Genomic DNA, 144,179 nt, shown 5'->3' with positions numbered 1-144,179 from the left:
TGCAGACCTCCTTGAAATAGCGATAGCAGACATGTGAACCTCAAGGAAGCTGGATAGTTGAAGCAGGCACTGCAAATATTCATGCATTGCAAGGATTCACCTTCATTTTGGGACTCATCTTCTGGTTGCTGGCTTTTCGTGCTAACTAATACTACCATGGTGGCAGTAATCCAGCAGAGATTGCATCTATGGGTTGCAGGTTTCCTTCACAAGCCACCAGAAACTCGGCAGAACACAAATCATTGTGGCATTTTCTTTTCTCTCCCAAAACATTTCGCTTTCTAAGTTTGAAAATTGAATAGACTGGGGTAGTCAAATTTGGACCCCATGTACCACAAACAGACCTATAGACAGAGCCAATTACTTCCCTCCACTTGTCAAAATATGTCAAATTTGCTTGATCACCACAACTTCCAAGAAAATTTGGAGCCAAATTAGAGAGGTGAATCAAATACTGCATGATTGGAATGGCTGTGGTTGTATGAGGTGGAGAGCTGCAGAGTTGGGCTGAAACTGTTCACAGAAATCCACAGGCTTGTGGTTGCCAGGTAAACACACTTGGCTGAGATTGGGTGAAGATCACTGTGAGGTGGATTTTAGGCTCTAGGTTTGAAAATGTAAAAGACTGGTGTAGACAATTTGGAACCCATAGACCTCAGACCTACCAAAAATGTTTTCCAATTACTTCCCTCCACTTCTCAAAATACTTCAAATTTTCTTGATCACTACAACTGTAAAAAAAATTCTGAGGCAACATAGAGAGGCTAATCAAATACTGCATGATTGGAATGGCTGTGGTTGTATGAGGTGGAAAGCTGCAGAGTTGGGCTGAAACAGTTCACAGAAATCCACAACCTTGTGGTTGCCAGGCAACCACACTGGGCTGTGACTGGCTGAGCACCATTTTGAGCTGGACTTTAGGCTATAGGATACAAGTGTGCAGTAGGAGACCTGAGTCACAGTGCTGGGCGTTGCCATGGAGACCTCAGTGGCACAGAGGACCTTGTAGGGCAAGATTTAAATAGGATGAATATTCTTGGGCTGGTATGCCACAAAATTCTCTCTGAAGGCTTCACTGCTCAGAAATTGTGGATATAAATGCTTGCCAATCTACACATGGATGTACTTTCAATGGGATATGAAATATGCCAGGGCCTGGCAGATGATCTCTGCCATGTCCTATCCGTGAGCATAAGGTTTTCCATTGTCATGTCAGTCATTTGGCTGAGTCCTGTTTCCTAAGCTATTCAGTCAAGACTTGCTGGCATCATTCACCTGCAGTATAAGAGCTTTCTGTGAAATTTCTCAGCAGAAATCCTCTGCAAGCATATAGCTTTGAATATGAGAGACAGAGGTGGAAGATGAATTTCAAGGGCAGATATTTGAAAACAATGAAAGCAGCCCTGAATCAGATCTTTACATGTTTCCCAGATGAATGCGTTTGGAAATATGGGGGAAGATGGAGATCAAGACTGAGAAGAGTGCACATGCATTTCAAGGTACAAAAACCAGGGAAAAACATGGGAAAGCAAGAGAACTGGTTAATCTGATGTAAATACCTTTGATGATGAAAGGAAAATTATATTCTCATGGTGATTTAATCAGGCTGTAGCAGTGAAGTTCTCATGTTGGTTGTCCTATGTGTGGCCTTCTGCATTGCGCAGTGGATGCAGGACAGGAGATATTCAAATAAATCTGGTGGAACACAAAATATTGAAAAAAATATCAATCTAAATCCTGTGTATTCCTTCCCTTTGAGAACATATATGGATAATGTCTGGAGTTTCACAAGAGAAAATGTCTATTGGGTCATGGTTTCACCAATGAAATGGTCACTTCACATAACATTTTTAATTTTGCTTTCACAGTTGCTCATGTACCAGGCCTCAGTAAAGCAGAATGCAGAGTAAGCCTCTTCAATAGTTGTGCATTCCATAAGTGGTTTTAAAACCAGTGAAACCCTCTGGACTTAGTGTTTGTATTTTATTCATTGATTGGTTTTTCAAATTGTTTGTTTTAGTATTTTAACTTTGTGAATCAGGGAAGCCCTCAATCATAGTGATTTAGACCTATCCAAAAGCTCTGAAGGTATTCATGTAACAGCTATTACATGTTATAAGTTTCTCCTAATAAAACCTGAAAGACTAACAGACTCTGCTACTTTTCATCTAAATTCAGTGTTGGGCTAAATTCAGTGTTGGACATTTTACAAGTCCTTTGAAATGTGTCCTCATCTAGTCCCTGGTCGTGCTGGAATTTACTTTCTTGTGAAGACAGGATTTGAGCAAATAGACACATGTACAGTTTGCCACTAATCTGGACACCTGGTTAAATATCGAGTTCCCTAAATGGTGTGTGTTTTATTTTGATCTCTGCTCACACTTTGCTCATCCAGTTAGAACCACAGGGCTCCAGGCCATAGCGTTCCAGGCCTAAACAAGAAAATTTCCATTCCGTTTTGGGAGTTCATTCATCTCTCATAATTACTTTTTCCACAAATGTGTTCTACAGGAGAGGCCCTTTCCAAATGTGGAGAGGCCCATTTTCATTCACTCACTTTCAGACTTTCTAAGATTTTCAGTTACTAGAGGTTTGCCCAGACTTGCCATTGTGAAGGGACAGTGCAATTCACTTGAAGTTGTGCAGTATTACTTCATGTCTCTCCGTGGAAATTCCACCAATAGGAAACTCTTGCTGTAGTCATCTCCAAGTGTTTCTGCGTAAGAAAATATAACTAACAAAGGATGTGGTTTCAAGCAGAAAGAGGAAAGGAGGGATAATCTTTATTTCAGTGCAGGTTGACCTTTCAAAGAAACATTAATTCCTATGGAATGAGAGGTAAAATCTTTTGTAAAGAGACATGGACATGACACGCTCAACTTTATGTCATCATTTTTTTAAAACACCAAGGGAATTGGAGAAATTCTTGGCTGCTGAATTGTACCTTTTTTCAAATTTCTCTTAGGTAAGACACTCCAGCTTCTTCAAACCATGGTACTGTTCCTTCCATGTCAAAAACCAAAGGAAAAAACAAAATAAATTAAAACAAAACCCATTAAATAACATTTGAGAGCACACAATTGCTCAGCAGGCCCATGTAAACACTATTCAAGAAGCTAGAGGTACAGAAGCCTCAGCCTTCAGCCCATGGCCTGAAGTTTTGTCTCTATCATGGCCCCTCAATTCCCTTGCATGTCCATATTAACTCATGAATCTTTACTCATTTCCTTTTCAAATGCACAGGATCCAATATATTTGAACCCTGCTCACCTGGGCAGTAATCATCCAAGGACACACCAGAGAAAGGGCATCCACCCCCTTGCCTGGGGCCTTGGAGCTTATCACAATAGAAATGGACACCTAAACAAGGGGAGCCAAAACAAAGAAAGGCATATTCCTAAAGCCTGAAGCACAGAAGCTATCTATAGACAAGTAGTGGGATTTCACAAATTATGTAAGAATCTCTGTGCACATGCTTGGCATGGTCGCTCATGCCTATAATCCCAGCAATCTGCGGCTGAGGTGGATGGATCCTTAGGAGTTCCTGTCCATCTTGGTCTACGAATTTTTCTCACGGCCTCTTTCAACAACTATATAAGATGCTGTTTCCAAAAAGAGGACAACAGAAAACTAGACACACTTGGTCCATGTCCCTGGGTTCCCTACGAGTTGTGGAGTCTAAATATTCCATGCCATGAGAAAATACCTGGGATTTTTAGGGAAAGGGGCATTTCCATCCCGTTTCTAAGGGTTTCCCTTTCACCATGTTGCATTTGAATTCTGGGAAAACCTGCTGGTGATAAGCTATCTAGCATTATGTTGATTTAGGTATTGAGCTAGTACCTCATGTTTAGTGTTCAGGGTTATGCTGGAATGGCTGCAGACCTCCTTGAAATAGCAATTGCAGACATGTGAACCCCAAGGAAGCTGGATAGTTGAAGCAGGCACTGCAAATATTCATGCACTGCAAGGATTCACCTTCATTTTGGGACTCATCTTCTGGTTGCTGGCTTTTCGTGCTAACTAATACTACCATGGTGGCAGGAATCCAGCAGAGATTGCTTCCATGGTTTGCAGGTTTGCTTCACAAGCTACCAGCAACTTGGCAGAACCCAAATCATTGTGGCATTTTCTTTTCTCCCCCAAAACATTTGGCTTTCTAAGTTTGAAAATTGAATAGACTCGGGTAGTCAAGGCTGGACCCCATATACCACAAACAGAGCTAAAGACAGAGCCAATTACTTCCCTCCACTTGTCAAAATATGTCAAATTTGCTTGATCACCACAACTTCCAAGAAAATTTGGAGCCAAATTAGAGAGGTGAATCAAATACTGCATGATTGAAATGGCTGTGGTTGTATGAGGTGGAGAGCTGCAGAGTTGGGCTGAAACTGTTCACAGAAATCCACAGGCTTGTGGTTGCCAGGCAACCACACTGGGCTGAGATTGGCTGAACATCACTGTGAGGTGGATTTTAGGCTCTAGGTTTGAAAATATAAAAGACTGGTGTAGACAAATTTGGAACCCATAGACCTCAGACATCCCAAAAATGTTTTCCAATTACTTCCCTCCACTTCTCAAAATATGTCAAATTTTCTTGATCAATACAACTGTAAAAAAAAATTCTGAGGCAACATAGAGAGGCTAATCGAATACTGCATGATTGGAATGGCTGTGGTTGTATGAGGTGGAAAGCTGCAGAGTTGGGCTGAAACAGTTCACAGAAATCCACAAGCTTGTGGTTGCCAGGCAACCACACTTGGCTGTAACTGTCTGAGCACCATTGTGAGCTGGGCTTTAGGCTCTAGGACACAAGTGTGCAGTAGGAGACCTGAGTCACAATGCTGGGCGTTGCCATGGACACCTAGGTGGCACAGAGGACCTTGTAGGGCAAGATTTAAATAGGATGAATATTCTTGAGCTGGTATGCCACAATATTCTCTCTGAAGGCTTCACTGCTCAGAATTTGTGGATGGAAATGCTTGCCAATCTACACATGGATGTACTTTCAATGGGATATGAAATATGCCAGGGCCTGGCAGATGATCTCTGCCATGTGCTATCCTTGAGCATACGTTTTTTGCTTGTCATGTCAGTCATTTGGCTGAGTCCTGTTCCCTAAGCTATTCAGTCAAGACTTGCTGGCATCATTCACCTGCAGTATAAGAGCTTTCTGTGAAATTTCTCTGCAGAAATCCTCTGCAAGCATATAGCTTTGGATATGAGAGACAGTGCTGGAAGATGAATTTCAATGGCATATATTTGAAAACAATGAAACAAGCCCTAAATAAGATCTTTACATGTTTTCCAGATGAATGTGTTTGGAAATATGGGGGAAGATGGAGATCAAGACTGAGAAGAGTGCACACCAATTTCAAGGTACAAAAACCAGGGGAAAATATGGGAAACCAAGAGAGCTGGTTAATCTGATGTAAAAATCTTTGATGATGAAAGGAAAATTATATTCTCATGATGATTTAATCAGGCTGTAGAAATGAAATTCTCATGTTGGTTGACATATGTGTGGCCTTCTGCATTGGGCAGTGGATGCAGGATAGGAGATCTTCAAATAAATCTGGTGGAACACAAAATACTAAAAAAAATCAGCCTCAATCCTGTGTATTCCTTCACTTTGAGAACATATATGGATAATGTACGAAGTTTCAAAAGAGAAAATGTCTATTGGGTCATGGTTTCACCAATGAAATAGTCAGTTCACATAACATTTTGAATTGTGCTTTCACAGTTTCTCATGTACTGGGCCTGAGTAAAGCAGAATGCAGAGTAAGCTTGTTCAATAGTTGTGCATTGCATAAGTGGTTTTAAAACCAGTGAATCCCTTTGGTCTTAGTGTTTGTGTTTTATTGGTTGATTGGTTTTTCAAATTGTTTATTTTACTATTTTTAACTTTTGAGTCAGGGAAGCCCTCACTCATAGTGATTTAGACCTCTCCAAAAGCTCTGAAAGTACTCATGTAACAGCTATTACATGTTATAAGTTTCTCCAATAAAACCTGAAAGACTAACAGACTCTGCTACTTTTTATCTAAATTCAGTGTTGGGCTAAATTCAGTGTTGGACTTTTTTCAAGTCCTTTGAAATGTGTCCTCATCTAGTCACTGGTCGTGCTGGAATTTACTTTCTTGTGAAGACAGGATTTGAGCAAATTGACACAAGTACAGTTTGACACAACTCTGGACACCTGGTTAAATATCGAGTTTCCTAAAGGGTGTGTGTTTTATTTTGATCTCTGCTCACACTTTGCTCATCCAGTTAGAACCACAGGGCTCCAGGCCATAGCTTTCCAGGGCTAAACAAGAAAATTTCCATTCCGTTTTGGGAGTTCATTCATCTCTCATAATTAATTTTTCCACTAATGTGTGCTTCAGGAGAGGCCCTGTCCAAATGTGGAGAGGCCCATTTTCATTCATTCACTTTCAGACTTTCTAAGATTTTCAGTTATTAGAGATTTGCCCAGTCTTGACATTGTCAAGTTACAGTGCACTTCACTTGAAGTTGTGAAGTATTACTTCATGTGTCTCCGTGGAAATTCCACCAATGGGAAACTCTTGCTGTAGTCATCTCCAAGTGTTTTTGCATAAGAAAATATAACTAACAAAGGATGTGGTTTCAAGCAGAATGAGGAAAGGAGGGATTTTCTTTATTTCAGTGCACGTTGACCTTTCAAAGAAACAGTAATTCCTATGGAATAGGAGATAAAATCTTTCGTTAAGAGTCATGGACATGATACGTTCAACTTTATGTCACTTATTTTAAAACGCCAAGGGCATTTGAGAAATTCTTGGCTGCTGAATTGTCCCTTTTTTCAAATTTCTCTTATGTAAGACACTCCAGCTTCTTCAAATCATGGTACTGTTCCTTCCATTTAAAAAACCAAAGGAAAATACAATATAAATTAAAACAAAACCCATTAAATAAGATTTGAGAGCACACAATTGCTCAGCAGGCCCATGTAAACACTATTCAAGGAACTAGAGGTACAGAAGCCTCAGCCTTCAGCCTATGGCCTGAAGTTTTGTCTCTATCATGGACCCTCAATTCCCTTGCATGTCCACCTTAACTCATGAATCTTTACCCATTTCCTTTTCAAATGCACAGGATCCAATATATTTGAACCCTGTTCACCTGGGCAGTAATCATCCAAGGACACACCAGTGGAAGGGGAGCCTCCCCCTTGCCTGGGGCCTTGGAGCTTATCACAATAGAAATGGACACCTGAAAAAGGGGAGCCAAAACAAAGAGAGGCATATTCCTAAAGCCTGAAGCACACAAACTACCTATAGACCAGTAGTGGGATTTCACAAATTATGTAAGAATCTCTGTGCACATGCTTGGCATGTTCGCTCATGCCTATAATCACAGCAATCTGGGGGCTTAGGTGGATGGATCCTTGAGAGTTCCAGTCCATCTTGGGCTACAAATTTATCTCAAGGCCTCTTACAACAACTACATAAGATGCTTTTTCCAAAAAAGGACAACAGAAAACTAGACACACTTGGTCCTGGTCCCTGGGTTCCCTACATGAGTTGTGGAGTCAAAATATTCCTTTCCATGAGAAAATACCTGGGATTTTTAGGGAAAGGGGCATTTGCATGCGTTTTCTAAGGGTTTCCCTTTCACCATGTTACATTTGAATTCTGGGAAAACCTGCTGGTGATCAGCTCTCTAGCATTATGTTCGTTTAGGTATTGAGCTAGTACCTCATGTTTAGTGTTCAGGGTCATGCTGGAATGTCTGCACACCTCCTTGAAATAGCGATTGCAGACATATGAACCCCAAGGAAGCGGTAGAGTTGAAGCAGGCACTCCAAATGTTCATGCACTGCAAGGATTCACTTTCATTTTGGGACTCATCTTCTGGTTGCTGGCTTTTCGTGCTAACTAATACTACCATGTTGGCAGTAATCCAGCAGAGATTGCATGTATGGTTTGCAGGTTTGCTTCCCAAGCCACCAGAAACTTGGCAGAACCCAAATCATTGTGGCATTTTCTTTCCTCCCCCGAAACATTTGGCTTTCTAAGTTTGAAAATTGAATAGACTGGGGTAGTCAAGTTTGGACCCCATATACCACAAACAGAGCTAAAGACAGAGCCAATTACTTCCCTCCACTTGTCAAAATATATCAAATTTGCTTCATCACCACAACTTCCAAGAAAACTCGGAACCAAATTAGAGAGGCGAATCAAATACTGCATGATTGGAATGGCTGTGGTTTTATGAGGTGGAGAGCTGCAGAGTTGGGCTGAAATTGTTCCCAGAAATCCACAGGCTTGTGGTTCCCAGGCAATCACACTGGGTTGAGATGGGCTGAACATCACTGTGAGGTAGATTTTAAGGCTCTAGGTTTGAAAATTTCAAAGACTGTTGTAGTCAAGTTTGGTACCCATAGACCTCAGACATACAAAAAATGTTTTCCAATTACTTCCCTCCACTTCTTAAAATGTGTCAAATTTTCTTGATCACTACAACTGTAAAAAAAAAATTCTGAGGCAACATAGAGAGGCTAATCAAATACTGCACAATTGGAATGGCTGTGGTTGTATGAGGTGGAAAGCTGCAGAGTTGGGCTGAAAAAGTTCACAGAAATCCACAAGCTTGTGGTTGCCAGGAAACCACACTGGGCTGTGATTGGCTGAGCACCATTGTGAGCTGGACTTTAGGCTCTAGGATACAAGTGTGCAGTAGGAGACCTGAGTCACAATTCTGGGCGTTGCCACGGAGACCTCATGGCACAGAGGACCTTGTAGGTCAAGATTTAAATAGGACGAATATTCTTTGCCTGGTATGCCACAGGAATCTCACTGAAGGCTTCACTGCTCAGAATTTGGGAATGGAAATGCTTGCCAATCTACACATGGATGTACTTTCAATGGGATATGAAATATGCCAGGGCCTGGCAGATGTTCTCTGACATGTCCTATCCTTGAGCATATGGTTTCCCTTGTCATGTCGGTCATTTGGCTCAGTCCTGTTCCCTAAGCTATTCAGTCAAGACTTGCTGGAATCATTCACCTGCAGTATAAGAGCTTTCTGTGAAATTTCTCAGCAGAAATCCTCTGCAAGCACATAGCTTTGGACATGAGAGACAGTGGTGGAAGTTGAATTTCAAGGGCAGATATTTGAAAACAATGAAACAAGCCCCGAATAAGATCTTTACATGTTTCCCAGATGAATATGTTTGGAAATACGGGGGAAGATGGAGATCAAGACTGAGAAGAGTGAACACCCATTTCAAGGTACAAAAACCAGGGAAAATTACGGGAAAGCAAGAGAGCTGGTTAATTTGATGTAAAAATCTTTGATGATGAAAGGAAAATTATATTCTCATGGTGATTTAATCAGGCTGTAGCAGTGAAGTTCTCATGTTGGTTGTCCTATGTGTGGCCTTCTGAATTGGGCAGTGGATGCAGGACAGGAGATCTTCAAATTAATCTGGTGGAACACAAAATAGTGAAAAAAATATCAATCTAAATCCTGTGTATTCCTTCCCTTTGAGAACATATATGGATAATATCCGGAGTTTCAAAAGAGAAAATGTCTATTGGGTAATGGTTTCACCAATGAAATGGTCACTTCACATAACATTTTGAATTTTGCTTTCACATTTGCTCATGTACTGGGCCTGAGTAAAGCAGAATGCAGAGTAAGCCTCATCAATAGTTGTGCATTCCATAAGTGGTTTTAAAATCAACGAAACCCTTTGGACCTAGTGTTTGTATTTAATTGGTTGATTGGTTTTTCAAATTGTTTGTTTTACTATTTTTAACTTTGGGAGTCAGGGAAGCCCTCACTCATAGTGATTTAGAACTCTCCAAAAGATCTGAAGTTATTCATGTAACAGCTATTACATGTTATAAGTTTCTCCTATTAAAACTTGAAAGACTAACAGACTCTGCTACTTTTCATCTAAATTCAGTTTTGTGCTAAATTCAGTGTTGGACTTCTTTTTACAAGTCCTTTGAAATGTGTCCTCCTCGAGTCACTGGTCTTGCTGGAATGTAATTTCTTGTGAAGACAGGATTTGAGCAAATTGACACAAGTACATTTTGCCACTGCTCTGGACACCTGGTTAAATATCGAGTTGCCTAAATGGTGTGTGTTTTACTTTGATCTCTGCTCATACTTTGCTCATCCAGTTAGAACCACAGGGCTCCAGGCCATAGCGTTCTAGGCCTAAACAAGAAAATTTCCATTCCGTTTTGGTAGTTCATTGGGCTCTCATAATTACTTTTTCCACAAATGTGTGCTTCAGGAGAGGTCCTGTCTGAATGTGGAGAGGCCCATTTTCATTCACTCACTTTCAGACTTTCTAAGATTTTCAGTTACTAGAGGTTTGCCCAGACTTGCCATTGTCAAGGGACAGTGCACTTCACTTGAAGTTGTGCAGTATTACTTCATGTGTCTAAGTGGAAATTCCACCAATGGGAAACTTTTGCTGTAGTCATCTCCAAGTGTTTCTGCGTAAGAAAATATAACTAACAAAGGATGTGGTTTCAAGCAGAATGAGGAATGGAGGTATAATCTTTATTTCAGTGCAGGTTGACCTTTCAAAGAAACAGTAATTCCTATGAAATAGGAGGTAAAACCTTTTGTAAAGAGACATGGATATGACATGTTCAACTTTATGTCACATTTTTTAAAAAGCAAAGGGCATTTGACAAATTCTTGGCTGCTGAATTGTCCCTTTTTTCAAATTTCTCTTAGGTAAGACACTCCAGTTTCTTCAAACCATGGTACTGTTCCTTCCACGTAAAAAGCCAAAGCAAAAAACAAAATAAATTAAAACAAAACCCATCAAATTACATTTGAGAGCATACAATTGCTCAGTAGGCCCACTATTCAAGAAGCTAGAGGTACAGAAGCCTCAGCCTTCAGCCCATGGCCTAAAGTTTTGTCTCTATCATGGCCCCTCAATTCCCTGGCATGTCCACATTAACTCATGAATCTTTACTCATTTCCTCTTCAAATGCACAGGATCCAATATATTTGAACCCTGTTCACCTGGGCGGTAATCATCCAAGGACACACCAGAGGAAGGGCAGCCACCCCCGTGCCTGGGGCCTTGGAGCTTATCACAATAGAAATGGAAACCTGAACAAGGGGAGCCAAAACAAAGAGAGGAATATTCCTAAATCCTGAAATACAGAAGCTACCTATAGACTAGTAGTGGGATTTCACAAATTATGTAAGAATCTCTTTGCACATGCTTGGCATGGTCGCTCATGCCTATAATCCCAGCAAATTGGGGGCTGAAGTGGATGGATCCTTGGGAGTTCCAGTCCATCGTGGGCTATGAATTTATTTCAAGGCCCCTTTCAACAACTACATAAGATGCTGTTTCCAAAAAGAGGAAAACAGAAAACTAGACACACTTGGTCTAGGTCCCGGGGTTCAATACATGAGTTGTGGAGTCTAAATATTCCATGCCATGAGAAAATACCTGGGATTTTTAGTGAAAGGGGCATTTGCATCCCTTTTCTAAGGGTTTCCCTTTCACCATGTTACATTTGAATTCTGGGAAAACCTGCTGGTGACAAGCTATCTAGCATTATGTTGGTTTAGGTATTGAGCTAGTACCTCATGTTTAGTGTTCAGGGATATGCTGGAATGGATGCAGACCTCCTTGAAATAGCTATTGCAGAAAAGTGAACCCCGAGGAAGCTGGATAGTTGAAGTAGGCACTCCAAATATTCATGCACTGCAAGGATTCACTTTCATTTTGGGACTCATCTTCTGGTTGCTGGCTTTTAGTGCTAACTGATACTACCATGGTGGCAGTAATCCAGCAGAGACTGCATGTATGGCTTGCAAGTTTGCTTCCCAAGCCACTAGAAAATTGGCAGAACACAAATCATTGTGGCATTTTCTTTCCTCCCCTGAAACATTTGGCTTTCTAAGTTTGAAAATTGAATAGACTGGGCTAGTCAGGTTTGGACACCATGTACCACCAACAGAGCTAAAGACAGAGCCAATTACTTCCCTCCACTTGTCAAAATATGTCAAATTTGCTTGGTCACCACAACTTCAAAGAAAATTCTGAGGCAACTTAGAGAGGTGAATCAAATACTGCCTGATGGGAATGGGTGTGGTTGTATGAGGTGGAAAGCTGCAGAGTTGGGCTGAAACAGTTCACAGAAATCCACAGGCTTGTGGTTGCCAGGCAACCACACTGGGCTGAGATTGGCTGAACATCACTGTGAGGTGGATTTTAGGCTCTAGGTTTGAAAATTTAAATGACTGGTGTAGTCAAGTTTGGAACACATCGACCACAGACAGACCAAAAGGTCTTTCAATTACTTACCTCCACTTCTCAAAATATGTCAAATTTTCTTGATCACTACAACTGTAAAAAAAATTCTGAGGCAACATAGAGAGGCTAATCAAATAGTGCATGATTGGAATGGCTGTGGTTGTATGAGGTGGAAAGCTGCAGAGTTGGGCTGAAACAGTTCACAGATAGCCACAAGCTTGTGGTTGCCAGGCAACCACACTGGGCTGTGATTGGCTGAGCACCATTGTGAGCTGCACTTTAGGCTCTAGGATACAAGTGTGCAGTAGGAGACCTGAGTCACAATGCTGGGCGTTGCCATGGAGACCTCAGTGGCACAGAGGACCTGGTAGGGCAAGATTTAAATAGGATGAATATTCTTTGCCTGGTATGCCACAGGATTCTCACTGAAGGCTTCATTGCTCAGAATTTGTGGATGGAAATGCTTGCCAATCTACACATGGATGTACTTTCAATGGGATATGAAATATGCCAGTGCCTGGCAGATGTTCTCTGACATGTCCTATCCTTGAGCATATGCTTTTCCCTTGTCATGTCTGTCATTTGGCTGAGTCCTGTTCCCTAAGCTATTCAGTCAAGACTTGCTGGAATCATTCACCTGCAGTAAAAGAGCTTTCTGTGAAATGTCTCAGCAGAAATCCTCTGCAAGCACATAGCTTTGGATATGAGAGACAGTGGTGGAAGTTGAATTTCAAGGGCAGATATTTGGAAACAATGAAACAAGCCCCGAATAAGATCTTTACATGTTTCCCAGATGAATATGTTAGGAAATATGCGGGAAGATGGAGATCAAGACTGAGAAGAGTGAACAATCATTTCAAGGTACAAAAACCAGGGAAAAACATGGGAAAGCAAGAGAGCTGGTTAATTTGATGTAAAAATCTTTGATGATGAAAGCAAAATTATATTCTCATGGTGATTTAATCAGGCTGTAGCAGTGAAGTTCTCATGTTGGTTGTCCTATGTGTGGCCTTCTGAATTGGGCAGTGGATGCAGGACAGGAGATCTTCAAATAAATCTGGTGGAACACAAAATAGTGAAAAAAATATCAATCTAAATCCTGTGTATTCCTTCCCGTTGAGAACATATATGGATAATGTCCGCAGTTTCCAAAGAGAAAATGTCTATTGGGTCATGGTTTCACCAAGGAAATGGTCACTTCACATAACATTTTGAATTTTGCTTTCACAGTTGCTCATGTACCGGGCCTGAGTAAAGCAGAATGCAGAGCAAGCCTCATCAATAGTTGTGAATTCCATAAGTGGTTTTAAAACCAGTGAAAACCTTTGGACCTAGTGTTTGTATTTAATTGGTTGATTGGTTTTTCAAATTGTTTGTTTTACTATTTTTAACTTTGGGAGTCAGGGAAGCCCTCACTCATAGTGAATTAGACCTCTCCAAAAGATCTGAAGTTATTCATGTAACACCTATTACATGTTATAAGTTTCTCCTATTAAAACTTTAAAGACTAACAGACTCTGCTACTTTTCATCTAAATTCAGTGTTGCGCTAAATTCAGTGTTGGACTTTTTTTTACAAGTCCTTTGAAATGTGTCCTCCTCTAGTCACTGGTGGTGCTGGAATGTACTTTCTTGTGAAGACAGGATTTGAGCAAATTGACACAAGTACAGTTTGCCACTACTCTGGACACCTGGTTAAATATCGAGTTGCCTAAATGGTGGGTGTTTTACTTTGATCTCTGCTCACACTTTGCTCATCCAGTTAGAACCACAGGGCTCCAGGCCATAGCGTTCTAGGCCTAAACAAGAAAATTTCCATTCCGTTTGGGAGTTCATTCCTCTCTCATAATTACTACTTCCACAAATGTGTGCTTCAGGAGAGGCCCTGTCTAAATGTGGAGAGGCCCATTTTCATTCACTCACTTTCAGACTTTCTAAGATTTTCAGTTACTAGAGGTTTGCCCAGACTTGCCATTGTCAAGGGACAGTGCACTTCACTTGAAGTTGCGCAGTATTACTTCATGTGTCTAAGTGGAAATTCCACCAATGGGAAACTTTTGCTGTAGTCATCTCCAAGTGTTTCTGCATAAGAAAATATAACTAACAAAGGATGTGGTTTCAAGCAGAATGAGGAATGGAGGTATAATCTTTATTTCAGTGCAGGTTGACCTTTCAAAGAAACAGTAATTCCTATGAAATAGGAGGTAAAACCTTTTGTAAAGAGACATGGATATGACATGCACAACTTTATGTCACATTTTTTAAAAAGCCAAGGGCATTTGATAAATTCTTGGCTGCTGAATTGTCCCTTTTTTCAAATTTCTCTTAGGTAAGACACTCCAGTTTCTTCAAACCATGGTACTATTCCTTCCACGTAAAAAACCAAAGCAAAAACAAAATAAATTAAAACAAATCCCATCAAATTACATTTGAGAGCATACAATTGCTCAGCAGGCCCACTATTCAAGAAGCTAGAGGTACAGAAGCCTCAGCCTTCAGCCCATGGCCTGAAGTTTTGTCTCTATCATGGCCCCTCAATTCCCTGGCATGTCCACATTAACTCATGAATCTTTACTCATTTACTCTTCAAAATGCACAGGATCCAATATATTTGAACCCTGTTCACCTGGGCTGTAATCATCCAAGGACACACCAGAGGAAGGGCAGCCACCCCCTTGCCTGGGGCCTTGGAGCTTATCACAATAGAAATGGAAACCTGAACAAGGGGAGCCAAAACAAAGAGAGGAATATTCCTAAATCCTGAAATACAGAAGCTACCTATAGACTAGTAGTGGGATTTCACAAATTATGTAAGAATCTCTTTGCACATGCTTGGCATGGTCGCTCATGCCTATAATACCAGCAATCTGGGGGCTGAAGTGGATGGATCCTTGGGAGTTCCAGTCCATCGTGGGCTATGAATTTATCTCAAGGCCTCTTTCAACAACTACATAAGATGCTGTTTCCAAAAAGAGGACAACAGAAAACTAGACACACTTGGTCTAGGTCCCGGGGTTCAATACATGAGTTGTGGAGTCTAAATATTCCATGCCATGAGAAAATACCTTGGATTTTTAGTGAAAGGGGCATTTGCATCCCTTTTCTAAGGGTTTCCCTTTCACCATGTTACATTTGAATTCTGGGAAAACCTGCTGGTGACAAGCTATCTAGCATTATGTTGGTTTAGGTATTGAGCTAGTACCTCATGTTTAGTGTTCAGGGATATGCTGGAATGGCTGCAGACCTCCTTGAAATAGCTATTGCAGACAAGTGAACCCCGAGGAAGCTGGATAGTTGAAGCAGGCACTCCAAATATTCATGCATTGCAAGGATTCACTTTCATTTTGGGACTCATCTTCTGGTTGCTGGCTTTTAGTGTTAAATGATACTACCATGGTGGCAGTAATCCAGCAGAGACTTCATGTATGGTTTGCAGGTTTGCTTCCCAAGCCAGCAGAAACTTGGCAGAACACAAATCATTGTGGCATTTTCTTTCCTCCCCTGAAACATTTGGCTTTCTAAGTTTGAAAATTGAATAGACTGGGCTAGTCAGGTTTGGACACCATGTACCACCAACAGAGCTAAAGACAGAGCCAATTACTTCCCTCCACTTGTCAAAATATGTCAAATTTGCTTGGTCACCACAACTTCAAAGAAAATTCTGAGGCAAATTAGAGAGGTGAATCAAATACTGCCTGATGGGAATGGCTGTGGTTGTATGAGGTGGAAAGCTGCAGAGTTGGGCTGAAACTGTTCACAGAAATCCACAGGCTTGTGGTTTCCAGGCAACCACACTGGGCTGAGATTGGCTGAACATCACTGTGAGGTGGATTTTAGGCTCTAGGTTTGAAAATTTAAAAGACTGTTGTAGTCAAGTTTGGAACACATCGACCACAGACAGACCAAAAGGTCTTTCAATTACTTCCCTCCACTTCTCAAAATATGTCAAATTTTCTTGATCACTACAACTGTAAAAAAAATTCTGAGGCAACATAGAGAGGCTAATCAAATACTGCATGATTGGAATGGCTGTGGTTGTATGAGGTGGAAAGCTGCAGAGTTGGGCTGAAACAGTTCACAGAAAGCCACAAGCTTGTGGTGGCCATGCAAACACACTGGGCTGTGAATGGCTGAGCACCATTGTGAGCTGGACTTTAGGCTCTAGGATACAAGTGTGCAGTAGGAGACCTGAGTCACAATGCTGGGCGTTGCCATGGAGACCTCAGTGGCAAAGAGGACCTTGTAGGTCAAGATTTAAATAGGACGAATATTCTTTGCCTGGTATGCCACAGGAATCTCACTGAAGGCTTCACTGCTCAGAATTTGGGGATGGAAATGCTTGCCAATCTACACATGGATGTACTTTCAATGGGATATGAAATGTGCCAGGGCCTGGCAGATGTTCTCTGACATGTCCTATCCTTGAGCATATGCTTTTCCCTTGTCATGTCGGTCATTTGGCTGAGTCCTGTTCCCTAAGCTATTCAGTCAAGACTTGCTGGAATCATTCACCTGTAGTACAAGAGCTTTCTGTGAAATTTCTCAGCAGAAATCCTCTGCAAGCGCATAGCTTTGGACATGAGAGACAGTGGTGGAAGTTGAATTTCAAGGGCAGATATTTGAAAACAATGAAACAAGCCCCGAATAAGATCTTTACATGTTTCCCAGATGAATATGTTTGGAAATACGGGGGAAGATGGAAATCAAGACTGAGAAGAGTGAACACCCATTTCAAGATACAAAAACCCGGGAAAATCATGGGAAAGCAAGAGAGCTTGTTAATTTGATGTAAAAATCTTTGATGATGAAAGGAAAATTATATTCTCATGATGATTTAATCAGGCTGTAGGAGTGAATTTCTCATGTTGGTTGTCCTATGTGTGGCCTTCTGAATTGGGCAGTGGATGCAGGACAGGAGATCTTCAAATAAATCTGGTGGAACACAAAATAGTGAAAAAAATATCAATCTAAATCCTGTGTATTCCTTCCCTTTGAGAACATATATGGATAATGTCCGGAGTTTCAAAAGAGAAAAGGTCTATTGGGTCATGGTTTCACCAATGAAATGGTCACTTCACATAACATTTTGAATTTTGCTTTAACAGTTGCTCATGTACCGGGCCTGAGTAAAGCAGAATGCAGAGCAAGCCTCATGAATAGCTGTGAATTCCATAAGTGGTTTTAAAACCAGTGAAAACCTTTGGACCTAGTGTTTGTATTTAATTGGTTGATTGGTTTTTCAAGTTGTTTGTTTTACTATTTTTAACTTTGGGAGTCAGGGAAGCCCTCATTCATAGTGAATTAGACCTCTCCAAAAGCTCTGAAATTATTCATGTAACAGCTATTACATGTTATAAGTTTCTCCTATTAAAACTTTAAAGACTAACAGACTCTGCTACTTTTCATCTAAATTCAGTGTTGCGCTAAATTCCGTGTTGGACTTTTTTTTTCAAGTCCTTTGAAATGTGTCCTCCTCTAGTCACTGGTGGTGCTGGATTGTACTTTCTTGTGAAGACAGGATTTGAGCAAATTGACACAAGTACAGTTTGCCACTGCTCTGGACACCTGGTTAAATATCGAGTTGCCTAAATGGTGTGTGTTTTACTTTGATCTCTGCTCACACTTTGCTCATCCAGTTAGAACCACAGGGCTCCAGGCCATAGCGTTCTAGGCCTAAACAAGAAAATTTCCATTCCGTTTTGGGAGTTCATTCCTCTCTCATAATTACTTTTTCCACAAATCTGTGCTTCAGGAGAGGCCCTGTCTAAATGTGGAGAGGCCCATTTTCATTCACTCACTTTCAGACTTTCTAAGATTTTCAGTTACTAGAGGTTTGCCCAGACTTGCCATTGTCAAGAGACAGTGCACTTCACTTGAAGTTGCGCAGTATTACTTCATGTGTCTAAGTGGAAATTCCACCAATGGGAAACTTTTGCTGTAATCATCTCCAAGTGTTTCTGCATAAGAAAATATAACTAACAAAGGATGTGGTTTCAAGCAGAATGAGGAATGGAGGTATAATCTTTATTTCAGTGCAGGTTGACCTTTCAAAGAAACAGTAATTCCTATGAAATAGGAGGTAAAACCTTTTGTAAAGAGACATGGATATGACATGTTCAACTTTATGTCACATTTTTTAAAAAGCCAAGGGCATTTGAGAAATTCTTGGCTGCTGAATTGTCCCTTTTTTCAAATTTCTCTTAGGTAAGACACTCCAGTTTCTTCAAACCATGGTACTGTTCCTTCCAGGTAAAAAACCAAAGCAAAAAACAAAATAAATTAAAACAAAACTCATCAAATTACATTTGAGAGCGTACAATTGCTCAGCAGGCCCACTATTCAAGAAGCTAGAGGTACAGAAGCCTCAGCCTTCAGCCCATGGCCTAAAGTTTTGTCTCTATCATGTCCCCTCAATTCCCTGGCATGTCCACATTAACTCATGAATCTTTACTCATTTCCTCTTCAAATGCACAGGATCCAATATATTTGAACCCTGTTCACCTGGGCGGCAATCATCCAAGGACACACCAGAGGAAGAGCAGCCACCCCCTTGCCTGGGGCCTTGGAGCTTATCACAATAGAAATGGAAACCTGAACAAGGGGAGCCAAAACAAAGAGAGGAATATTCCTAAATCCTGAAATACAGAATCTACCTATAGACTAGTAGTGGGATTTCACAAATTATGTAAGAATCTCTTTGCACATGCTTGGCATGGTCTCTCATGCCTATAATCCCAGCAATCTGGGGGCTGAAGTGGATGGATCCTTGGGAGTTCCAGTCCATCGTGGGCTATGAATTTATCTCAAGGCCCCTTTCAACAACTACATAAGATGCTGTTTCCAAAAAGAGGACAACAGAAAACTAGACACACTTGGTCTAGGTCCCGGGGTTCAATACATGAGTTGTGGAGTCTAAATATTCCATGCCATGAGAAAATACCTGGGATTTTTAGTGAAAGGGGCATTTGCATCCCTTTTCTAAGGGTTTCCCTTTCACCATGTTACATTTGAATTCTGGGAAAACCTGCTGGTGACAAGCTATCTAGCATTATGTTGGTTTAGGTATTGAGCTAGTACCTCATGTTTACTGTTCAGGGATATGCTGGAATGGATGCAGACCTCCTTGAAATAGCTATTGCAGACAAGTGAACCCCGAGGAAGCTGGATAGTTGAAGCAGGCACTCCAAATATTCATGCACTGCAAGGATTCACTTTCATTTTGGGACTCATCTTCTGGTTGCTGGCTTTTAGTTCTAACTGATACTACCATGGTGGCAGTAATCCAGCAGAGACTGCATGTATGGCTTGCAAGTTTGCTTCCCAAGCCACCAGAAACTTGGCAGAACACAAATCATTGTGGCATTTTCTTTCCTCCCCTGAAACATTTGGCTTTCTAAGTTTGAAAATTGAATAGACTGGGCTAGTCAGGTTTGGACACCATGTACCACCAACAGAGCTAAAGACAGAGCCAATTACTTCCCTCCACTTGTCAAAATATGTCAAATTTGCTTGGTCACCACAACTTCAAAGAAAATTCTGAGGCAACTTAGAGAGGTGAATCAAATACTGCCTGATGGGAATGGGTGTGGTTGTATGAGGTGGAAAGCTGCAGAGTTGGGCTGAAACAGTTCACAGAAATCCACAAGCTTGTGGTTGCCAGGCAACCACACTGGGCTGTGATTGGCTGAGCACCATTGTGAGCTGCACTTTAGGCTCTAGGATACAAGTGTGCAGTAGGAGACCTGAGTCACAATGCTGGGCGTTGCCATGGAGACCTCAGTGGCACAGAGGACCTGGTAGGGCAAGATTTAAATAGGATGAATATTCTTTGCCTGGTATGCCACAGGATTCTCACTGAAGGCTTCATTGCTCAGAATTTGGGGATGGAAATGCTTGCCAATCTACACATGGATGTACTTTCAATGGGATATGAAATATGCCAGTGCCTGTCAGATGTTCTCTGACATGTCCTATCCTTGAGCATATACTTTTCCCTTGTCATGTCTGTCATTTGGCTGACTCCGGTTCCCTAAGCTATTCAGTCAAGACTTGCTGGAATCATTCACCTGCAGTATAAGAGCTTTCTGTGAAATTTCTCAGCAGAAATCCTCTGCAAGCACATAGCTTTGGATATGAGAGACAGTGGTGGAAGTTGAATTTCAAGGGCAGATATTTGGAAACAATGAAACAAGCCCCGGATAAGATCTTTACATGTTTCCCAGATGAATATGTTTGGAAATATGGGGGAAGATGGAGATCAAGACTGAGAAGAGTGAACACCCATTTCAAGGTACAAAAACCAGGGAAAAACATGGGAAAGCAAGAGAGCTGGTTAATTTGATGTAAAAATCTTTGATGATGAAAGGAAAATTATATTCTCATGGTGATTTAATCAGGCTGTAGCAGTGAAGTTCTCATGTTGGTTGTCCTATGTGTGGCCTTCTGCATTGGGCAGTGGATGCAGGACAGGAGATCTTCAAATAAATCTGGTGGAACACAAAATAGTGAAAAAAATATCAATCTAAATCCTGTGTATTCCTTCCCTTTGAGAACATATATGGATAATGTCCGGAGTTTCAAAAGAGAAAATGTCTATTGGGTCATGGTTTCACCAATGAAATGGTCACTTCACATAACATTTTGAATTTTGCTTTCACAGTTGCTCATGCACCGGGCCTGAGTAAAGCAGAATGCAGAGCAAGCCTCATCAATAGTTGTGAATTCCATAAGTGGTTTTAAAACCAGTGAAAACCTTTGGACCTAGTGTTTGTATTTAATTGGTTGATTGGTTTTTCAAATTGTTTGTTTTACTATTTTTAACTTTGGGAGGCAGGGAAGCCCTCACTCATAGTGAATTAGACCTCTCCAAAAGCTCTGAAGTTATTCATGTAACAGCTATTAAATGTTATAAGTTTCTCCTATTAAAACTTGAAAGACTAACAGACTCTGCTACTTTTCATCTAAATTCAGTGTTGCGCTAAATTCAGTGTTGGACTTTTTTTTACAAGTCCTTTGAAATGTGTCCTCCTCTAGTCACTGGTCGTGCTGGAATGTACTTTCTTGTGAAGACAGGATTTGAGCAAATTGACACAAGTACAGTTTGCCACTGCTCTGGACACCTGGTTAAATATCGAGTTGCCTAAATGGTGTGTGTTTTACTTTGATCTCTGCTCACACTTTGCTCATCCAGTTAGAACCACAGGGCTCCAGGCCATAGCGTTCTAGGCCTAAACAAGAAAATTTCCATTCCGTTTTGGGAGTTCATTCGTCTCTCATAATTACTTTTTCCACAAATGTGTGCTTCAGGAGAGGCCCTGTCTAAATGTGGAGAGGCCCATTTTCATTCACTCACTTTCAGACTTTCTAAGATTTTCAGTTACTAGAGGTTTGCCCAGACTTGCCATTGTCAAGGGACAGTGCACTTCACTTGAAGTTGCGCAGTATTACTTCATGTGTCTAAGTGGAAATTCCACCAATGGGAAACTTTTGCTGTAGTCATCTCCAAGTGTTTCTGCATAAGAAAATATAACTAAGAAAGGATGTGGTTTCAAGCAGAATGAGGAATGGAGGGATAATCTTTATTTCCGTGCAGGTTGACCTTTCAAAGAAACAGTAATTCCTATGAAATAGGAGGTAAAACCTTTTGTAAAGAGACATGGATATGACATGTTCAACTTTATGTCACATTTTTTAAAAAGCCAAGGGCATTTGAGAAATTCTTGGCTGCTGAATTGTCCCTTTTTTCAAATTTCTCTTAGGTAAGACACTCCAGTTTCTTCAAACCATGGTACTGTTCCTTCCAGGTAAAAAACCAAAGCAAAAAACAAAATAAATTAAAACAAAACCCATCAAATTACATTTGAGAGCGTACAATTGCTCAGCAGGCCCACTATTCAAGAAGCTAGAGGTACAGAAGCCTCAGCCTTGAGCCCATGGCCTAAAGTTTTGTCTCTATCATGTCCCCTCAATTCCCTGGCATGTCCACATTAACTCATGAATCTTTACTCATTTCCTCTTCAAATGCACAGGATCCAATATATTTGAACCCTGTTCACCTGGGCGGCAATCATCCAAGGACACACCAGAGGAAGAGCAGCCACCCCCTTGCCTGGGGCCTTGGAGCTTATCACAATAGAAATGGAAACCTGAACAAGGGGAGCCAAAACAAAGAGAGGAATATTCCTAAATCCTGAAATACAGAATCTACCTATAGACTAGTAGTGGGATTTCACAAATTATGTAAGAATCTCTTTGCACATGCTTGGCATGGTCTCTCATGCCTATAATCCCAGCAATCTGGGGGCTGAAGTGGATGGATCCTTGGGAGTTCCAGTCCATCGTGGGCTATGAATTTATCTCAAGGCCCCTTTCAACAACTACATAAGATGCTGTTTCCAAAAAGAGGACAACAGAAAACTAGACACACTTGGTCTAGGTCCCGGGGTTCAATACATGAGTTGTGGAGTCTAAATATTCCATGCCATGAGAAAATACCTGGGATTTTTAGTGAAAGGGGCATTTGCATCCCTTTTCTAAGGGTTTCCCTTTCACCATGTTACATTTGAATTCTGGGAAAACCTGCTGGTGACAAGCTATCTAGCATTATGTTGGTTTAGGTATTGAGCTAGTACCTCATGTTTAGTGTTCAGGGATATGCTGGAATGGCTGCAGACCTCCTTGAAATAGCTATTGCAGACAAGTGAACCCCGAGGAAGCTGGATAGTTGAAGCAGGCACTCCAAATATTCATGCACTGCAAGGATTCACTTTCATTTTGGGACTCATCTTCTGGTTGCTGGCTTTTAGTGCTAACTGATACTACCATGGTGGCAGTAATCCAGCAGAGACTGCATGTATGGCTTGCAAGTTTGCTTCCCAAGCCACCAGAAACTTGGCAGAACACAAATCATTGTGGCATTTTCTTTCCTCCCCTGAAACATTTGGCTTTCTAAGTTTGAAAATTGAATAGACTGGGCTAGTCAGGTTTGGACACCATGTACCACCAACAGAGCTAAAGACAGAGCCAATTACTTCCCTCCACTTGTCAAAATATGTCAAATTTGCTTGGTCACCACAACTTCAAAGAAAATTCTGAGGCAACTTAGAGAGGTGAATCAAATACTGCCTGATGGGAATGGGTGTGGTTGTATGAGGTGGAAAGCTGCAGAGTTGGGCTGAAACAGTTCACAGAAATCCACAAGCTTGTGGTTGCCAGGCAACCACACTGGGCTGTGATTGGCTGAGCACCATTGTGAGCTGCACTTTAGGCTCTAGGATACAAGTGTGCAGTAGGAGACCTGAGTCACAATGCTGGGCGTTGCCATGGAGACCTCAGTGGCACAGAGGACCTGGTAGGGCAAGATTTAAATAGGATGAATATTCTTTGCCTGGTATGCCACAGGATTCTCACTGAAGGCTTCATTGCTCAGAATTTGGGGATGGAAATGCTTGCCAATCTACACATGGATGTACTTTCAATGGGATATGAAATATGCCAGTGCCTGTCAGATGTTCTCTGACATGTCCTATCCTTGAGCATATACTTTTCCCTTGTCATGTCTGTCATTTGGCTGACTCCGGTTCCCTAAGCTATTCAGTCAAGACTTGCTGGAATCATTCACCTGCAGTATAAGAGCTTTCTGTGAAATTTCTCAGCAGAAATCCTCTGCAAGCACATAGCTTTGGATATGAGAGACAGTGGTGGAAGTTGAATTTCAAGGGCAGGTATTTGGAAACAATGAAACAAGCCCCGGATAAGATCTTTACATGTTTCCCAGATGAATATGTTTGGAAATATGGGGGAAGATGGAGATCAAGACTGAGAAGAGTGAACACCCATTTCAAGGTACAAAAACCAGGGAAAAACATGGGAAAGCAAGAGAGCTGGTTAATTTGATGTAAAAATCTTTGATGATGAAAGGAAAATTATATTCTCATGGTGATTTAATCAGGCTGTAGCAGTGAAGTTCTCATGTTGGTTGTCCTATGTGTGGCCTTCTGCATTGGGCAGTGGATGCAGGACAGGAGATCTTCAAATAAATCTGGTGGAACACAAAATAGTGAAAAAAATATCAATCTAAATCCTGTGTATTCCTTCCCTTTGAGAACATATATGGATAATGTCCGGAGTTTCAAAAGAGAAAATGTCTATTGGGTCATGGTTTCACCAATGAAATGGTCACTTCACATAACATTTTGAATTTTGCTTTCACAGTTGCTCATGCACCGGGCCTGAGTAAAGCAGAATGCAGAGCAAGCCTCATCAATAGTTGTGAATTCCATAAGTGGTTTTAAAACCAGTGAAAACCTTTGGACCTAGTGTTTGTATTTAATTGGTTGATTGGTTTTTCAAATTGTTTGTTTTACTATTTTTAACTTTGGGAGGCAGGGAAGCCCTCACTCATAGTGAATTAGACCTCTCCAAAAGCTCTGAAGTTATTCATGTAACAGCTATTAAATGTTATAAGTTTCTCCTATTAAAACTTGAAAGACTAACAGACTCTGCTACTTTTCATCTAAATTCAGTGTTGCGCTAAATTCAGTGTTGGACTTTTTTTTACAAGTCCTTTGAAATGTGTCCTCCTCTAGTCACTGGTCGTGCTGGAATGTACTTTCTTGTGAAGACAGGATTTGAGCAAATTGACACAAGTACAGTTTGCCACTACTCTGGACACCTGGTTAAATATCGAGTTGCCTAAATGGTGTGTGTTTTACTTTGATCTCTGCTCACACTTTGCTCATCCAGTTAGAACCACAGGGCTCCAGGCCATAGCGTTCTAGGCCTAAACAAGAAAATTTCCATTCCGTTTTGGGAGTTCATTCGTCTCTCATAATTACTTTTTCCACAAATGTGTGCTTCAGGAGAGGCCCTGTCTAAATGTGGAGAGGCCCATTTTCATTCACTCACTTTCAGACTTTCTAAGATTTTCAGTTACTAGAGGTTTGCCCAGACTTGCCATTGTCAAGGGACAGTGCACTTCACTTGAAGTTGCGCAGTATTACTTCATGTGTCTAAGTGGAAATTCCACCAATGGGAAACTTTTGCTGTAGTCATCTCCAAGTGTTTCTGCATAAGAAAATATAACTAACAAAGGATGTGGTTTCAAGCAGAATGAGGAATGGAGGGATAATCTTTATTTCCGTGCAGGTTGACCTTTCAAAGAAACAGTAATTCCTATGAAATAGGAGGTAAAACCTTTTGTAAAGAGACATGGATATGACATGTTCAACTTTATGTCACATTTTTTAAAAAGCCAAGGGCATTTGAGAAATTCTTGGCTGCTGAATTGTCCCTTTTTTCAAATTTCTCTTAGGTAAGACACTCCAGTTTCTTCAAACCATGGTACTGTTCCTTCCAGGTAAAAAACCAAAGCAAAAAACAAAATAAATTAAAACAAAACCCATCAAATTACATTTGAGAGCGTACAATTGCTCAGCAGGCCCACTATTCAAGAAGCTAGAGGTACAGAAGCCTCAGCCTTGAGCCCATGGCCTAAAGTTTTGTCTCTATCATGTCCCCTCAATTCCCTGGCATGTCCACATTAACTCATGAATCTTTACTCATTTCCTCTTCAAATGCACAGGATCCAATATATTTGAACCCTGTTCACCTGGGCGGCAATCATCCAAGGACACACCAGAGGAAGAGCAGCCACCCCCTTGCCTGGGGCCTTGGAGCTTATCACAATAGAAATGGAAACCTGAACAAGGGGAGCCAAAACAAAGCGAGGAATATTCCTAAATCCTGAAATACAGAATCTACCTATAGACTAGTAGTGGGATTTCACAAATTATGTAAGAATCTCTTTGCACATGCTTGGCATGGTCTCTCATGCCTATAATCCCAGCAATCTGGGGGCTGAAGTGGATGGATCCTTGGGAGTTCCAGTCCATCGTGGGCTATGAATTTATCTCAAGGCCCCTTTCAACAACTACATAAGATGCTGTTTCCAAAAAGAGGACAACAGAAAACTAGACACACTTGGTCTAGGTCCCGGGGTTCAATACATGAGTTGTGGAGTCTAAATATTCCATGCCATGAGAAAATACCTGGGATTTTTAGTGAAAGGGGCATTTGCATCCCTTTTCTAAGGGTTTCCCTTTCACCATGTTACATTTGAATTCTGGGAAAACCTGCTGGTGACAAGCTATCTAGCATTATGTTGGTTTAGGTATTGAGCTAGTACCTCATGTTTAGTGTTCAGGGATATGCTGGAATGGCTGCAGACCTCCTTGAAATAGCTATTGCAGACAAGTGAACCCCGAGGAAGCTGGATAGTTGAAGCAGGCACTCCAAATATTCATGCACTGCAAGGATTCACTTTCATTTTGGGACTCATCTTCTGGTTGCTGGCTTTTAGTGCTAACTGATACTACCATGGTGGCAGTAATCCAGCAGAGACTGCATGTATGGCTTGCAAGTTTGCTTCCCAAGCCACCAGAAACTTGGCAGAACACAAATCATTGTGGCATTTTCTTTCCTCCCCTGAAACATTTGGCTTTCTAAGTTTGAAAATTGAATAGACTGGGCTAGTCAGGTTTGGACACCATGTACCACCAACAGAGCTAAAGACAGAGCCAATTACTTCCCTCCACTTGTCAAAATATGTCAAATTTGCTTGGTCACCACAACTTCAAAGAAAATTCTGAGGCAACTTAGAGAGGTGAATCAAATACTGCCTGATGGGAATGGGTGTGGTTGTATGAGGTGGAAAGCTGCAGAGTTGGGCTGAAACAGTTCACAGAAATCCACAAGCTTGTGGTTGCCAGGCAACCACACTGGGCTGTGATTGGCTGAGCACCATTGTGAGCTGCACTTTAGGCTCTAGGATACAAGTGTGCAGTAGGAGACCTGAGTCACAATGCTGGGCGTTGCCATGGAGACCTCAGTGGCACAGAGGACCTGGTAGGGCAAGATTTAAATAGGATGAAAATTCTTTGCCTGGTATGCCACAGGATTCTCACTGAAGGCTTCATTGCTCAGAATTTGTGGATGGAAATGCTTGCCAATCTACACATGGATGTACTTTCAATGGGATATGAAATATGCCAGTGCCTGTCAGATGTTCTCTGACATGTCCTATCCTTGAGCATATACTTTTCCCTTGTCATGTCTGTCATTTGGCTGACTCCGGTTCCCTAAGCTATTCATTCAAGACTTGCTGGAATCATTCACCTGCAGTATAAGAGCTTTCTGTGAAATTTCTCAGCAGAAATCCTCTGCAAGCACATAGCTTTGGATATGAGAGACAGTGGTGGAAGTTGAATTTCAAGGCCAGGTATTTGGAAACAATGAAACAAGCCCCGGATAAGATCTTTACATGTTTCCCAGATGAATATGTTTGGAAATATGGGGGAAGATGGAGATCAAGACTGAGAAGAGTGAACACCCATTTCAAGGTACAAAAACCAGGGAAAAACATGGGAAAGCAAGAGAGCTGGTTAATTTGATGTAAAAATCTTTGATGATGAAAGGAAAATTATATTCTCATGGTGATTTAATCAGGCTGTAGCAGTGAAGTTCTCATGTTGGTTGTCCTATGTGTGGCCTTCTGCATTGGGCAGTGGATGCAGGACAGGAGATCTTCAAATAAATCTGGTGGAACACAAAATAGTGAAAAAAATATCAATCTAAATCCTGTGTATTCCTTCCCTTTGAGAACATATATGGATAATGTCCGGAGTTTCAAAAGAGAAAATGTCTATTGGGTCATGGTTTCACCAATGAAATGGTCACTTCACATAACATTTTGAATTTTGCTTTCACAGTTGCTCATGTACCGGGCCTGAGTAAAGCAGAATGCAGAGCAAGCCTCATCAATAGTTGTGAATTCCATAAGTGGTTTTAAAACCAGTGAAAACCTTTGGACCTAGTGTTTGTATTTAATTGGTTGATTGGTTTTTCAAATTGTTTGTTTTACTATTTTTAACTTTGGGAGTCAGGGAAGCCCTCACTCATAGTGAATTAGACCTCTCCAAAAGCTCTGAAGTTATTCATGTAACAGCTATTAAATGTTATAATTTTCTCCTATTAAAACTTGAAAGACTAACAGACTCTGCTACTTTTCATCTAAATTCAGTGTTGCGCTAAATTCAGTGTTGGACTTTTTTTTACAAGTCCTTTGAAATGTGTCCTCCTCTATTCACTGGTCGTGCTGGAATGTACTTTCTTGTGAAGACAGGATTTGAGCAAATTGACACAAGTACAGTTTGCCACTACTCTGGACACCTGGTTAAATATCGAGTTGCCTAAATGGTGTGTGTTTTACTTTGATCTCTGCTCACACTTTACTCATCCAGTTAGAACCACAGGGCTCCAGGCCATAGCGTTCTAGTCCTAAACAAGAAAATTTCCATTCCGTTTTGGGAGTTCATTCGTCTCTCATAATTACTTTTTCCACAAATGTGTGCTTCAGGAGAGGCCCTGTCTAAATGTGGAGAGGCCCATTTTCATTCACTCACTTTCAGACTTTCTAAGATTTTCAGTTACTAGAGGTTTGCCCAGACTTGCCATTGTCAAGGGAGAGTGCACTTCACTTGAAGTTGCGCAGTATTACTTCATGTGTCTAAGTGGAAATTCCACCAATGGGAAACTTTTGCTATAGTCATCTCCAAGTGTTTCTGCTTAAGAAAATATAACTAACAAAGGATGTGGTTTCAAGCAGAATGAGGAATGGAGGTATAATCTTTATTTCAGTGCAGGTTGACCTTTCAAAGAAACAGTAATTCCTATGAAATAGGAGGTAAAACCTTTTGTAAAGAGACATGGATATGACATGTTCAACTTTATGTCACATTTTTAAAAAGCAAAGGGCATTTGACAAATTCTTGGCTGCTGAATTGTCCCTTTTTTCAAATTTCTCTTAGGTAAGACACTCCAGTTTCTTCAAACCATGGTACTGTTCCTTCCACGTAAAAAAGCAAAGCAAAAAACAAAATAAATTAAAACAAATCCCATCAAATTACATTTGAGAGCATACAATTGCTCAGCAGGCCCACTATTCAAGAAGCTAGAGGTACAGAAGCCTTAGCCTTCAGCCCATGGCCTAAAGTTTTGTCTCTATCATGGCCCCTCAATTCCCTGGCATGTCCACATTAACTCATGAATCTTTACTCATTTCCTCTTCAAATGCACAGGATCCAATATATTTGAACCCTGTTCACCTGGGCTGTAATCATCCAAGGACACACCAGAGGAAGGGCAGCCACCCCCTTGCCTGGGGCCTTGGAGCTTATCACAATAGAAATGGAAACCTGAACAAGGGGAGCCAAAACAAAGAGAGGAATATTCCTAAATCCTGAAATACAGAAGCTACCTATAGACTAGTAGTGGGATTTCACAAATTATGTAAGAATCTCTTTGTACATGCTTGGCATGGTCGCTCATGCCTATAATCCCAGCAATCTGGGGGCTGAAGTGGATGGAGCCTTGGGAGTTCCAGTCCATTGTGGGCTATGAATTTATCTCAAGGCCCCTTTCAACAACTACATAAGATGCTGTTTCCCAAAAGAGGACAACAGAAAACTAGACACACTTGGTCTAGGTCCCGGGGTTCAATACATGAGTTGTGGAGTCTAAATATTCCATGCCATGAGAAAATACCTGGGATTTTTAGTGAAAGGGGCATTTGCATCCCTTTTCTAAGGGTTTCCCTTTCACCATGTTACATTTGAATTCTGGGAAAACCTGTTGGTGACAAGCTATCTAGCATTATGTTGGTTTAGGTATTGAGGTAGTACCTCATGTTTAGTGTTCAGGGATATGCTGGAATGGATGCAGACCTCTTTGAAATAGCTATTGCAGACAAGTGAACCCCGAGGAAGCTGGATAGTTGAAGCAGGCACTCCAAATATTCATGCACTGCAAGGATTCACTTTCATTTTGGGACTCATCTTCTGGTTGCTGGCTTTTAGTGCTAACTGATACTACCATGGTGGCAGTAATCCAGCAGAAACTGCATGTATGGCTTGCAAGTTTGCTTCCCAAGCCACCAGAAACTTGGCAGAACACAAATCATTGTGGCATTTTCTTTCCTCCCCTGAAACATTTGGCTTTCTAAGTTTGAAAATTGAATAGACTGGGCTAGTCAGGTTTGGACACCATGTACCACCAACAGAGCTAAAGACAGAGCCAATTACTTCCCTCCACTTGTCAAAATATGTCAAATTTGCTTGGTCACCACAACTTCAAAGAAAATTCTGAGGCAACTTAGAGAGGTGAATCAAATACTGCCTGATGGGAATGGGTGTGGTTGTATGAGGTGGAAAGCTGCAGAGTTGGGCTGAAACGGTTCACAGAAATCCACAGGCTTGTGGTTGCCAGGCAACCACACTGGGCTGAGATTGGCTGAACATCACTGTGAGGTGGATTTTGGCTCTAGATTTGAAAATTTAAAGACTGGGGTAGTCAAGTTTGGAACACATCGACCACAGACAGACCAAAAGGTCTTTCAATTACTTCCCTCCACTTCTCAAAATATGTCAAATTTTCTTGATCACTACAACTGTAAAAAAAATTCTGAGGTAACATAGAGAGGCTAATCAAATAGTGCATGATTGGAATGGCTGTGGTTGTATGAGGTGGAAAGCTGCAGAGTTGGGCTGAAACAGTTCACAGATAGCCACAAGCTTGTGGTTGCCAGGCAACCACACTGGGCTGTGATTGGCTTAGCACCATTGTGAGCTGGACTTTAGGCTCTAGGATACAAGTGTGCAGCAGGAGACCTGAGTCACAATGCTGGGCGTAGCGATGGAGACCTCAGTGGCACAGAGGACCTGGTAGGTCAAGATTTAAATAGGATGAATATTCTTTGCCTGGTATGCCACAGGATTCTCACTGAAGGCTTCGTTGCTCAGAATTTGGGGATGGAAATGCTTGCCAATCTACACATGGATGTACTTTCAATGGGATATGAAATATGCCAGTGCCTGGCAGATGTTCTGTGACATGTCCTATCCTTGAGCATATGCTTTTCCCTTGTCATGTCTGTCATTTGGCTGAGTCCTGTTCCCTAAGCTATTCAGTCAAGACTTGCTGGAGTCATTCACCTGCAGTATAAGAGCTTTCTGTGAAATTTCTCAGCAGAAATCCTCTGCAAGCACATAGCTTTGGATATGAGAGACAGTGGTGGAAGTTGAATTTCAAGGCCAGATATTTGGAAACAATGAAACAAGCCCCGGATAAGATCTTTACATGTTTCCCAGATGAATGTGTTTGGAAATATGGGGGAAGATGGAGATCAAGACTGAGAAGAGTGAACAATCATTTCAAGGTTCAAAAACCAGGGAAAAACATGGGAAAGCAAGAGAGCTGGTTAATTTGATGTAAAAATCTTTGATGATGAAAGGAAAATTATATTCTCATGGTGATTTAATCAGGCTGTAGCAGTGAAGTTCTCATGTTGGTTGTCCTATGTGTGGCCTTCTGCATTGGGCAGTGGATGCAGGACAGGAGATCTTCAAATAAATCTGGTGGAACACAAAATAGTGAAAAAAATATCAATCTAAATCCTGTGTATTCCTTCCCTTTGAGAACATATATGGATAATGTCCAGGTTTCAAAAGAGAAAATGTCTATTGGGTCATGGTTTCACCAATGAAATGGTCACTTCACATAACATTTTGAATTTTGCTTTCACAGTTGCTCATGTACCGGGCCTGAGTAAAGCAGAATGCAGAGCAAGCCTCATCAATAGTTGTGAATTCCATAAGTGGTTTTAAAACCAGTGAAAACCTTTGGACCTAGTGTTTGTATTTAATTGGTTGATTGGTTTTTCAAATTGTTTGTTTTACTATTTTTAACTTTGGGAGTCAGGGAAGCCCTCACTCATAGTGAATTAGACCTCTCCAAAAGCTCTGAAGTTATTCATGTAACAGCTATTACATGTTATAAGTTACTCCTATTAAAACTTTAAAGACTAACAGACTCTGCTACTTTTCATCTAAATTCAGTGTTGCGCTAAATTCAGTGTTGGACTTTTTTTTTACAAGTCCTTTGAAATGTGTCCTCCTCTAGTCACTGGTCGTGCTGGAATGTACTTTCTTGTGAAGACAGGATTTGAGCAAATTGACACAAGTACAGTTTGCCACTACTCTGGACACCTGGTTAAATATCGAGTTGCCTAAATGGTGTGTGTTTTACTTTGATCTCTGCTCACACTTTGCTCATCCAGTTAGAACCACAGGGCTCCAGGCCATAGCGTTCTAGACCTAAACAAGAAAATTTCCATTCCGTTTTGGGAGTTCATTCGTCTCTCATAATTACTTTTTCCACAAATGTGTGCTTCAGGAGAGGCCCTGTCTAAATGTGGAGAGGCCCATTTTCATTCACTCGCTTTCAGACTTTCTAAGATTTTCAGTTACTAGAGGTTTGCCCAGACTTGCCATTGTCAAGGGACCATGTACTTCACTTGAAATTGTGCAGTGTTACTTCATGGGTCCCCCTGGAAATTCCACCAATGGGAAACTCTTGCTGTAGTAATCTCCAAGTGTTTCTGCCTAAGACAATATAACTAACAAAGGATGTGGTTTCAAGCAGAATGAGGAATAGAGGGATAATCTTTATTTCAGTGCAGCTTGACCTTTCAAAGAAAGAGTAATTCCTATGAAATAGGAGGTAAAATCTTTTGTAAAGAGACATGGATATGACATGCTCAACTTTATGTCACATTTTTTAAAAAGCCAAGGGCATTTGAGAAATTCTTGGCTGCTGAATTGTCCCTTTTTTCAAATTTCTCTTAGGTAAGACACTCCAGTTTCTTCAAACCATGGTACTGTTCCTTCCATGTAAAAAGCCAAAACAAAAAACAAAATAAATTAAAACAAAACCCATGAAATTACATTTGAGAGCACACAATTGCTCAGCAGGCCCACTATTCAAGAAGCTAGAGGTACAGAAGCCTCAGCCTTCAGCCCATGGCCTGAAGTTTTGTCTCTATCATGGCCACTCAATTCCCTGGCATGTCCACATTAACTCATGAATCTTTACTCATTTCCTCTTCAAATGCACAGGATCCAATATATTTGAACCCTGTTCACCTGGGCTGTAGTCATCCAAGGACACACCAGAGGAAGGGCAGCCACCCCCTTGCCTGGGGCCTTGGAGCTTATCACAATAGAAATGGAAACCTGAACGAGGGGAGCCAAAACAAAGAGAGGAATATTCCTAAAGCCTGAAACACAGAAGCTACCTATAGACCAGTTGTGGGATTTCACAAATTATGTAAGAATCTCTGTGCACATGCTTGGCATGGTCGCTCATGCCTATAATCCCAGCCATCTGGGGGCTGAGGTGGATGGATCCTTGGGAGTTCCAGTGCATCTTGGGCTATGAATTTATCTCAAGGCCTCTTTCAACAACTACATAAGATGCTGTTTCCAAAAAGAGGACAACAGAAAACTAGACACACTTGGTCTAGGTCCCGGGGGTCACTACATGAGTTGTGGAGTCTAAATATTCCATGCCATGAGAAAATACCTGGGATTTTTAGTGAAAGGGACATTTGCATCCATTTTCTAAGGGTTTCCCTTTCACCATGTTACATTTGAATTCTGGGAAAACCTGTTGGTGACAAGCTATCTAGCATTATGTTGGTTTAGGTATTGAGGTAGTACCTCATGTTTAGTGTTCAGGGATATGCTGGAATGGATGCAGACCTCTTTGAAATAGCTATTGCAGACAAGTGCACCCCGAGGAAGCTGGATAGTTGAAGCAGGCACTCCAAATATTCATGCACTGCAAGGATTCACTTTCATTTTCGGACTCATCTTCTGGTTGCTGGCTTTTAGTGCTAACTGATACTACCATGGTGGCAGTAATCCAGCAGAGACTGCATGTATGGCTTGCAAGTTTGCTTCCCAAGCCACCAGAAACTTGGCAGAACACAAATCATTGTGGCATTTTCTTTCCTCCCCTGAAACATTTGGCTTTCTAAGTTTGAAAATTGAATAGACTGGGGTAGTCAGGTTTGGACACCATGTACCACCAACAGAGCTAAAGACAGAGCCAATTACTTCCCTCCACTTGTCAAAATATGTCAAATTTGCTTGGTCACCACAACTTCAAAGAAAATTCTGAGGCAACTTAGAGAGGTGAATCAAATACTGCCTGATGGGAATGGGTGTGGTTGTATGAGGTGGAAAGCTGCAGAGTTGGGCTGAAACGGTTCACAGAAATCCACAGGCTTGTGGTTGCCAGGCAACCACACTGGGCTGAGATTGGCTGAACATCACTGTGAGGTGGATTTTAGGCTCTAGATTTGAAAATTTAAAGACTGGTGTAGTCAAGTTTGGAACACATCGACCACAGACAGACCAAAAGGTCTTTCAATTACTTCCCTCCACTTCTCAAAATATGTCAAATTTTCTTGATCACTACAACTGTAAAAAAAATTCTGAGGTAACATAGAGAGGCTAATCAAATAGTGCATGATTGGAATGGCTGTGGTTGTATGAGGTGGAAAGCTGCAGAGTTGGGCTGAAACAGTTCACAGATAGCAACAAGCTTGTGGTTGCCAGGCAACCACACTGGGCTGTGATTGGCTTAGCACCATTGTGAGCTGGACTTTAGGCTCTAGGATACAAGTGTGCAGTAGGAGACCTGAGTCACAATGCTGGGCGTAGCGATGGAGACCTCAGTGGCACAGAGGACCTGGTAGGTCAAGATTTAAATAGGATGAATATTCTTTGCCTGGTATGCCACAGGATTCTCACTGAAGGCTTCATTGCTCAGAATTTGGGGATGGAAATGCTTGCCAATCTACACATGGATGTACTTTCAATGGGATATGAAATATGCCAGTGCCTGGCAGATGTTCTGTGACATGTCCTATCCTTGAGCATATGCTTTTCCCTTGTCATGTCTGTCATTTGGCTGAGTCCTGTTCCCTAAGCTATTCAGTCAAGACTTGCTGGAGTCATTCACCTGCAGTATAAGAGCTTTCTGTGAAATTTCTCAGCAGAAATCCTCTGCAAGCACATAGCTTTGGATATGAGAGACAGTGGTGGAAGTTGAATTTCAAGGCCAGATATTTGGAAACAATGAAACAAGCCCCGGATAAGATCTTTACATGTTTCCCAGATGAATGTGTTTGGAAATATGGGGGAAGATGGAGATCAAGACTGAGAAGAGTGAACACCCATTTCAAGGTTCAAAAACCAGGGAAAAACATGGGAAAGCAAGAGAGCTGGTTAATTTGATTTAAAAATCTTTGATGATGAAAGGAAAATTATATTCTCATGGTGATTTAATCAGGCTGTAGCAGTGAAGTTCTCATGTTGGTTGTCCTATGTGTGGCCTTCTGCATTGGGCAGTGGATGCAGGACAGGAGATCTTCAAATAAATCTGGTGGAACACAAAATAGTGAAAAAAATATCAATCTAAATCCTGTGTATTCCTTCCCTTTGAGAACATATATGGATAATGTCCAGAGTTTCAAAAGAGAAAATGTCTATTGGGTCATGGTTTCACCAATGAAATGGTCACTTCACATAACATTTTGAATTTTGCTTTCACAGTTGCTCATGTACCGGGCCTGAGTAAAGCAGAATGCAGAGCAAGCCTCATCAATAGTTGTGAATTCCATAAGTGGTTTTAAAACCAGTGAAAACCTTTGGACCTAGTGTTTGTATTTAATTGGTTGATTGGTTTTTCAAATTGTTTGTTTTACTATTTTTAACTTTGGGAGTCAGGGAAGCCCTCACTCATAGTGAATTAGACCTCTCCAAAAGCTCTGAAGTTATTCATGTAACAGCTATTACATGTTATAAGTTACTCCTATTAAAACTTTAAAGACTAACAGACTCTGCTACTTTTCATCTAAATTCAGTGTTGGACTTTTTTTTTACAAGTCCTTTGAAATGTGTCCTCCTCTAGTCACTGGTCGTGCTGGAATGTACTTTCTTGTGAAGACAGGATTTGAGCAAATTGACACAAGTACAGTTTGCCACTACTCTGGACACCTGGTTAAATATCGAGTTGCCTAAATGGTGTGTGTTTTACTTTGATCTCTGCTCACACTTTGCTCATCCAGTTAGAACCACAGGGCTCCAGGCCATAGCGTTCTAGACCTAAACAAGAAAATTTCCATTCCGTTTTGGGAGTTCATTCGTCTCTCATAATTACTTTTTCCACAAATGTGTGCTTCAGGAGAGGCCCTGTCTAAATGTGGAGAGGCCCATTTTCATTCACTCGCTTTCAGACTTTCTAAGATTTTCAGTTACTAGAGGTTTGCCCAGACTTGCCATTGTCAAGGGACCATGTACTTCACTTGAAATTGTGCAGTGTTACTTCATGGGTCCCCCTGGAAATTCCACCAATGGGAAACTCTTGCTGTAGTAATCTCCAAGTGTTTCTGCCTAAGACAATATAACTAACAAAGGATGTGGTTTCAAGCAGAATGAGGAATAGAGGGATAATCTTTATTTCAGTGCAGCTTGACCTTTCAAAGAAAGAGTAATTCCTATGAAATAGGAGGTAAAATCTTTTGTAAAGAGACATGGATATGACATGCTCAAATTTATGTCACATTTTTTAAAAAGCCAAGGGCATTTGAGAAATTCTTGGCTGCTGAATTGTCCCTTTTTTCAAATTTCTCTTAGGTAAGACACTCCAGTTTCTTCAAACCATGGTACTGTTCCTTCCATGTAAAAAGCCAAAACAAAAAACAAAATAAATTAAAACAAAACCCATGAAATTACATTTGAGAGCACACAATTGCTCAGCAGGCCCACTATTCAAGAAGCTAGAGGTACAGAAGCCTCAGCCTTCAGCCCATGGCCTGAAGTTTTGTCTCTATCATGGCCCCTCAATTCCCTGGCATGTCCACATTAACTCATGAATCTTTACTCATTTCCTCTTCAAATGCACAGGATCCAATATATTTGAACCCTGTTCACCTGGGCTGTAGTCATCCAAGGACACACCAGAGGAAGGGCAGCCACCCCCTTGCCTGGGGCCTTGGAGCTTATCACAATAGAAATGGAAACCTGAACGAGGGGAGCCAAAACAAAGAGAGGAATATTCCTAAAGCCTGAAACACAGAAGCTACCTATAGACCAGTTGTGGGATTTCACAAATTATGTAAGAATCTCTGTGCACATGCTTGGCATGGTCGCTCATGCCTATAATCCCAGCCATCTGGGGGCTGAGGTGGATGGATCCTTGGGAGTTCCAGTGCATCTTGGGCTATGAATTTATCTCAAGGCCTCTTTCAACAACTACATAAGATGCTGTTTCCAAAAAGAGGACAACAGAAAACTAGACACACTTGGTCTAGGTCCCGGGGGTCACTACATGAGTTGTGGAGTCTAAATATTCCATGCCATGAGAAAATACCTGGGATTTTTAGTGAAAGGGACATTTGCATCCATTTTCTAAGGGTTTCCCTTTCACCATGTTACATGTGAATTCTGGGAAAACCTGCTGGTGACAAGCTATCTAGCATTATGTTGGTTTAGGTATTGAGCTAGTACCTAATGTTTAGTGTTCAGGGTTATGCTGGAATGGCTGCAGACCTCCTTGAAATAGCTGTTGCAGACAAGTGAACCCTGAGGAAGCTGGATAGTTGAAGCAGGCACTCCAAATATTCATGCACTGCAAGGATTCACTTTCATTTTGGGACTCATCTTCTGGTTGCTGGCTTTTAGTGCTAACTGATACTACCATGGTGGCAGTAAACCATCAGAGAATGCATGTATGGTTTGCACGTTTGCTTCCCAAGCCACCAGAAACTTGGCAGAACCCAAATCATTGTGGCATTTTCTTTCCTCCCCTGAAACATTTGGCTTTCTAAGTTTGAAAATTGAATAGACAGGGCTAGTCAGGTTTGGACCCCATGTACCACCAACAGAGCTAAAGACAGAGCCAATTACTTCCCTCCACTTGTCAAAATATGTCAAATTTGCTTGGTCATCACAACTTCAAAGAAAATTCTGAGGCAACTTAGAGAGGTGAATCAAACACTGCCTGATTGGAATGGCTGTGATTGTATGAGTTGGAAAGCTGCAGAGTTAGGACGAAACTGTTCACAGAAATCCACAGGCTTGTGGTTGCCAGGCAACCACACTGGGCTGAGATTGGCTGAACATCACTGTGAGTTGGATTTTAGGCTCTAGGTTTGAAAATTTAAAGACTGGTGTAGTCAAGTTTGGAACACATCGACCACAGACAGACCAAAAGGTCTTCCAAATACATCCCTCCACTTCTCAAAATATGTCAAATTTTCTTGATCACTACAACTGTAAAAAAAATTCTGAGGCAACATAGAGAGGCTAATCAAATACTGCATGATTGGAATGGCTGTGGTTGTATGAGGTGGAAAGCTGCAGAGTTGGGCTGAAACAGTTCACAGAAAGCCACAAGCTTGTGGTTGCCAGGCAACCACACTGGGCTGTGATTGGCTGAGCACCATTGTGAGCTAGACTTTAGGCTCTAGGATACAAGTGTGCAGTAGGAGACCTGAGTCACAATGCTGGGCGTTGCCATGGAGACCTCAGTGGCACAGAGGACCTTGTAGGGCAAGATTTAAATAGGATGAATATTCGTTGCCTGGTATGCCACAGGAATCTCACTGAAGGCTACGTTGCTCAGAATTTGGGGACGCAAATGCTTGCCAATCTACACATGGATGTACTTTCAATGGGATATGAAATATGCCAGTGCCTGGCAGATGTTCTCTGACATGGCCTATCCTTGATCATACGCTTTTCCCTTGTCATGTCTGTCATTTGGCTGAGTCCTGTTCCCTAAGCTATTGAGTCAAGACTTGCTGGAATCATTCACCTGCAGTATAAGAGCTTTCTGTGAAATTTCTCAGGAGAAATCCTCTGCAAGCACATAGCTTTGGATACGAGAGAGAGTGGTGGAAGTTGAATTTCAAGGGCAGATATTTGGAAACAATGAAACAAGCCCCGGATAAGATCTTTACATGTTTCCCAGATGAATATGTTTGGAAATATGCGGGAAGATGGAGATCAAGACTGAGAAGAGTGAACACCCATTTCAAGGTACAAAAACCAGGGAAAAACATGGGAAAGCAAGAGAGCTGGTTAGTTTGATGTAAAAATCTTTGATGATGAAAGGAAAATTATATTCTCATGGTGATTTAATCAGGCTGTAGCAGTGAAGTTCTCATGTTGGTTGTCCTATGTGTTGCCTTCTGCATTGGGCAGTGGATGCAGGACAGGAGATCTTCAAATAAATCTGGTGGAACACAAAATACTGAAAAGAATATCAATCTAATTCCTGTGTATTCCTTCCCTTTGAGAACATATATGGATAATGTCCAGAGTTTCAAAAGAGAAAATGTCTACTGGGTCATGGTTTCACCAATGAAATGGTCACTTCACATAATATTTTGAACTTTGCTTTCACAGTTGCTCATGTACCGGGCCTGAGTAAAGCAGAATGCAGAGTAAGCCTCATCAATAGTTGTGCATTCCATAAGTGGTTTTAAAACCAGTGAAACCCTTTGGACAGAATGTTTGTATTTAATTGGTTGATTGGTTTTTCAAATTGTTTGTTTTACTATTTTTAACTTTGGGAGTCAGGGAAGCCCTCACTCATAGTGATTTAGACCTCTCCAAAAGCTCTAAAGTTATTCATGTAACAGCTATTACATGTTATAAGTTTCTCCTATTAAAACTTGAAAGACTAACAGACTCTGCTACTTTTCATCTAAATTCAGTGTTGCGCTAAATTCAGTGTTGGACTTTTTTTACAAGTCCTTTGAAATGTGTCCTCCTCTAGTCACTGGTCGTGCTGGAATGTACTTTCTTGTGAAGACAGGATTTGAGCAAATTGACACAAGTACAGTTTGCCACTACTCTGGACACCTGGTTAAATATCGAGTTGCCTAAATGGTGTGTGTTTTAGTTTGATCTCTGCTCACACTTTGCTCATCCAGTTAGAACCACAGGGCTCCAGGCCATAGCGTTCTAGGCCTAAACAAGAAAATTTCCATTCCGTTTTGGGAGTTCATTCGTCTCTCATAATTACTTTTTCCACAAATGTGTGCTTCAGGAGAGTCCCTGTCTAAATGTGGAGAGGCCCATTTTCATTCACTCACTTTCAGACTTTCTAAAGTTTTCAGTTACTAGAGGTTTGCCCAGACTTGCCATTGTCAAGGGACAGTGCACTTCACTTGAAGTTGTGCAGTATTACTTCATGTGTCTCCGTGGAAATTCCACCAATGGGAAACTTTTGCAGTAGTCATCTCCAAGTGTTTCTGTGTACGAAAATATAACTAACAAAGGATGTGGTTTCAAGCAGAATGAGGAATGGAGGGATAATCTTTATTGCAGTGCATGTTGATCTTTCAAAGAAACAGTAATTCCTATGAAATAGGAGGTAAAATCTTTTGTAAAGAGACATGGATATGACATGCTCAAATTTATGTCACATTTTTTAAAAAGCCAAGGGCATTTGAGAAATTCTTGGCTGCTGAATTGTCCCTTTTTTCAAATTTCTCTTAGGTAAGACACTCCAGTTTCTTCAAACCGTGGTACTGTTCCTTACATGTAAAAAACCAAAGCAAAAAACAAAATAAAGTGAAACAAAACCCATCAAATTACATTTGAGAGCACACAATTGCTCAGCAGGCCCACTATCCAAGAAGCTAGAGGTACAGAAGCATCAGCCTTCAGCCCATGGCCAGAAGTTTTGTCTCTATCATGGCCCCTCAATTCCCTGGCATGTCCACATTAACTCATGAATCTTTACTCATTTCCTCTTCAAATGCACGGGATCCAATATATTTGAACCCTGTTCACCTGGGCTGTAATCATCCAAGGACACACCAGAGGAAGGGCAGCCACCCCCTTGCCTGGGACCTTGGAGCTTATCACAATAGAAATGGAAACCTGAACAAGGGGAGCCAAAACAAAGAGAGGAATATTCCTAAAGCCTGAAACACAGAAGCTACCTATAGACCAGTAGTGGGATTTCACAAATTATGTAAGAATCTCTGTGCACATGCTTGGCATGGTGGCTCATGCCTATAATACCAGCAATCTGGGGGCTGAGGTGGATGGATCCTTGGGAGTTCCAGTCCATCGTGGGCTACGAATTTATCTCAAGGCCTCTTTCAACAAATACATAAGATGCTGTTTCCAAAAAGAGGACAACAGAAAACTAGACACACTTGGTCTAGGTCCCGGGGTTCACTACATGAGTTGTGGAGTCTAAATATTCCATGCCATGAGAAAATACCTGGGATTTTTAGTGAAAGGGGCATTTGCATCCCTTTTCTAAGGGTTTCCCTTTCACCATGTTACATTTGAAGTCTGGGAAATCCTGCTGGTGACAAGCTATCTAGCATTCTGTTGGTTTTGGTATTGAGCTAGTACCTAATGTTTAGTGTTCAGGGTTATGCTGGAATGGCTGCAGACCTCCTTGAAATAGCTGTTGCAGACAAGTGAACCCTGAGGAAGCTGGATAGTTGAAGCAGGCACTCCAAATATTCATGCACTGCAAGGATTCACTTTCATTTTGGGACTCATCTTCTGGTTGCTGGCTTTTAGTGCTAACTGATACTACCATGGTGGCAGTAAACCATCAGAGAATGCATGTATGGTTTGCACGTTTGCTTCCCAAGCCACCAGAAACTTGGCAGAACCCAAATCATTGTGGCATTTTCTTTCCTCCCCTGAAACATTTGGCTTTCTAAGTTTGAAAATTGAATAGACAGGGCTAGTCAGGTTTGGACCCCATGTACCACCAACAGAGCTAAAGACAGAGCCAATTACTTCCCTCCACTTGTCAAAATATGTCAAATTTGCTTGGTCATCACAACTTCAAAGAAAATTCTGAGGCAACTTAGAGAGGTGAATCAAACACTGCCTGATTGGAATGGCTGTGATTGTATGAGTTGGAAAGCTGCAGAGTTAGGACGAAACTGTTCACAGAAATCCACAGGCTTGTGGTTGCCAGGCAACCACACTGGGCTGAGATTGGCTGAACATCACTGTGAGGTGGATTTTAGGCTCTAGGTTTGAAAATTTAAAGACTGGTGTAGTCAAGTTTGGAACACATCGACCACAGACAGACCAAAAGGTCTTCCAAATACATCCCTCCACTTCTCAAAATATGTCAAATTTTCTTGATCACTACAACTGTAAAAAAAATTCTGAGGCAACATAGAGAGGCTAATCAAATACTGCATGATTGGAATGGCTGTGGTTGTATGAGGTGGAAAGCTGCAGAGTTGGGCTGAAACAGTTCACAGAAAGCCACAAGCTTGTGGTTGCCAGGCAACCACACTGGGCTGTGATTGGCTGAGCACCATTGTGAGCTAGACTTTAGGCTCTAGGATACAAGTGTGCAGTAGGAGACCTGAGTCACAATGCTGGGCGTTGCCATGGAGACCTCAGTGGCACAGAGGACCTTGTAGGGCAAGATTTAAATAGGATGAATATTCGTTGCCTGGTATGCCACAGGAATCTCACTGAAGGCTACGTTGCTCAGAATTTGGGGACGCAAATGCTTGCCAATCTACACATGGATGTACTTTCAATGGGATATGAAATATGCCAGTGCCTGGCAGATGTTCTCTGACATGGCCTATCCTTGATCATACGCTTTTCCCTTGTCATGTCTGTCATTTGGCTGAGTCCTGTTCCCTAAGCTATTGAGTCAAGACTTGCTGGAATCATTCACCTGCAGTATAAGAGCTTTCTGTGAAATTTCTCAGCAGAAATCCTCTGCAAGCACATAGCTTTGGATACGAGAGAGAGTGGTGGAAGTTGAATTTCAAGGGCAGATATTTGGAAACAATGAAACAAGGCCCGGATAAGATCTTTACATGTTTCCCAGATGAATATGTTTGGAAATATGCGGGAAGATGGAGATCAAGACTGAGAAGAGTGAACACCCATTTCAAGGTACAAAAACCAGGGAAAAACATGGGAAAGCAAGAGAGCTGGTTAGTTTGATGTAAAAATCTTTGATGATGAAAGGAAAATTATATTCTCATGGTGATTTAATCAGGCTGTAGCAGTGAAGTTCTCATGTTGGTTGTCCTATGTGTTGCCTTCTGCATTGGGCAGTGGATGCAGGACAGGAGATCTTCAAATAAATCTGGTGGAACACAAAATACTGAAAAGAATATCAATCTAATTCCTGTGTATTCCTTCCCTTTGAGAACATATATGGATAATGTCCAGAGTTTCAAAAGAGAAAATGTCTACTGGGTCATGGTTTCACCAATGAAATGGTCACTTCACATAATATTTTGAACTTTGCTTTCACAGTCGCTCATGTACCGGGCCTGAGTAAAGCAGAATGCAGAGTAAGCCTCATCAATAGTTGTGCATTCCATAAGTGGTTTTAAAACCAGTGAAACCCTTTGGACAGAATGTTTGTATTTAATTGGTTGATTGGTTTTTCAAATTGTTTGTTTTACTATTTTTAACTTTGGGAGTCAGGGAAGCCCTCACTCATAGTGATTTAGACCTCTCCAAAAGCTCTAAAGTTATTCATGTAACAGCTATTACATGTTATAAGTTTCTCCTATTAAAACTTGAAAGACTAACAGACTCTGCTACTTTTCATCTAAATTCAGTGTTGCGCTAAATTCAGTGTTGGACTTTTTTTACAAGTCCTTTGAAATGTGTCCTCCTCTAGTCACTGGTCGTGCTGGAATGTACTTTCTTGTGAAGACAGGATTTGAGCAAATTGACACAAGTACAGTTTGCCACTACTCTGGACACCTGGTTAAATATCGAGTTGCCTAAATGGTGTGTGTTTTAGTTTGATCTCTGCTCACACTTTGCTCATCCAGTTAGAACCACAGGGCTCCAGGCCATAGCGTTCTAGGCCTAAACAAGAAAATTTCCATTCCGTTTTGGGAGTTCATTCGTCTCTCATAATTACTTTTTCCACAAATGTGTGCTTCAGGAGAGTCCCTGTCTAAATGTGGAGAGGCCCATTTTCATTCACTCACTTTCAGACTTTCTAAAGTTTTCAGTTACTAGAGGTTTGCCCAGACTTGCCATTGTCAAGGGACAGTGCACTTCACTTGAAGTTGTGCAGTATTACTTCATGTGTCTCCGTGGAAATTCCACCAATGGGAAACTTTTGCAGTAGTCATCTCCAAGTGTTTCTGTGTACGAAAATATAACTAACAAAGGATGTGGTTTCAAGCAGAATGAGGAATGGAGGGATAATCTTTATTGCAGTGCATGTTGATCTTTCAAAGAAACAGTAATTCCTATGAAATAGGAGGTAAAATCTTTTGTAAAGAGACATGGATATGACATGCTCAAATTTATGTCACATTTTTTAAAAAGCCAAGGGCATTTGAGAAATTCTTGGCTGCTGAATTGTCCCTTTTTTCAAATTTCTCTTAGGTAAGACACTCCAGTTTCTTCAAACCGTGGTACTGTTCCTTACATGTAAAAAACCAAAGCAAAAAACAAAATAAAGTGAAACAAAACCCATCAAATTACATTTGAGAGCACACAATTGCTCAGCAGGCCCACTATCCAAGAAGCTAGAGGTACAGAAGCATCAGCCTTCAGCCCATGGCCAGAAGTTTTGTCTCTATCATGGCCCCTCAATTCCCTGGCATGTCCACATTAACTCATGAATCTTTACTCATTTCCTCTTCAAATGCACGGGATCCAATATATTTGAACCCTGTTCACCTGGGCTGTAATCATCCAAGGACACACCAGAGGAAGGGCAGCCACCCCCTTGCCTGGGACCTTGGAGCTTATCACAATAGAAATGGAAACCTGAACAAGGGGAGCCAAAACAAAGAGAGGAATATTCCTAAAGCCTGAAACACAGAAGCTACCTATAGACCAGTAGTGGGATTTCACAAATTATGTAAGAATCTCTGTGCACATGCTTGGCATGGTGGCTCATGCCTATAATACCAGCAATCTGGGGGCTGAGGTGGATGGATCCTTGGGAGTTCCAGTCCATCGTGGGCTACGAATTTATCTCAAGGCCTCTTTCAACAAATACATAAGATGCTGTTTCCAAAAAGAGGACAACAGAAAACTAGACACACTTGGTCTAGGTCCCGGGGTTCACTACATGAGTTGTGGAGTCTAAATATTCCATGCCATGAGAAAATACCTGGGATTTTTAGTGAAAGGGGCATTTGCATCCCTTTTCTAAGGGTTTCCCTTTCACCATGTTACATTTGAATTCTGGGAAATCCTGCTGGTGACAAGCTATCTAGCATTCTGTTGGTTTTGGTATTGAGCTAGTACCTAATGTTTAGTGTTCAGGGTTATGCTGGAATGGCTGCAGACCTCCTTGAAATAGGGATTGCAGACAATTGAACCCCGAGGAAGCTGGATAGTTGAAGCAGGCACTCCAAATATTCATGCACTGCAAGGATTCACTTTCATTTGCGGACTCATCTTCTGGTTGCTGGCTTTTAGTGCTAACTGATACTACCATGATGGCAGTAATCCAGCAAAGACTGCATGTTTGGATTGCAGGTTTGCTTCCCAAGCCACCAGAAACTTGGCAGAACACAAATCATTGTGGCATTTTCTTTCCTCCCCTGAAACATTTGGCCTTCTAAGTTTGAAAATTGAATAGACACGGCTAGTCAGGTTTGGACCCCATGTACCACCAACAGAGCTAAAGACAGAGCCAATTACTTCCCTCCACTTGTCAAAATATGTCAAATTTGCTTGGTCACCACAACTTCAAAGAAAATTCTGAGGCAACTTAGAGAGGTGAATCAAACACTGCCTGATTGGAAAGGCTGTGGTTGTATGAGGTGGAAAGCTACAGAGTTGGGCTGAAACAGTTCACAGAAATCCAAAAGCTTGTGGTTGCCAGGCAACCACACTGGGCTGTGATTGGCTGAGCACCATTGTGAGCTAGACTTTAGGCTCTAGAATACAAGTGTGCAGTAGGAGACCTGAGTCACAATGCTGGGCGTTGCCATGGAGACCTCAGTGGCACAGAGGACCTTGTAGGGCAAGATTTAAATAGGATGAATATTCTTGGCCTGGTATGCCACAGGATTCTCACTGAAGGCTTCACTGCTCAGAATTTGGGGATGGAAATGCTTGCCAATCTACACATGGATGTACTTTCAATGGTATATGAAATATGCCAGGGCCTGGCAGATGTTCTCTGACATGTCCTATAATTGAGCATACGCTTTTACCTTGTCATGTCTTCATTTGGCTGAGTCCTGTTCCCTAAGCTATTCAGTCAAGACTTGCTGCAATCATTCACCTGCAGTATAAGAGCTTTCTGTGAAATCTCTCAGCAGAAATCCTCTGCAAGCACATAGCTTTGGACATAAGAGACAGTGGTGGAAGTTGAATTTCAAGAGCAGATATTTGAAAACAATGAAACAAGCCCCAGATAAGATCTTTACATGTTTCCCAGATGAATATGTTTGGAAATACGGGGGAAGATGGAGATCAAGACTGAGAAGAGAGAACACCCATTTCAAGGTACAAAAACCAGGGAAAAACATGGGAAAGCAAGAGAGCTGGTTAATTTGATGTAAAAATCTTTGATGATGAAAGGAAAATTATATTCTCATGGTGATTTAATCAGGCTGTAGCAGTGAAGTTCTCATGTTGGTTGTCCTGTGTGTGGCCTTCTGAATTGGGCAGTCGATGCAGGACAGGAGATCTTGAAATAAATCTGGTGGAACACAAAATACTGAAAAAAATATCAATCTAAATCCTGTGTATTTCTTCCCTTTGAGAACATATATGGATAATGTCCGGAGTTTCAAAAGAGAAAATGTCTATTCTGTCATGGTTTCACTAATGAAATGGTCACTTCACATAAGATTTTGAATTTTGCTTTCATAGTTGCTCATGTACCGGGCCTGAGTAAAGCAGAATGCAGAGTAAGCCTCATCAATAGTTGTGCATTCCATAATTGGTTTTAAAACCAGTGAAACCCTTTGGACCTAGTGTTTGTATTTAATTGGTTGATTGGTTTTTAAAATTGTTTGTTTTACTATTTTTAACTTTGGGAGTCAGGGAAGCCCTCACTCATAGTGATTTAGACCTCTCCAAAAGCTCTGAAGTTATTCATGTAACAGCTATTACATGTTATAAGTTTCTCCTATTAAAACTTGAAAGACTAACAGACTCTGCTACTTTTCATCTAAATTCAGTGTTGCGCTAAATTCAGTGTTGGACATTTTTTTACAAGTCCTTTGAAATGTGTCCTCCTCTAGGCACTGGTTGTGCTGGAATGTACTTTCTTGTGAAGAAAGGACTTGAGCAAATTGACACAAGTACAGTTTGCCTCTACTCTGGACACCTGGTTTAATACCGAGTTGCCTAAATGGTGTGTGTTTTACTTTGATCTCTTCTCACACTTTGCTCATCCAATTAAACCACAGGGCTCCAGGCCATAGCGTTCTAGGCCTAAACAAGAAAATTTCCATTCAGTTTTGGGAGTTCATTCGTCTCTCATAATTACTTTTTCCACAAATGTGTGCTTCAGGAGAGTCCCTGTCTAAATGTGGAGAGGCCCATTTTCATTCACTCACTTTCAGACTTTCTAAGATTTTCAGTTACTAGAGGTTTGCCCAGACTTGCCATTGTCAAGGGACAGTGCACTTCACTTGAAGTTGTGCAGTATTACTTCATGTGTCCCCCTGGAAATTCCACTAATGTGAAACTCTTGCTGTAGTCATCTCCAAGTGTTTCTGCCTAAGACAATATAACTAACAAAGGATGTGGTTTCAAGCAGAATGAGGAATGGAGGGATAAGCTTTATTTCAGTGCAGGTTGACCTTTCAAAGAAACAGTAATTCCTATGAAATAGGAGGTAAAATCTTTTGTAAAGAGACATGGATATGACATGCTCAACTTTATGTCACATTTTTTAAAAAGCCAAGGGCATTTGAGAAATTCTTGGCTGCTGAATTGTCCCCTTTTTCAAATTTCTCTTAGGTAAGACACTCTAGTTTATTCAAACCATGGTACTGTTCCTTACATGTAAAAAACCAAAGCAAAAAACAAAATAAATTGAAACAAAACCCATCAAATTAAATTTGAGAGCACACAATTGCTCAGCAGGCCCTCTATCCAAGAAGCTAGAGGTACAGAAGCCTCAGCCTTCAGCCCATGGCCTGAAGTTTTGTCTCTATCATGGCCCCTCAATTCCCTGGCATGTCCACATTAACTCATGAATCTTTACTCATTTCCTCTTCAAATGCACAGGATCCAATATATTTGAACCCTGTTCACCTGGGCTGTAATTATCCAAGGACACACCAGAGGAAGGGCAATCACCCCCTTGCCTGGGGCCTTGGAGCTTATCACAATAGAAATGGAAAACTGAACAAGGGTAGCCCAAAAAAAGAGAGGAATATTCCTAAAGCCTGAAACACAGAAGCTACCTATAGACCAGTAGTGGGATTTCACAAATTATGTAAGAATCTCTGTGCACATGCTTGGCATGGTCGCTCATGCCTATAATCCCAGCAATCTGGGGGCTGAGGTGGATGGATCCTTGGGAGTTCCAGTCCATGGTGGGCTACGAATTTATCTCAAGGCCTCTTTCAACAACTACATAAGATGCTGTTTCTAAAAAGAGGACAACAGAAAACTAGACACACTTGGTCTAGGTCCCGGGGTTAAGTACATGAGTTGTGGAGTTTAAATATTCCATGCCATGAGAAAATACCTGGGATTTTTAGTGAAAGGGGCATTTGCATCCCTTTTCTAAGGGTTTCCCTTTCACCAGGTTACATTTGAATTCTGGGAAATCCTGCTGGTGACAAGCTATCTAGCATTATTTTGGTTTAGGTATTGAGCTAGTACCTCATGTTTAGTGCTCAGGGTTATGCTGGAATGGCTGCAGACCTCCTTGAAATAGCTATTGCAGACAAGTGAACCCCGAGGAAGCTGGATAGTTGAAGCAGGCACTCCATATATTCATGCACTGCAAGGATTCACTTTCATTTTGGGACTCATCTTCTGGTTGCTGGCTTTTAGTGCTAACTGATACTACCATGGTGGCAGTAATCCAGCAGAGACTTCATGTATGGTTTGCAGGTTTGCTTCCCAAGCCAGCAGAAACTTGGCAGAACACAAATCATTGTGGCATTTTCTTTCCTCCCCTGAAACATTTGGCTTTCTAAGTTTGAAATTTGAATAGACTGGGCTAGTCAGGTTTGGACCCCATGTACCACCAACAGAGCTAAAGACAGCGCCAATTACTTCCCTCCACTTGTCAAAATATGTCAAATTTGCTTGGTCACCACAACTTCAAAGAAAATTCTGAGGAAACTTAGAGAGGAGAATCAAATACTGCCTGATGGGAATGGCTGTGGTTGTATGAGGTGGAAAGCTGCAGAGTTGGGACGAAACTGTTCACAGAAATCCACAGGCTTGTGGTTGCCAGGCAAACACACTGGGCTGAGATGGGCTGAACATCACTGTGAGGTGGATTTTAGGCTCTAGGTTTGAAAATTTAAAAGACTGGTGTAGTCAAGTTTGGAACACATCTACCCCAGACAGACCTAAAGGTCTTTCAATTACTTCCCTCCAGTTCTCAAAATATGTCAAATTTTCTTGATCACTACAACTGTAAAAAAAATTCTGAGGCAACATAGAGAGGCTAATCAAATACTGCATGATTGGAATGGCTGTGGTTGTATGAGGTGGAAAGCTGCTGGGTTTGGCTGAAACAGTTCACAGAAAGCCACAAGCTTGTGGTTGCCAGGCAACTACACTGGGCTGTGATTGGCTGAGCACCATTGTGAGCTGGACTTTAGGCTCTAGGATACAAGTGTGCAGTAGGAGACCTGAGTCACAATGCTGGGCGTTGCCATGGAGACCTCAGTGGCACAGAGGACCTTGTAGGGCAAGATTTAAATAGGATGAATATTCATGGCCTGGTATGCCACAGGATTCTCACTGAAGGCTTCACTGCTCAGAATTTGGGGATGGAAATGCTTGCCAATCTACACATGGATGTACTTTCAATGGGATATGAAATATGCCAGGGCCTGGCAGATGTTCTCTGACATGTCCTATCCTTGAGCATATGCTTTCCCTTGTCATGTCTGTCATTTGGCTGAGTCCTGTTCCCTAAGCTATTCAGTCAAGACTTGCTGGAATCATTCACCTGCAGTATAAGAGCTTTCTGTGAAATTTCTCAGCAGAAATATTCTGCAAGCACATAGCTTTGGATATGAGAGACAGTGGTGGAAGTTGAATTTCAATGGCAGATATTTGGAAACAATGAAACAAGCCCCGGATAAGATCTTTACATGTTTTCCAGATGAATATGTTTGGAAATATGGGGGAAGATGGAGATCAAGACTGAGAAGAGTGAACACCGATTTCAAGGTACAAAAACCAGGGAAAAACATGGAAAAGCAAGAGAGCTGGTTAATTTGATGTAAAAATCTTTGATGATGAAAGGAAAATTATATTCTCATGGTGATTTAATCAGGCTGTAGCAGTGAAGTTCTCATGTTGGTTGTCCTATGTGTTGCCTTCTGCATTGGGCAGTGGATGCAGGACAGGAGATCTTCAAATAAATCTGGTGGAACACAAAATACTGAAAAAAATATCAATCTAATTCCTGTGTATTCCTTCCCTTTGAGAACATATATGGATAATGTCCGGAGTTTCAAAAGAGAAAATGTCTACTGGGTCATGGTTTCACCAATGAAATGGTCACTTCACATAAAATTTTGAATTTTGCTTTCACAGTTGCTCATGTACCGGGCCTGAGTAAAGCAGAATGCAGAGTAAGCCTCATCAATAGTTGTGCATTCCATAAGTGGTTTTAAAACCAGTGAAACCCTTTGGACCTAGTGTTTGTATTTAATTGGTTGATTGGTTTTTCAAATTGTTTGTTTTACTATTTTTAACTTTGGGAGTCAGGGAAACACTCACTCATAGTGATTTAGACCTCTCCAAAAGCTCTGAAGTTATTCATGTAACAGATATTACATGTTATAAGTTTCTCCTATTAAAACTTGAAAGACTAACAGACTCTGCTACTTTTCATCTAAATTCAGTGTTGCGCTAAATTCAGTGTTGGACTTTTTTAACAAGTCCTTTGAATTGTGTCCTCCTCTAGTCACTGGTCGTGCTGGAATGTACTTTCTTGTGAAGACAGAATTTGAGCAAATTGACACAAGTACAGTTTGCCACTACTCTGGACACCTGGTTAAATATCGAGTTGCCTAAATGGTGTGTGTTTTACTTTGATCTCTGCTCACACTTTGCTCATCCAGTTAGAACCACAGGGCTCCAGGCCATAGCGTTCTAGGCCTAAACAAGAAAATTTCCATTCCGTTTTGGGAGTTCATTCGTCTCTCATAATTACTTTTTCCACAAATGTGTGCTTCAGGAGAGTCCCTGTCTAAAGGTGGAGAGGCCCATTTTCATTCACTCACTTTCAGACTTTCTAAAGTTTTCAGTTAATAGAGGTTTACCCAGACTTGCCATTGTCAAGGGACAGTGCACTTCACTTGAAGTTGTGCAGTATTACTTCATGTGTCTCCGTGGAAATTCCACCAATGGGAAACTCTTGCTGTAGTCATCTTCAAGTGTTTCTGCCTAAGAAAATATAACTAACAAAGGATGTGGTTTCAAGCAGAATGAGGAATGGAGGGATAATCTTTATTTCAGTGCAGGTTGACCTTTCAAAGAAACAGTAATTCCTATGAAATAGGAGGTAAAATCTTTTGTAAAGAGACATGGATATGACATGCTCAACTTTATGTCACATTTTTTAAAAAGCCAAGGGCATTTGAGAAATTCTTGGCTGCTGAATTGTACCTTTTTTCAAATTTCTCTTAGGTAACACACTCCACTTTCTTCAAACCGTGGTACTGTTCCTTACATGTAAAAAACCAAAGCAAAAAACAAATAAAGTGAAACAAAACCCATCAAATTACATTTGAGAGCACACAATTGCTCAGCTGGCCCACTATTCAAGAAGCTAGAGGTACAGAAGCCTCAGCCTTCAGCCCATGGCCTGAAGTTTTGTCTCTATCATGGCCCCTCAATTCCCTGGCATGTCCACATTAACTCATGAATCTTTACTCATTTCCTCTTCAAATGCACAGGATCCAATATATTTGAACCCTGTTCACCTGGGCTGTAATCATCCAAGGACACACCAGAGGAAGGGCAGCCACCCCCTTGCCTGGGACCTTGGAGCTTATCACAATAGAAATGGAAACCTGAACAAGGGGAGCCAAAACAAAGAGAGGAATATTTCTAAAACCTGAAACACAGAAGCTACCTATAGACCAGTAGTGGGATTTCACAAAGTATGTAAGAATCTCTGTGCACATGCTTGGCATGGTCACTCATGCCTATAATCCCAGCAATCTGGGGGCTGAGGTGGATGGATCTTTGGGAGTTCCAGTCCATCGTGGGCTATGAATTTATCTCAAGGCCTCTTTCAACAACTACATAAGATGCTGTTTCCAAAAAGAGGACAACAGAAAACTAGACACACTTGGTCTAGGTCCCTGGGTTCATTACATGAGTTGTGGAGTCTAAATATTCCATGCCATGAGAAAATACCTGGGATTTTTAGTGAAAGGGGCATTTGCATCCCTTTTCTAAGGGTTTCCCTTTCACCAGGTTACATTTGAATTCTGGGAAATCCTGCTGGTGACAAGCCATCTAGTATTATGTTGGTTTAGGTATTGAGCTTGTACCTCATGCTTAGTGTTCAGGGTTATGCTCGAATGGCTGCAGACCTCCTTGAAATAGCTATTGCAGACAAGTGAACCCCGAGGAAGCTGGATAGTTGAAGCAGGCACTCCAAATATTCATGCACTGCAAGGATTCACTTTCATTTTGGGACTCATCTTCTGGTTGCTGGCTTTTAGTGCTAACTGATACTACCATGGTGGCAGTAATCCAGCAGAGACTGCATGTATGGTTTGCAGGTTTGCTTCCCAAGCCACCAGAAACTTGGCAGAACACAGATCATTGTGGCATTTTCTTTCCTCCCCTGAAACATTTGGCTTTCTATGTTTGAAAATTGAATAGCCTGGGCTAGTCAGGTTTGGACACCATGTACCACCAATAGAGATAATTACAGAGCCAATTACTTCCCTCCACTTGTTAAAATATGTCAAATTTGCTTGGTCACCACAAGTTCAAAGAAAATTCTGAGGCAACTTAGATGGGTGAATCAAATACTGCCTGATTGGAATGGCTGTGGTTGTATGAGGTGGAAAGCTGCAGAGTTTGGCTGAAACAGTTCACAGAAAGCCACAAGCTTGTGGTTGCCAGGCAACCACACTGGGCTGTGATTGGCTGAGCACCATTGTGAGCTGGACTTTAGGCTCTAGGATACAAGTGGGCAGTAGGAGACCTGAGTCACAATGCTGGGCGTTGCCACGGAGACCTCACTGGCACAGAGGACCTGGTAGGGCAAGATTTAAATAGGATGAATGTTCTTTGCCTGGTATGCCACAGGATTCTCACTGAAGGCTTCACTGCTCAGAATTTGGGGATGGAAATGCTTGCCAATCTACACATGGATGTACTTTCAATGGGATATGAAATATGCCAGGGCCTGGCAGATGTTCTCTGACATGTCCTATCCTTGAGCATATGCTTTTCCCTTGTCATGTCTGTCATTTGGCTGAGTCCTGTTCCCTAAGCTATTCAGTCAAGACTTGCTGGAATCATTCACCTGCAGTATAAGAGCTTTCTGGGAAATTTCTCAGGAGAAATCCTCTGCAAGCACATAGCTTTGGATATGAGAGACAGTGGTGGAAGTTGAATTGCAAGGGCAGATATTTGAAAACAATGAAACAAGCCCCGAATAAGATCTTTACATGTTTCCCAGATGAATATGTTTGGAAATATGGGGGAAGATGGAGATCAAGCCTGAGAAGAGTGAACACCCATTTCAAGGTACAAAAACCAGGAAAAAACATGGGAAAGCAAGAGAGCTGGTTAGTTTGATGTAAAAATCTTTGATGATGAAAGGAAAATTATATTCTCATGGTGATTTAATCAGGCTGTAGCAGTGAAGTTCTCATGTTGGTTGTCCTATGTGTGGCCTTATGCATTGGGCAGTAGATGCAGGACAGGAGATATTCAAATAAATCTGGTGGAACACAAAATACTGAAAAAAATATCAATCTAAATCCTGTGTATTCCTTCCCTTTGAGAACATATATGGATAATGTCCGGAGTTTTAAAAGAGAAAATGTCTATTGGGTCATGGTTTCACCAATGAAATGGTCACTTCACATAACAGTTTGAATTTTGCTTTCACATTTGCTCATGTACCGGGCCTGAGTAACGCAGAATGCAGAGTAAGCCTCATCAATAGTTGTGCATTCCATAAGTGGTTTTAAAACCAGTGAAAACCTTTGGACCTAGTGTTTGTATTTAATTGGTTGATTGGTTTTTCAAATTGTTTGTTTTACTATTTTTATCTTTGGGAGTCAGGGAAGCCCTCACTCATAGTGATTTAGACCTCTCCAAAAGCTCTGAAGTTATTCATGTAACAGCTATTACATGTTATAAGTTTCTCCTATTAAAACTTGAAAGACTAACAGACTCTGCTACTTTTCATCTAAATTCAGTGTTGCGCTAAATTCAGTGTTGGACTTTTTTTTACAAGTCCTTTGAAATGTGTCCTCCTCTAGTCACCAGTCGTGCTGGAATGTACTTTAATGTGATGACAGGATTTGAGCAAATTGACACAAGTACAGTTTGCCACTACTCTGGACACCTGGTTAAATATCGAGTTGCCTAAATGATGTGTGTTTTAGTTTGATCTCTGCTCACACTTTGCTCATCCAGTTAGAACCACAGGGCTGCAGGCCATAGCGTTCTAGGCCAAAACAAGAAAATTTCCATTCCGTTTTGGGAGTTCATTCGTCTCTCATAATTACTTTTTCCACAAATGTGTGCTTCAGGAGAGGCCCTGTCTAAATGTGGAGAGGCCCATTTTCATTCACTCACTTTCAGACTTTCTAAGATTTTCAGTTACTAGAGGTTTGCCCAGAGTTGCCATTGTCAAGGGACAGTGCACTTCACTTGAAGTTGTGCAGTATTACTTCATGTGTCTCCGTGGAAATTCCTCCAATGGGAAACTCTTGCTGTAGTAATCTCCAAGAGTTTCTGCCTAAGACAATATAACTAACAAAGGATGTGGTTTCAAGCAGAATGAGGAATGGAGGGATAATCTTTATTTCAGTGCAGGTTGACCTTTCAAAGAAACAGTAATTCCTATGAAATAGGAGGTAAAATCTTTTGTAAAGAGACATGGATATGACATGCTCAACTTTATGTCACATTTTTTAAAAAGCCAAGGGCATTTGAGAAATTCTTGGCTGCTGAATTGTCCCTTTTTTCAAATTTCTCTTAGGTAAGACACTCCAGTTTCTTCAAACCATGGTACTGTTCCTTCCATGTAAAAAACCAAAGCAAAAAACAAAATAAATTAAAACAAAACCCATCAAATTACATTTGAGAGCACACAATTGCTCAGCAGGCCCACTATTCAAGAAGCTAGAGGTACAGAAGCCTCAGCCTTCAGCCCATGGCCTGAAGTTTTGTCTCTATCGTGGCCCCTAAGTTCCCTGGCATGTCCACATTAACTCATGAATCTTTAATCATTTCCTCTTCAAATGCACAGGATCCAATATATTTGAACCCTGTTCACCTGGGCTGTAATCATCCAAGGACACACCAGAGGAAGGGCAGCCACCCCCTTGCATGGGGCCTTGGAGCTTATCCCAACAGAAATCGAAACCTGAACAAGGGGAGCCAAAACAAAGAGAGGAACATTCCTAAAGCCTGAAACACAGAAGCTACCTATAGACCAGTAGTGGGATTTCACAAATTATGTAAGAATCTCTGTGCACATGCTTGGCATGGTCCCTCATGCCTATAATCCCAGCAATCTGGGGGCTGAAGTGGATGGATCCTTGGGAGTTCCAGTCCATCGTGGGCTATGAATTTATCTCAAGGCCTCTTTCAACAACTACATAAGATGCTGTATCCAAAAAGAGGACAACAGAAAACTAGACACACTTGGTCTAGGTCCTGGGGTTCACTACATGAGTTGTGGAGTCTAAATATTCCATGCCATGAGAGAATACCTGGGATTTTGAGTGAAAGTGGCATTTGCATCCCTTTTCAAAGGTTTTCGCTTTCACCATGTTACATTTGAATTCTGGGAAAACCTGCTGGTGACAAGCTATCTAGCATTATGTTGGTTTAGGTATTGAGCTAGTACCTCATGTTTAGTGTTCAGGGTTATGCTGGAATGGCTGCAGACCTCCTTGAAATAGCTATTGCAGACAAGTGAACCCCGAGGAAGCTGGATAGTTGAAGCAGACACTCCAAATATTCATGCACTGCAAGGATTCACTTTCATTTTGGGACTCATCTTCTGGTTGTTGGCTTTTAGTGCTAACTGATACTACCATGGTGGCAGTTATCCAGCAGGGACTGCATGTATGGTTTGCAAGTTTGCTTCCCAAGCCACCAGAAAATTGGCAGAACACAAATCATTGTGGCATTTTCTTTCCTCCCCTGAAACATTTGGCTTTCTTTGTTTGAAAATTGAATAGACTGGGCTAGTCAGGTTTGGACCCCATGTACCACCAACAGAACTAAAGACAGAGCCAATTACTTCCCTCCACTTGTGAAAATCTCTCAAATTTGCTTGGTCAACACAACTTTAAAGAAAATTCTGAGGCAACTTAGAGAGGTGAATCAAATACTGCCTGATTGGAATGGCTGTGGTTGTATGAGGTGGAAAGCTGCAGAGTTGGGCTGAAACTGTTCACAGAAATCCACAGGCTTGTGGTTGCCAGGCAACCACACTGGGCTGAGATTGGCTGAACATCACTGTGAGGTGGATTTTAGGCTCTAGGTTTGAAAATTTAAAAGACTGGTGTAGTCAAGTTTGGGAAACATCGACCACAGACAGACCAAAAGGTCTTTCAATTACTTCCCTCCACTTCACAAAATATGTCAAATTTTCTTGATCACTACAACTGTAAAAAAGATTCTGAGGCAACATAGAGAGGCTAATCAAATACTGCATGACTGGAATGGCTGTGGTTGTATGAGGTGGAAAGCTGCAGAGTTGGGCTGAAACAGTTCACAGAAAGCCACAAGCTTGTGGTTGCCAGGCAACCACACCTGGCTGTGATTGGCTGAGCACCATTGTGAGCTGGACTTTAGGCTCTAGGATACAAGTGTGCAGTAGGAGACCTGAGTCACAATGCTGGGCGTTGCCATGGAGACCTCAGTGGCACAGAGGACCTGGTAGGGCAAGATTTAAATAGGATGAATATTCTTTGCCTGGTATGCCACAGGATTCTCACTGAAGGCTTCACTGCTCAGAATTTGGGGATGGAAATGCTTGCCAATCTACACATGGATGTACTTTCAATGGGATATGAAATATGCCAGGGCCTGGCAGATGTTCTCTGACATGTCCTATCCTTGAGCATATGCTTTTCCCTTGTCATGTCTGTCATTTGGCTGAGTCCTGTTCCCTAAGCTATTCAGTCAAGACTTGCTGGAATCATTCACCTGCAATATAAGAGCTTTCTGTGAAATTTCTCAGCAGAAATCCTCTGCAAGCACATAGCTTTGCATATGAGAGACAGTGGTGGAAGTTGAATTTCAAGGGCAGATATTTGAAAACAATGAAACAAGCCCCGAATAAGATCTTCACATGTTTCCCAGATGAATATGTTTGGAAATATGGGGGAAGATGGATATCAAGACTGAGAAGAGTGAACACCCATTTCAAGGTACAAATCTTCAAATAAATTGGTGGAACACAAAATAGTGAAAAAATATCAATCTAAATCCTGTGTATTCCTTCCCTTTGAGAACATATATGGATAATGTCCGGAGTTTTAAAAGAGAAAATGTCTATTGGGTCATGGTTTCACCAATGAAATTGTCACTTCACATAACATTTTGAATTTTGCTTTCACAGATGCTCATGTACCGGGCCTGAGTAAAGCAGAATGCAGAGTAAGCCTCATCAATAGTTGTGCATTCCATAAGTGGTTTTAAAACCAGTGAAAACCTTTGGACCTAGTGTTTGTATTTAATTGGTTGATTGGTTTTTCAAATTGTTTGTTTTACTATTTTTAACTTTGGGAGTCAGGGAAGCCCTCACTCATAGTGATTTAGACCTCTCCAAAAGCTCTGAAGTTATTCATGTAACAGCTATTACATGTTATAAGTTTCTCCTATTAAAACTTGAAAGACTAACAGACTCTGCTACTTTTCATCTAAATTCAGTGTAGCGCTAAATTCAGTGTTGGACTTTTTTTTAAAAGTCCTTTGAAATGTGTCCTCCTCTAGGCACTGGTTGTGCTGGAATGTACTTTCTTGTGAAGAAAGGACTTGAGCAAATTGACACAAGTACAGTTTGCCACTACTCTGGACACCTGGTTTAATACCGAGTTGCCTAAATGGTGTGTGTTTTACTTTGATCTCTTCTCACACTTTGCTCATCCAATTAAACCACAGGGCTCCAAGCCATAGCGTTCTAGGCCTAAACAAGAAAATTTCCATTCAGTTTTGGGAGTTCATTCGTCTCTCATAATTACTTTTTCCACAAATGTGTGCTTCAGGAGAGTCCCTGTCTAAATGTGGAGAGGCCCATTTTCATTCACTCACTTTCAGACTTTCTAAGATTTTCAGTTACTAGAGGTTTGCCCAGACTTGCCATTGTCAAGGGACAGTGCACTTCACTTGAAGTTGTGCAGTATTACTTCATGTGTCCCCCTGGAAATTCCACTAATGTGAAACTCTTGCTGTAGTCATCTCCAAGTGTTTCTGCCTAAGACAATATAACTAACAAAGGATGTGGTTTCAAGCAGAATGAGGAATGGAGGGATAATCTTTATTTCAGTGCAGGTTGACCTTTCAAAGGAACAGTAATTCCTATGAAATAGGAGGTAAAATCTTTTGTAAAGAGACATGGATATGACATGCTCAACTTTATGTCACATTTTTTAAAAAGCCAAGGGCATTTGAGAAATTCTTGGCTGCTGAATTGTCCCTTTTTTCAAATTTCTCTTAGGTAAGACACTCCAGTTTCTTCAAACCATGGTACTGTTCCTTCCATGTAAAAAACCAAAGCAAAAAACAAAATAAATTAAAACAAACCCCATCAAATTACATTTGAGAGCACACAATTGCTCTGCAGGCCCACTATTCAAGAAGCTAGAGGTACAGAAGCCTCAGCCTTCAGCCCATGGCCTGAAGTTTTGTCTCTATCGTGGCCCCTAAGTTCCCTGGCATGTCCACATTAACTCATGAATCTTTAATCATTTCCTCTTCAAATGCACAGGATCCAATATATTTGAACCCTGTTCACCTGGGCTGTAATCATCCAAGGACACACCAGAGGAAGGGCAGCCACCCCCTTGCATGGGGCCTTGGAGCTTATTACAATAGAAATGGAAACCTGAACAAGGGGAGCGAAAACAAAGAGAGGAACATTCCTAAAGCCTGAAACACAGAAGCTACCTATAGACCAGTAGTGGGATTTCACAAATTATGTAAGAATCTCTGTGCACATGCTTGGCATGGTCGCTCATGCCTATAATCCCAGCAATCTGGGGGCTGAGGTGGATGGATCCTTGGGAGTTCCACTCCATCATGGGCTACAAATTTATCTCAAGGCCTCTTTCAACAACTACATAAGATGCTGTTTGAAAAAAGAGGACAACAGAAAACTAGACACATTGTTTTGATATACTTAATGCTACAGTATACGAAGTTGTACTCAAGGTTTTCAAAGAAAGAGACAATATGGTAACTACTTTTATGTTAGGATTATCTGGTGGTGAAACACTATTCTGCTTAAATGGTTATGTTTTGATCTGCGCTATTTCGTTGTTATGCACTCTTTTATCTCAATCTGCACTCCATTATTTACTTTTTTATCTTTATCCTTTTTATTAAAGGAAAAAATAGCAGGATATATTATAGTAACCCACTTTGACTTTTCATTATATTGATTTAAAGCCCTGTATTACTCTCACCATCTGGTTTTTAACTGATGTTCCCCTATTCTGTTTTGGTGGATAGTATCAGGTTCAAAAGTTTAGGCATCAGCTGTGAAGATAATGAGATTCATTATAACGCCCATTCTCGTTGACTTTTATTTACTTTTGAAGACCTACAATGTCTCCAATGTTTTGGTTTTGTCGGTTTTATTCTTTACTGTTTTGTTCAATTGTATTATAACTAACGATATAGGCAATTCTATTAGAGATAGCGGGAGGCATTATGGTAACCATTGTTGATCACCCTGTATTATGTTTTTACATTATCTATTATGTCCACCCTTTTGACTTGACCGTTTCTGTTCTGTTATGACACATTTGGTTTTAGTATTTTCCAAAAAAGTAATAAGAACCGTGGGAGCAATGAAACCCAAAATGTGTAATAGTCATGGTACAAAAGAGAGGAAAAGAAAGTGCTCCAAACTATATAACTGCATGTATATTTAAGTGTATAAGATAGAAAATGATATCACAGAGTTTAATAGGATCAATGAACAGAACTGTTTGCAGAATCATTGATGGAATGTCCACTTTACAAGCTTTAATTTTGTGACTTGAACAATTATTTCTAAGATAACAATATGTAATCCATTAACTAGTGATTTCCTACTGTTCATTTTTTTTTGTGTGTAAATCTGTATAACTTGTACCCTTTCCATGCTTTTTTTGTTCTTTTCTCCTTAAATAAAATTAAAAACAAAAGAAAACTAGACACACTTGGTCTAGGTCCCGGGGTTCACTACATGAGTTGTGGAGTCTAAATATTCCATGCCATGAGAAAATTCCTGGGATTTTTAGTGAAAGGGGCATTTGCATCCCTTTTCTAAGGGTTTCCCTTTCACCATGTTACATTTGAATTCTGGGAAAACCTGCTGGTGACAAGCTATCTAGCATTATGTTGGTTTAGGTATTGAGCTAGTACCTCATGTTTAGTGTTCAGGGTTATGCTGGAATGGCTGCAGACCTCCTTGAAATAGCTATTGCAGACAAGTGAACCCCGAGGAAGCTGGATAGTTGAAGCAGGCACTCCAAATATTCATGCACTGCAAGGATTCACTTTCATTTTGGGACTCATCTTCTGGTTGCTGGCTTTTAGTGCTAACTGATACTACCATGGTGGCAGTAATCCAGCAGAGACTGCATGTATGGTTTGCAGGTTTGCTTCCCAAGCCACCAGAAACTTGGCAGAACACAAATCATTGTGGCATTTTCTTTCCTCCCCTGAAACATTTGGCTTTCTAAGTTTGAAAATTGAATAGACTGGGCTAGTCAGGTTTGGACCCCATGTACCACCAACAGAGCTAAAGACAGAGCCAATTACTTCCCTCCACTTGTCAAAATATGTCAAATTTGCTTGGTCATCACAACTTCAAAGAAAATTCTGAGGCAACTTAGAGAGGTGAATCAAATGCTACCTGAAAGGAATGGCTGTGGTTGTATGAGTTGGAAAACTGCAGAGTTGGGCAGAAACTGTTCACAGAAATCCACAGTCTTGTGGTTGCCAGGCAACCACACTGGGCTGAGATTGGCTGAACATCACTGTGAGGTGGATTTTAGGCTCTATGTTTGAAAATTTAAAAGACTGGGGTAGTTAAGTTTGAAACACATCGACCACAGACAGACCTAAAGGTCTTTCAATTACTTCCCTCCACTTCTCAAAATATGTCAAATTTTCTTGATCACTACAACTGAAAAAAAAATTCTGTGGCAACATAGAGAGGCTAATCAAATACTGCATGATTGGAATGGCTGTGGTTGTATGAGGTGGAAAGCGGCAGAGTTGGGCTGAAACAGTTCACAGAAAGCCACAAGCTTGTGGTTGCCAGGCAACCACACTGGGCTGTGATTGGCTGAGCACCATTGTGAGCTGGACTTTAGGCTCTAGGATACAAGTGTGCAGTAGGAGACCTGAGTCACAATGCTGGGCGTTGCCATGGAGACCTCAGTGGCACAGAGGACCTGGTAGGGCAAGATTTAAATAGGATTAATATTCTTGGCCTGGTATGCCACAGGATTCTCACTGAAGGCTTCACTGCTCAGAATTTGGGGATGGAAATGCTTGCCAATCTACACATGGATGTACTTTCAATGGGATATGAAATATGCCAGGGCCTGGCAGATGTTCTCTGACATGTCCTATCCTTGAGCATATGCTTTTCCCTTGTCATGTCTGTCATTTGGCTGAGTCCTGTTCCCTAAGCTATTCAGTCAAGACTTGCTGGAATCATTCACCTGCAGTATAAGAGCTTTCTGTGAAATTTCTCAGCAGAAATCCTCTGCAAGCACATAGCTTTGGATATGAGAGACAGTGGTGGAAGTTGAATTTCAAGGGCAGATATGTGAAAACAATGAAACAAGCCCCGAATAAGATCTTTACATGTTTCCCAGATGAATATGTTTGGAAATACGGGGGGAGATGGAGATCAAGACTGAGAAGAGTGCACACGCATTTCAAGGTACAAAAACCAGGTAAAAACATGGGAAAGCAAGAGAGCTGGTAAATTTGATGTAAAAACCTTTGATGATGAAAGGAAAATTATTTTCTCATGGTGATTTAATCAGGCTGTAGCAGTGAAGTTCTCATGTTGGTTGTCCTATGTGTGGCCTTCTGCATTGGGCAGTGGATGCAGGACAGGAGATATTCAAATAAATCTAGTGGAACACAAAATAGTGAAAAAAATATCAATCTAAATCCTGTGTATTCCTTCCCTTTGAGAACATATATGGATAATGTCCGGAGTTTCACAAGAGAAAATGTCTATTGGGTCATGGTTTCACCAATGAAATTGTCACTTCACATAACAGTTTGAATTTTGCTTTCACAGTTGCTCATGTACCGGGCCTGAGTAAAGCAGAATGCAGAGTAAGCCTCATCAATAGTTGTGCATTCCATAAGTGGTATTAAAACCAGTGAAAACCTTTGGACCTAGTGTTTGTATTTAATTGGTTGATTGGTTTTTCAAATTGTTTGTTTTACTATTTTTAACTTTGGGAGTCAGGGAAGCCCTCACTCATAGTGATTTAGACCTCTCCAAAAGCTCTGAAGTTATTCATGTAACAGCTATTACATGTTATAAGTTTCTCCTATTAAAACTTGAAAGACTAACAGACTCTGCTACTTTTCATCTAAATTCAGTGTAGCGCTAAATTCAGTGTTGGACTTTTTTTTACAAGTCCTTTGAAATTTGTCCTCCTCTAGTCACTGGTCCTGCTGGAATGTACTTTCTTGTGAAGACAGGATTTGAGCAAATTGACACAAGAACAGTTTGCCACTACTCTGGACACCCGGTTAAATATCGAGTTGCCTAAATGGTGTGTGTTTTACTTTAATCTCTGCTCACACTTTGCTCATCCAGTTTGAACCACAGGGCTCCAGGCCATAGCGTTCTAGGCCTAAACAAGAAAATTTCCATTCCATTTCGGGAGTTCATTCGTCTCTCATAATTACTTTTTCCACAAATGTGTGCTTCAGGAGAGTCCCTGTCTAAATGTGGAGAGGCCCATTTTCATTCACTCACTTTCAGACTTTCTAAGATTTTCAGTTACTAGATGTTTGCCCAGACTTGCCTTTGTCAAGGGACAGTGCACTTCACTTGAAGTTGTGCAGTATTACTTCATGTGTCTCCGTGGAAATTCCACCAATGGGAAACCCTTGCTGTAGTCATCTCCAAGTGTTTCTGCCTAAGAAAATATAACTAACAAAGGATGTGGTTTCAAGAAGAATGAGGAATGGAGGGATAATCTTTATTTCAGTGCAGGTTGACATTTCAAAGAAACAGTAATTCCTATGAAATAGGAGGTAAAATCTTTTGTAAAGAGACATGGATATGACATGCTCAACTTTATGTCACATTTTTTAAAAAGCCAAGGGCATTTGAGAAATTCTTGGCTGCTGAATTGTCCCTTTTTTCAAATTTCTCTTAGGTAAGACACTCCAGTTTCTTCAAACCATGGTACTGTTCCTTCCATGTAAAAAACCAAAGCAAAAAACAAAATAAATTAAAACAAAACCCATCAAATTACATTTGAGAGCACACAATTGCTCAGCAGGCCCTCTATCCAAGAAGCTAGAGGTACAGAAGCCTCAGCCTTCAGCCCATGGCCTGAAGTTTTGTCTCTATCATGGCCCCTCAATTCCCTGGCATGTCCACATTAACTCATGAATCTTTACTCATTTCCTCTTCAAATGCACAGGATCCAATATATTTGAACCCTGTTCACCTGGGCTGTAATCATCCAAGGACACACCAGAGGAAGGGCAGCCACCCCCTTGCCTGGGGCCTTGGAGCTTATCACAATAGAAATGGAAACCTGAACAAGGGGAGCCAAAACAAAGAGAGGAATATTCCTAAAGCCTGAAACACAGAAGCTACCTATAGACCAGTAGTGGGATTTCACAAATTATGTAAGAATCTCTGTGCACATGCTTGGCATGGTCGCTCATGCTTATAATCCCAGCAATCTGGGGGCTGAGGTGGATGGATCCTTGGGAGTTCCAGTCCATCGTGGGCTACGAATTTATCTCAAGGCCTCTTTCAACAACTACATAAGATGCTATTTCCAAAAAGAGGACAACAGAAAACTAGACACATTGTTTTGATATAGTTAATGCTACAGTATACGAAGTTGTACTCAGGGTTTTCAAAGAAAGAGACAATATGGTAACTACTTTTATGTTAGGATTATCTGGTGGTGAAACACTATTCTGCTCAAATGGTTATGTTTTGATCTGCGCTATTTCGTTGTTATGCACTCTTTTATCTCAATCTCCACTCCATTATTTACTTTTTTATCTTTATCCTTTTAATTAAAGGAAAAAAATAGCAGGATATATTATAGTAACCCACTTTGACTTTTCATTACATTGATTTAAAGCCCTGTATTACTCTCACCATCTGGTTTTTAACTGATGTTCCCCTATTCTGTTTTGGTGGATAGTATCAGGTTCAAAAGTTTAGGCATCAGCTGTGAAGATAATGAGATTCATTATAACGCCCATTCTCGTTGACTTTTATTTACTTTTGAAGACCTACAATGACTCCAATGTTTTGGTTTTGTCGGTTTTATTCTTTACTGTTTTGTTCAATTGTATTATAACTAACGATATAGGCAATTCTATTAGAGATAGCGGGAGGCATTATGGTAACCATTGTTGATCACCTTGTATTATGTTTTTACATTATCTATTATGTCCACCCTTTTGACTTGACCGATTCTGTTCTGTTATGACACATTTGATTTTACTCTCTGCCAAAAAAGTAATAAGAACCGTGGGAGCAAAGAAACCCAAAATGTGTAATAGTCATGGTACAAAAGAGAGGAAAAGAAAGTGCTCCAAACTATATAACTGCATGTATATTTAAGTGTATAAGATAGAAAATGATATCACAGAGTTTAATAGGATCAATGAACAGAACTGTTTGCAGTATCATTGATGGAATGTCCACTTTACAAGCTTTAATTTTGTGACTTGAACAATTATTTCTAAGATGAAAATATGTAATATATTAACTAGTGATTTCCTACTGTTCATTTTTTTGTGTGTAAATCTGTATAACTTGTACCCTTTCCATGCTTTTTTGTTCTTTTCTCCTTAAATAAAATTTAAAAAAAAAGAAAACTAGACACACTTGGTCTAGGTCCCGGGGTACACTACATGAGTTGTGGAGTCTAAATATTCCATGCCATGAGAAAATTCCTGGGATTTTTAGTGAAAGGGGCATTTGCATCCCTTTTCTAAGGGTTTCCCTTTCACCATGTTACATTTGAATTCTGGGAAAACCTGCTGGTGACAAGTTATCTAGCATTATGTTGGTTTAGGTATTGAGCTAGTACCTCATGTTTAGTGTTCAGGGTTATGCTGGAATGGCTGCAGACCTCCTTGAAATAGCTATTGCAGACAAGTGAACCCCGAGGAAGCTGGATAGTTGAAGCAGGCACTCCAAATATTCATGCACTGCAAGGATTCACTTTCATTTTGGGACTCATCTTCCGGTTGCTGGCTTTTAGTGCTAACTGATACTACCATGGTGGCAGTAATCCAGCAGAGACTGCATGTATGGTTTGCAGGTTTGCTTCCCAAGCCAGCAGAAACTTGGCAGAACACAAATCATTGTGGCATTTTCTTTCCTCCCCTGAAACATTTGGCTTTCTCAGTTTGAAAATTGAATAGACTGGGCTAGTCAGGTTTGGACCCCATGTACCACCAACAGAGCTAAAGACAGAGCCAATTACTTCCCTCCACTTGTGAAAATATGTCAAATTTGCTTGGTCATCACAACTTCAAAGAAAATTCTGAGGCAACTTAGAGAGGTGAATCAAATGCTGCCTGAATGGAATGGCTGTGGTTGTATGAGTTGGAAAATGGCAGAGTTGGGCAGAAACTGTTCACAGAAATCCACAGGCTTGTGGTTGCCAGGCAACCACACTGGGCTGAGATTGGCTGAACATCACTGTGAGGTGGATTTTAGGCTCTAGGTTTGAAAATTTAAAAGACTGGGGTAGTCAAGTTTGAAACACATCGACCACAGACAGACCAAAAGGTCTTTCAATTGCTTCCCTCCACTTCTCAAAATATGTCAAATTTTCTTGATCACTACAACTGTAAAAAAAATTCTGAGGCAACATAGAGAGGCTAATCAAATACTGCATGATTGGAATGGCTGTGGTTGTATGAGGTGGAAAGCGGCAGAGTTGGGCTGAAACAGTTCACAGAAAGCCACAAGCTTGTGGTTGCCAGGCAACCACACTGGGCTGTGATTGGCTGAGCACCATTGTGAGCTGGACTTTAGGCTCTAGAATACAAGTGTGCAGTAGGAGACCTGAGTCACAATGCTGGGTGTTTCCATGGAGACCTCAGTGGCACAGAGGACCTTGTAGGGCAAGATTTAAATAGGATGAATATTCTTGGCCTGGTATGCCACAGGATTCTCACTGAAGGCTTCACTGCTCAGAATTTGGGGATGGAAATGCTTGCCAATATACACATGGATGTACTTTCAATGGGATATGAAATATGCCAGGGCCTGGCAGATGTTCGCTGACATGTCCTATCCTTGAGCATATGCTTTTCCCTTGTCATGTCTGTCATTTGGCTTAGTCCTGTTCCCTAAGCTATTCAGTCAAGACTTGCTGGAATCATTCACCTGCAGTATAAGAGCTTTCTGTGAAATTTCTCAGCAGAAATCCTCTGCAAGCACATAGCTTTGGATATGAGTGACAGCGGTGGAAGTTGAATTTCAAGGGCAGATATTTGAAAACAATGAAACAAGCCCCGAATAAGATCTTTACATGTTTCCCAGATGAATATGTATGGAAATACGGGGGGAGATGGAGATCAAGACTGAGAAGAGTGCACACGCATTTCAAGGTACAAAAACCAGGGAAATACATGGGAAAGCAAGAGAGCTGGTTAATTTGATGTAAAAACATTTGATGATGAAAGGAAAATTATATTCTCATGGTGATTTAATCAGGCTGTAGCAGTGAAGTTCTCATGTTGGTTGTCCTATGTGTGGCCTTCTGCATTGGGCAGTGGATGCCGGACAGGAGATCTTCAAATAAATCTATTGGAACACAAAATAGTGAAAAAAATATCAATCTAAATGCTGTGTATTCCTTCCCTTTGAGAACATATATGGATAATGTCCGGAGTTTCAAAATTGAAAATGTCTATTGGGTCATGGTTTCACCAATGAAATGGTCACTTCACATAACATTTTGAATTTTGCTTTCACATTTGCTCATGTACCGGGCCTGAGTAAAGCAGAATGCAGAGTAAGCCTCATCAATAGTTGAGCATTCCATAAGTGGTTTTAAAACCAGTGAAACCCTTGGGACCTAGTGTTTGTATTTAATTGGTTGATTGGTTTTTCAAATTATTTGTTTTACTATTTTTAACTTTGGGAGTCAGGGAAGCCCTCACTCATAGTGATTTAGACCTCTCCAAAAGCTCTGAAGTTATTCATGTAACAGCTATTACATGTTATAAGTTTCTCCTATTAAAACTTTAAAGACTAACAGACTCTGCTACTTTTCATCTAAATTCAGTGTTGTGCTAAATTCAGTGTTGGACTTTTTTTTACAAGTCCTTTGAAATGTGTCCTCCTCTAGTCACTGGTCGTGCTGGAATGTACTTTCTTGTGAAGACAGGATTTGAGCAAATTGACACAAGTACAGTTTGCCACTACTCTGGACACCTGGTTAAATATAGAGTTGCCTAAATGGTGTGTGTTTTACTTTGATCTCTGATCACACTTTGCTCATCCAGTTAGAACCACAGGGCTCCAGGCCATAGCTTTCTAGGCCTAAACAAGAAAATTTCCATTCCGTTTTGGGAGTTCATTCGTCTCTCATAATTACTTTTCGACAAATGTGTGCTTCAGGAGAGGCCCTGTCTAAATGTGGAGAGGCCCATTTTCATTCACTCACTTTCAGACTTTCTAAGATTTTCAGTTACTAGAGGTTTGCCCAGACTTGCCATTGTCAAGGGACAGGGCACTTCACTTGAAGTTGTGGCGTATTACTACATGTGTGTCCGTGGAAATTCCACCAATGGGAAACTCTTGCTGTACTCATCTCCAAGTGTTTTTGCCTAAGAAAATATAACTAACAAAGGATGTGGTTTCAAGCAGAATAGGGAATGGAGGGATAATCTTTATTTCAGTGCAGGTTGACCTTTCAAAGAAACAGTAATTCCTATGAAATAGGAGGTAAAATCTTTTGTAAAGAGACATGGATATGACACGCTCAACTTTGTGTCACATTTTTTAAAAAGCCAAGGGCATTTGAGAAATTCTTGGCTGCTGAATTGTCCCTTTTTTCAAATTTCTCTTAGGTAAGACACTCCAGTTTATTCAAACCATGGTACTGTTCCTTCCATGTAAAAAACCAAAGCAAACAACAAAATAAATTAAAACTAAACCCATCAAATTACATTTGAGAGCACACAATTGCTCAGCAGGCCCACTATTCAAGAAGCTAGAGGTACAGAAGCCCCAGCCTTCAGGCCATGGCCTGAAGTTTTGTCTCTATCATGGCCCCTCAGTTCCCTGGAATGTCCACATTAACTCATGAATCTTTTCTCATTTCCTCTTCAAAGGCACAGGATCCAATATATTTGAACCCTCTTCACCTGGGCTGTAATCATCCAAGGACACACCAGAGGAAGGGCAGCCACCCCCTTGCCTGGGGCCTTGGAGCTTACACAATAGAAATGGAAACCTGAACAAGGGGAGCCAAAACAAAGAGAGGAATATTCCTAAAGCCTGAAACACAGAAGCTACCTATGGACCAGTAGTGGGATTTCACAAATTATGTAAGAATCTCTGTGCATATGCTTGGCATGGTCGCTCATGCCTATAATCCCAGCAATCTGGGGGCTGAGGTGGATGGTTCCTTGGGAGTTCCAGTCCATCTTGGGCTACGAATTTATCTCAAGGCCACTTTCAACAACTACATAAGATGCTGTTTCCAAAAAGAGGACAACAGAAAAGTAGACATTCTTGGTCTAGTTCCCGGGGTTCACTACATGAGTTGTGGAGTCTAAATATTCCATGCCATGAGAAAATACCTGGGATTTATAGTGAAAGGGGCATTTGCATCCCTTTTCTAAGGGTTTCCCTTTCACCATGTTACATTTGAATTCTGGGAAAACCTGCTGGTGACAAGCTATCTAGCATTTTGTTGGTTTAGGTATTGAGCTAGTACCTCATGTTTAGTGTTCAGGGTTATGCTGGAATGGCTGCAGACCTCCTTGAAATAGCTATTGCAGACAAGTGAACCCCGAGGAAGCTGGATAGTTGAAGCAGGCACTCCAAATATTCATGCACTGCAAGGATTCACTTTCATTTTGGGACTCATCTTCTTGTTGCTGGCTTTTAGTGCTAACTGATACTACCATGGTGGCAGTAATCCAGCAGGGACTTCATGTATGGTTTGCAAGTTTGCTTCCCAACCACCAGAAACTTGGCAGAACACAAATCATTGTGGCATTTTCTTTCCTCCTCTGAAACATTTGGCTTTCTAAGTTTGAAAATTGAATAGAATGGGCTAGTCAGGTTTGGACCCCATGTACCACCAACAGAGCTAAAGACAGAGCCAATTACTTCCCTCCACTTGTGAAAATATGTCAAATTTGCTTGGTCATCACAACTTCAAAGAAAATTCCGAGGCAACTTAGAGAGGTGAATCAAATGCTACCTGATTGGAATGGCTGTGGTTGTATGAGTTGGAAAACTGCAGAGTTGGGCAGAAACTGTTCACAGAAATCCACAGGCTTGTGGTTGCCAGGCAACCACACTGGACTGAGATTGGCTGAACATCACTGTGAGGTGGATTGTAGGCTCTAGTTTTGAAAATTTAAAAGACTGGAGTAGTCAAGTTTGAAACACCTGGACCACAGACAGACCAAAAGGTCTTTCAATTACTTCCCTCCACTTCTCAAAATATGTCAAATTTTCTTGATCACTACAACTGTAAAAAAAATTCTGAGGCAACATAGAGAGGCTAATCAAATACTGCATAATTGGAATGGCTGTGGTTGTATGAGGTGGAAAGCTGCAGAGTTGGGCTGAAACAGTTCACAGAAAGCCACAAGCTTGTGGTTGCCAGGCAACCACACTGGGCTGTGATTGGCTGAGCACCATTGTCAGCTGGACTTTAGGCTCTAGGATACAAGTGTGCAGTAGGAGACCTGAGTCACAATGCTGGGTGTTGCCATGGAGACCTCAGTGGCACAGAGGACCTTGTAGGGCAAGATTTAAATAGGATGAATATTCTTGGCCTGGTATGCCACAGGATTCTCACTGAAGGCTTCACTGCTCAGAATTTGGGGATGGAAATGCTTGCCAATATACACATGGATGTACTTTCAATGGGATATGAAATATGCCAGGGCCTGGCAGATGTTCTCTGACATGTCCTATCCTTGAGCATATGCTTTTCCCTTGTCATGTCTGTCATTTGGCTTAGTCCTGTTCCCTAAGCTATTCAGTCAAGACTTGCTGGAATCATTCACCTGCAGTATAAGAGATTTCTGTGAAATTTCTCAGCAGAAATCCTCTGCAAGCACATAGCTTTGGATATGAGAGACAGTGGTGGAAGTTGAATTGCAAGGGCAGATATTTGAAAACAATGAAAGAAGCCCCGAATAAGATCTTTACATGTTTCCCAGATGAATATGTTTGGAAATATGGGGGAAGATGGAGATCAAGTCTGAGAAGAGTGCACACGCATTTCAAGGTACAAAAACCAGGGAAAAACATGGGAAAGCAAGAGAGCTGGTTAATTTGATGTAAAAACCTTTGATGATGAAAGGAAAATTATATTCTCATGGTGGTTTAATCAGGCTGTAGCAGTGAAGTTCTCATGTTGGTTGTCCTATGTGTGGCCTTCTGCATTGGGCAGTGGATGCAGGACAGGCGATTTTCAAATAAATCTTTTGGAACACAAAATAGTGAAAAAAATATCAATCTAAATCCTGTGTATTCCTTCCCTTTGAGAACATATATGGATAATGTCCGGAGTTTCAAAAGAGAAAATGTCTATTGGGTCATGGTTTCACCAATGAAATGGTCACTTCACATAACATTTTGAATTTTGCTTTCACAGTTGCTCATGTACCGGGCCTGAGTAAAGCAGAATGCAGAGTAAGCCTCATCAATAGTTGTGGATTCCATAAGTAGTTTGAAAACCAGTGAAACCCTTTGGATCTAGTGTTTGTATTTAATTGGTTGATTGGTTTTTCAAATTGTTTGTTTTACTATTTTTAACTTTGGGAGTCAGGGAAGCCCTAACTCATAGTGATTTAGACCTCTCCAAAAGCTCTGAAGTTATTCATGTAACAGCTATTACATGTTATAAGTTTCTCCTATTAAAACTTGAAAGACTAACAGACTCTGCTACTTTTCATCTAAATTCAGTGTTGTGCTAAATTCAGTGTTGGACTTTTTTTTACAAGTCCTTTGAAATGTGTCCTCCTCTAGTCACTGGTCGTGCTGGAATGTACTTTCTTGTGAAGACAGGATTTGAGCAAATTGACACAAGTACAGTTTGCCACTACTCTGGACACCTGGTTAAATATCGAGTTGCCTAAATGGTGTGTGTTTTACTTTGATCTGTGCTCACACTTTGCTCATCCAGTTAGAACCACAGGGCTCCAGGCCATAGCATTCTAGGCCTAAACAAGAAAATTTCCATTCCGTTTTGGGAGTTCATTCGTCTCTCATATTTACTTTTCCAGAAATGTGTGCTTCAGGAGAGGCCCTGTGTAAATGTGGAGAGGCCCATTTTCATTCACTCACTTTCAGACTTTCTAAGATTTTCAGTTACTAGAGGTTTGACCAGACTTGCCATTGTCAAGGGACAGTGCACTTCACTTGAAGTTGTGCAGTATTACTACATGTGTGTCCGTGGAAATTCCACCAATGGGAAACTCTTGCTGTAGTCATCTCCAAGTGTTTCTGCCTAAGAAAATGTAATTAACCAAGGATGTGGTTTCAAGCAGAATGGGGAATGGAGGGATAATCTTTATTTCAGTGCAGGTTGACCTTTCAAAGAAACAGTAATTCCTATGAAATAGGAGGTAAAATCTTTTGTAAAGAGACATGGATATGACATGTTCAACTTTATGTCACATTTTGTAAAAAGCCAAGGGCATTTGAGAAATTCTTGGCTGCTGAACTGTCCCTTTTTTCAAATTTCTCTTAGGTAAGACACTCCAGTTTCTTCAAACCATGGTACTGTTCCTTCCATGTAAAAAACCAAAGCAAAAAGCAAAATAAATTAAAACAAAACCCATCAAATTACATTTGAGAGCACACAATTGCTCAGCAGGCCCATTATTCAAGAAGCTAGAGGTACAGAAGCCTCAGCCTTCAGCCCATGGCCTGAAGTTTTGTCTCTATCATGGCCCCTCAGTTCCCTGGCATGTCCACATTAACTCATGAAATTTTCTCATTTCCTCTTCAAATGCACAGGATCCAATATATTTGAACCCTCTTCACCTGGGCTGTAATCATCCAAGGACACACCAGAGGAAGGGCAGCCACCCCCTTGCCTGGGGCCTTGGAGCTTATCACAATAGAAATGGAAACCTGAACAAGGGGAGCCAAAACAAAGAGAGGAATATTCCTAAAGCCTGAAACACAGAAGCTACCTATGGACCAGTAGTGGGATTTCACAAATTTTGTAAGAATCTCTGTGCACATGCTTGGCATTGTCCCTCATGCCTATAATCCCAGCAATCTGGGGGCTGAGGTTAATGGTTCCTTTGGAGTTCCAGTCTGTCGTGATCTACGAATTTATCTCAAGGCCACTTTCAACAACTACATAAGATGCTGTTTCCAAAAAGAGGACAACAGAAAAGTAGACATTCTTGGTCTAGTTCCCGGGGTTCACTACATGAGTTGTGGAGTCTAAATATTCCATGCCATGCGAAAATACCTGGCATTTTTAGTGAAAGGGGCATTTGCATCCCTTTTCTAAGGGTTTCCCTTTCACCATGTTACATTTGAATTCTGGGAAAACCTGCTGGTGACAAGCTATCTAGCATTATGTTGGTTTAGGTATTGAGCTAGTACCTCATGTTTAGTGTTCAGGGTTATGCTGGAATGGCTGCAGACCTCCTTGAAATAGCTATTGCAGACAAGTGAACCCCGAGGAAGCTGGATAGTTGAAGCAGGCACTCCAAATATTCATGCACTGCAAGGATTCACTTTCATTTTGGGACTCATCTTCTGGTTGCTGTCTTTTAGTGCTAACTGATACTACCATGGTGGCAGTAATCCAGCAGAGACTGCATGTATGGTTTGCAGGTTTGCTTCCCAAGCCACCAGAAACTTGGCAGAACACAAATCATTGTGGCATTTTCTTTCCTCCCCTGAAACTTTTGGCTTTCTCAGTTTGAAAATTGAGTAGACTGGGCTAGTCAGGTTTGGAGCCCATGTACCACCAACAGAGCTAAAGACAGAGCCAATTACTTCCCTCCACTTGTGAAAATATGTCAAATTTGCTTGGTCATCACAACTTCCAAGAAAATTCTGAGGCAACTTAGAGAGGTGATTCAAATGCTACCTGATTGGAATGGCTGTGGTTGTATGAGTTGGAAAACTGCAGAGTTGGGCAGAAACTGTTCACAGAAATGCACAGGCTTGTGGTTGCCAGGCAACCACACTGAGCTGAGATTGGCTGAACATCACTGTGAGGTGGATTTTAGGCTCTAGGTTTGAAAATTTAAAAGACTGTGGTAGTCAAGTTTGGAACACATCGACCACAGACAGACCAAAAGTTCTTTCAATTACTTCCCTCCACTTCTCAAAATATGTCAAATTTTCTTGATCACTACAACTGTAAAAAAAATTCTGAGGCAACATAGAGAGGCTAATCAAATACTGCATGATTGGAATGGCTGTGGTTGTATGAGGTGGAAAGCTGCAGAGTTGGGCTGAAACAGTTCACAGAAAGCCACAAGCTTGTGGTTGCCAGGCAACCACACTGGGGTGTGATTGGCTGAGCACCATTGTGAGTTGGACTTTAGGCTCTAGGATACAAGTGTGCAGTAGGAGACCTGAGTCACAATGCTGGGCATTGCCATGGAGACCTCAGTGGCACAGAGGACCTTGTAGGGGAAGATTTAAATAGGAGGAATATTCTTGGCCTGGTATGCCACAGGATTCTCACTGAAGGCTTCACTGCTCAGAATTTGGGGATGGAAATGCTTGCCAATCTACACATGGATGTACTTTCAATGGGATATGAAATATGCCAGGGCCTGGAAGATGTTCTCTGACATGTCCTATCCTTGAGCATATGCTTTTCCCTTGTCATGTCTGTCATTTGGCTGAGTCCTGTTCCCTAAGCTATTCAGTCAAGACTTGCTGGAATCATTCACCTGCAGTATAAGAGCTTTCTGTGAAATTTCTCAGCAGAAATCCTCTGCAAGTACACAGCTTTGGATATGAGAGACAGTGGTGGAAGTTGAATTTCAAGGGCACAAATTTGAAAACAATGAAACAAGCCCCGAATAAGATATTTACATGTTTCCCAGATGAATATGTTTGGAAATACAGGGGGAGATGGAGATCAAGACTGAGAAGAGTGCACACGCATTTCAAGGTACAAAAACCAGGGAAAAACATGGGAAAGCCAGAGAGCTGGTTAATTTGATATAAAAATCTTTGATGATGAAAGGAAAATTATATTCTCATGGTGATTTAATCAGGCTGTAGCAGTGAAGTTCTCATGTTGGTTGTCCTATGTGTGGCCTTCTGCATTGGGCTATGGATGCAGGACAGGAGATCTTCCAATAAATCTTGGGGAACACAAAATAGTGAAAAAAATATCCATCTAAATCCTGTGTATTCCTTCCCTTTGAGAACATATATGGATAATGTCCGGAGTTTCACAAGAGAAAATGTCTATTGGGTCATGGTTTCACCAATGAAATGGTCATTTCACATAACATTTTGAATTTTGCTTTCACAGTTGCTCATGTACAGGGCCTGAGTTAAGCAGAATGCAGAGTAAGCCTCATCAATAGTTGTGCATTCCATAAGTGGTTTTAAAACCAGTGAAACCATTTGGACCTAGTGTTTGTATTTAATTGGTTGATTGGTTTTTCAAATGGTTTGTTTTACTATTTTTAACTTTGGGAGTCAGGGAAGCCCTCACTCATAGTGATTTAGACCTCTCCAAAAGCTCTGAAGTTATTCATGTAACAGCTATTACATGTTATAAGTTTCTCCTATTAAAACTTGAAAGACAAACAGACTCTGCTACTTTTCATCTAAATTCAGTGTTGCGCTAAATTCAGTGTTGGACTTTTTTTTACAAGTCCTTTGAAATGTGTCCTCTTCTAGTCACTGGTCGTGCTGGAATGTACTTTCTTGTGAAGACAGGATTTGAGCAAATTGACACAAGTACAGTTTGCCACTACTCTGGACACCTGGTTAAATATCGAGTTGCCTAAATGGTGTGTGTTTTACTTTGAGCTCTGCTCACACTTTGCTCATCCAGTTAGAACCACAGGGCTCCAGGCCATAGCGTTCTAGGCCTAAACAAGAAAATTTCCATTCGGTTTTCATAGTTCATTCGTCTCTTATAATTACTTTTTTCATAAATGTGTGCTTCAGTAGAGGACCGGTCTAAATGTGGCGAGGCCCATTTTCATTCACTCACTTTCAGACTTTCTAAGATTTTCAGTTACGTGAGGTTTGCCCAGAATTGCCATTGTCAAGTGACAGTGCACTTCACTTGAAGTTGTGCAGTATTACTTCATTTGTCTCCGTGGAAATTCCACCAATGGGAAACTCTTGCTGTAGTCATCTCCAAGTGTTTCTGCGTAAGACAATCTAACTAAAAAAGGATGTGGTTTCAAGCAGAATGAGGAATGGATGGATAATCTTTATTTCAGTGCAGGTTGACCTTTCAAAGGAACAGTAATTCCTATGAAATAGGAGGTAAAATCTTTTGTAAAGAGACATGGATATGACATGCTCAACTTTATGTCACATTTTTTAAAAAGCCAAGGGCATTTGAGAAATTCTTGGCTCCTGAATTGTCCCTTTTTTCAAATTTCTCTTAGGTAAGACACTCCAGTTTCTTCAAACCATGGTACTGTTCCTTCCATGTAAAAAACCAAAGCAAAAAACAAAATAAATTAAAACAAAACCCATCAAATTACATTTGAGAGCACACAATTGCTCAGCAGCCCCACTATTCAAGAAGCTAGAGGTACAGAAGCCTCAGCCTTCAGCCCATGGCCTGAAGTTTTGTCTCTATCATGGCCCCTCAGTTCCCTGGCATGTCCACGTTAACTCATGAATCTTTTCTCATTTCCTCTTCAAATGCACAGGATCCAATATATTTGAACCCTGTTCACCTCGGCTGTAATCATCCAAGGACACACCAGAGGAAGGGCAGCCACCCCCTTGCTTGGGGCCTTGGAGGTTATCACAATAGAAATGGAAACCTGAACAAGGGGAGCCAAAACAAAGAGAGGAATATTCCTAAAGTCTGAAACACAGAAGCTACCTATGGACCAGTAGTGGGATTTCACAAATTATGTAAGAATCTCTGTGCACATGCTTGGCATGGTTGCTCATGCCTATAATCTCAGCAATCTGGGGGCTGAGGTGGATGGATCCTTGGGAGTTCCAGTCCATCGTGGGCTTTGAATTTATCTCAAGGCCTTTTTCAACAAGTACATAAGATGCTGTTCCCAAAAAGAGGACAACAGAAAACTAGACACACTTGGTCTAGGTCCCGGGGTTCACTACATGTGTTTTGGAGTCTAAATATTCCATGCCATGAGAAAATACCTGGGATTTTTAGTGAAAGGGGCATTTGCATCCCTTTTCTAAGGGTTTCCCTTTCACCATGTTACATTTGAATTCTGGGAAAACCTGCTGGTGACAAGCTATATAGCATTATGTTGGTTTAGGTTTTGAGCTAGTACCTCATGTTTAGTGTTCAGGGTTATGCTGGAATGGCTGCAGATCTCCATGAAATAGCTATTGCAGACAATTGAATCCCGAGGAAGCTGGATAGTTGAAGCAGCACTCCAAATATTCATGCACTGTAAGGATTCAATTTCATTTTGGGTCTCATCTTCTGGTTGCTGGCTTTTAGTGCTAACTGATACTACCATGGTGGCAGTAATCCAGCAGAGACTGCATGTATGGTTTGCAAGTTTGCTTCCCAAGCCACCAGAAATTTGGCAGAACACAAATCATTGTGGCATGTTCTTTCCTCCCCTGAAACATTTGGCTTTCTAAGTTTGAAAATTGAATAGACTGGGCTGGCTACTCAGGTTTGGACCCCATGTACCACCAACAGAGCTAAAGATAGAGCCAATTACTACCATCCACTTGTCAAAATATGTCAAATTAGCTTGGTCACCACATCTTCAAAGAAAATTCAGAGGCAACTTAGAGAGGTGAATCAAAAATTGTCTGATTGGAATGGCTGTGGTTGTATGAGGTGGAAAGCTGCAGAGTTGGACTGAAACTGTTCACAGAAATCCACAGGGTTGTGGTTGCCAGGCAAACACACTGGGCTGAGATTGGCTGAACATCACTGTGAGGTGGATTTTAGGCTCTAGGTTTGAAAATTTAAAAGACAGGGTTAGTCAAGTTTGGAACACATCGACCACAGACAGACCAAAAGATCTTTCAAATACTTCCCTCCACTTCTCAAAATATGTCAAATTTTCTTGATCACTACAACTGTAAAAAAATTCTGAGGCAACATAGAGAGGCTAATCAAATACTGCATGATTGGAATGGCTGTGGTTGTATGAGGGTGAAAGCTGCAGAGTTGGGCTGAAACAGTTCACAGAAAGCCACAAGCTTGTGGTTGCCGGGCAACCACACTGGGCTGTGATTGGCTGAGCACCATTGTGAGCTGGACTTTGGGCTCTAGGATACAAGTGTGCAGTAGGAGACCTGAGTCACAATGCTGGGCGTTGCCATGGAGACCTCAGTGGCACAGAGGACCTTGTAGGGCAAGATTTAAATAGGATGAATATTCTTGGCCTGGTATGCCACAGGATTCTCACTGAAGGCTTCACTCCTCAGAATTTGGGGATGGAAACACTTGCCAATCTACACATGGATGTACTTTCAATGGGATATGAAATATGCCAGGGCCTGGCAGATGTTCTCTGACATGTCCTATCCTTGAGCATATGCTTTTCCCTTGTCATGTCTGTCATTTGGCTGAGTCCTGTTCCCTAAGCTATTCAGTCAAGACTTGCTGGAATCATTCACCTACAGTATAAGAGCTTTCTGTGAAATTTCTCAGCAGAAATCCTCTGCAAGCACATAGCTTTGGATATGAGAGACAGTGGTGGAAGTTGAATTTCAAGGGCAGATATTTGAAAACAATGAAAAAAACCCCGAATAAGATCTTTACATGTTTCCCAGATGAATATGTTTGGAAATACGGGGGAAGATGGAGATCAAGACTGAGAAGAGTGCACACCCATTTCAAGGTACAAAAACCAGGGAAAAACATGGGAAAGCAAGAGAGCTGGTTAATTTGATGTAAAAATCTTTGATGATGAAAGGAAAATTAAATTCTCAAGGTGATTTAATCAGGCTGTAGCAGTGAAGTTCTCATGTTGGTTGTCCTATGTGTGGCCTTCTGCATTGGGCAGTGGATGCAGGACAAGAGATCTTCCAATAAATCTGGTGGAACACAAAATAGTGAAAAAAATATCAAGCTAAATCCTGTGTATTCCTTCCCTTTGAGAACATATATGAATGATGTCCGGAGTTTCAAAAGAGAAAATGTCTATTGGGTCATGGTTTCACCAATGAAATGGTCACTTCACATAACATTTTGAAATTTGCTTTCACAGTTGCTCATGTACCGGGCCTGAGTAAAGCAGAATGCAGAGTAAGCCTCATCAATAGTTGTGCATTCCATAAGTGGTTTTAAAACCAGTGAGACCCTTTGGACCTAGTGTTTGTATTTAATTGGTTGATTGGTTTTTCAAATTGTTTGTTGTACTATTTTTAACATTGGGAGTCAGGGAAGCCCTCACTTATAGTGATTTCGACCTCTGCAAAAGCTCTGAAGTTATTCATGTAACAGCTATTACATGTTATAAGTTTCTCTTGTTAAAACTTGAAAGACTAACAGACTCTGCTACTTTTCATCTAAATTCAGTGTTGCGCTAAATTCAGTGTTGGATTTTTTTTTACAAGTCCTTTGAAATGTGTCCTCCTCTAGTCACTGGTCGTGCTGGAATGTACTTTCTTGTGAAGATAGGATTTGAGCAAATTGACACAAGTACAGTTTGCCACTGCTCTGGACACCTGGTTAAATATCGAGTTGCCTAAATGGTGTGTGTTTTACTTTGAGCTCTGCTCACACTTTGCTCATCCAGTTAGAACCACAGGGCTCCAGGCCATAGCGTTCTAGGCCTAAACAAGAAAATTTCCATTCGGTTTTCATAGTTCATTCGTCTCTTATAATTACTTTTTTCATAAATGTGTGCTTCAGTAGAGGACCGGTCTAAATGTGGCGAGGCCCATTTTCATTCACTCACTTTCAGACTTTCTAAGATTTTCAGTTACGTGAGGTTTGCCCAGAATTGCCATTGTCAAGGGACAGTGCACTTCACTTGAAGTTGTGCAGTATTACTTCATTTGTCTCCGTGGAAATTCCACCAATGGGAAACTCTTGCTGTAGTCATCTCCAAGTGTTTCTGCGTAAGACAATCTAACTAAAAAAGGATGTGGTTTCAAGCAGAATGAGGAATGGATGGATAATCTTTATTTCAGTGCAGGTTGACCTTTCAAAGGAACAGTAATTCCTATGAAATAGGAGGTAAAATCTTTTGTAAAGAGACATGGATATGACATGCTCAACTTTATGTCACATTTTTTAAAAAGCCAAGGGCATTTGAGAAATTCTTGGCTCCTGAATTGTCCCTTTTTTCAAATTTCTCTTAGGTAAGACACTCCAGTTTCTTCAAACCATGGTACTGTTCCTTCCATGTAAAAAACCAAAGCAAAAAACAAAATAAATTAAAACAAAACCCATCAAATTACATTTGAGAGCACACAATTGCTCAGCAGCCCCACTATTCAAGAAGCTAGAGGTACAGAAGCCTCAGCCTTCAGCCCATGGCCTGAAGTTTTGTCTCTATCATGGCCCCTCAGTTCCCTGGCATGTCCACGTTAACTCATGAATCTTTTCTCATTTCCTCTTCAAATGCACAGGATCCAATATATTTGAACCCTGTTCACCTCGGCTGTAATCATCCAAGGACACACCAGAGGAAGGGCAGCCACCCCCTTGCTTGGGGCCTTGGAGGTTATCACAATAGAAATGGAAACCTGAACAAGGGGAGCCAAAACAAAGAGAGGAATATTCCTAAAGTCTGAAACACAGAAGCTACCTATGGACCAGTAGTGGGATTTCACAAATTATGTAAGAATCTCTGTGCACATGCTTGGCATGGTTGCTCATGCCTATAATCTCAGCAATCTGTGGGCTGAGGTGGATGGATCCTTGGGAGTTACAGTCCATCGTGGGCTTTGAATTTATCTCAAGGCCTTTTTCAACAAGTACATAAGATGCTGTTCCCAAAAAGAGGACAACAGAAAACTAGACACACTTGGTCTAGGTCCCGGGGTTCACTACATGTGTTTTGGAGTCTAAATATTCCATGCCATGAGAAAATACCTGGGATTTTTAGTGAAAGGGGCATTTGCATCCCTTTTCTAAGGGTTTCCCTTTCACCATGTTACATTTGAATTCTGGGAAAACCTGCTGGTGACAAGCTATATAGCATTATGTTGGTTTAGGTTTTGAGCTAGTACCTCATGTTTAGTGTTCAGGGTTATGCTGGAATGGCTGCAGATCTCCATGAAATAGCTATTGCAGACAATTGAATCCCGAGGAAGCTGGATAGTTGAAGCAGCACTCCAAATATTCATGCACTGTAAGGATTCAATTTCATTTTGGGTCTCATCTTCTGGTTGCTGGCTTTTAGTGCTAACTGATACTACCATGGTGGCAGTAATCCAGCAGAGACTGCATGTATGGTTTGCAAGTTTGCTTCCCAAGCCACCAGAAATTTGGCAGAACACAAATCATTGTGGCATGTTCTTTCCTCCCCTGAAACATTTGGCTTTCTAAGTTTGAAAATTGAATAGACTGGGCTGGCTACTCAGGTTTGGACCCCATATACCACCAACAGAGCTAAAGATAGAGCCAATTACTACCATCCACTTGTCAAAATATGTCAAATTAGCTTGGTCACCACATCTTCAAAGAAAATTCAGAGGCAACTTAGAGAGGTGAATCAAAAATTGTCTGATTGGAATGGCTGTGGTTGTATGAGGTGGAAAGCTGCAGAGTTGGACTGAAACTGTTCACAGAAATCCACAGGGTTGTGGTTGCCAGGCAACCACACTGGGCTGAGATTGGCTGAACATCACTGTGAGGTGGATTTTAGGCTCTAGGTTTGAAAATTTAAAAGACAGGGTTAGTCAAGTTTGGAACACATCGACCACAGACAGACCAAAAGATCTTTCAAATACTTCCCTCCACTTCTCAAAATATGTCAAATTTTCTTGATCACTACAACTGTAAAAAAATTCTGAGGCAACATAGAGAGGCTAATCAAATACTGCATGATTGGAATGGCTGTGGTTGTATGAGGGTGAAAGCTGCAGAGTTGGGCTGAAACAGTTCACAGAAAGCCACAAGCTTGTGGTTGCCGGGCAACCACACTGGGCTGTGATTGGCTGAGCACCATTGTGAGCTGGACTTTGGGCTCTAGGATACAAGTGTGCAGTAGGAGACCTGAGTCACAATGCTGGGCGTTGCCATGGAGACCTCAGTGGCACAGAGGACCTTGTAGGGCAAGATTTAAATAGGATGAATATTCTTGGCCTGGTATGCCACAGGATTCTCACTGAAGGCTTCACTCCTCAGAATTTGGGGATGGAAACACTTGCCAATCTACACATGGATGTACTTTCAATGGGATATGAAATATGCCAGGGCCTGGCAGATGTTCTCTGACATGTCCTATCCTTGAGCATATGCTTTTCCCTTGTCATGTCTGTCATTTGGCTGAGTCCTGTTCCCTAAGCTATTCAGTCAAGACTTGCTGGAATCATTCACCTACAGTATAAGAGCTTTCTGTGAAATTTCTCAGCAGAAATCCTCTGCAAGCACATAGCTTTGGATATGAGAGACAGTGGTGGAAGTTGAATTTCAAGGGCAGATATTTGAAAACAATGAAAAAAACCCCGAATAAGATCTTTACATGTTTCCCAGATGAATATGTTTGGAAATACGGGGGAAGATGGAGATCAAGACTGAGAAGAGTGCACACCCATTTCAAGGTACAAAAACCAGGGAAAAACATGGGAAAGCAAGAGAGCTGGTTAATTTGATGTAAAAATCTTTGATGATGAAAGGAAAATTAAATTCTCAAGGTGATTTAATCAGGCTGTAGCAGTGAAGTTCTCATGTTGGTTGTCCTATGTGTGGCCTTCTGCATTGGGCAGTGGATGCAGGACAAGAGATCTTCCAATAAATCTGGTGGAACACAAAATAGTGAAAAAAATATCAAGCTAAATCCTGTGTATTCCTTCCCTTTGAGAACATATATGAATGATGTCCGGAGTTTCAAAAGAGAAAATGTCTATTGGGTCATGGTTTCACCAATGAAATGGTCACTTCACATAACATTTTGAAATTTGCTTTCACAGTTGCTCATGTACCGGGCCTGAGTAAAGCAGAATGCAGAGTAAGCCTCATCAATAGTTGTGCATTCCATAAGTGGTTTTAAAACCAGTGAGACCCTTTGGACCTAGTGTTTGTATTTAATTGGTTGATTGGTTTTTCAAATTGTTTGTTGTACTATTTTTAACTTTGGGAGTCAGGGAAGCCCTCACTCATAGTGATTTAGACCTCTCCAAAAGCTCTGAAGTTATTCATGTAACAGCTATTACATGTTATAAGTTTCTCTTGTTAAAACTTGAAAGACTAACAGACTCTGCTACTTTTCATCTAAATTCAGTGTTGCGCTAAATTCAGTGTTGGATTTTTTTTTACAAGTCCTTTGAAATGTGTCCTCCTCTAGTCACTGGTCGTGCTGGAATGTACTTTCTTGTGAAGATAGGATTTGAGCAAATTGACACAAGTACAGTTTGCCACTACTCTGGACACCTGGTTAAATATCGAGTTGCCTAAATGGTGTGTGTTTTACTTTGATCTCTGCTCACACTTTGCTCATCCAGTTAGAACCACAGGGCTCCAGACCATAGGGTTCTAGGCCTAAACAAGAAAATTCCCATTCCATTTTTGGAGTTCATTCGTCTCTCATAATTACTTTTTCCACAAATGTGTGCTTCAGGAGAGGCCCGGTCTAAATGTGGAGAGGCCCATTTTCCTTCTCTCTCTTTCAGACTTTCTAAGATTTTCAGTTACTAGAGGTTTTCCCAGACGTGCCATTGTCAAGGGACAGTGCACTTCACTTGAAGTTGTGCAGTATTACTTCATGTGTGTCCGTGGAAATTCCACCAATGGGAAACTCTTGCTGTAGTCATCTCCAAGTGTTTTTGCGTAAGACAATATAACTAACAAAGGATGTGGTTTCAAGCATAATGTGGAATGGAGGGATAATCTTTATTTCAGTGCAGGTTGACCTTTCAAAGAAACAGTAATTCCTATGAAATAGGAGGTAAAATCTTTTGTAAAGAGACATGGATATGACATGCTCAACTTTATGTCACATTTTATAAAAAGCCAAGGGCATTTGAGAAATTCTTGTCTGCTTAATTGTCCCTTTTTTCAAATTTCTCATAGGTAAGACAGTCCAGTTTCTTCAAAACATGGTACTGTTCCTTCCATGTAAAATACCAAAGCAAAAAACAAAATAAATTAAAACAAAACCCATCAAATTACATTTGAGAGCACACAATTGCTCAGCAGGCCCACTATTCAAGAAGCTATAGGTACAGAAGCCTCAGCCTTCAGCCCATGGCCTGAAGTTTTGTCTCTATCATGGCCCCTCAATTCCCTGGCATGTCCACACTAACTCATGAATTTTTACTCATTTCCTCTTCAAATGCACAGGATCCAATATATTTGAACCCTGTTCACCTGGGCTGTAATCATCCAAGAACACACCAGAGGAAGGGCAGCCACCCCCTTGCCTGGGACCTTGGAGCTTAGCACAATAGAAATGGAAACCTGAACAAGGGGAGCCAAAACAAAGAGAGGAATATTCCTAAAGTCTGAAACACAGAAGCTACCTATAGACCAGTAGTGGGATTTCACAAATTATGTAAGAATCTCTGTGCACATGCTTGGCATGGTCGCTCATGCCTATAATGCCTGCAATCTGGGGGCTGAGGTGGATGGATCCTTGGGAGTTCCAGTCCATCGTGGGCTACGAATTTATCTCAAGGCCTCTTTCAACAACTACATAAGATGCTGTTTCCAAAAAGAGGACAACAGAAAACTAGACACACTTTGTCTAGTTCCCCGGGTTTCACTACATGAGTTGTGGAGTCTAAATATTCCATGCCATGAGAAAATACCTGGGATTTTTAGTGAAAGGGGCATTTGCATCCCTTTTCTAAGGATTTCCCTTTCACCATGTTACATTTGAATTCTGGGAAAACCTGCTGGTGAAAAGCTATCTAGCATTATGTTGGTTTAGGTATTGAGCTAGTACCTCATGTTTAGTGTTCAGGGTTATGCTGGAATTTCTGCAGAACTCCTTTAAGTAGTTATTGCAGACAAGTGAACCCCGAGAAAGCTGGATAGTTGAAGCAGGCACTCCAAATATTCATGCACTGCAAGGATTCACTTTCATTTTGGGACTCATCTTCTGGTTGCTGGCTTTTAGTGCTAACTGATACTACCATGGTGGCAGTAATCCAGCAGAGACTGCATGTATGGTTTGCAAGTTTGCTTCCCAAGCCACCAGAAACTTGGCAGAACACAAATCATTGTGGCATTTTCTTTCCTCCCCTGAAACATTTGGCTTTCTAAGTTTGAAAATTGAATAGACTGGGCTAGTCAGGTTTGGACCCCATGTACCACCAACAGAGCTAAAGACAGAGCCAATAACTTCCCTCCACTTGTCAAAATATGTCAAATTTGCTTGGTCACAACAACTTCAAAGAAAATTCTGAGGCAACTTAGAGAGGTGAATCAAATACTGCCTGATTGAAATGGCTGTGGTTGTATGAGGTGGAAAGATGCAGAGTTGGGCTGAAACTGTTCACAGAAATCCACAGGCTTGTGGTTGCCAGGCAACCACACTGGGCTGAGATTGGCTGAACATCACTGTGAGGTGGATTTTAGGCTCTAGGTTTGAAAAGTTAAAAGAATGGGGTAGTCAAGTTTGGAACACATCGACCACAGTCAGACCAAAAGATCTCTCAATTACTTCCCTCCACTTCTCAAAATATGTCAAATTTTCTTGATCACTACAACTGTAAAAAAAAAAATTCTGAGGCAACATAGAGAGGCTAATCAAATACTGCATGATTGGAATGGCTGTGGTTGTAGGAGGTGGAAACCTGCAGAGTTGGGCTGAAACAGTTCACAGAAAGCCACAAGCTTGTGGTTGCCAGGCAACCACACTGGGCTGTGATTGGCTGAGCACCATTGTAAGCTGGACTTTAGGCTCTAGGGTACAAGTGTGCAGTAGGAGACCTGAGTCACAATGCTGGGCGTTGCCATGGAGACCTCAGTGGCACAGAGGACCTTGTAGGGCAAGATTTAAATAGGATGAATCTTCTTGGCCTGGTATGCCACAGGATTCTCACTGAAGGCTTCACTGCTCAGAATTTGGTTATGGAAGTACTTGCCAATCTACACATGGATGTACTTTCAATGGGATATGAAATATGCCAGGGCCTGGCAGATGTTCTCTGACATGTCCTATCCTTGAGCATATGCTTTTCCCTCATCATGTCTGTCATTTGGCTGAGTCCTGTTCCCTAAGCTATTCAGTCAAGACTTGCTGGAATCATTCACCTGCAGTATAAGAGCTTTCTTTGAAATTTCTCAGCAGAAATCCTCTGCAAGCACATAGCTTTGGATATGAGAGACAGTGGTGGAAGTTGAATTTCAACGGCAGATATTTGAAAACAAGGAAACAAGCCCCGAATAAGATCTTTACATGTTTCCAGGATGAATATGTTTCGAAATACGGGGGAAGATGGAGATCAAGACAGAGAAGAGTGCACACCAATTTCAAGGTATGAAAACCAGGGAAAAACATGGGAAAGCAAGAGAGCTGCTTAATTTGATGTAAAAACCTTTGATGATGAAAGGAAAATTATATTCTCATGGTGATTTAATCAGGCTGTAGCAGTGAAGTTCTCATGTTGGTTGTCCTATGTGTGGCCTTCTGCATTGGCCAGTGGATGAGTACAGGAGATCTTCAAATAAATCTGGTGGAACACAAAATAGTGAAAAAAATATCAAGCTAAATCCTGTGTATTCCTTCCCTTTGAGAACATATATGGATAATGTCTGGAGTTTCAAAAGAGAAAATGTCTATTGGGTCATGGTTTCACCAATGAAATGGTCACTTCACATAACATTTTGAATTTTGCTTTCACAGTTGCTCATGTACTGGGCCTGAGTAAAGCAGAATGCAGTGTAAGCCTCATCAATAGTTGTGCATTCCATAAGTGGTTTTAAAACCAGTGAAACCTTTTGGACCTAGTGTTTGTATTTAATTGGTTGATTGGTTTTTCAAATTGTTTGTTGTACTATTTTTAACTTTGGGAGTCAGGGAAGCCCACACTCATTGTGATTTAGACCTCTCCAAAAGCTCTGAAGTTATTCATGTAACAGCTATTACATGTTATAAGTTTCTCCTATTAAAACTTGAAAGACTAACAGACTCTGCTACTTTTCTTCTAAATTCAGTGTTGCGCTAAATTCAGTGTTGGACATTTTTTTACAAGTCCTTTGAAATGTGTCCTCCTCTAGTCACTGGTCGTGCTGGAATGTACTTTCTTGTGAAGACAGGATTTGAGCAAATTGACAAAAGTACAGTTTGCCACTACTCTGGACACCTGGTTAAATATCGAGTTGCCTAAATGGTGTGTGTTTTACTTTGATCTCTGCTCACACTTTGCTCATCCAGTTAGAACCACAGGGCTCCAGGCCATAGTGTTCTAGGCCTAAACAAGAAAATTTCCATTCCGTTTTGTGAGTAAATTCATCCCTCATAATTACTTTTTACACAAATGTGTGCTTCAGGAGAGGCCCGGTCTATATGTGGAGAGGCCCATTTTTCCTTATCTGACTTTCACACTTTCTAAGATTTTCAGTTACTATAGGTTTGCCCAGAATTGACATTGTCAAGGGACAGTGCACTTCACTTGAAATTGTGCAGTATTACTTCATGTGTGTCCGTGGAAATTCCCCCAATATGAAACTCTTGCTGTAGTCATCTCCAAATGTTTCTGCGTAAGAAAATATAACTAACAAAGGATGTGGTTTCAAGCAGAATGAGGAATGGAGTGATAATCTTTATTTCAGTGCAGGTTGACCTTTCAAAGAAACAGTAATTCCTATGAAATAGGAGGTAAAATCTTTTGTAAAGAGACATGGATATGACATGCTCAACTTTATGTCACATTTTATAAAAAGCCAAGGGCATTTGAGAAATTCTTGTCTGCTTAATTGTCCCTTTTTTCAAATTTCTCATAGGTAAGACAGTCCAGTTTCTTCAAAACATGGTACTGTTCCTTCCATGTAAAATACCAAAGCAAAAAACAAAATAAATTAAAACAAAACCCATCAAATTACATTTGAGAGCACACAATTGCTCAGCAGGCCCACTATTCAAGAAGCTATAGGTACAGAAGCCTCAGCCTTCAGCCCATGGCCTGAAGTTTTGTCTCTATCATGGCCCCTCAATTCCCTGGCATGTCCACACTAACTCATGAATTTTTACTCATTTCCTCTTCAAATGCACAGGATCCAATATATTTGAACCCTGTTCACCTGGGCTGTAATCATCCAAGAACACACCAGAGGAAGGGCAGCCACCCCCTTGCCTGGGACCTTGGAGCTTAGCACAATAGAAATGGAAACCTGAACAAGGGGAGCCAAAACAAAGAGAGGAATATTCCTAAAGTCTGAAACACAGAAGCTACCTATAGACCAGTAGTGGGATTTCACAAATTATGTAAGAATCTCTGTGCACATGCTTGGCATGGTCGCTCATGCCTATAATGCCTGCAATCTGGGGGCTGAGGTGGATGGATCCTTGGGAGTTCCAGTCCATCGTGGGCTACGAATTTATCTCAAGGCCTCTTTCAACAACTACATAAGATGCTGTTTCCAAAAAGAGGACAACAGAAAACTAGACACACTTTGTCTAGTTCCCCGGGTTTCACTACATGAGTTGTGGAGTCTAAATATTCCATGCCATGAGAAAATACCTGGGATTTTTAGTGAAAGGGGCATTTGCATCCCTTTTCTAAGGATTTCCCTTTCACCATGTTACATTTGAATTCTGGGAAAACCTGCTGGTGAAAAGCTATCTAGCATTATGTTGGTTTAGGTATTGAGCTAGTACCTCATGTTTAGTGTTCAGGGTTATGCTGGAATTTCTGCAGAACTCCTTTAAGTAGTTATTGCAGACAAGTGAACCCCGAGAAAGCTGGATAGTTGAAGCAGGCACTCCAAATATTCATGCACTGCAAGGATTCACTTTCATTTTGGGACTCATCTTCTGGTTGCTGGCTTTTAGTGCTAACTGATACTACCATGGTGGCAGTAATCCAGCAGAGACTGCATGTATGGTTTGCAAGTTTGCTTCCCAAGCCACCAGAAACTTGGCAGAACACAAATCATTGTGGCATTTTCTTTCCTCCCCTGAAACATTTGGCTTTCTAAGTTTGAAAATTGAATAGACTGGGCTAGTCAGGTTTGGACCCCATGTACCACCAACAGAGCTAAAGACAGAGCCAATAACTTCCCTCCACTTGTCAAAATATGTCAAATTTGCTTGGTCACAACAACTTCAAAGAAAATTCTGAGGCAACTTAGAGAGGTGAATCAAATACTGCCTGATTGAAATGGCTGTGGTTGTATGAGGTGGAAAGATGCAGAGTTGGGCTGAAACTGTTCACAGAAATCCACAGGCTTGTGGTTGCCAGGCAACCACACTGGGCTGAGATTGGCTGAACATCACTGTGAGGTGGATTTTAGGCTCTAGGTTTGAAAAGTTAAAAGAATGGGGTAGTCAAGTTTGGAACACATCGACCACAGTCAGACCAAAAGATCTCTCAATTACTTCCCTCCACTTCTCAAAATATGTCAAATTTTCTTGATCACTACAACTGTAAAAAAAAAAATTCTGAGGCAACATAGAGAGGCTAATCAAATACTGCATGATTGGAATGGCTGTGGTTGTAGGAGGTGGAAACCTGCAGAGTTGGGCTGAAACAGTTCACAGAAAGCCACAAGCTTGTGGTTGCCAGGCAACCACACTGGGCTGTGATTGGCTGAGCACCATTGTAAGCTGGACTTTAGGCTCTAGGGTACAAGTGTGCAGTAGGAGACCTGAGTCACAATGCTGGGCGTTGCCATGGAGACCTCAGTGGCACAGAGGACCTTGTAGGGCAAGATTTAAATAGGATGAATCTTCTTGGCCTGGTATGCCACAGGATTCTCACTGAAGGCTTCACTGCTCAGAATTTGGTTATGGAAGTACTTGCCAATCTACACATGGATGTACTTTCAATGGGATATGAAATATGCCAGGGCCTGGCAGATGTTCTCTGACATGTCCTATCCTTGAGCATATGCTTTTCCCTCATCATGTCTGTCATTTGGCTGAGTCCTGTTCCCTAAGCTATTCAGTCAAGACTTGCTGGAATCATTCACCTGCAGTATAAGAGCTTTCTTTGAAATTTCTCAGCAGAAATCCTCTGCAAGCACATAGCTTTGGATATGAGAGACAGTGGTGGAAGTTGAATTTCAACGGCAGATATTTGAAAACAAGGAAACAAGCCCCGAATAAGATCTTTACATGTTTCCAGGATGAATATGTTTCGAAATACGGGGGAAGATGGAGATCAAGACAGAGAAGAGTGCACACCAATTTCAAGGTATGAAAACCAGGGAAAAACATGGGAAAGCAAGAGAGCTGCTTAATTTGATGTAAAAACCTTTGATGATGAAAGGAAAATTATATTCTCATGGTGATTTAATCAGGCTGTAGCAGTGAAGTTCTCATGTTGGTTGTCCTATGTGTGGCCTTCTGCATTGGCCAGTGGATGAGTACAGGAGATCTTCAAATAAATCTGGTGGAACACAAAATAGTGAAAAAAATATCAAGCTAAATCCTGTGTATTCCTTCCCTTTGAGAACATATATGGATAATGTCTGGAGTTTCAAAAGAGAAAATGTCTATTGGGTCATGGTTTCACCAATGAAATGGTCACTTCACATAACATTTTGAATTTTGCTTTCACAGTTGCTCATGTACTGGGCCTGAGTAAAGCAGAATGCAGTGTAAGCCTCATCAATAGTTGTGCATTCCATAAGTGGTTTTAAAACCAGTGAAACCTTTTGGACCTAGTGTTTGTATTTAATTGGTTGATTGGTTTTTCAAATTGTTTGTTGTACTATTTTTAACTTTGGGAGTCAGGGAAGCCCACACTCATTGTGATTTAGACCTCTCCAAAAGCTCTGAAGTTATTCATGTAACAGCTATTACATGTTATAAGTTTCTCCTATTAAAACTTGAAAGACTAACAGACTCTGCTACTTTTCTTCTAAATTCAGTGTTGCGCTAAATTCAGTGTTGGACATTTTTTTACAAGTCCTTTGAAATGTGTCCTCCTCTAGTCACTGGTCGTGCTGGAATGTACTTTCTTGTGAAGACAGGATTTGAGCAAATTGACAAAAGTACAGTTTGCCACTACTCTGGACACCTGGTTAAATATCGAGTTGCCTAAATGGTGTGTGTTTTACTTTGATCTCTGCTCACACTTTGCTCATCCAGTTAGAACCACAGGGCTCCAGGCCATAGTGTTCTAGGCCTAAACAAGAAAATTTCCATTCCGTTTTGTGAGTAAATTCATCCCTCATAATTACTTTTTACACAAATGTGTGCTTCAGGAGAGGCCCGGTCTATATGTGGAGAGGCCCATTTTTCCTTATCTGACTTTCACACTTTCTAAGATTTTCAGTTACTATAGGTTTGCCCAGAATTGACATTGTCAAGGGACAGTGCACTTCACTTGAAATTGTGCAGTATTACTTCATGTGTGTCCGTGGAAATTCCCCCAATATGAAACTCTTGCTGTAGTCATCTCCAAGTGTTTCTGCATAAGAAAATATAACTAACAAAGGATGTAATTTCAAGCAGAATGAGGAATGGAGGGATAATCTTTATTTCAGTGCAGGTTGACCTTTCAAAGAAACAGTAATTCCTATGAAATAGGAGGTAAAATCTTTTGTAAAGAGACATGGATATGACATGCTCAACTTTATGTCACATTTTTTAAAAAGCCAAGGGCATTTGAGAAATTCTCGGCTGCTGAATTGTCCCTTTTTTCAAATTTCTCTTAGGTAAGACACTCCAGTTTCTTCAAACCATGGTACTGTTCCTTCCATGTAAAAAACCAAAGCAAAAAACAAAATAAATTAAAACAAAAGCCATCAAATTACATGTGAGAGCACACAATTGCTCAGCAGGCCCACTATTCAAGAAGCTAGAGGTACAGAAGCCTCAGCCTTCAGCCCATGGCCTGAAGTTTTGTCTCTCTCATGGCCCCACAATTCCCTGGCATGTCCACATTAACTCATGAATATTTACTCATTTCCCCTTCAAATGCACAGGATCCAATATATTTGAACCCTGTTCACCTGGGCTGTAATCATCTAAGGACACACCAGAGGAAGGGCAGCCACCCCCTTGCCTGGGGCCTTGAAGCTTATCACAATAGATATGGAAACCTGAACAAGGGGAGCCAAAACAAAGAGAGGAATATTCCTAAAGCCTGAAACACAGAAGCTACCTATAGACCAGTAGTTTGATTTCACAAATTATGTAAGAATCTCTGTGCACATGCTTGGCATGGTCGCTCATGCCTATAATCCCAGCAATCTGGGGGCTGAGGTGGATGGATCCTTGGGAGTTCCAGTCCATCGTGGGCTACGAATTTATCTCAAGGCCTCTTTCAACAACTACATCAGATGCTGTTTCCAAAAAGAGGACAACAGAAAACTAGACACACTTTGTCTAGTTCCCCGGGTTTCACTACATGAGTTGTGGAGTCTAAATATTCCATGCCATGAGAAAATACCTGGGATTTTTAGTGAAAGGGGCATTTGCATCCCTTTTCTAAGGGTTTCCCTTTCACCATGTTACGTTTGAATTCTGGGAAAACCTGCTGGTGACAAGCTATCTAGCATTATGTTGGTTTAGGTATTGAGCTAGTACCTCATGTTTAGTGTTCAGGGTTATGCTGGAATGGCTGCAGACCTCCTTGAAATAGCTATTGCAGACAAGTGAACCCCGAGGAAGCTGGATAGTTGAAGCAGGCACTCCAAATATTCATGCACTGCAAGGATTCACTTTCATTTGGGGACTCATCTTCTGGTGGCTGGCTTTTAGTGCTAACTTATACTACCATGGTGGCAGTAATCCAGCAGAGACTGCATGTATGGTTTGCAGGTTTGCTTCCCAAGCCACCAGAAACTTGGCAGAACTCAAATCATTGTGGCATTTTCTTTCCTCCCCTTAAATTTTGGCTTTCTACGTTTGAAAATTGAATAGACTGGGCTAGTCAGGTTTGGACCCCAGGTACCACCAACAGAGCTAAAGACAGAGCCAATTACTTCCCTCCACTTGTCAAAATATGTCAAATTTGCTTGGTCACCACAACTTCAAAGAAAATTCTGAGGCAACTTAGAGAGGTGAATCAAATACTGCCTGATTGGAATGCCTGGGGTTGTATGAGGTGGAAAGCTACAGAGTTGGTCTGCAACTGTTCACAGAAATCCACAGGCTTGTGGTTGCCAGGCAATCAAGCGGGGCTGAGATTGGCTGAACATCACTGTGAGGTGGATTTTAGGCTCTAGGTTTGAAAATTTAAAAGACTGGGGTAGTAAAGTTTGGAAAACATCAACCACAGACAGACCAAAAGGTCTTTCAATTACTTCCCTCCACTTCTCAAAATATGTCAAATTTTCTTGATCACTACAATTGTGAAAAAAAAAATTATGAGGCAACATAGAGAGGCTAATCAAATACTGCATGATTGGATGTCTGTGGTTGTATGAGGTGGAAAGCTGCAGAGTTGGGCTGAAACAGTTCACATAAAGCCACAAGCTTGTGGTTGCCAGGCAACCACACTGGGCAGTGATTGGCTGAGCACCATTGTGAGCTGGACTTTAGGCTCTAGGATACAAGTGTGCAGTAGGAGACCTGAGTCACAATGCTGGGCGTTGCCATGGAGACCTCAGTGGCACAGAGGACCTTGTAGGGCAAGATTTAAATAGGATGAATATTCTTGGCCTGGTATGCCACAGGATTCTCACTGAAGGCTTCACTGCTCAGAATTTGGGGATGGAAATGCTTGCCAATATACACATGGATGTACTTTCAATGGGATATGAAATATGCCAGGGCCTGGCAGATGTTCGCTGACATGTCCTATCCTTGAGCATATGCTTTTCCCTTGTCATGTCTGTCATTTGGCTGAGTCCTGTTCCGTAAGCTATTCAGTCAAGTCTTGCTGGCATCATTCACCTGCAGTATAAGAGCTTTCTGTGAAATTTCTCAGCAGAAATCCTCTGCAAGCACATAGCTTTGGATATGAGAGACAGTGGTGGAAGTTGAATTGCAAGGGCAGATATTTAAAAACAATGAAACAAGCCCCGAATAAGATCTTTACATGTTTCCCAGATGAATATGTTTGGAAATACGGGGGAAGATGGAGATCAAGACTGAGACGAGTGAACACACATTTCAAGGTACAAAAACCAGGGAAAAACATGGGGAAGAGCGAGAGCTGGTTAATTTGATGTAAAAATCTTTGATGATGAAAGGAAAATTGTATTCTCATGGTGATTTAATCAGGCTGTAGCAGTGAAGTTCTCATGTTGGTTGTCCTATGTGTGGCCTTCTGCATTGGGCAGTGGATGCAGGACAGGAGATATTCAAATAAATCTAGTGGAACACAAAATAGTGAAAAAAATATCAATCTAAATCCTGTGTATTCCTTCCCTTTGAGAACATATATGGATAATGTCCGGAGTTTCAAAAGAGAAAATGTCTATTGGGTCATGGTTTCACCAATGAAATGGTCACTTCACATAACATTTTGAATTTTGCTTTCACAGTTGCTCATGTACCGGGCCTGAGTAAAGCAGAATTCAGAGTAAGCCTCATCAATAGTTGTGCATTCCATAAGTGGTTTTAAAACCAGTGAAACCCTTTGGACCTAGTGTTTGTATTTAATTGGTTGATTGGATTTTCAAATTGTTTGTTTTACTATTTTTAACTTTGGGAGTCAGGGAAACACTCACTCATAGTGATTTAGACCTCTCCCAAAGCCCTAAAGTTATTCATGTAACAGCAATTACATGTTATATGTTTCTCCTTTTAAAACTTGAAAGACTAACAGTCTCTGCTAGTTTTCATCTAAATTCAGTGTTGCGCTAAATTCAGTGTTGGACTTTTTTTTACAAGTCCTTTGAAATGTGTCCTCCTCTAGTCACTGGTCATGCTGGAATGTACTTTCTTTTGAAGACAGGATTTGAGCAAATTGACACAAGTGCAGTTTGCCACTACTCTGGACACCTGGTTAAATATCGAGTTGCCTAAATGGTGTGTGTTTTACTTTGATCTCTGCTCACACTTTGCTCATCCAGTTAGAACCACAAAGCTCCAGGCCATAGAGTTCTAGGCCTAAACAAGAACATTTCCATTCCATTTTGGGAGTTCATTCTTCTCTCATAATTACTTTTTCCAGAAATGTGTGCTTCAGGAGAGGCCCTGTCTAAATGTGGAGAGGCCCATTTTCATTCACTCACTTTCAGACTTTCTAAGATTTTCAGTTACTAGAGGTTTGCCCAGACATGCAATTGTCAACGGACAGTGCACTTCACTTGAAGTTGTGCAGTATTACTGCATGTGTCTCCGTGGAAATTCCACCAATGTGAAACTCTTGCTGTAGTCATCTCCAAGTGTTTCTGCGTAAGACAATATAACTAACAAAGGATGTGTTTACAAGCAGAATGAGGAATGGAGGGACAATCTTTATTTCAGTTCAGGTTGACCTTTCAAAGAAACAGTAATTCCTATGAAATAGGAGGTAAAATCTTTTGTAAAGAGATATGGATATGACATGCTCAACTTTATGTCACATTTTTTAAAAAGCCAAGGGCATTTGAGAAATTCTTGGCTGCTGAATTGTCCCTTTTTTCAACTTTCTCATAGGTAAGACACTATAGTTTCTTAAAACCATGGTACTGTTCCTTCCATGTAAAAAACCAAAGCAAAAAACAAAATAAATTAAAACAAAACCCATCAAATTACATTTGAGAGCACACAATTGCTCAGCAGGCCCACTATTCAAGAAGCTATAGGTACAGAAGCCTCAGCCTTCAGCCCATGGCCTGAAGTTTTGTCTCTATCATGGCCCCTCAATTCCCTGGCATGTCCACATTAACTCATGAATCTTTACTCATTTCCTCTTCAAATGCACAGGATCCAATATATTTGAACCCTGTTCACCTGGGCTGTAATCATCCAAGGACACACCAGAGGAAGGGCAGCCAACCCCTTGCCTGGGTCCTTGAAGCTTATCACAATAGAAATGGAAACCTGAACAAGGGGAGCCAAAACAAAGGGAGGCATATTCCTAAAGCCTGAAACACAGAAGCTACCTATAGACAAGTAGTTTGATTTCACAAATCATGTAAGAATCTCTGCGCACATGCTTGGCATGGTCGCTCATGCCTGTAATCCCAGCAATCTGGGGGCTGAGGTGGATGGATCCTTGGGAGTTCCAGTCCATCGTGTTCTACGAATTTATCTCAAGGCCTCTTTCAACAACTACATAAGATGCTGTTTCCAAAAAGAGGACAACAGAAAACTAGACACACTTGGTCTAGGTCCCGGGGTTCACTACATGAGTTGTGGAGTATAAATATTCCATGCCATGAGAAAATACCTGGGATTTTTAGTGAAAGGGGCATTTGCATCCCTTTTCTAAAGGTTTCCCTTTCACCATGTTACATTTGAATTCTGGGAAAACCTGCTGGTGACAAGCTATCTAGCATTATGTTGGATTAGGTATTGAGCTAGTACCTCATGTTTAGCGTTCAGGGTTATGCTGGAATGGCTGCAGACCTCCTTGAAATAGCTATTGCAGACAATTGAACCCCGAGGAACTGGATAGTTGAAGCAGGCACTCCAAATATTCCTGCACTGCAAGGATACACTTTCATTTTGGGACTCATCTTCTGGTTGCTGGCTTTTAGTGCTAACTGATACTAGCATGGTGACAGTAATCCAGCAGAGACTGCATGCATGGTTTGCAGGTTTGCTTCCCAAGCCACCAGAAACTTGGCAGAACACAAATCATTGTGGCATTTTCTTTCATCCCCCGAAACTTTTGGCTTTCTAAGTTTGAAAATTGAATAGACTGGGCTAGTCAGGTTTGGACCCCAGGTACCACCAACAGAGCTAAAGACAGAGCCAATTACTTCCCTCCACTTGTCAAAATATGTCAAATTTGCTTGGTCAGCACAACTTCAAAGAAAATTCTGAGGCAACTTAGAGAGGTGAATCAAATACTGCCGGATTGGAATGGCTGTGGTTGTATGAGGTGGAAAGCTGCAGAGTTGGGCTGAAACTGTTCACAGAAATCCACAGGCTTGTGGTTGCCAGGCAACCACACTGGGCTGAGATTGGCTGAACATCACTGTGAGGTGATTTTAGGCTCTAGGTTTGAAAATTTAAATGACTGGGCTAGTCAAGTTTGGAAAACATCGACCACAGACAGACCAAAAGGTCTTTCAATTACTTCCCTCCACTAATCAAAATATGTAAAATTTTCTTGATCAGTACAATTGTAAAAAAAATTCTGAGGCAACATAGAGAGGCTAATCAAATAAAGCATGATTGGAATGGCTGTGGTTGTATGAGGTGGAAAGCTGCAGAGTTGGGCTGAAACAGTTCACAGAAAGCCACAAGCTTGTGGTTGCCAGGCAACCACACTGGGCTGTGATTGGCTGAGCACCATTGTGAGCTGGACTTTAGGCTCTAGGATACAAGTGTGCAGTAGGAGACATGAGTCACAATGCTGGGCGTTGCCATGGAGACCTCAGTGGCACAGAGGACCTTGTAGGGCAAGATTTAAATAGGATGAATATTCTTGGCCTGGTATGCCACAGGATTCTCACTGAAGGCTTCACTGCTCAGAATTTGGGGATGGAAACGCTTGCCAATCTACACATGGATGTACTTTCAATGGGATATGAAATATGCCAGGGCCTGGCAGATGTTCTCTGACTTGTCCTATCCTTGAGCATATGCTTTTCCCTTGTCATGTCTGTCATTTGGCTGAGTCCTGTTCCCTAAGCTATTCAGTCAAGACTTGCTGGAATCATTGACCTGCAGTATAAGAGCTTTCTGTGAAATTTCTCAGCAGAAATCATTTGCAAGCGCATAGCTTTGGATATGAAAGACAGTGGTGGAAGTTGAATTTCAAGGGCAGATATTTGAAAACAATGAAACAAGCCCGAAATAAGATCTTTACATGTTTCCCAGATGAATATGTTTGAAAATACGGGGGAAGATGGAGATCAAGACCGAGAAGAGTGCACACCCATTTCAAGGTACAAAAGCCAGGGAAAAACATGGGAAAGCAAGAGAGCTCATTAATTTTATGTAAAAATTTTCGATGATGAAAGGAAAATTATATTCTCATGGTGATTTAATCAGGCTGTAGCAGTGAAGTTCTCATGTTGGTTGTCCTATGTGTGGCCTTCTGCATTGGGCAGTGGATGCAGGACAGGAGATCTTCAAATAAATCTGGTGGAACACAAATTAGTGAAAAAAATATCAATCTAAATCCTGTGTATTCCTTCCCTTTGAGAACATATATGGATAATGTCTGGAGTTTCAAAAGAGAAAATGTCTATTGGGTCATGGTTTCACCAATGAAATGGTCACTTCACATAACATTTTGAATTTTGCTTTCACAGTTGCTCATGTACCGGGCCTGAGTAAAGCAGAATTCAGAGTAAGCCTCATCAATAGTTGTGCATTCCATAAGTGGTTTTAAAACCAGTGAAACCCTTGGGACCTAGTGTTTGTATTTAATTGGTTGATTGGTTTTTCAAATTGTTTGTTTTACTATTTTTAACTTTGGGAGTCAGGGAAACACTCGCTCATAGTGATTTAGACCTCTCCAAAAGCTCTGAAGTTATTCATGTAACAGCTATTACATGTTATAAGTTTCTCCTTTTAAAACTTGAAAGACTAACAGACTCTGCTACTTTTGATCTAAATTCAGTGTTGCGCTAAATTCAGTGTTGGACTTTTTTTTACAAGTCCTTTGAAATGTGTCCTCCTCTAGTCACTGGTTGTGCTGGAATGTACTTTCTTGTGAAGACAGGATTTGAGCAAATCAACACAAGTACAGTTTGCCACTACTCTGGACACCTGGTTAAATATCGAGTTGCCTAAATGGTGTGTGTTTTACTTTGATCTCTGCTCACACTTTGCTCATCCAGTTAGAACCACAGGGCTCCAGGCCATAGAGTTCTAGGACTAAACAAGAAATTTTCCATTCCATTTTGGGAGTTCATTCTTCTCTCATAATTACTTTTTCCAGAAATGTGTGCTTCAGGAGAGGCCCTGTCTAAATGTGGAGAGGCCCATTTTCATTCACTCACTTTCAGACTTTCTAAGATTTTCAGTTACTAGAGGTTTGCCCAGACATGCCATTGTCAACGGACAGTGCACTTCACTTGAAGTTGTGCAGTATTACTTCATGTGTCTACGTGGAAATTCCACCAATGGGAAACCCTTGCTGTAGTCATCTCCAAGTGTTTCTGCGTAAGACAATATAACTAACAAAGGATGTGGTTACAAGCAGAATGAGGAATGGAAGGATAATCTTTATTTCAGTTGAGGTTGACCTTTCAAAGAAACAGTAATTCATATGAAATAGGAGGTAAAATCTTTTGTAAAGAGACATGGATATGACATGCTCAACTTTATGTCACATTTTTTAAAATGCCAAGGGCATTTGAGAAATTCTTGGCTACTGAATTGTCCCTTTTTTCAAATTTCTCTTAGGTAAGACACTATAGTTTCTTCAAACCATGGTACTGTTCCTTCCATGTAAAAAACCAAAGCAAAAAACAAAATAAATTAAAACAAAACCCATCAAATTACATTTGAGAGCACACAATTGCTCAGCAGGCCCACTATTCAAGAAGCTAGAGGTACAGAAGCCTCAGCCTTCAGCCCATGGCCTGAAGTTTTGTCTCTATCATGGCCCCTCAGTTCCCTGGCATGTCCACATTAACTCATGAATCTTTACTCATTTCCTCTTCAAATGCACAGGATCCAATATATTTGAACCCTGTTCACCTGGGCTGTAATCATCCAAGGACACACCAGAGGAAGGGCAGCCACCCCCTTGCATGGGGCCTTGGAGCTTATCACAATAGAAATGGAAACCTGAACAAGGGGAGCCAAAACAAAGAGAGGAATATTCCTAAAGCCTGAAACACAGAAGCTACCTATAGACCAGTAGTTTCATTTCACAAATTATGTAAGAATCTCTGTGCACATTCTTGGCATGGTCGCTCATGCCTATAATCCCAGCAATCTGGGGGCTGAGGTGGATGGATCCTTGGGAGTTCCAGTCCATCGTGTTCTACGAATTTATCTCAAGGCCTCTTTCAACAACTACATAAGATGCTGTTTCCAAAAAGAGGACAACAGAAAACTAGACACACTTGGTCTAGGTCCCGGGGTTCACTACATGAGTTGTGGAGTCTAAATATTCCATGCCATGAGAAAATACCTGGGATTTTTAGTGAAAGGGGCATTTGCATCCCTTTTCTAAAGGTTTCCCTTTCACCATGTTACATTTGAATTCGGGGAAAACCTGCTGGTGACAAGCTATCTAGCATTATGTTGGTTTAGGTATTGAGCTAGTACCTCATGTTTAGTGTTCAGGGTTATGCTGGAATGGCTGCAGACCTTCTTGAAATAGCTATTGCAGACAACTGAACCCCGAGGAACTGGATAGTTGAAGCAGGCACTCCAAATATTCATGCACTGCAAGGATTCACTTTCATTTTGGGACTCATCTTCTGGTTGCTGGCTTTTAGTGCTAACTGATACTACCATGGTGACAGTAATCCAGCAGAGACTGCATGTATGATTTGCAGGTTTGCTTCCCAAGCCACCAGAAACTTGGCAGAACACAAATCATTGTGGCATTTTCTTTCATCCCCCGAAACTTTTGGCTTTCTAAGTTTGAAAATTGAATAGACTGGGCTAGTCAGGTTTAGACCCCACGTACCACCAACAGAGCTAAAGACAGAGCCAATTACTTCCCTCCACTTGTCAAAATATGTCAAATTTGCTTGGTCAGCACAACTTCAAAGAAAATTCTGAGGCAACTTAGAGAGGTGAATCAAATACTGCCGGATTGGAATGGCTGTGGTTGTATGAGGTGGAAAGCTGCAGAGTTGGGCTGAAACTGTTCACAGAAATCCACAGGCTTGTGGTTGCCAGGCAACCACACTGGGCTGAGATTGGTTGAAGATCACTGAGAGGTGGATTTTAGGCTCTAGGTTTGAAAATTTAAAAGACTGGGGTAGTCAAGTTTGGAACACATCGACCACAGACAGACCAAAAGGTCTTTCAATTACTTCCCTCCACTTCTCAAAATATGTCAAATTTTCTTGATCACTACAACTGTAAAAAAAATTCTGAGGCGAATCAAATACTGCATGATTGGAATGGCTGTGGTTGTATGAGGTGGAAAGCTGCAGAGTTGGGCTGAAACAGTTCACAGAAAGCCACAAGCTTGTGGTTGCCAGGCAACCACACTGGGCTGTGATTGGCTGAGCAACATTGTGAGCTGCACTTTAGGCTCTAGGATACAAGTGTGCAATAGGAGACCTGAGTCACAATGCTGGGCGTTGCCATTGAGACCTCAGTTCCACAGAGGACCTTGTAGGGCAAGATTAAATAGCATGAATATTCTTGGCCTGGTATGCCACAGGATTCTCACTGAAGGCTTCACTGCTCAGAATTTGGGGATGGAAATGCTTGCCAATCTACACATGGAAGTACTTTCAATGGGATATGAAATATGCCAGGGCCTGGCAGATGTTCTCTGACATGTCCTATCCTTGAGCACGTGCTTTTCCCTTGTCATGTCTGTCATTTGACTGAGTCCTGTTCCCTAAGCTATTCAGTAAAGACTTGCTGGAATCATTCACCTGCAGTTTAAGAGCTTTCTGTGAAATTTCTCAGCAGAAATCCTCTGCAAGAACATAGCTTTGGATATGAGAGACAGTGGTGGAAGTTGAATTTCAAGGGCAGATATTTGAAAACAATGAAACAAGCCCCGAATAAGATCTTTACATGTTTCCCAGATGAATATTTTTGGAAATACAGGGGAAGATGGAGATCAAGACTGAAAAGAGTGCACACCCGTTTCAAGGAACAAAAACCAGGGAAAAACATGGGAAAGCAAGAGATCTGGTTAATTTGATGTAAAAACCTTTGATGATGAAAGGAAAATTATATTCTCATGGTGATTTAATCAGGCTGTAGCAGTGAAGTTCTCATGTTGGTTGTCCTATGTGTGGCCTTCTGCATTGGGCAGTGGATGCAGGACAGGAGATCTTCAAATAAATCTGGTGGAACACAAAATAGTGAAAAAAATATCAATCTAAATCCTGTGTATTCCTTCCTTTGAGAACATATATGGATAATGTCCGGAGTTTCAAAAGAGAAAATGTCTATTGGGTCATGGTTTCACCAATGAAATGGTCACTTCACATAACATGTTGAATTTTGCTTTCACAGTTGTTCATGTACCGGGCCTGAGTAAAGCCGAATGCAGAGTAAGCCTCATCAATAGTTGTGCATTCCATAACTTGTTTTAAAACCAGTGAAACCCTTTGGACCTAGTGTTTGTATTTAATTGGTTGATTGGTTTTTCAAATTGTTTGTTTTACTATTTTTAACTTTGGGAGTCAGGGAAGCCCTCACTCATAGTGAGTTAGACCTCTCCAAAAGCTGTGAAGTTATTCATGTAACAGCTATTACATGTTATAAGTTTCTCCTATTAAAACTTGAAAGACTAACAGACTCTGCTACTTTTCATCTAAATTCAATGTTGCCGCAGCTCGCATTTCTGACTGTTCTGTGCCGCGAGTGCATGCTGCCCGGTTTTCCGACAGTTCCCCACTGACCCGGGGCTGCACGCAGTGCAGATTTCTGACCCCTCCACTCCGTACAGGGAGTTCACGCAGCGCGGATTACTGACTGCTCCGCACCATGCTGCGAGTGCACACCGTGCAGGTTTCTGACGATTCCGCACTGATCCGGGAGTGCAGGCAGGGCGGATTCCTGACCGTTCCACCCTGTACGGGGAATGCACGCAGCGCGGATTTCTGACCACTCCGCACTGTACCAGGCGCTGCGCGGATTTCTGACCGTTCTGTGCTGTACCGGGAGTGCACGCTGCGCGGATCTCTGACCGATCCGCGCTCTCCCGGGAACGTGGGAAAGGTGGGCGGCGTGGACCCTGGTGAGTACTGGAGACCCTGCGACAGCCAGGGTTGGCCAGAGAACATCTTGGAACGGGACAGTGCCCGCCACCACGGGGACATCAAGAACACAGAGTCTGGTGGCAGCCATTTTACAGTTGGGCAGAACCTACAGCTCAGTGGCGTCACTGTGCCCCCTGTAGGGAGGGCTAGTGGAAGGCATCTTGGAATTGGGCAGAGCCTTAGTACGTGTTGGCTTCAGCCTCATCTAGAGAACTGGTGGGAGACATCTTGAGTTTGGGCAGTTCTGCTGTGCTGGTGCTCCTGACACAGAGAGGTCTGGAAGAGAACAGCTGAGATTTGGGCAGGACCCTGTGCCATAGTGACATTAGTCACCTGCTTCTGGTACAAAGAGAACTGGCAGGAGATACTGGGGCTAACCCAAGCCTCTGCTTGGGGCCCAGTGAGCGGATACAAAATAGTCACAACTCAGTGACAACCAGAAAGTACAGCCTAATTTAGGAACTAACTGGCACAGAGGCTAGAGACTAGCCTGTACCGCCCCTGCATCCCAGTCTACCCCAGATAACAGTAAATTGGGGAGGACAGAAAAAATCAAGCCAGCACGCTTCTGAAAGGCCCTAAGCAATTCTGAGAGGGCCAGAGAACTCCAGGACAGTCTGAAAGAAACCAGAAACATGACAAGAGATAAAAATAAAAAAAATCTCCAGCTGCCCAACAGGAGAAAATAAGCCCAGGAGAACTAAACACTGAAGAGAACAAGCACAGTAACCATCCACTACTCGACACAGCATCAGCCAAAATTAAAAAGTACCTACATGATCTCATAGAGGAATTTAAAGCTGTACTCCTGATCCAAGTGAGGCACGATATAAAGAGATTAATTAAAGAAATGACAAGCCCCTCCCAAGAGAACACAGATGGAAGAACTGAGGAAATCAGAAAAGAAAGAGAAGCATCTGAAGAAGAATTTAAGCGTAACCTAGAATACATGAAACAGATCCAAAGAGAATATCAGGAAACTAAAAACTCCATTGAACATTGGCAAAATGCCTTGACAGAAACTAAAGACAGCCTTGTGAAACTTGAAGAGAGATTTAGGACATATGAACGTGAAAGAAAAAGCCTCTTAAAAATAACAAGGAACCAGAAAGAAGCAATTCTAAAACTGGAAGATGACAAAAAGATACATAACCTAAGAATAAAGAATGTGAGTGAGGAAGCAGGAACATCCAAAAATGAAATACAAAAAATATTCACAGAGATATTAAAGCAAAATTTCCCATATAGAGCAAAAAGAAATGATATCCAGATAAAAGAAGCATACAGAACACCAGCTACCTACAACCAAAACAGATCTACACCTAGACATATAATAATCGAGATCCCAGAAATCCACCAAAAAAACAGAATATTAAAAGCAGCCAGAGAAAAGATGCAGGTTACCTATAATGGGAAATCTATCAAAATAACAGCAGACTTATCAACACAAACTCTTAAGTCAAGAAGGGAGTGGGGAGAAATATTCCAAGTCCTGAAAGAAAAAAATATGCAACCAAAGTTCATATATCCATCAAAACTCTCTCTAAAAATTAATGAAGAAATAAGATACTTTCAAGACAAGGAGGAACTGTGGGAGTTCGTGGCCATCAATCCAACCCTACAGAGAGCGCTGAAGGACATTATAGAGAAAGAGAGGAAGAGATACCAGGATTCCAGCAACAGTGGCAGAGAGGCCTCAGTGAACGGGGCAGACAATGGAATGAGGGAATAAGGTGGACAAATTATAGCAGAAAAATTGAGTAGCAGACATGAGGCAGGGACGGTAAGCTAATCTTTAGTATAGACAGCTCTGAAACTATATTTAAAAAAAAAAGCAGAGGTCATTGCTAATGGTGTATAATGATTTAAGAGACACAGTAGCCCTAGTGCCATATTTAGATTGAATTTAATTTGTTCTGGTCTGTCCGCTCATGTCAGATTTGAGGACACAGACATCTTGACCCAAAAATAGCAGGCTATACCATGGTAACTATCCTTACTTTCCTATTAACTTAAGCTGAAATCCTATAATACTTACATTGTCTTACTATGACTGATCTTAATTGAATCTGAATCGTAAGACTATGGGTTGGCCATGGCTGATTTTATTTGAAATTGGTATGCTTGTCAGTATCAACCCTAAAAGTAGAGGCAACTACTCTGAGGATGACAAGTTGTAAAGAATATCCATACTGGTATTAATTAGTAACAGCTTCCAAACCCTACAATGCTGCCAAAGTTAAGTTTTTATAAAAATAGGTGATACTATATTTAAATATAATAAGCCAGTGTGGTGGTCAAATCTATTGAAAATAACAAGAGGAAACATAGTAACTATGGAAGATCATCTATATTGTGGTCTTAAATGTTTTATCCATTGCATGTTTTTCTAGGAAATTGTTTTGCTGTCTTGCTATGACTTGGTATTCCCTATAACACAGAGAGGATAGATATATATGTAGAAATTCACACATGGGTTCTTTTTTTTCTTTTTAATTATTTATGGGAACAGATTATATAATGTAAGATGTAATGAACAGATACTCTGAGGAAGAGACACTAAGAAACCCGAGGCTAATTTAGTAGCGTTATGATAGAAATTCTAGCAATACTAATGTTTGCTGATTACAATGACATTGGACTGGTTTCTTGAGTTCAATTTCAGCATATGTAGAGATGGGGACAGCTATCACAAAGAGTAGGAGAGATGAGTTGGTAGTTACTATTGTATTCCCTAATTTGGTACTTGAGGACCTAAAAAGTCTTCAATGATTTGATTAGTTCTATAATATACACTAAGTATATAAGGTGGATGAAGATGGAGACAACTATTTGTAAAAAACTAGAGACAATTAGATAGACAATCAAGATCTCCAATGGGTTTCCTATGAAATCTGTATTTATATAATTGTTTTTTTTAACTGCTATGTTCTGTTTTGATATGTTTAATCTTACCCTCTTTGAGAAGTAAAACAAATGTGTAGGACTGATAACCATGTGACTGAGCTCTTGTTCGATCATAGAGCAGAAGGGTTTATAGTGTCACTTTATGAATGTCATTCTAAATGCTTTAATTCCATAACATGAACAGCTACTTCTAAGATGACAATGTGTAACTTATCAACCAGTAATTTCTTACCGTTTCTTTTTCTGTAAGTTTGTATCATTTCTACCCTTTTTAAAAATTTCCATGTATTCTTTGTTTCCTTTTCTTTAAATAAAAAATTAAAAAAAATAAATTCAGTGTTGCGCTAAATTCAGTGTTGGACTTTTTTTTACAAGTCCTTTGAAATGTGTCCTCCTCTATTCACTGGTCGTGCTGGAATGTACTTTCTTGTGAAGACAGGATTTGAGCAAATTGACACAAGTACAGTTTGCCACTACTCTGGACACCTGGTTAAATATCGAGTTGCCTAAATGGTGTGTGTTTTACTTTGATCTCTGCTCACACTTTGCTCATCCAGTTAGAACCACAGGGATCCAGGCCATAGCCTTCTAGGCCTAAACAAGAAAATTTCCATTCCAATTTGGGAGTTCATTCGTCTCTCATAATTACTTTTTCCACAAATGTGTGCTTCAGGAGAGTCCCTGTCTAAATGTGGAGAGGTCCATTTTCATTCACTCACTTTCAGACTTTCTAAGATTTTCAGTTACTAGAGGTGTGCCCAGACTTGCCATTGTCAAGGGACAGTGCACTTCACTTGAAGTTGTGCAGTATTACTTCATGTGCGTCCGTGGAAATTCCACCAATGGGAAACTCTTGCTGTAGTCATCTCCAAGTGTTTCTGCACAAGAAAATATAATTTAAAAAGGATGTGGTTTCAAGCAGAATGAGGAATGGAGGGATAATCTTTATTTCAGTGCAGGTTGACCTTTCAAAAAACAGTAATTCCTATGAAATAGGAGGTAAAATCTTTTGTAAAGAGACATGGATATGACATGCTCAACTTTATGTCACATTTTTTAAAAAGCCAAGGGCATTTGAGAAATTCTTGGCTGCTGAATTATCCCTTTTTTCAAATTCCTCTTAGGTAAGACACTCCAGTTTCTTCAAACCATGGTACTGTTCCTTCCATGTAAAAAACCAAAGCAAAGAACGAAATAAATTGAAACAAAACCCATCAAATTACATTTGACAGCACACAATTGCTCATCAGGCCCACTATTCAAGAAGCTAGAGGTACAGAAGCCTCAGCCTTCAGCCCATGGCCTGAAGTTTTGTCTCTATCATGGCCCCTCAATTCCCTGGCATGTCCACATTAACTCATGAATCTTTACTCATTTCCTCTTCAAATGCACAGGATCCAATATATTTGAACCCTGTTCACCTGGGCTGTAATCATCCAAGGACACACCAGAGGAAGGGCAGCCACCCCCTTGCCTGGGGCCTTGGAGCTTATCACAATAGAAATGGAAACCTGAACAAGGGGAGCCAAAACAAAGAGAGGCATATTCCTAAAGCCTGAAACACAGAAGCTACCTATAGACCAGTAGTGGGATTTCAGAAATTATGTAAGAATCTCTGTGCACATGCTTGGCATGGTCGCTCATGCCTATAATCCCAACAATCTGGGGGCTGAGGTGGATGGATCCTTGGGAGTTCCAGTCCATCGTGGGCTACGAATTTATCTCAAGGCCGCTTTCAAAAACTACGTAAGATGCTGTTTCCAAAAAGAGGACAACAGAAAATTAGACACACTTTTTCTAGGTCCCGGGGTTCACTACATGAGTTGTGGAGTCTAAATATTCCATGCCATGAGAAAATACCTGGGATTTTTAGTGAAAGGGACATTTGCATCCCTTTTCTAAGGATTTATCTTTCACCATGTTACATTTGAATTCTGGGAAAACCTGCTGGTGACAAGCTATCTAACATTATGTTGGTTTAGGTATTGAGCTAGTACCTCATGTTTAGTGTTCAGGGTTATGCTGGAATGGCTGTAGACCTCCTTGAAATAGCTATTGCAGACAAGTGAACCCCGAGGAAGCTGGATAGTTGAAGCAGGCACTCCAAATATTCATGCACTGCAAGGATTCACTTTCATTTTGGGACTCATCTTCTGGTTGCTGGCTTTTAGTGCTAACTGACACTACCATGGTGGCAGTAATCCAGCAGAGACTGCATGTGTGGTTTGCAGGTTTGCTTCCCAAGCACCCAGAAACTTGGCAGAACACAAATCATTGTGACATTTTCTTTCCTCCCCTGAAACTTTTGGCTTTCTAAGTTTGAAAATTGAATAGACTGGGCTAGTCAGGTTTGGACACCACGTACCACCAACAGAGCTAAAGACAGAGCCAATTACTTCCCTCCACTTGTCAAAATATGTCAAATTTGCTTGCTCACCACAACTTCAGAGAAAATTCTGAGGCAACTTAGAGAGGTGAATCAAATACTGCCTGATTGGAATAGCTGTGGTTGTATGAGGTGGAAAGCTGCAGAGTTGGGCTGAAACTGTTCACAGAAATCCACAGGCTTGTGGTTGCCAGGCAACCACACTGGGCTGAGATTGGCTGAACATCACTGTGAGGTGGATTTTAGGCTCTAGGTTTGACAATTTAAAAGACTGGGGTAGTCAAGTTTGGAACACATCGACCACAAACAGACCAAAAGGTCTTTCAATTACGTCCCTCCACTTCTCAAAATATGTCAAATTTTCTTGATCACTACAACTGTAAAAAAAATTCTGAGGCAACATAGAGAGGCTAATCAAATACTGCATGATTGGAATGGCTGTGGTTGTATGAGGTGGAAAGCTGCAGAGTTGGGCTGAAACAGTTCACAGAAAGCCACAAGCTTGTGGTTGCCAGGCAACCACACTGGGCTGTGATTGGCTGAGCACCATTGTGAGCTGGACTTTAGGCTCTAGGATACAAGTGTGCAGTAGGAGACCTGAGTCACAATACTGGGCGTTGCCATGGAGACCTCAGTGGCACAGAGGACCTTGTAGGGCAAGATTTAAATAGGATGAATATTCTTGGCCTGGTATGCCACAGGATTCTCACTGAAGGCTTCACTGCTCAGAATTTGGGGATGGAAATGCTTGCCAATCTACACATGGAAGTACTTTTAATGGGATATGAAATATGCCAGGGCCTGGCAGATGTTCTCTGACATGTCCTATCCTTGAGCATATGCTTTTCCTTTGTCATGTCTGTCATTTGGCTGAGTCCTGTTCCCTAAACTATTCAGTCAAGACTTGCTGGAATCATTCACCTGCAGTATAAGAGCTTTCTGTGAAATTTCTCAGCAGAAATACTCTGCAAGCACATAGCTTTGGATATGAGAGACAGTGGTGGAAGTTGAATTTCAAGGGCAGATATTTGAAAACAATGAAACAAGCCCCGAATAAGATCTTTACATGTTTCCCAGATGAATATGTTTGGAAATATGGGGGAAGATGGAGATCAAGACTGAGAAGAGTGAACATCCATTTCAAGGTACAAAAACCAGGGGAAAACATGGGAAAGCAAGAGAGCTGGTTAATTTGATGTAAAAATCTTTGATGATGAAAGGAAAGTTATATTCTCATGGTGATTTAATCAGGCTGTAGCAGTGAAGTTGTCATGTTGGTTGTCCTATGTGTGGCCTTCTGCATTGGACAGTGGATGCAGGACAGGAGATCTTCAAATAAATCTGGTGGAACACAAAATAGGGAAAAAAATATTAATCTAAATCCTGTGTATTCCTTCCCTTTGAGAACATATATGGATAATGTCCGGAGTTTCAAAAGAGAAAATGTCTATTGGGTAATGGTTTCACCAATGAAATGGTCACTTCATATAACATTTTGAATTTTGCTTTTACAGTTGCTCATGTACCGGGCCTGAGTAAAACAGAATGCAGAGTAAGCCTCATCAATAGTTGTGCATTCCATAAGTGGTATGAAAACCAGTGAAACCCTTTGGACATAGTGTTTGTATTTAATTGGTTGATTGGTTTTTCAAATTGTTTGTTTTACTATTTTTAACTTTGGGAGTCAGGGAAGCCCTCACTCATAGTGATTTAGACCTCTCCAAAAGCTCTGAAGTTATTCATGTAACAGCTATTACATGTTATAAGTTTCTCCTATTAAAACTTGAAAGACTAACAGACTCTGCTACTTTTCATCTAAATTCAGTGTTGCGCTAAATTCAGTGTTGTACTTTTTTTACAAGTCCGTTGAAATGTGTCCTTCTCTAGTCACTGGTCGTGCTGGAATGTACTTTCTTGTGAAGACAGGATTTGAGCAAATTGACACAAGTACAGTTTGCCACTACTCTGGACACCTGGTTAAATATCGAGTTGCCTAAATGTTGTGTGTTTTAATTTGATCTCTGCTCACACTTTGCTCATCCAGTTAGAACCACAGGGCTCCAGGCCATAGCATTCTAGGCCTAAACAAGAAAATTTCCATTCCGTTTTGGGAGTTCATTCGTCTCTCATAATTACTTTTTCCACAAATGTGTGCTTCAGGAGAGTCCCTGTCTAAATGTGGAGAGGCCCATTTTCATTCACTCACTTTCAGACTTTCTAAGATTTTCAGTTACTAGAGGTTTGCCCAGACTTGCCATTGTCAAGGGACAGTGTACTTCACTTGAAATTGTGCAGTACTACTTCATGTGTCCCCCTGGAAAATCTACCAATGGGTAACTCTTGCTGTAGTCATCTCCAAGTGTTTCTGCCTAACACAATATAACTAACAAAGGATGTGGTTTCAAGCAGAATGAGGAATGGAGGGATAATCTTTATTTCAGTGCAGGTTGACATTTCAAAGAAAAAGTAATTCCTATGAAATAGGAGGTAAAATCTTTTGTAAAGAGACATGGATATGACATGCTCAGCTTTATGTCACATTTTTTAAAAAGCCAAGGGCATTTGAGAAATTCTTGGCTGCTGAATTGTCCCTTTTTTCAAATTTCTCTTAGGTAAGACACTCCAGTTTCTTCAAACCATGGTACTGTTCCTTCCATGTAAAAAACCAAAGCAAAAAACAAAATAAATTAAAACAAAACCCATCAAATTACATTTGAGAGCACACAATTGCTCAGCAGGCCCACTATTCAAGAAGCTAGAGGTACAGAAGCCTCAGCCTTCAGCCCATGGCCTGAAGTTTTTTCTCTATCATGGCCCCTCAGTTCCCTGGCATGTCCACATTAACTCATGAATCTTTACTCATTTCCTCTTCAAATGCACAGGATCCAATATATTTGAACCCTGTTCACCTGGGATGTAATCATCCAAGGACACACCAGAGGAAGGGCAGCCACCCCCTTGCCTGGGGCCTTGACGCTTATCACAATAGAAATGGAAACCTGAACAAGGGGAGCCAAAACAAAGAGAGGAATATTCCTAAAGCCTGAAACACAGAAGCTACCTATAGGCCAGTAGTGGGATTTCACAAATTATGTAAGAATCTCTGTGCACATGCTTGGCATGGTCGCTCATGCCTACAATCCCAGCAATCTGGGGGCTGAGGTGGATGGATCCTTGGGAGTTCCAGTCCATCGTGGGCTACGAATTTATCTCAAGGCCTCTTTCAACAACTACATAAGATTCTGTTTCCAAAAAGAGGACAACAGAAAACTAGACACATTGTTTTGATATACTTAATGCTACAGTATACGAAGTTGTACTCAAGTTTTCAAAGAAAGAGACAATATGGTAACTACTTTTATGTTAGCATTATCTGGTGGTGAAACACTATTCTGCTTAAATGGTTATGTTTTGATCTGCGCTATTTCGTTGTTATGCACTCTTTTATCTCAATCTCCACTCCATTATTTACTTTTTTATCTTTATCCTTTTAATTAAAGGAAAAAATAGCAGGATATATTATAGTAACCCACTTTGACTTTTCATTATATTGATTTAAAGCCCTGTATTACTCTCACCATCTGGTTTTTAACTGATGTTCCGCTATTCTGTTTTGGTGGATAGTATCAGGTTCAAAAGTTTAGGCATCAGCTGTGAAAATAATGAGATTCATTATAACGTCCATTCTCATTGACTTTTATTTACTTTTGAAGACCTACAATGTCTCCAATGTTTTGGTTTTGTCGGTTTTATTCTTTACTGTTTTGTTCAATTGTATTATAACTAACGATATAGGCAATTCTATTAGAGATAGCGGGAGGCATTATGGTAACTATTGTTGATCACCTTGTATTATGTTTTTACATTATCTATTATGTCCACCCTTTTGACTTGACCGATTCTGTTCTGTTATGACACATTTGGTTTTACTCTCTTCCAAAAAAGTAATAAGAACCGTGGGAGCAATGAAACCCAAAATGTGTAATAGTCATGGTACAAAAGAGAGGAAAAGAAAGTGCTCCAACTATATAACTGCATGTATACTTAAGTGTATAAGATAGAAAATGATATCACAGAGTTTAATAGGATCAATGAACAGAACTGTTTGCAGTATCATTGATGGAATGTCCACTTTACAAGCTTTAATTTTGTGACTTGAACAATTATTTCTAAGATGAAAATATGTAATCCATTAACTAGTGATTTCCTACTGTTCATTTTTTTTGTGTAAATCTGTATAACTTGTACCCTTTCCATGCTTTTTTTGTTCTTTTCTCCTTAAATAAAATTTAAAAAAAAAGAAAACTAGACACACTTGGTCTAGGTCCCGGGGTTCACTACATGAGTTGTGGAGTCTAAATATTCCATGCCATGAGAAAATTCCTGGGATTTTTAGTGAAAGGGGCATTTGCATCCCTTTTCTAAGGGTTTCCCTTTCAACATGTTACATTTGAATTCTGGGAAAACCTGCTGGTGACAAGCTATCTAGCATTATGTTGGTTTAGGTATTGAGCTAGTACCTCAGGTTTAGTGTTCAGGGTTATGCTGGAATGGCTGCAGACCTCCTTGAAATAGCTATTGCAGACAAGTGAACCCCCAGGAAGCTGGATAGTTGAAGCAGGAACTCCAAATATTCATGCACTGCAAGGATTCACTTTCATTTTGGGACTCATCTTCTGGTTACTGGCTTTTAGTGCTAACTGATACTACCATGGTGGCAGTAATCCAGCAGAGACTGAATGTATGGTTTGCAGGTTTGCTTGCCAAGCCCCAGAAACTTGGCAGAACCCAAATCATTGTGGCATTTTCTTTCCTCCCCTGAAACATTTGGCTTTCTAAGTTTGAAAATTGAATAGACTGGGCTAGTCAGATTTGGACCCCATGTACAACCAACAGAGCTAAAGACAGAGCCAATTACTTCCCTCCACTTGTCAAAATATGTCAAATTTGCTTGGTCACCACAACTTCAAAGAAAATTCTGAGGCAACTTAGAGAGGTGAATCAAATACTGCCTGATTGGAATGGCTGTGGTTGAATGAGGTGGAAAGCTGCAGAGTTGGGCTGAAACTGTTTACAGAAATCCACAGGCTTGTGGTTGCCAGGCAACCACACTGGGCTGAGATTGGCTGAACATCACTGTGAGGTGGATTTTAGGCTCTAGGTTTGAAAATTTAAAAGACTGGGGTAGTCAAGTTTGGAACACATCGACCACAGACAGACCAAAAGGTCTTTCAATTACTTCCCTCCACTTCTCAAAATATGTCAAATTTTCTTGATCACTGCAACTGTAAAAAAAATTCTGAGCCAACATAGAGAGGCTAATCAAATACTGCATGATTGGAATGGCTGTGGTTTTATGAGGTGGAAAGCTGCAGAGTTGGGCTGAAACAGTTCAGAGAAAGCCACAAGCTTGTGGTTGCCAGGCAACCACACTGGGCTGTGATTGGCTGAGCACCATTGTGAGCTGGACTTTAGGCTCTAGGATACAAGTGTGCAGTAGGAGACCTGAGTCACAATGCTGGGCGTTGTCATGGAGACCTCAGGGGCACAGAGGACCTTGTAGGGCAAGATTTAAATAGGATGAATATTCTTGGCCTGGTATGCCACAGGATTCTCACTGAAGGCTTCACTGCTCAGAATTTGGGGATGGAAATGCTTGCCAATCTACACATGAAAGTACTTTTAATGGGATATGAAATATGCCAGGGCCTGGCAGATGTTCTCTGACATGTCCTATCCTTGAGCATATGCTTTTCCCTTGTCATGTCTGTCATTTGGCTGAGTCCTGTTCCCTAAACTATTCAGTCAAGACTTGCTGGAATCATTCACCTGCAGTATAAGAGCTTTCTGTGAAATTTCTCAGCAGAAATCCTCTGCAAGAACATAGCTATGGATATGAGAGACAGTGGTGGAAGTTGAATTTCAAGGGCAGATATTTGAAAACAATGAAACAAGCCCCGAATAAGATCTTTACATGTTTCCCAGATGAATATGTTTGGAAATATGGGGGAAGATGGAGATAAAGACTGAGAAGAGTGAACACCCATTTCAAGGCACAAAAACCAGGGGAAAACATGCGAAAGCAAGAGAGCTGGTTAATTTGATGTAAAAAACTTTGATGATGAAAGGAAAATTATATTCTCATGGTGATTTAATCAGGCTGTAGCAGTGAAGTTGTCATGTTGGTTGTCCTATGTGTGGCCTTCTGCATTGGACAGTGGATGCAGGACAGGAGATCTTCAAATAAATCTGGTGGAACACAAAATAGGGAAAAAAATATTAATCTAAATCCTGTGTATTCCTTCCCTTTGAGAACATATATGGATAATGTCCGGAGTTTCAAAAGAGAAAATGTCTATTGGGTAATGGTTTCACCAATGAAATGGTCACTTCATATAACATTTTGAATTTTGCTTTTACAGTTGCTCATGTACCGGGCCTGAGTAAAACAGAATGCAGAGTAAGCCTCATCAATAGTTGTGCATTCCATAAGTGGTATGAAAACCAGTGAAACCCTTTGGACCTAGTGTTTGTATTTAATTGTTTGATTGGTTTTTCAAATTGTTTGTTTTACTATTTTTAACTTTGGGAGTCAGGGAAGCCCTCACTCATAGTGATTTAGACCTCTCCAAAAGCTCTGAAGTTATTCATGTAACAGCTATTACATGTTATAAGTTTCTCCTATTAAAACTTGAAAGACTAACAGACTCTGCTACTTTTCATCTAAATTCAGTGTTGCGCTAAATTCAGTGTTGTACTTTTTTTACAAGTCCGTTGAAATGTGTCCTCCTCTAGTCACTGGTCATGCTGGAATGTACTTTCTTGTGAAGACAGGATTTGAGCAAATTTACACAAATACAGTTTGCCACTACTCTGGACACCTGGTTAAACATCGAGTTGCCTAAATGTTGTGTGTTTTAATTTGATCTCTGCTCACACTTTGCTCATCCAGTTAGAACCACAGGGCTCCAGGCCATAGCATTCTAGGCCTACATAAGAAAATTTCCATTCCGTTTTGGGAGTATATTCGTCTCTCATAATTACTTTTTACACCAATGTGTGCTTCAGGAGAAGCCCTGTCTAAATGTGGAGAGGCCCATTTTCATTCACTCACTTTCAGACTTTCTAAGATTTTCAGTTACTAGAGGTTTGCCCAGACTTGCCATTGTCAAGGGACAGTGTACTTCACTTGAAATTGTGCAGTACTACTTCATGTGTCCCCCTGGAAATTCTACCAATGGGTAACTCTTGCTGTAGTCATCTCCAAGTGTTTCTGCCTAACACAATATAACTAACAAAGGATGTGGTTTCAAGCAGAATGAGGAATGGAGGGATAATCTTTATTTCAGTGCAGGTTGACATTTCAAAGAAAAAGTAATTCCTATGAAATAGGAGGTAAAATCTTTTGTAAAGAGACATGGATATGACATGCTCAGCTTTATGTCACATTTTTTAAAAAGCCAAGGGCACTTGAGAAATTCTTGGCTGCTGAATTGTCCCTTTTTTCAAATTTCTCTTAGGTAAGACACTCCAGTTTCTTCAAACCATGGTACTGTTCCTTCCATGTAAAAAACCAAAGCAAAAAACAAAATAAATTAAAAGAAAACCCATCAAATTACATTTGAGAGCACACAATTGCTCAGCAGGCCCACTATTCAAGAAGCTAGAGGTACAGAAGCCTCAGCCTTCAGCCCATGGCCTGAAGTTTTGTCTCTATCATGGCCCCTCAGTTCCCTGGCATGTCCACATTAACTCATGAATCTTTACTCATTTCCTCTTCAAATGCACAGGATCCAATATATTCGAACCCTGTTCACCTGGGATGTAATCATCCAAGGACACACCAGAGGAAGGGCAGCCACCCCCTTGCCTGGGGCCTTGACGCTTATCACAATAGAAATGGAAACCTGAACAAGGGGAGCCAAAACAAAGAGAGGAATATTCCTAAAGCCTGAAACACAGAAGCTACCTATAGGCCAGTAGTGGGATTTCACAAATTATGTAAGAATCTCTGTGCACATGCTTGGCATGGTCGCTCATGCCTACAATCCCAGCAATCTGGGGGCTGAGGTGGATGAATCCTTGGGAGTTCCAGTCCATCGTGGGCTACGAATTTATCTCAAGGCCTCTTTCAACAACTACATAAGATTCTGTTTCCAAAAAGAGGACAACAGAAAACTAGACACATTGTTTTGATATACTTAATGCTACAGTATACGAAGTTGTACTCAAGTTTTCAAAGAAAGAGACAATATGGTAACTACTTTTATGTTAGGATTATCTGGTGGTGAAACACTATTCTGCTTAAATGGTTATGTTTTGATCTGCGCTATTTCGTTGTTATGCACTCTTTTATCTCAATCTCCACTCCATTATTTACTTTTTTATCTTTATCCTTTTAATTAAAGGAAAAAAAATAGCAGGATATATTATAGTAACCCACTTTGACTTTTCATTACATTGATTTAAAGCCCTGTATTACTCTCACCATCTGGTTTTTAACTGATGTTCCACTATTCTGTTTTGGTGGATAGTATCAGGTTCAAAAGTTTAGGCATCAGCTGTGAAAATAATGAGATTCATTATAACGTCCATTCTCATTGACTTTTATTTACTTTTGAAGACCTACAATGTCTCCAATGTTTTGGTTTTGTCGGTTTTATTCTTTACTGTTTTGTTCAATTGTATTATAACTAACGATATAGGCAATTCTATTAGAGATAGCGGGAGGCATTATGGTAACCATTGTTGATCACCTTGTATTATGTTTTTACATTATCTATTATGTCCACCCTTTTGACTTGACCGATTCTGTTCTGTTATGACACATTTGGTTTTACTCTCTTCCAAAAAAGTAATAAGAACCGTGGGAGCAAAGAAACCCAAAATGTGTAATAGTCATGGTACAAAAGAGAGGAAAAGAAAGTGCTCCAAACTATATAACTGCATGTATATTTAAGTGTATAAGATAGAAAATGATATCACAGAGTTTAATAGGATCAATGAACAGAACTGTTTGCAGTATCATTGATGGAATGTCCACTTTACAAGCTTTAATTTTGTGACTTGAACAATTATTTCTAAGATGAAAATATGTAATCCATTAACTAGTGATTTCCTACTGTTCATTTTTTTTTGTGTAAATCTGTATAACTTGTACCCTTTCCATGCTTTTTTTGTTCTTTTCTCCTTAAATAAAATTTAAAAAAAAAGAAAACTAGACACACTTGGTCTAGGTCCCGGGGTTCACTACATGAGTTGTGGAGTCTAAATATTCCATGCCATGAGAAAATACCTGGGATTTTTAGTGAAAGGGGCATTTGCATCCCTTTTCTATGGGTTTCCCTTTCACCATGTTACATTTGAATTCTGGTAAAACCTGCTGGTGACAATCTATCTAGCATTATGTTGGATTAGGTATTGAGCTAGTACCTCATGTTTAGTGTTCAGGGTTATGCTGGAATGGCTGCAGACCTCCTTGAAATAGCTATTGCAGACAAGTGAACCCCCTGGAAGGTGGATAGTTGAAGCAGGCACTCCAAATATTCATGCACTGCAAGGATTCACTTTCATTTTGGGACTCATCTTCTGGTTGCTGGCTTTTAGTGCTAACTGATACTACCATGGTGGCAGTAATCCAGCAGAGACTGCATGTATGGTTTGCAGGTTTGCTTCCCAAGCCACCAGAAACTTGGCAGAACACAAATCATTGTGGCATTTTCTTTCCTCCCCTGAAACTCTTGCTTTCTAAGTTTGAAAATTGAATAGACTGGGCTAGTCAGGTTTGGACCCCATGTACCACCAACAGAGCTAAAGACAGAGCCAATTACTTCACTCCACTTGTCAAAATATGTCAAATTTGCTTGGTCACCACAACTTCAAAGAAAATTCTGAGGCAACTTAGAGAGGTGAATCAAATACTGCCTGATTGGAATGGCTGTGGTTGTATGAGGTGGAAAGCTGCAGAGTTGGGCTGAAACTGTTCACAGAAATCCACAGGCTTGTTGTTGCCAGGCAACCACACTGGACTGAGATTGGTTGAACATCACTGTGAGGTGGATTTTAGGCTCTAGGTTTGAAAATTTAAAAGACTGGTGTAGTCAAGTTTGGAACACATCGACCACAGACAGACCAAAAGGTCTTTCAATTACTTTCCTCCACTTCTCAAAATATGTCAAATTTTTTTGATCACTACAACTGTAAAAAAAATTCTGAGGCAACAAAAGAGGCTAATCAAATACTGCATGATTGGAATGACTGTGGTTGTATCAGGTGGAAAGCTGCAGAGTTGGGCTGAAACAGTTCACAGAAAGCCACAAGCTTGTGGTTGCCAGGCCACCACACTGGGCTGTGATTGGCTGAGCACCATTGTGGGCTGGACTTTAGGCTCTAGGATACAAGTGTGCAGTAGGACACCTGAGTCACAATACTGGGCGTTGCCATGGAGACCTCAGTGGCACAGAGGACCTGGAAGGGCAAGATTTAAATAGAATGAATATTCTTGGCCTGGTATGCCACAGGATTCTCACTGAAGGCTTCACTGCTCAGAATTTGGGGATGGAAATGCTTGCCAATCTACACATGGATGTACTTTCAATGGGATATGAAATATGCCAGGGCCTGGCAGATGTTCTCTGACATGTCCTATCCTTGAGCATATGATTTTCCCTTGTCATGTCTTTCATTTGGCTGAGTCCTGTTCCCTAAGCTATTCAGTCAAGACTTGCTGGAATGAATCACCTGCAGTATAAGAGCTTTCTGTGAAATTTCTCAGCAGAAATCCTCTGCAAGCACATAGCTTTGGATATGAGAGACAGTGGTGGAAGTTGAATTTCAAGGGCAGATATTTGAAAAAAATGAAACAAGCCCCGAATAAGATCTTTACATGTTTCCCAGATGAATATGTTTGGAAATACGGGGGGAGATGGAGATCAAGACTGAGAAGAGTGCACACGCATTTCAAGGTACAAAAACCAGGGAAAAACATGGGAAAGCAAGAGAGCTGGTTAATTTGATGTAAAAACCTTTGATGATGAAAGGAAAATTATATTCTCATGGTGATTTAATCAGGCTGTAGCAGTGAAGTTCTCATGTTGGTTGTCCTATGTGTGGCCTTCTGCATTGGGCAGTGGATGCAGGACAGGAGATCTTCAAATAAATCTATAGGAACACAAAATAGTGAAAAAAATATCAAGCTAAATCCTGTGTATTCCTTCCCTTTGAGAACATATATGGATAATGTCTGGAGTTTCAAAAGAGAAAATGTCTATTGGGTCATGGTTTCACCAATGAAATGGTCACTTCACATAACATTTTGAATTTTGCTTTCACAGTGGCTCATGTACTGGGCCTGAGTAAAGCAGAATGCAGAGTAAGCCTCATCAATAGTTGTGCATTCCATAAGTGGTATGAAAACCAGTGAAACCCTTTGGACATAGTGTTTGTATTTAATTGGTTGATTGGTTTTTCAAATTGTTTGTTTTACTATTTTTAACTTTGGGAGTCAGGGAAGCCCTCACTCATAGTGATTTAGACCTCTCCAAAAGCTCTGAAGTTATTCATGTAACAGCTATTACATGTTATAAGTTTCTCCTATTAAAACTTGAAAGACTAACAGACTCTGCTACTTTTCATCTAAATTCAGTGTTGCGCTAAATTCAGTGTTGTACTTTTTTTACAAGTCCGTTGAAATGTGTCCTCCTCTAGTCACTGGTCATGCTGGAATGTACTTTCTTGTGAAGACAGGATTTGAGCAAATTTACACAAATACAGTTTGCCACTACTCTGGACACCTGGTTAAACATCGAGTTGCCTAAATGTTGTGTGTTTTAATTTGATCTCTGCTCACACTTTGCTCATCCAGTTAGAACCACAGGGCTCCAGGCCATAGCATTCTAGGCCTACATAAGAAAATTTCCATTCCGTTTTGGGAGTATATTCGTCTCTCATAATTACTTTTTACACCAATGTGTGCTTCAGGAGAAGCCCTGTCTAAATGTGGAGAGGCCCATTTTCATTCACTCACTTTCAGACTTTCTAAGATTTTCAGTTACTAGAGGTTTGCCCAGACTTGCCATTGTCAAGGGACAGTGTACTTCACTTGAAATTGTGCAGTACTACTTCATGTGTCCCCCTGGAAATTCTACCAATGGGTAACTCTTGCTGTAGTCATCTCCAAGTGTTTCTGCCTAACACAATATAACTAACAAAGGATGTGGTTTCAAGCAGAATGAGGAATGGAGGGATAATCTTTATTTCAGTGCAGGTTGACATTTCAAAGAAAAAGTAATTCCTATGAAATAGGAGGTAAAATCTTTTGTAAAGAGACATGGATATGACATGCTCAGCTTTATGTCACATTTTTTAAAAAGCCAAGGGCATTTGAGAAATTCTTGGCTGCTGAATTGTCCCTTTTTTCAAATTTCTCTTAGGTAAGACACTCCAGTTTCTTCAAACCATGGTACTGTTCCTTCCATGTAAAAAACCAAAGCAAAAAACAAAATAAATTAAAAGAAAACCCATCAAATTACATTTGAGAGCACACAATTGCTCAGCAGGCCCACTATTCAAGAAGCTAGAGGTACAGAAGCCTCAGCCTTCAGCCCATGGCCTGAAGTTTTGTCTCTATCATGGCCCCTCAGTTCCCTGGCATGTCCACATTAACTCATGAATCTTTACTCATTTCCTCTTCAAATGCACAGGATCCAATATATTTGAACCCTGTTCACCTGGGATGTAATCATCCAAGGACACACCAGAGGAAGGGCAGCCACCCCCTTGCCTGGGGCCTTGACGCTTATCACAATAGAAATGGAAACCTGAACAAGGGGAGCCAAAACAAAGAGAAGAATATTCCTAAAGCCTGAAACACAGAAGCTACCTATAGGCCAGTAGTGGGATTTCACAAATTATGTAAGAATCTCTGTGCACATGCTTGGCATGGTCGCTCATGCCTACAATCCCAGCAATCTGGGGGCTGAGGTGGATGAATCCTTGGGAGTTCCAGTCCATCGTGGGCTACGAATTTATCTCAAGGCCTCTTTCAACAACTACATAAGATTCTGTTTCCAAAAAGAGGACAACAGAAAACTAGACACATTGTTTTGATATACTTAATGCTACAGTATACGAAGTTGTACTCAAGTTTTCAAAGAAAGAGACAATATGGTAACTACTTTTATGTTATGATTATCTGGTGGTGAAACACTATTCTGCTTAAATGGTTATGTTTTGATCTGCGCTATTTCGTTGTTATGCACTCTTTTATCTCAATCTCCACTCCATTATTTACTTTTTTATCTTTATCCTTTTAATTAAAGGAAAAAAAATAGCAGGATATATTATAGTAACCCACTTTGACTTTTCATTACATTGATTTAAAGCCCTGTATTACTCTCACCATCTGGTTTTTAACTGATGTTCCACTATTCTGTTTTGGTGGATAGTATCAGGTTCAAAAGTTTAGGCATCAGCTGTGAAAATAATGAGATTCATTATAACGTCCATTCTCATTGACTTTTATTTACTTTTGAAGACCTACAATGTCTCCAATGTTTTGGTTTTGTCGGTTTTATTCTTTACTGTTTTGTTCAATTGTATTATAACTAACGATATAGGCAATTCTATTAGAGATAGCGGGAGGCATTATGGTAACCATTGTTGATCACCTTGTATTATGTTTTTACATTATCTATTATGTCCACCCTTTTGACTTGACCGATTCTGTTCTGTTATGACACATTTGGTTTTACTCTCTTCCAAAAAAGTAATAAGAACCGTGGGAGCAAAGAAACCCAAAATGTGTAATAGTCATGGTACAAAAGAGAGGAAAAGAAAGTGCTCCAAACTATATAACTGCATGTATACTTAAGTGTATAAGATAGAAAATGATATCACAGAGTTTAATAGGATCAATGAACAGAACTGTTTGCAGTATCATTGATGGAATGTCCACTTTACAAGCTTTAATTTTGTGACTTGAACAATTATTTCTAAGATGAAAATATGTAATCCATTAACTAGTGATTTCCTACTGTTCATTTTTTTTTTGTGTAAATCTGTATAACTTGTACCCTTTCCATGCTTTTTTTGTTCTTTTCTCCTTAAATAAAATTTAAAAAAAAAGAAAACTAGACACACTTGGTCTAGGTCCCGGGGTTCACTACATGAGTTGTGGAGTCTAAATATTCCATGCCATGAGAAAATACCTGGGATTTTTAGTGAAAGGGGCATTTGCATCCCTTTTCTATGGGTTTCCCTTTCACCATGTTACATTTGAATTCTGGTAAAACCTGCTGGTGACAATCTATCTAGCATTATGTTGGATTAGGTATTGAGCTAGTACCTCATGTTTAGTGTTCAGGGTTATGCTGGAATGGCTGCAGACCTCCTTGAAATAGCTATTGCAGACAAGTGAACCCCCTGGAAGGTGGATAGTTGAAGCAGGCACTCCAAATATTCATGCACTGCAAGGATTCACTTTCATTTTGGGACTCATCTTCTGGTTGCTGGCTTTTAGTGCTAACTGATACTACCATGGTGGCAGTAATCCAGCAGAGACTGCATGTATGGTTTGCAGGTTTGCTTCCCAAGCCACCAGAAACTTGGCAGAACCCAAATCATTGTGGCATTTTCTTTCCTCCCCTGAAACTCTTGCTTTCTAAGTTTGAAAATTGAATAGACTGGGCTAGTCAGGTTTGGACCCCATGTACCACCAACAGAGCTAAAGACAGAGCCAATTACTTCACTCCACTTGTCAAAATATGTCAAATTTGCTTGGTCACCACAACTTCAAAGAAAATTCTGAGGCAACTTAGAGAGGTGAATCAAATACTGCCTGATTGGAATGGCTGTGGTTGTATGAGGTGGAAAGCTGCAGAGTTGGGCTGAAACTGTTCACAGAAATCCACAGGCTTGTTGTTGCCAGGCAACCACACTGGACTGAGATTGGTTGAACATCACTGTGAGGTGGATTTTAGGCTCTAGGTTTGAAAATTTAAAAGACTGGTGTAGTCAAGTTTGGAACACATCGACCACAGACAGACCAAAAGGTCTTTCAATTACTTTCCTCCACTTCTCAAAATATGTCAAATTTTTTTGATCACTACAACTGTAAAAAAAATTCTGAGGCAACAAAAGAGGCTAATCAAATACTGCATGATTGGAATGACTGTGGTTGTATCAGGTGGAAAGCTGCAGAGTTGGGCTGAAACAGTTCACAGAAAGCCACAAGCTTGTGGTTGCCAGGCCACCACACTGGGCTGTGATTGGCTGAGCGCCATTGTGGGCTGGACTTTAGGCTCTAGGATACAAGTGTGCAGTAGGACACCTGAGTCACAATACTGGGCGTTGCCATGGAGACCTCAGTGGCACAGAGGACCTGGAAGGGCAAGATTTAAATAGAATGAATATTCTTGGCCTGGTATGCCACAGGATTCTCACTGAAGGCTTCACTGCTCAGAATTTGGGGATGGAAATGCTTGCCAATCTACACATGGATGTACTTTCAATGGGATATGAAATATGCCAGGGCCTGGCAGATGTTCTCTGACATGTCCTATCCTTGAGCATATGATTTTCCCTTGTCATGTCTTTCATTTGGCTGAGTCCTGTTCCCTAAGCTATTCAGTCAAGACTTGCTGGAATGAATCACCTGCAGTATAAGAGCTTTCTGTGAAATATCTCAGCAGAAATCCTCTGCAAGCACATAGCTTTGGATATGAGAGACAGTGGTGGAAGTTGAATTTCAAGGGCAGATATTTGAAAAAAATGAAACAAGCCCCGAATAAGATCTTTACATGTTTCCCAGATGAATATGTTTGGAAATACGGGGGGAGATGGAGATCAAGACTGAGAAGAGTGCACACGCATTTCAAGGTACAAAAACCAGGGAAAAACATGGGAAAGCAAGAGAGCTGGTTAATTTGATGTAAAAACCTTTGATGATGAAAGGAAAATTATATTCTCATGGTGATTTAATCAGGCTGTAGCAGTGAAGTTCTCATGTTGGTTGTCCTATGTGTGTCCTTCTGCATTGGGCAGTGGATGCAGGACAGGAGATCTTCAAATAAATCTATAGGAACACAAAATAGTGAAAAAAATATCAATCTAAATCCTGTGTATTCCTTCCCTTTGAGAACATATATGGATAATGTCCGGAGTTTCACAAGAGAAAATGTCTATTGGGTCATGGTTTCACCAATGAAATGGTCACTTCACATAACATTTTGAATTTTGCTTTCACAGTTGCTCATGTACCGGGCCTGAGTAAAGCAGAATGCAGAGTAAGCCTCATCAATAGTTGTGAATTCCATAAGTGGTTTTAAAACCAGTGAAACCCTTTGGACCTAGTGTTTGTATTTAATTGGTTGATTGGTTTTTCAAATTGTTTGTTTTACTATTTTTAACTTTGGGAGTCAGGGAAGCCCTCACTCATAGTGATTTAGACCTCTCCAAAAGCTCTGAAGTTATTCATGTAACAGCTATTACATGTTATAAGTTTCTCCTATTAAAACTTGAAAGACTAACAGACTCTGCTACTTTTCATCTAAATTCAGTGTTGCGCTAAATTCAGTGTTGGACTTTTTTTTACAAGTCCTTTGAAATGTGTCCTCCTCTAGTCACTGGTCATGCTGGAATGTACTTTCTTGTGAAGACAGGATTTGAGCAAATTGACACAAGTACAGTTTGCCACTACTCTGGACACCTGGTTAAAAATCGAGTTGCCTAAATGGTGTGTGTTTTACTTTGATCTCTGCTCACACTTTGCTCATCCAGTTAGAACCACAGGGCACCAGGCCATAGCGTTCTAGGCCTAAACAAGAAAATTTCCATTCCGTTTTGGGAGTTCATTCGTCTCTCATAATTACTTTTCCACAAATATGTGCTAAAGGAGAAGCCCTGTCTAAATGTGGAGAGGCCCATTTTCATTCACTCACTTTCAGACTTTCTAAGATTTTCAGTTACTAGAGGTTTGCCGAGACTTGCCATTGTCAAGGGACAGTGCACTCACTTGAAGTTGTGCAGTATTACTTCATGTGTGTCCGTGGAAATTCCACCAATGGGAAACTCTTGCTGTAGTCATCTCCAAGTGTTTCTGCCTAAGAAAATATAACTAACAAAGGATGTGGTTTCAAGCAGAATGGGGAATGGAGGGATAATCTTTATTTCACTGCAGGTTGACCTTTCAAAGAGACAGTAATTCTTATGAAATAGGAGGTAAAATCTTTTGTAAAGAGACATGGATATGACATGCTCAACTTTATGTCACATTTTTTGAAAAGCCAAGGGCATTTGAGAAATTCTTGGCTGCTGAATTGTCCCTTTTTTCAAATTTCTCTTAGGTAAGACACTCCAGTTTCTTCAAACCATGGTACTGTTCCTTCCATGTAAAAAACCAAAGCAAAAAACAAAATAAATTAAAACAAAACCCATCAAATTACATTTGAGAGCACACATTTGCTCAGCAGGCCCACTATTCAAGAAGCTAGAGGTACAGAAGCCTCAGCCTTCAGCCCATGGCCTGAAGTTTTGTCTCTATCATGGCCCCTCAGTTCCCTGGCATGTCCACATTAACTCATGAATCTTTTCTCATTTCCTCGTCAAATGCACAGGATCCAATATATGTGAACGTTGCTCACCTCGGCTCTAATCATCCAAGGACACACCAGAGGAAGGGCAGCCACCCCCTTGCCTGGGGCCTTGGAGCTTATCACAATAGAAATGGAAACCTGAACAAGGGGAGCCAAAACAAAGAGAGGAATATTCCTAAAGCCTGAAACACAGAAGCTACCTATGGACCAGTAGTGGGATTTCACAAATTATGTAAGAATCTCTGTGCACATGCTTGGCATTGTCGCTCATGCCTATAATCCCAGCAATCTGGGGGCTGAGGTGGATGGTTCCTTGGGTGTTCCAAACGTCGTGGGCTACGAATTTATCTCTAGGCCTCTTTCAACAATTACATAAGATGCTGTTTCCAAAAAGAGGACAACAGAAAAGTAGACATTCTTGGTCTAGTTCCCGGGGTTCACTACATGAGTTGTGGAGTCTAAATATTCCATGCCATGAGAAAATACCTGAGATTTTTAGTGAAAGGGGCATTTGCATCCCTTTTCTAAGGGTTTCCCTTTCACCATGTTACATTTGAATTCTGGGAAAACCTGCTGGTGACAAGCTGTCTAGCATTATGTTGGTTTAGGTATTGAGCTATTACCTCATGTTTAGTGTTCAGGGTTATGCTGGAATGGCTGCAGACCTCCTTGAAATAGCTATTGCAGATAAGTGAACTCCACGGAAGCTGGATAGTGGAAGCAGGCACTCCAAATATTCATGCACTGCAAGGATTCACTTTCATTTTGGGACTCATCTCCTGGTTGCTGGATTTTAGTGCTAACTGATACTACCATGGTGGCAGTAATCCAGCAGGGAGTGCATGTATGTTTTGCATGTTTGCTTCCCAAGCCACCAGAAACTTGGCAGAACACAAATCATTGTGGCATTTTGTTTCCTCCCCTGAAACATTTGGCTTTCTAAGTTTGAAAATTGAATAGACTGGGCTAGTCAGGTTTGGACCCCATGTACAACCAACAGAGCTAAAGACAGAGCCAATTACTTCCCTCCACTTGTGAAAATATGTCAAATTTGCTTGGTCATCACAACGTCAAATAAAATTCTGAGGCAACTTAGAGAGGTGAATCAAATGCTACCTGATTGGAATGGCTGTGGTTGTATGAGTTGGAAAACTGCAGAGTTGGGCAGAAACTGTTCACAGAAATACACAGGCTTGTGGTTGCCAGGCAACCACACTGGGCTGAGATTGGCTGAACATCACTGTGAGGTGGATTTTAGGCTCTAAGTTTGAAAATTTAAAAGACTGTCTAGTCAAGTTTAAACACATCGACCACAGACAGACCAAAAGGACTTTCAATTACTTCCCTCCACTTCTCAAAATATGTCAAATTTTCTTGATCACTACAACTGTAAAAAAAATTCTGAGGCAACATAGAGAGGCTAATCAAATACTGCATGATTGGAATGACTGTGGTTGTATGAGGTGGAAAGCTGCAGAGTTGGGCTGAAACAGTTCACAGAAAGCCACAAGCTTGTGGTTGCCAGGCAACCACACTGGGCTGTGATTGGCTGAGCACCATTGTGGGCTGGACTTTAGGCTCTAGGATACAAGTGTGCAGTAGGACACCTGAGTCACAATACTGGGCGTTGCCATGGAGACCTCAGTGGCACAGAGGACCTGGAAGGGCAAGATTTAAATAGGATGAATATTCTTGGCCTGGTATGCCACAGGATTCTCACTGAAGGCTTCACTGCTCAGAATTTGGGGATGGAAATGCTTGCCAATCTACACATGGATGTACTTTCAATGGGATATGAAATATGCCAGGGCCTGGCAGATGTTCTCTGACATGTCCTATCCTTGAGCATATGATTTTCCCTTGTCATGTCTTTCATTTGGCTGAGTCCTATCCCTAAGCTATTCAGTCAAGACTTGCTGGAATGATTCACCTCCAGTATAAGAGCTTTCTGTGAAATTTCTCAGCAGAAATCCTCTGCAAGCACATAGCTTTGGATATGAGAGACAGTGGTGGAAGTTGAATTGCAAGGGCAGATATTTGAAAACAATGAAACAAGCCCCGAATAAGATCTTTACATGTTTCCCAGATGAATATGTTTGGAAATACGGGGGGAGATGGAGATCAAGACTGAGAAGAGTGCACGCGCATTTCAAGGTACAAAAACCAGGGAAAAACATGGGAAAGCAAGAGAGCTGGTTAATTTGATGTAAAAACCTTTGATGATGAAAGGAAAATTATATTCTCATGGTGATTTAATCAGGCTGTAGCAGTGAAGTTCTCATGTTGGTTGTCCTATGTGTGGCCTTCTGCATTGGGCAGTGGATGCAGGACAGGAGATCTTCAAATAAATCTATAGGAACACAAAATAGTGAAAAAAATATCAATCTAAATCCTGTGTATTCCTTCCCTTTGAGAACATATATGGATAATGTCCGGAGTTTCACAAGAGAAAATGTCTATTGGGTCATGGTTTCACCAATGAAATGGTCATTTCACATAACATTTTGAATTTTGCTTTCACAGTTGCTCATGTACCGGGCCTGAGTAAAGCAGAATGCAGAGTAAGCCTCATCAATAGTTGTGCATTCCATAAGTGGTTTTAAAACCAGTGAAACCCTGTGGACCTAGTGTTTGTATTTAATTGGTTGATTGGTTTTTCAAATTGTTTGTTTTACTATTTTTAACTTTGGGAGTCAGGGAAGCCCTCACTCATAGTGATTTAGACCTCTCCAAAAGCTCTGAAGTTATTCATGTAACAGCTATTACATGTTATAAGATTCTCCTATTAAAACATGAAAGACTAACAGACTCTGCTACTTTTCATCTAAATTCAGTGTTGTGCTAAATTCAGTGTTGGACTTTTTTTTACAAGTCCTTTGAAATGTGTCCTCCACTAGTCACTGGTCGTGCTGGAATGTACTTTCTTGTGAAGACAGGATTTGAGCAAATTGACACAAGTACAGTTTGCCACTACTCTGGACACCTGGTTAAATATCGAGTTGCCTAAATGGTGTGTGTTTTACTTTGATCTCTGCTCACACTTTGCTCATCCAGTTAGAACCACAGGGCTCCAGGCCATAGCATTCTAGGCCTAAACAAGAAAATTTCCATTCCGTTTTGAGAGTTCATTAGTCTCTCATAATTACTTTTTCCACAAATGTGTGCTTCAGGAGAGTCCCTGTCTAAATGTGGAGAGGCCCATTTTCATTCACTCACTTTCAGACTTTCTAAGATTTTCATTTACTAGAGGTTTGCCAGACTTGCCATTTTCAAGGGACAGTGCACTTCACTTGAAGTTGTGCAGTATATACTTGTGTCCCCCTGGAAATTCCACCAATGGGAAACTCTTGCTGTAGTCATCTCCAAGTGTTTCTGCCTAAGACAATATAACTAACAAAGGATGTGGTTTCAAGCAGAATGGGAAATGGAGGGATAATCTTTATTTCAGTGCAGGTTGACCTTTCAAAGAAACAGTAATTCCTATGAAATAGGAGGTAAAATCTTTTATAAAGAGACATGGATATGACATGCTCAACTTTATGACACATTTTTTAAAAAGCCAAGGGCATTTGAGAAATTCTTGGCTGCTGAATTGTCCCTTTTTTCAAATTTCTCTTAGGTAAGACACTCCAGTTTCTTCAAACCATGGTACTGTTCCTTTCATGTAAAAAACCAAAGCAAAAAACAAAATAAATTAAAACAAAACCCATCCAATTACATTTGAGAGCACACAATTGCTCAGCAGGCCCACTATTCAAGAAGCTAGAGGTACAGAAGCCTCAGCCTTCAGCCCATGGCCTGAAATTTTGTCTCTATCATGGCCCCTCAATTCCCTGGCATGTCCACATTAACTCATGAATCTTTACTCATTTCCTCTTCAAATGCACAGGATCCAATATATTTGAACCCTGTTCACCTGGGCTGTAATCATCCAAGGACACACCAGAGGAAGGGCAGCCACCCCCTTGCCTGGGGCCTTGGAGCTTATCACAATAGAAATGGAAACCTGAACAAGGGGAGCCAAAACAAAGAGAGGAATATTCCTAAAACCTGAAACACAGAAGCTACCTATAGACCAGTAGTGGGATTTCACAAATTATGTAAGAATCTCTGTGCACATGCTTGGCATGGTCGCTCATGCTTATAATCACAGCAATCTGGGGGCTGAGGTGGATGGATCCTTGGGAGTTCCAGTCCATCGTGGGCTACGAATTTATCTCAAGGCCTCTTTCAACAACTACATAAGATGCTGTATCCAAAAAGAGGACAACAGATAAGTAGACATTCTTGGTCTAGGTCCCGGGGTTCACTACATGCGTTCTGGAGTCTAAATATTCCATGCCATGAGAAAATACCCTGGATTTTTAGTGAAAGGGGCATTTGCATCCCTTTTCTAAGGCTTTCCCTTTCACCATGTTACATTTGAATTCTTGGAAAACCTGCTGGTGACAAGCTATCTAGCATTATGTTGGCTTAGGTATTGAGCTAGTACCTCATGTTTAGTGTTCAGGGTTATGCTGGAATGGCTGCAGACCTCCTTGAAATAGCTATTGCAGACAAATGAACCCCCAGAAAGCTGGATAGTTGAAGCAGGCACTCCAAATAGTCATGCACTGCAAGGATTCACTTTCATTTTGGGACTCATCTTCTGGTTGCTGGCTTTTAGTGCTAACTGATACTACCATGGTGGCAGTAATCCAGCAGAGACTGCATGTATGGTTTGCAGGTTTGCTTCCCAAGCCACCAGAAACTTGGCAGAACACAAATCATTGTGGCATTTTCTTTCCTCCCCTGAAACATTTGGCTTTCTAAGTTTGAAAATTGAATAGACTGGGCTAGTCAGGTTTGGACCCCATGTACCACCAACAGAGCTAAAGACAGAGCCAATTACTTCCCTCCACTTGTCAAAATATGTCAAATTTGCTTGGTCACCACAACTTCAAAGAAAATTCTGAGGCAACTTAGAGAGGTGAATCAAACACTGCCTGATTGGAATGGCTGTGGTTGTATGAGGTGGAATGCTGCAGAGTTGGGCTGAAACTGTTCACAGAAATCCACAGACTTGTGGTTGCAAGGCAACCACACTGGGCTGAGATTGGCTGAACATCACTGTGAGGTGGATTTTAGACTCTAGGTTTGAAAATCAAAAAGACTTGTGTAGTCAAGTTTGGAACACATCGACCACAGACAGACCAAAAGGTCTTTCAATTACTTCCCTCCACTTCTCAAAATATGTCAAATTTTCTTGATCACTACAACTGTAAAAAAAATTCTGAGGCAACATAGAGAGGCTAACCAAATACTGCATGATAGGAATGGCTGTGGTTGTATGAGGGTGAAAGCTGCAGAGTTGTGCTGAAACAGTTCACAGAAAGCCACAAGCTTGTGGTTGCCAGGGAACCACCCTGGGCTGTCATTGGCTGAGCACCATTGTGAGCTGGACTTTGGGCTCTAGGATACAAGAGTGCAGTAGGAGACCTGAGTCAAATGCTGGGCGTTGCCATGGAGACCTCAGTGGCACAGAGGACCTTGTAGGGCAAGATTTAAATAGGATGAATATTCTTGGCCTGGTATGCCACAAGATTCTCACTGAAGGCTTCACTGCTCAGAATTTGGGGATGGAAATGCTTGCCAATCTACACACGGGTGTACTTTGAATGGGATATGAAATATGCCAGGGCCTGGCAGATGTTCTCTGACATGTCCTATCCTTGAGCATATGCTTTTCCCTTGTCATGTCTCTCATTTGGCTGAGTCCTGTTCCCTAAGCTAATCAGTCAAGACTTGCTGGAATCATTCACCTGCAGTATAAGTGCTTTCTGTGAAATTTCTCAGCAGAAATCCTCTGCAAGCACATAGCTTTGGATATGAGCGACAGTGGTGGAAGTTGAATTTCAAGGCCAGATATGTGAAAACAATGAAACAAGCCCCGAATAAGATCTTTACATGTTTCCCAGATGAATATGTTTGGAAATACGGGGGGAGATGGAGATCAAGACTGAGAAGAGTGCAGACACATTTCAAGGTACAAAAACCAGGGAAAAACATGGGAAAGCAAGAGAGCTGGTTAATTTGATGTAAAAACCTTTGATGATGAAAGGAAAATTATATTCTCATGGTGATTTAATCAGGCTGTAGCAGTGAAGTTCTCATGTTGGTTGTCCTATGTGTGGCCTTCTGCATTGGGCAGTGGATGCAGGACAGGAGATCTTCAAATAAATCTATAGGAACACAAAATAGTGAAAAAAAATATCAATCTAAATCCTGTGTATTCCTTCCCTTTGAGAACATATATGGATAATGTCTGGAGTTTCAAAAGAGAAAATGTCTATTGGGTCATGGTTTCACCAATGAAACGGTCACTTCACATAACATTTTGAATTTTGTTTTCACAGTTGCTCATGTACCGGGCCTGAGTAAAGCAGAATGCAGAGTAAGCCTCATCAATAGTTGTGCATTCCATAATTGGTTTTAAAACCAGTGAAACCCTTTGGACCTAGTGTTTGTATTTAATTGGATGATTGGTTTTTCAAATTGTTTGTTTTACTATTTTTAACTTTGGGAGTCAGGGAAGCCCTCACTCATAGTGATTTTGACCTCTCCAAAAGCTCTGAAGTTATTCATGTAACAGCTATTACATGTTATAAGATTCTCCTATTAAAACTTGAAAGACTAACAGACTCTGCTACTTTTCATCTAAATTCAGTGTTGTGCTAAATTCAGTGTTGGACTTTTTTTTACAAGTCCTTTGAAATGTGTCCTCCTCTAGTCACTGGTCCTGCTGGAATGTACTTTCTTGTGAAGACAGGATTTGAGCAATTTGACACAAGTACAGTTTGCCACTACTCTGGACACCTGGTTAAATATCGAGTTGCCTAAATGGTGTGTGTTTTACTTTGATCTCTGCTCACACTTTGCTCATCCAGTTAGAACCACAGGGCTCCAGGCCATAGTGTTCTAGGCCTAAACAAGAAAATTTCCATTCCGTTTTGGGAGTTCATTCGTCTCTCATAATTACTTTTTCCACAAATATGTGCTTCAGGAGAGGCACGGTCTAAATGTGGAGAGGCCCATTTTCATTCACTCACTTTCAGACTTTCTAAGATTTTCAGTTACTAGAGGTTTGCCCAGACTTGCCATAGTCAAGGGACAGTGCACTTCACTTGAAGTTGTGCAATATTACTTCATGTGTGTCCGTGGAAATTCCACCAATGGGAAACTCTTGCTGTAGTCATCTCCAAGTGTTTCTGCGTAAGAAAATATAATTAACAAAGGATGTGGTTTCAAGCAGAATGAGGAATGGAGGGATAATCTTTATTTCAGTGCAGGTTGACCTTTCAAAGAAACAGTAATTCCTATGAAATAGGAGGTAAAATCTTTTGTAAAGAGACATGGATATGACATGCTCAACTTTATGTCACATTTTTTAAAAAGCCAAGGGCATTTGAGAAATTCTTGGCTGCTGAATTGTCCCTTTTTTCAAATGTCACTTAGGTAAGACACCCCAGTTTCTTCAAACCATGGTACTGTTCCTTCCATGTAAAAAACCAACGCAAAAAACAAAATAAATTAAAACAAAACCCATTAAATTACATTTGAGAGCACACAATTGCTCAGCAGGCCCACTATTCAAGAAGCTAGAGGTACAGAAGCCTCAGCCTTCAGCCCATGGACTGATGTTTTGTCTCTATCATGGGACCTCAATTCCCTGGCATGTCCACATTAACTCATGAATCTTTACTCATTTCCTCTTCAAATGCACAGGATCCAATATATTTGAACCCTGTTCACCTGGGCTGTAATCATCCAAGGACACAACAGAGGAAGGGCAGCCACCCCCTTGCCTGGGGCCTTGGAGATTATCACAATAGAAATGGAAACCTGAACAAGGGGAGCCAAAACAAAGAGAGGAATATTCCTAAAGCCTTAAACACAGAAGCTACCTATAGACCAGTAGTGGGATTTCACAAATTATGTAAGAATCTCTGTGCACATCCTTGGCATGGTCGCTCATGCCTATAATCCCAGCAATCTGGGGGCTGAGCTGGATGGATCCTTGGGAGTTCCAGTCCATGGTGGGCTACGAATTTATCTCAAGGCCTCTTTCAACAACTACATAAGATGCTGTTTCCAAAAAGAGGACAACAGAAAACTAGACACACTTGGTCTAGGTCCCGGGGTTCACTACATGAGTTGTGGAGTCTAAATATTCCATGCCATGAGAAAATACCTGGGATTTTTAGTGAAAGGGGCATTTGCATCCCTTTTCTAAGGGTTTCCCTTTCACCATGTTACATTTATATTCTGGGAAAACCTGCTGGTGACAAACTATCTAGCATTATGTTGGTTTAGGTATTGAGCTAGTACCTCATGTTTAGTGTTCAGGGTTATGCTGGAATGGCTGCAGACCTCCTTGAAATAGCTATTGCAGACAAGTGAACCCTGAGGAAGCTGGATAGTTGAAGCAGGCACTCCAAATATTCATGCACTGCAAGGATTCACTTTCATTTTGGGACTCATCTTCTGGTTGCTGGCTTTTAGTGCTAACTGATACTACCATGGTGGCAGTAATCCAGCAGAGACTGCATGTATGGTTTGCAGGTTTGCTTCCCAAGCCACCAGAAACTTGGAAGAACACAAATCATTGTGGCATTTTCTTTCCTCCCCTGAAACATTTGGCTTTCTAAATTTGAAAATTGAATAGACTGAGCTAGTCAGGTTTGGACGCCATGTACCACAAAAAGAGCTAAAGACAGAGCCAATTACTTCCCTCCACTTGTCAAAATATGTCAAATTTGCTTGGTCACCACAACTTCAAAGAAAATTGTGAGGCAACTTAGAGAGGTGAATCAAATACTGCCTGATTGGAATGGCTGTGGTTGTATGAGGTGGAAAGCTGGAGAGTTGGGCTGAAACTGTTCACAGAAATCCACAGGCTTGTTGTTTCCAGGCAACCACACTGGGCTGAGATTGGCTGAACATCACTGTGAGGTAGATTTTAGGCTCTAGGTTTGAAAATTTAAAAGACTGGGGTAGTCAAGTTTGGAACACATCGACCACAGACAGACCAAAAGGTCTTTCAATTACTTCCCTCCACTTCTAAAAATATGTCAAATTTTCTTGATCCCTACAATTGTAAAAAAAAAATTCTGAGGCAACATAGAGAGGCTAATCAAATACTGCATGATTGGAATGGCTGTGGTTGTATGAGGTGGAAAGCTGCAGAGTTGGGCTGAAACAGTTCACAGAAAGCCACAAGCTTGTGGTTGCCAGGCAACCACACTGGGCTGTGATTGGCTGAGGACCATTGTGAGCAGGACTTTAGGCTCTAGGATACAAGTGTGCAGTAGGAGACCTGAGTCACAATGCTGGGCGTTGCCATGGAGACCTCAGTGGCACAGAAGTACTTGTAGGGCAAGATTTAAACAGGATGAATATTCTTGGCCTGGTATGCCAAAGGATTCTCACTGAAGGCTTCACTACTCAGAATTTGGGGATGGAAATGCTTGCCAATCTACACATGGATGTACTTTCAATGGGATATGAAATATGCCAGGGCCTGGCAGATGTTCTCTGACATGTCCTATCCTTGAGCATATGCTTTTCCCTTGTCATGTCTGTCATTTGGCTGAGTCCTGTTCCCTAAGCTATTCAGTCAAGACTTGCTGGAATCATTCACCTGCAGTATAAGAGCTTTCTGTGAAATTTCTCAGCAGAAATCCTCTGCAAGCACATAGCTTTGGATATGAGAGACAGTGGTGGAAGTTGAATTTCAAGGGCAGATATTTGAAAACAATGAAGCAAGCCCCGAATAAGATCTTTACATGTTTCCCAGATGAATATGTTTGGAAATACGGGGGAAGATGGAGATCAAGACTGAGAAGAGTGCACACGCATTTCAAGGTACAAAAACCAGGGAAAAACATGGGAAAGCCATAGAGCTGGTTAATCTGATCTACAAATCTTTGATGATGAAAGGAAAATTATATTCTCATGGTGATTTAATCAGGCTGTAGCAGTGAAGTTCTCATGTTGGTTGTCCTATGTGTGGCCTTCTGCATTGGGCAGTGGATGCAGGACAGGAGATCTTCAAATAAATCTATAGGAACACAAAATAGTGAAAAAAATATCAATCTAAACCCTGTGTATTCCTTCCCTTTGAGAACATATATGGATAATGTCCGGAGTTTCAAAAGAGAAAATGTCTATTGGGTCATGGTTTCACCAATGAAATGGTCACTTCACATAACATTTTGAATTTTGCTTTCACATTTGCTCATGTACCGGGCCTGAGTAAAGCAGAATGCAGAGTAAGCCTCATCAATAGTTGTGCATTCCATAAGTAGTTTTAAAACCAGTGAAACCCTTTGGACCTAGTGTTTGTATTTAATTGGTTGATTGGTTTTTCAAATTGTTTGTTTTACTATTTTTAACTTTGGGAGTCAGGGAAGCCCTCACTCCTAGTGATTTAGACCTCTCCCAAAACTCTGAAGTTATTCGTGTAACAGCTATTACATGTTATAAGTTTCTCCTATTAAAACTTGAAAGACTAACAGACTCTGCTACTTTTCATCTAAATTCAGTGTTGCGCTAAATTCAGTGTTGTACTTTTTTTTACAAGTCCTTTGAAATGTGTCCTCCTCTAGTCACTGGTTGTGCTGGAATGTACTTTCTTTTGAAGACAGGATTTGAGCAAATTGACACAAGTACAGTTTGCCAGTATTCTGGACACCTGGTTAAATATCGAGTTGCCTAAATGGTGTGTGTTTTACTTTGATCTCTGCTCACACTTTGCTCATCCAGTTAGAACCACAGGGCTCCAGGCCATAGCGTTCTAGGCCTAAACTAGAAAATTTCCATTCCGTTTTTGGAGTTCATTCATCTCTCATAATTACTTTTTCCACAAATTTGTGCTTCAGGAGAGTCCCTGTCTAAATCTGGAGAGGCCCATTTTCATTCACTCACTTTCAGACTTTCTAAGATTTTCAGTTAGTAGAGGTTTGCCCTGACTTACCATTGTCAAGGGACACTGCACTTCACTTGAAGTTGTGCAGTATTACTTCATGGGTATCCGTGGAAATTCCACCAATGGGTAACTCTTACTGTAGGCATCTCCAAGTGTTTCTGCTTAAGAAAATATAACTAACAAAGGATGTGGTTTCAAGCAGAATGAGGAATGGAGGGATAATCTTTATTTCAGTGCAGGTTGAACTTTCAAAGAAACAGTAATTCCTATGAAATAGGAGGTAAAATCTTTTGTAAAGAGACATGGATATGACATGCTCAACTTTATGTCACATTTTTTAAAAAGCCAAGGGCATTTGAGAAATTCTTGGTTGCTGAATTGTCCCTTTTTTCAAATTTCTCTTAGGTAAGACACTCCAGTTTCTTCAAACCATGGTACTGTTCCTTCCATGTAAAAAACCAAAGCAAAAAACAAAATAAATTAAAACAAAACACATCAAATTACATTTGACAGCACACAATTGCTCAGCAGGCCCACTATTCAAGAAGCTAGAGGTACAGAATCCTCAGCCTTCAGCCCATGGCCTGAAGTTTTGTCTCTATCATGGCCCCTCAGTTCCCTGGCATGTCCACATTAACTCATGAATATTTACTCATTTCCTCTTCAAATGCACAGGATCCAATATATTTGAACTCTGTTCACCTGGGCTGTAATCATCCAAGGACACACCAGAGGAAGGGCAGTCACCCCCTTGCCTGGGGCCTTGGAGCTTATCACAATAGAAATGGAAACCTGAACAAGGGGAGCCAAAACAAAGAGAGGAATATTCCTAAAGCCTGAAACACAGAAGCTACCTATAGACCCGTTGTGGGATTTCACAAATTATGTAAGAATCTCTGTGCACATGCTTGGCATGGTCACTTATACCTATAATCCCAGCAATCTGGGGGCTGAGGTGGATGGATCCTTGGGACTTCCAGTCCATCTTGGGCTTCGAATTTATCTCAAGGCCTTTTTCAACAACTACATAAGATGCTGTTCCCAAAAAGAGGACAACAGAAAACTAGACACACTTGGTCTAGGTCCCGGGGTTCACTACATGTGTTGTGAAGTCTAAATATTCCATGCCATGAGAAAATACCTGGGATTTTTAGTGAAAGGGGCATTTGCATCCCTTTTCTAAGGGTTTCCCTTTCACCATGTTACATTTGAATTCTGGGAAAACCTGCTGGTGACAAGCTATCTAGCATTATGTTTTTTTAGGTATTGAGTTAGTACCTCATGTTTAGTGTTCAGGGTTATGCTGGAATGGCTGCAGAGCTCCTTGAAATAGCTATTGCAGACAAGTGAACCCCGAGGAAGCTGGATAGTTGAAGCAGGCACTCCAAATATTCATGCACTGCAAGGATTCACTTTCATTTTGGGACTCATGTTCTGGTTGCTGGCTTTTAGTGCTAACTGATACTACCATGGTGGCAGTAATCCAGCAGAGACTGCATGTATGGTTTGCAAGTTTGCTTCCCAAGCCACCAGAAACTTGGCAGAACACAAATCATTGTGGCATGTTCTTTCCTCCCCTGAAACATTTGGCTTTCTAATTTTGAAAATTGAATAGCCTGGGCTGGCTAGTCAGGTTTGGACCCCATGTACCACCAACAGAGCTAAAGACAGAGCCAATTACTTCCCTCCACTTGTCAAAATATGTCAAATTGGCTTGGTCACCACATCTTCAAAGAAAATTCAGAGGCAACTTAGAGAGGTGAATCAAAAACTGTCTGATTGGAATGGCTGTGGTTGTATGAGGTGGAAAACTGCAGAGTTGGGCTGAAACTGTTCACAGAAATCCACAGGCTTGTGGTTGCCAGGCAACCACACTGGGCTGAGATTGGCTGAACATCACTGTGAGGTGGATTTTAGGCTCTAGGTTTGAAAATTTAAAGACTGGGCTAGTCAAGTTTGGAACACATCGACCACATACAGACCAAAAGGTTTTTCAATTACTTCCCTCCACTTCTCAAAATATGTCAAATTTTCTTGATCACTACAACTGTAAAAAACATTCTGAGGCAACATAGAGAGGCTAATCAAATACTGCATGATTGGAATGGCTGTGGTTGTATGAGGTGGAAAGCTGCAGAGTTGGGCTGAAACAGTTCACAGAAAGACACAAGCTTGTGGTTGCCAGGCAACCACTCTGGGCTGTGATTGGCTGAGCACCATTGTGAGCTGGACTTTGGGCTCTAGGATACAAGTGTGCAGTAGGAGACCTGAGTCACAATGCTGGGCGTTGCCATGGAGACCTCAGTGGCACAGAGGACCTTGTAGGGCAAGATTTAAATAGGATGAATATTCTTGGCCTGGTATGCCACAGGATTCTCACTGAAGGCTTCACTGCTCAGAATTTGTGGATGGAAATGCCTGCCAATCTACCCATGGATGTACTTTCAATGGGATATGAAATATGCCAGGGCCTGGCAGATGTTCTCTGACATGTCCTATCCTTGAGCATATGCTTTTCCCTTGTCATGTCTGTCATTTGGCTGAGTCCTGTTCCCTAAGCTATTCAGTCAAGACTTGCTGGAATCATTCACCTGCAGTATAAGAGCTTTCTGTGAAATTTCTCAGCAGAAATCCACTGCAAGCACATAGCTTTGGATATGAGAGACAGTGGTGGAAGTTGAATTTCAAGGGCAGATATTTGAAAACAATGAAACAAGCCCCGAATAAGATCTTTACATGTTTCCCAGATGAATATGTTTGGAAATATGGGGGAGGATGGAGATCAAAACTGAGAAGAGTGAACACCCATTTCAAGTTACAAAAACCAGGGGAAAACATGGGAAAGCAAGAGAGCTGGTTAATTTGATGTAAAAATCTTTGATGATGAAAGGAAAATTATATTCTCATGGTGATTTAATCAGGCTGTATCAGTGAAGTTCTCATGTTGGTTGTCCTATGTGTGGCCTTCAGCATTGTGCAGTGGATGCAGGACAGGAGATCTTCAAATAAATCTGGTGGAACACAAAATAGTCAAAAAATATCAATCTAAATCCTGTGTATTCCTTCCCTTTGAGAACATATATGGATAATGTCCGGAGTTTCAAAAGAGAAAATGTCTATTGGGTCATGGTTTCACCAATGAAATGGTCACTTCACATAACATTTTGAATTTTGCTTTCACAGTTGCTCATGTACCGGGCCTGAGTAAAGCAGAATGCAGAGTAAGCCTCATCAATAGTTGTGCATTCCATAAGTAGTTTTAAAACCAGTGAAACCCTTTGGACCTAGTGTTTGTATTTAATTGGTTGATTGGTTTTTCAAATTGTTTGTTTTACTATTTTTAACTTTGGGAGTCAGGGAAGCCCTCACTCCTAGTGATTTAGACCTCTCCAAAACTCTGAAGTTATTCATGTAACAGCTATTACATGTTATAAGTTTCTCCTATTAAAACTTGAAAGACTAACAGACTCTGCTACTTTTCATCTAAATTCAGTGTTGCGCTAAATTCAGTGTTGGACTTTTTTTTACAAGTCCTTTGAAATGTGTCCTCCTCTAGTCACTGGTTGTGCTGGAATGTACTTACTTTTGAAGACAGGATTTGAGCAAATTGACACAAGTACAGTTTGCCACTACTCTGGACACCTGGTTAAATATCGAGTTGCCTAAATGGTGTGTGTTTTACTTTGATCTCTGCTCACACTTTGCTCATCCAGTTAGAACCACAGGGCTCCAGGCCATAGCGTTCTAGGCCTAAACAAGAAAATTTCCATTCCGTTTTTGGAGTTCATTCATCTCTCATAATTACTTTTTCCACAAATGTGTGCTTCAGGAGAGTCCCTGTCTAAATGTGGAGAGGCCCATTTTCATTCACTCACTTTCAGACTTTCTAAGATTTTCAGTTAGTAGAGGTTTGCCCAGACTTACCATTGTCAAGGGACAGTGCACTTCACTTGAAGTTGTGCAGTATTACTTCATGGGTCTCCGTGGAAATTCCACCAATGGGTAACTCTTACTGTAGGCATCTCCAAGTGTTTCTGCTTAAGAAAATATAACTAACAAAGGATGTGGTTTCAAGCAGAATGAGGAATGGAGGGATAATCTTTATTTCAGTGCCGGTTGACCTTTCAAAGAAACAGTAATTCCTATGAAATAGGAGGTAAAATCTTTTGTAAAGAGACATGGATATGACATGCTCAACTTTATGTCACATTTTTTAAAAAGCCAAGGGCATTTGAGAAATTCTTGGGTGCTGAATTGTCCCTTTTTTCAAATTTCTCTTAGGTAAGACGCTCCAGTTTCTTCAAACCATGGTACTGTTCCTTCCATGTAAAAAACCAAAGCAAAAAACAAAATAAATTAAAACAAAACACATCAAATTACATTTGACAGCACACAATTGCTCAGCAGGCCCACTATTCAAGAAGCTAGAGGTACAGAAGCCTCAGCCTTCAGCCCATGGCCTGAAGTTTTGTCTCTATCATGGACCCTCAGTTCCCGGGCATGTCCACATTAACTCATGAATCTTTACTCACTTCCTATTCAAATGCACAGGATCCAATATATTTGAACTCTGTTCACCTGGGCTGTAATCATCCAAGGACACACCAGAGGAAGGGCAGTCACCCCCTTGCCTGGGGCCTTGTAGCTTGTCACTATAGAAATGGAAACCTGAACAAGGGGAGCCAAAACAAAGAGAGGAATATTCCTAAAGCCTGAAACACAGAAGCTACCTATAGACCCGTTGTGGTATTTCACAAATTATGTAAGAATCTCTGTGCACATGCTTGGCATGGTCGCTCATACCTATAATCCCAGCAATCTGGGGGCTGAGGTGGATGGATCCTTGGGACTTCCAGTCCATCTTGGGCTTCGAATTTATCTCAAGGCCTTTTTCAACAACTACATAAGATGCTGTTCCCAAAAAGAGGACAACAGAAAACTAGACACACTTGGTCTAGGTCCCGGGGTTCACTACATGTGTTGTGAAGTCTAAATATTCCATGCCATGAGAAAATACCTGGGATTGTTAGTGAAAGGGGCATTTGCATCCCTTTTCTAAGGGTTTCCCTTTCACCATGTTACATTTGAATTCTGGGAAAACCTGCTGGTGACAAGCTATCTGGCATTATGTTGGTTTAGGTATTGAGTTAGTACCTCATGTTTAGTGTTCAGGGTTATGCTGGAATGGCTGCAGAGCTCCTTGAAATAGCTATTGCAGACAAGTGAACCCCGAGGAAGCTGGATAGTTGAAGCAGGCACTCCAAATATTCATGCACTGCAAGGATTCACTTTCATTTTGGGTCTCATCTTCTGGTTGCTGGCTTTTAGTGCTAACTGATACTACCATGGTGGCAGTAATCCAGCAGAGACTGCATGTATGGTTTGCAAGTTTGCTTCCCAAGCCACCAGAAACTTGGCAGAACACAAATCATTGTGGCATGTTCTTTCCTCCCCTGAAACATTTGGATTTCTAATTTTGAAAATTGAATAGACTGGGCTGGCTAGTAACGTTTGGACCCCATGTACCACCAAGAGAGCTAAAGACAGAGCCAATTACTTCCCTGCACTTGTCAAAATATGTCAAATTGGCTTGGTCACCACATCTTCAAAGAAAATTCAGAGGAAACTTAGAGAGGTGAATCAAAAACTGTCTGATTGGAATGGCTGTGGTTGTATGAGGTGGAAAGCTGCAGAGTTGGGCTGAAACTGTTCACATAAATCCACAGGCTTGTGGTTGCCAGGCAACCACACTGGGCTGAGATTGGCTGAACATCACTGTGAGGTGGATTTTAGGCTCTAAGTCTGAAAATTTAAAAGACTGGGGTAGTCAAGTTTGGAACACTTCGACCACAGACAGACCAAAAGGTCTTTCAATTACTTCCCTCCACTTCTCAAAATATGTCAAATTTTCTTGATCACTACAACTGTAAAAAGAATTCTGAGGCACCATAGAGAGGCTAATCAAATACTGCATGATTGGAATGGCTGTGGTTGTATGAGGGTGAAAGCTGCAGAGTTGGGCTGAAACAGTTCACAGAAAGCCACAAGCTTGTGGTTGCCAGGCAACCACTCTGGGCTGTGATTGGCTGAGCACCATTGTGAGCTGGACTTTGGGCTCTAGGATACAAGAGTGCAGTAGGAGACCTGAGTCACAATGCTGGGCGTTGCCTTGGAGACCTCAGTGGCACAGAGGACCTTGTAGGGCAAGATTTAAATAGGATGAATATTCTTGGCCTGGTATGCCACAGGATTCTCACTGAAGGCTTCACTGCTCAGAATTTGTGGATGGAAATGCCTGCCAATCTACACATGGATGTACTTTCAATGGTATTTGAAATATGCCAGGGCCTGGCAGATGTTCTCTGACATGTCCTATCCTTGAGCATATGCTTTTCCCTTGTCATGTCTGTCATTTGGCTGAGTCCTGTTCCCTAAGCCATTCAGTCAAGACGTGCTGCAATCATTCACCTGCAGTATAAGAGCTTTCTGTGAAATTTCTCAGCAGAAATCCTCTGCAAGCACATAGCTTTGGATATGAGAGACAGTGGTGGAAGTTGAATTTCAAGGGCAGATATTTGAAAACAATGAAACAAGCCCCGAATAAGATCTTGACATGTTTCCCAGATGAATATGTTTGGAAATATGGGGGAAGATGGAGATCAAGACTGAGAAGAGTGAACACCCATTTCAAGTTACAAAA

The sequence above is a fragment of the Cavia porcellus genome, unplaced genomic scaffold (genome assembly GCF_034190915.1).
Source record: "Cavia porcellus strain 051 isolate PalLab524CR breed Dunkin Hartley unplaced genomic scaffold, mCavPor4.1 scaffold_36, whole genome shotgun sequence".
Lineage (NCBI taxonomy): Eukaryota > Metazoa > Chordata > Mammalia > Rodentia > Caviidae > Cavia > Cavia porcellus.
This window is presented reverse-complemented; position numbering follows the sequence as displayed.